This window comes from Ovis aries, chromosome 3 (assembly GCF_016772045.2).
Source record: "Ovis aries strain OAR_USU_Benz2616 breed Rambouillet chromosome 3, ARS-UI_Ramb_v3.0, whole genome shotgun sequence".
Lineage (NCBI taxonomy): Eukaryota > Metazoa > Chordata > Mammalia > Artiodactyla > Bovidae > Ovis > Ovis aries.
In genome coordinates this window covers 1306416-1442864 of record NC_056056.1, presented here as the reverse complement: position 1 = coordinate 1442864, position 136449 = coordinate 1306416, and the positions used below count along the sequence as shown (strand labels likewise).

The window sequence follows — 136449 nt, the reverse complement described above, 5'->3', positions numbered from 1 at the left end:
TCTGGGCTCACGCGTGCTCACCTTGCTCCTGGCAGCCGGCCCGGGGCTGCCCCGCGGGGCTGACCCCCTTCCTTCTCGCCAGTGAGAATGTTCCGAGATCTCACTTGCTGAGATCCACCCTCCACCAGACCACCTGCACTTGACTGTCATAAAAGGTACATAACGAACGTGAGCCCGCCATCGTGACCGCGTTCACGTGCACAGCTTGGGCACCAAGCCCGTTCAGCCACCATCACCGTCATCTCCAGAGCTGTCTCCCGTCCCCGCACTGATACTCTGTCCCCCGAAACACTAACCCCCGTCCCCTCCCCCAGCTCCCTGCCCTCCCACCAACTTCCTGTCTCTATGGATGTGCCTTTTCCAGGTTCTTCATATCCGTGGATCCTACAGTCTTTGCTTTTCTGAGGCTGAATTATTTCACGCAGCACAATGGCCTGGGGGCTCATCCACGCTCCGATCTGGCTCGGGGTTTCCTTTCCTTTCTCGGTTGAATGTATCCCAGCGTACGGACGGACCACATCTCATCCACCCGCTCATTCCTTGACGGACCCTTGGGTTGCTTCTACCTTTTAGCGGTTGTGAATAAGGCCGCTGTAGACACGGGGGCGCAAATATTCACTCGAGACCCTGCTGCGACTCAGAAGTGAGCTTCCAGGATCGCGCAGTGGTTTGACTCCTGGTTTTCTGAGGAAGCCCCGTGCTGTCCCCGCAGCAGCTGCACCATCGCGTCTGCGCGGGGCACCAGCGACCTCGTTTCTCCACGTGCTGCCTGACGCACGTTGTTTGCCGCCTTTTTCGGGTAACAGTTACCCACATGTCTGTGTTAGCATTTTAGGCATTACACCCTGATTCTTTTACTTCTCAAAAATGGGAAAATAATAACTTTCTATTTTGCAATGATTCCCATGTAAGGATGAGGAAATTGGGGGCAGAAGGACCAAGTTCTGTACTCCGTGTCTTGTGGCTGGTGTGCCCAAGCCAGGGCCCACTCTGGTCTGCAGCGGACACCTCATTTCTCACCAAGGATGCCCTCGATCTTGTCAAACACTTCTGTGAGCAAGTGAACAAATGATGGATGGGTGAAGGGGAATGAATGAATGAGAGGCAGCATGTGCGGGGACCAACCAGCTGTCACCACGGGGCATGGCTGGTGACTCCTCCTGGGGGAGGCTCAGTTGTTAAAAGGGGTCCCGGGAGGACCCTCAAGAGCACCGGGAAGGAGGAGTGCAGAGAGTAGACACTCTGCTTTGCAAGAAGGGAGCAAAACCACCTCCGTGGCTTTGGGCAGCCGGAGCCAGACCGTCACAGAGCCAGGCTAGGTCTTCAGGGCCAGAGGCTGGGGGAGGCCCACTGGCAGAGTGGCTCTCACTTTCCTCCGTGGGGCCCTGGGCTGACTTTTTAGGAAAGGTAGGGGAGGCTCTTTGGTGGGAGGAAAAGTAAGAGACAGCTCTTTGATCAATAAATGAATTAGTCGACCCTGATTTGCAAACCTCCCAGCCTCCATTTGCCTGGCGGACATTAATCAGTTCTGCTGGCTGCCTAACCCCACTCAGGCTGGGTAGGCGGAGGGAGACATACCGTCGTGAGGGAAGATGAGACGCTACCTGTCTCCAGAGCGGGTTATGCCCAAAGCCCCGTGCACCCCATCCCCCGGGTGTGGGCACGTTTGCCTTTGGCATGAACTCTAGGGCACCTGCCTCGGGCGGCCTGGCCCTCGGCCTAGGTGCCGTCACAGGCTTCCTCAGCCAGCGGGCTTTCCAGGGGCCCCTCCCTGCCCAAGAGTTTGGTGTGTTCAGCCCGTGCTCCGTGTGCCACCTGGGAGCCTGTCCCACCGAGCACAGGGCAAGGACGGGGTGAAAGGGCCAGGGCAGCTCCAGCTGACCCAGCGTGGGAGCTGGTACTGCGGGGAAGTGAGCAGCTGTGGCTGCACTGCCCTCTGCCCCTGGGAGGTGGGCACACGCGCACGCTCACGCACACACTCAGGCCTGCCACGCTCACACACACGCACGGCTGTGCGATACCCCACAGGCCAGGCATGTGCCCACACGCACGCACACACGTGCACACACGGTATCCTGAGTCATCTGGCTGCACCCCCAGGGCACGCCTGGCCTTCTCACATCCCAGGACTTAGACTCCTGCGCCCTTCAGAGCCGGCCAGTCGCCTGCAGTCCTGACTGTGGGCTTCAGGCTGGGACAAGGACGCCCTCCAACTTCCACGTCGGGTCCCTGTGGGCCCTGGGGCCATGCAATGCTGCGACCCCTCGCCAGGAAGGCCCTCTGGTTTTGGGAAGGACACTGCAGGGGGATGCTAGCCAGGGTGGGTTGGAGGAGGGGTCTGGTGGCCCTGGGAGCCTGGCCGGCTCTCAAGATTCTGAGATTCTAATCTAAACATGGGCCTCAAGCCCATTCACGTAAATCTCGAAGGTTCCATCCCACCCCAGACCACACTGAGCAGATGGCACCAGGCAGCTGGTCTGGGAAGGCAAGGAGTCAGAGGGGGATGGCACCCAGGGCTACACACACCGGAATGTGCACGCATGCATGCGTGTGTACACACACACACGTGTACACACGTGCACGCACACACACATGCGCACACACTCACATGCCCTCTCGTGTGGTCTCTGTGAGGTCTCAGCCGTTCATCTTCCTGAGCACCCACTTTGTGCCAAGCACTGTTCCAGGCACTTCCTAAACCTTAACTCACCAGACAGTTCTGAGCGACCAGGAGGCATCGTGGCTCAAGGTCAAGAGACAGTCCGTGGCCGGGACGTGAACTCAGCCCGCCCACCCAAGTCAGAGCTGCCGGAGAGTGGAGGGCTGGAGTTCTCCGCCGGCCTCGGGGAGGGGCAGGGGCGGGGAGGGTGCTGGCCTCTGGGTTCTCTGCTCAGGTTCGGCGTCAGATCCCGTCTGGGGCACGGGTCACGGTGCGGGGGGCAGCCAGACTCTGACCCGGGGCCAGGCTAAGCAGAGGAAGAAACGTGAGAAGCCGATAAGGTCATTCGTTCAAGACTCATATTTATTCATTCCAAATTTTAATGAAAGAAGACTCTCATTATGAAATTTTTCAAACATGTCAAATAGAAAGAGTCTGATGAACGTCCATGGACCCGTGGCCCGGGCGCAGCAGCTCTCAGCACACGGCCAGCCTCACTTTATGCAAAGCCCTGCTCCTGGGGAGTGGCCAGCCCACCACACTGGAAGGCGGGGGTGCACACACAAGGCCTCAGTGTCCCTTCTCAGGGGGCCTCACCTGCCCTTGCAGATTCTCTCAACGGTCCCGGCCTCACTGACCAGTGGGGCCTCTGTCCCTTTGCCAATTCATGGGGGTTTATACAGGGACTGCTCTCACCCCTGCCCTGAGTTTCTGAGCTGGGGGATTGTCCCCCAAGGAAGAAAGCACTTCCCACCAAGAGGCCTCCATGGGGAAGGGAAGAGGGGCGCTTGACTGTCCCTGGGATTCATCCTGAGTCCTCCCGGCCCCCAGAATGGCTTTTCTCAGCCGAAACTGAGCTCCTGAAGTTTCAGCGCACTTAATGTGTTTCAGTCTGCTGCACTTGTTACTTTTATGCCCAGACTGTCCCATCATGGACTCAGTAGGGGCCTCTACACCCAGTGTCCTTTTAAAAATGCTTTGCTTTCGAAACAACTTCATCATCTCTCAGGAATCAATTTTCAGTTTGCACAAAGCCGAACTCCAATGGGCACCTGTGGGTCCCAATTTCCACACTCCCATCATCTGACCCTACATGGCATCCCTCTGAATGTCTCGGCTCTTGGTCCTCCTCCTCCACGGCCTCTGCCAGTGACACAGCCTTCACCGTGTTCTCAAGGGTGAACCTGAGAAGATCCGGCCCGAGCTGCCCCAGAACCAGCTCTGTGGTCCCTTGGATGTGGCCCCTGGGAAAGGCACAAGGGGCGGACACAACCCCCGTGCGCACTGAGGGCCCTGGCCTGGCCCACCTGCACCCCTGCAGGGCCTGGCGATTAGAAGGAGGTCAGACCTCCCACGAATGACTTCTGTGTGCCGGTAGAAGGATCACCACTTTGGTCCTAGGGTTTTACTCTCAGAACCAGAGCGGCATGGTCTTCTGGGGCTCGCGAGGAGATTCCAGGGTGCCGTCCAGCCGCCTCCGCCCTGCCCTCCTCTCTGTGGACTCCTCCACAGGGGACTGTGGTCAGATGGCAGCATCTGTAGCTTTCTCAGGATAAGTGTCCAGAGGCCGCTCTTCTCACCCTCTCCCAGGGTCGCTGGGGAAAGCAGGGACACACACAGATGGAGTGCCCCCGCCACCAACAGGGCACAGCCCAGGAGCACTCCACCCACGGGCTCGGACCCCAAGAGAACAGAGGCAGCTCCCCCGAGACTCCCAACCCAGAGCTAAGGTCGGAAGTTTCCGGGAAGGTCCTCAAGGGTGTGAGAGCTCCCTGAATACCTCCCCCGACCCCCGAGTCCGTTCCGCTTCTCAGCTTCCCCAGGCGGCAGGCAGAAGAGAAGGGCGGGGGGCCAGGGAGCCCTGCGGGGTGTGAGTCTCAGGTCCCGGGGGGGGGGCCCGGATGCACTCGCCCCCGACGTGCCTGGGTCAACGTGCGGGAGCCTCTGGCCACATCAGAGCCAGACTGCAGCGCCCAGATGCACAGGCTCAGTCGAGTCAGAGTCACGCTGACCACGAGCTCCAGGCCCCCGGTCACAGGGCTTCCACATCCCGGTTGGATTCGCACATTCGGGGCTGGCTCCTTGCTGCCAGAGCCCGGTTCTCCAGGTGTGTTTCCTTCAGCAGAACATTCAGCGGGCGGGCAGGTGAAAAGCCTCGGTGAACTCCATCACCTTGGAGGTGACGGGTCCGACACAGAAGCCAAGTGCATGGCTCACGGGACGGTCTGGGAGCCCCCAGGACGGGGGACTGCCATCACATTCAGGGTGAGCCTGCAGGCTTTTGTCTCACGGTCCTACCCTCAGGAGCCAATCCTGAAGGCACCTGGAGCCCAGGCTGACCTTTCATTTAGAAAGATAAGACCGCGTCTTCCGCCTGGCTCAGACACTCTCGCCTTGGGTTGGATTTCCATGAAAGCTCACTCAGAATAAGGCTGACCCTTCCCCCGGGTACGCAAGACTCTGGCCAAGACACCAGCATTTCCAGATGGTATTTTTCTCAGGTTACCCAGCTATTCAGGGGTCACCAGATGTCGCCGGGTGCCTCGTTCTGCGCAGGGAGCACACGGGGCTGTGCATACCTGCAAGTGAGCGGCAGAGGTGCGTGCAGCGCTGGCGAGCATCCTTTATCTAAAGCTGAAAAGCGCTGGAAGCCGCTGCCTTTCGTTTGTGCCACAGCCCCTCCCTTAAGTGTAATGAAAAATGCATCCACCAGGGAGCTATGGATACGCATGCCTTTAAAAGTCTGTAGCCTGCTTCAACAAACAGGATGGGAAAAGAGGACAGACTTAAAAATATTTTCATCGCATAAAACTGGAAAAGTCGGCATTCATTATTCATCAGCAATTCCTTCGAAAAATCTGCCTGCACTGTGCAGCCGCAGAAATGCGTGGGTCCCTTTCTTTCAGCCCGTGCACCACTGAGCTGAGACAGCGTGTTCGCACTGATGCCCGTGGGTCCCACCGTTTTCCTCTGGAAGCTTCTCCCAGCCCCCCAGAATGGGTTCTGCTGGCTGAGATGCTTCTCCCCAGCTCGCAGGAAACCTCCACTGAATGTCTCTCGTCGCTGGGCCAGCATCTCTCTCCCAGGCGCCTTCCCCAAGGGCAGCAGCTTCAATCCCTGCTCAGGGCTGCTCCCAGAGGCAAGGTAGCGCAGCCACGGAGGGTGGGTGGACAAGTGTGCCTCCTGCAGAGGATTTATAAAAAAAGGACAGCTGTAGTTAAAAATGGTCTTTTTCCCAGTGTGACTCAAGGCCCTTTGAGCAGAAGCCCAGTTGTCTTGACGCATCACTCGCTTGTGGCCTCACGAGATGCCCCAGGGTCAGCTCGTACGGTTCTGGCCCCCACACAGGACCAGCCCAAAGAACCCTGAGTCCTTCTGGTGGGAACACGGTCCACAGGGATCCCAAGCTGGGCACAAGATGTAGTCATTGTCTCCAGGCCTTTTCACTCACACGCACGAGAAAATACACCGCGACGTCACCGGTTTTTATGTAATTTACTCCATCGACTGTGGTTTTTTCTCTTGCACTGATTGTCTTCATCTTAATAGCTTGTCCCACTATGAGTGTGTGCTTCTGCGACCCACACTTCTAATATTTTCAGAATAACAACATCAATATTCTCACTGACAGCGGAGAAGCCAGGAGTTTGACCGCTTTGCCTTTTTGTTCATCAGAAGGACACACAAGATACAGCTCGCGAGGTGCACACAGAGTTCCAAAGTTTCCTGAAATAACTTACGGGAGGGCGCACGCAGGGACGACCAGCTCCCCTCCACCAGCCCCTCCTGTTCCAACCCCCCCTCGCAGGAAACAGCCCGTGCACGCTACACCATGTAAGGAACGGCGATGGTAAGTGTGTGTATTTGCAAACATCATCTGCATTCCCAGCCCCTTTGCTTAGGTTAAAGGTGGCCTCCACACACCTTTCTTCCTAAACCTGTCTTCTTTGCTTCCGACATGTCCCAGTGACCCTGCCGGGTCGCAATGAAGGGACACCTTGATTTCTTTTTAACGGCATGTTCTGCGCTTCATTCCCCTTTCCTTAACTGGCAGTTTGGTGCCGACAGCACTTTATATTCCTGCTAGTGGACTTTCATTGCATCTCGCCAGATTTCCCTCCATGGGGATTATACTGTTTTGAGCTCTTTCCTGGGGCGGCTGTAAGAAAGTACCACGAACCGGGCAGCTCAAGACAACAGCGGCATCTTCTCTTGCAATTCTGTAGGATGACACCATCAAGGTGTGGGCAGGGCCCTACACTCTCTGAAATGTGTGGGGGAGAATCTTGCCTTATCTCTTCCAGATTCTGGCATGGCCAGTGGCCCTTGGTGCTCCTTTGCTTGTAGACATGAGACTCTAGTCTCTGCCTCCACCATCGCCTGGCAACTCCTTCCTGGGGTCTCTCTCCTGTTCTTAAAAGGACAACAGTCATGTAGGGCTGTGGCCGCCCTAGGGATCTCATCTTGACCACCTCTGTGAAGGCCCACTGGGGGCACATCCCCAGGGATCAGGACTCAGGACTGCGGTCTCTATTTGGGGGATCCCATTAAAACCCGAACACATTCCTGCCAGCAACCAGTGCAGACACCAGCTCGCCCACGGTCCCACCAGGAGAGCAGGCGGTCACACTTTCAGACCTGTTCAACCCGGTGACTGGGAAAGGGCATCTCCTTACCATCGTCGTTGGCGTCTCTCGCTCGGACGGTAAATGTGGCTGAGCATCTCTTCATGTGTTTCAGGGACATTTGCATTTCTCCTTGGAATGACAGAAAGGTTTTCTTGAGTCCTTACCAAGAGCCAGGCCTTCTAGTCACCAGGCACATAACCAGGAACAAGACAGAGGGGCGCTCCCGTCTTTACTGAGCTTGCTCTGCCGTGGAGAAAAGAGGATAAACAGACAGTAAAACCCGCGGTCTGCCCGCTTCCTGCTGTAACAATCACCACTACGTCGGCGGCTTGTAAGCACACACGTTTGTTATCTTACGGCCCTGGAGGGCAGAAGTCTGGGGTGCGTCTCATCAGGCTAAGGCCCAGGTGTGGGCAGGGCTGGGTCTCTGCAGAGGCTCCAGGGAGAGTCGCTCCCAGCCTTTTCAGGGTCCAGTGCAGCCCTCCAACGTCCGGCACCCTTGGACATCAACCCGACTCCTCTCAGGAGGCCATTGTGCGCACACCGTTTCCCGTCTCAAGATCCTTCCCGCAAAGTCCTTTTTTGCTGTGAGAGGTGGCACTCACTGTTCCAGAGACTCGGACGTGGGCAGCTCGGGGGCCGTTTTCCAGCCCAGCAGGCACGTCAGATTGTCACTGATGCTGTGACTGATGTCAGATGGGAAGTCAGGGACCGCTGGGAGGACAAGCGTAACTCTTCAGTGAGCACCATTGAGGAGGGGACATTCGAAGGGAGCACAGGGGTGGCAGGGGGCTTCCCGGGTGGCTCAGACTTAAAGAACCTGCCTGCAATGCAGGAGACCCAGGTTCCATCCCTGGGTCAGGAAGATTCCCTGGAGAAGGGAATGGCTACCCACTCCAGGACTCTTGCCTGGAGAATCCCATGGACGGAGGAGCCTGGCGGGCTGCAGTCCACGGGGTCATGAGGATCAGACACAACTGAGCGACTAGCGCTTTTACTTTCGGGAGCAAAGCCTGGGGCCGCCCAGCACTTTCCCTCAGCGGCGGGAGAAGCAGGGGACGGGCTGGGCAGACAGGACCACTCTGCCACTGCACGGGGCCTGGATGGGGCAGGGCCAGGCAGCAGGAGGCCCTGAATGAATCAAGAAGGAGGAGGTCACATCTCTGCAGGCACGTGGGTGCACCTACCTTGCTTAGAGGACCCAGGGCCAGTAAAAACGCAGGGAGGGACCCCAAAAAATCATGCAGAACCCCCAAACTTAACAAGCTGAGTGCAAGGCCCTGGAGGCTGCGTGGGCCCCAACACCCACCTCCCTGGACCCCTCGCGGAGCTGTCTGTCCACACAGCCATGCGGGTCGTGGATCTCAATACTCCAGGATGGCAGAGCCACTGGATGTGGTGTCAGGCTGGATGCGGGAAGAGACGCAGCAAGAACAAGGCCCTGGTGTGAGGCTGAACAGCTGGGAGACGGAGCACGGCCCCCTGAGAGGGACCAGGCCAGGAGGTGGAGCTGGACGAGCCGTCCAGGGAAACAAGCCCGGGATGGTGCTGACGACCTCGTGGTGTCGAAGGTCTGGAGATGAGGCAAAGACACAGAGAGATGCTCGGGCAGAGGACAGGACGGCAGAGAGAGAGAAACAGAAAAGGCAGGGGAACCCGTCTGGAGAGCCCGGGAGGTGGAGAAGGCAGGGCATTCAGAGGGGCAGCAGTTCCATTCAGCTCAGTTCAGTCGCTCAGTTGGGTCCGACTCTGTGACCCCATGGACTGCAGCACGCCAGGCTTCTGTCCATCACCAACTCCTGGAGCTTACTCAAACTCATGCCCATTGAGTCGGTGATACCATCCAACCATCTCGTCCTCTGTCGTCCCCTTCTCCTCCAGCCTTCAATCTTTCCCAGCATCAGGGTCTTTTCCAATGAGTCAGCTCTTCCCATCAGGTGGCCGAAGGCAGTGCTAAATGCCACCAGATGGAGTAAGATGCCAGAGGGAACTGACCGTAGGGCGGGGGGGCCTGCTGGTGCAGACGGGGGAGGCAGGGAGGGAGCTGGAGTGGGATGCTCTTTGGAATCGGTTGGGGATAAAAGGGGCAGAGGAACGGAGTGAGGTCAGCAGGGCCCGGGGACTAGACAGTGTCCGCTTCGGCTTCTCACCACTGGGGCGCGTCCGCATGGCAGAGGCACAGTCTTTGCCGTGTGTGGTGGGGAGCAGGTGGCACTGGGGTCAGGCCTGCAGGCACGGAGGCTGCCCAGGCCCCAGGCCCTGAGGAGGGCGGGTGAGAGGGGACGAGGGCCTGGGGCTGTATGCTGATGGCTGCCGCCTGCCTGCTGAGCTGAGAGCCAAGGATACAGGCGCCATTCAGCATCTGCCAGCTGCCATCCAGGGCGGCCACCACGAGCTGAACGCCCTGCGCTGTGTAAACACAGAGCTGCTTTTTGAACTCTGGGTCCCTGGGCTTTCCCAGAGCTTCTGCTGGGCTGGGCTTTCGCCACCAGCATCCTGGGGTCACGGTCGCCTGGACCCTGGGGGAAGGGGTGGCGTGAGGGACCATCCCTATTGCTTCTCAGGTGAGACCCACCCCCCTGTGCACTGGGCTGGCCAAAAGGACAAGCTGGAGTGGGAGACAAGGGTGCGCCCCGCCCAAAGAGCTTCCCCTGCCTCTGGCTTCAGAGGAGGCTTCAGAGGTCAGGGGAGAGGGGGGGACACAGCTTCTCCACCCCGAGGGCTCCCCAGGCTCCCTGGCCAGGCGGGCTCCTGCACGACCCTGGAGGCCAACTCCCCTCGCAGCCTGCCTGCCCCACTCCAGGCCCCCCTGTGACCCAACAGCTCCATGAAAGGCACAGCAGGGTCCTCCTGGGCCAGGAGTGCCTCTGGGCCCGGAGGGAGGTCACTCCGCCCTGCTGTCTGGACTCCCGGTCCCAGACCCAGAGGCAGACCAACCCTGAAGGACACAGAGGCCAATGAGCCAGCCCGAGCCTGCGTCACCGACTTCGTGCTCCTCCCAAGGAACGGCCGTCTCACGTCTCCACAGCCCTGGACCCCGCGCTGGGCCCTGAAAACCAGCTTCAGCGGGAACTGGACTAAGTATGGGATGTTCTTGTTTCACCTCTTGTCACACTCCCCAATTTGCCTGGATGGGTAATTGATGGGCCTGTTTTCTTCTGCTGCTTGGAGGGCTGGAGGCTGCTGGAGGAGAACGGTGCCCCAGGAAAGGACGGGGAGAGGAGCCCACCGACCTCGAGACACAGGACGCCCGTGTCTCCTCCAGCAGCCCCTGGCCGGTGGGGAGGGCCCCGTGCAGAGCGCCGTCTGTTTAAAGAATAAATCCTCCCTGTTCAGCAAATGCGGGCCAATGGCCGAGCCCCCGCTGAGAGAATTGAGCGGTTCAATCGACCCTTTTCCTCTGCAAGAGTACAGTGTGTTACACAAACCCACCGCCCCGCCCTGAGTAAGGCCTTGGCCCCTGCGTGCTGGGGAGGCGTGCTTCCGAACGCCGGTTGGCAGCACTGTCTGCAGACGGGAGAGCTGTGCCTCCCCCAGCGCCATCCCCACCTCTGTCTCCATCTCCATCTTGGCGCAGCTCACCCTCCCCTGTGAGGGGCCACGGGGGGATGTTGTGTTCATTCATTCATTTCCAGGAACGTAAGTTCTGTCCAAAAACGTCCCCTCCGCATGCTGTCCGTGGCAGCCCAGCGGGAAGAAGAGTCCTCCTGGGCCCCCGTGGTCTGTGGCGGGCACTGCCAGCCCTGGAGGCACGCCCCCATGCTGCCCCGCCACCCACGGCCACCTTCACCGCTGGTGTGTGGGCCAGGGTGAGACAGCCAGGTGGAAACCGCCTGTGAGCAGGAAGCCAGAAACCCTCCCCGGGGCGCAGCGGCTGCAGGGCTGGGCAGGACACGGGCAAGATCTGCCAGGCAGGGGGCGCCCAGCCCCCAGAGGCCAATGCTCGTAGAGGACAGGGCCAACCTTCCATTCGTTCCAAGGCAGGAGACTCAGGGGCCGGGGGCTGGACGTGGAGGCTGACCCTTGACTCATAGTGAACATGCAAAGAGCCAGGCTATGTCGTCCTGAACCACAGCAGAGTCCAGAGCTGGAGGGACTCCCTGGATAGTCAGCCAGGTGACCGCCCAGGGCCCTGGCTCTGCTGCCATCTGACCCCTGCTTGCCTGTCCTGTGCCCCTCACCTCTGGGGCGGTCCTGGCCCCCTGCCACAGCTTCCCCAGCACCAGCTCCCGCTGTAACGTGGGACCCCATCATGCCCAGGGTCCGCAGATCACCCAGGGGCGCAGCCATCAGGCGGTGAGGAGGGAGCAGCTGGAGGGCCAGACTGCGACGGGAGAAACAGCATCCCGGCTCACGTGGTTCCCTCTCATCTGGGCACGATCTTCAGACCTTATCCTGGGATGCGTGCTTGTCTTTGTCTGATGGGAGACTAGATGGATTAATACCCACAGAGCCCTTGAGAGGGCCTGGCACGTGATCATTACTACGTAAACCCTGTTTTATATCATAACAACGGCTATTATTGTTACTTACCGACCGGGAACCTTAAACGGTTCCCAACGCAACGCAGCCAACGGAATAGGTGCTTAGAAAATGAACGGTTTCATCCATTCAGAGCCCTTAAGAGCAGAAGACAGGGTCGCCTCTTCTTCACTGGTAAGTGTTTACCTTCACCCATTCACCAGACGCTCCCCACAGCAGGCTGCATTTTTCTGAACGCAGCTGGTCCTCGGCATCCGTCTCCCACACTCTTTCCACACCGTGATGGTGGCCCTCCTCTCATCTCGGGGCCAAGCTTGTGTCCCCTCTCCTTGAACCTGGGCCCACTTCGTGGCGCCTCCAGCAACAGAGGAAGTGACGCCCGGCCACAGAGAGGCCGCACACTTCCTTCCACACTGTCCTCACGCACGGCCTCCTTCGGCCCAACCGCCGTATTGGGAGGAGGCCAGACAGCCCCTGGACTGGCCACGTACAGACTCTCCGGCCAGCAGCCCCAGCTGTGGCCCCAACTGACAGCCAGTGACAAGGCTGCAGGTGAGTCCAGCCCCCAGCACTCAAGTCATCTCCAGCCTTCAAGCCACCGAAGCTGAGGCTGTCCAGAGCAGAAGAGAGCTGTTCCTTCTGAGCCCTGTGGAAAGGGCAGACTTGTGAGCAAAGCAAATAACTGTCATTGCTTATGCACTGGGTTTGGAGAGAGTTATGAAGCATGACAGGCAGTGGGGTGGTGGAGTAGAGGAGGGGGGCTTCCACCACCATAACCTACAGCTATGACCAAAACCCATAACATACGCCGCTGGCTTAGACTCCAGGTGGCAAGAAGCTAGAAAAGCTCGGAGGAGACTTTTGGTCAAGACAGAAGGCGCATGGTAGCATTAGTGGGCATCTGAAGGGCCAGGAGGAGGCTGACAGCGAGAGTTTCGGGAAAGTCAGTGACTGCCCTCGGGGGCTTGGAGCCTTGTTATGCTGGACAGAAAGCTTGGCACCTCTGTTGCCCAGAAAATCAGAATTAAGCTTGCTGATCTCAGTGAGTTACCTGAGGCATCTCCAGACAGAATATTCAAAGCACCACCTGGCTTCTTCTGGAGGCCCGCAATAAAATGCCAGAGGTGAAAGGGAAGATAAAGTTTGGCCTGGTAGCTGTAAAGGGATCGGCTGCATTTGAAAATAAAACAGGCTCTCTTTCTTTGGTTCTCTGGTTGGTAAATGATTCTAAAAGTAAGAAATGACTTCCAGGGTTTCATTCCCGGGAGAGAGACGCTCCTGATAAACCAGCCCTCTAGCAAAACGCAACTGTAAATGGTGGACAAAATAGAAAACAATTCTCTGAAAGCGCTGAGGAACGGACATAAGCAGGCAAACATAGGATGGGGCTAGAAATAAGAGCGGGAGGCAGCGAGCGCGGCGGGCGAGTCCTGGGTCTCTGCAGCTGTGACCACAGGGCAGGGCTCTGATGGGAAGATCTGCTGTCCTCCTGGGAGGAACCTTGGGAAGGAGCCCAGGCAACGGAGAGTAACCCAGAAACGAACATCCAGGAAGGGGAGCCCATATCCTCGACAAAGGCTCCACCTGGGACCCTGGCTGGACCCTGAAACCCACACCAACAGAGCAGAAAACAGCAGGTGACCTGGAACTTAGGCCTAGTCGTCCGCAGGCGTGGCAGAGTTCATAGTTTGGGTCTAACCAAGTAAATTGCCTTAAAAATATCACCCCTTCAGAGCCGCACAACAGAATCCAAAGTCTCAGAACAAAGCAATAGTAGTTTCCAAAGGCATTCAGCGATGAAAAATCAGGAAAATTTGATATATTTACAAGGAAAAGATCCAGAGACGGACCAAACATGGCACCAGTGGGCAAGGGCAATCTTTGTTAACTATGTCCATGGGGGAAGGGAAATCCCATCACAAGAAACTGAGAGAGGACCCCGGACAGAGAAACAGAAAATGCAAACACATCCAAGTGGAAAGTTTAGGGCTGAAAAATAAAGCATCAGACTTTAAAATTTTTCCAGATGGGCTTAATTAACAGCTTGGAGGTAACAGAGGAAAGAATCAGCAAATTTGAATATGGAATGATAGAAATCCTCCAACACCAAGGAGAGAGAGAAAAACCACTAGGAAAATAGATGGCATCTTAGAAGGCATCCTTAAAGAAAACCCTCTCAGCCAAGATGTTTACATCCGACCAGAGAGGCTGCAACAGTGAAGAATATAGACATGGTTTGTTACAAGACAAGGAAGAACACCCTTCTCCAGATGCTAAACCACAAGGAACGCTGAGGGAGTTCCTCAGGTAAATTGTAACGATACCCGGGGGGAATGTGAACCTTTGGGAATGGATGACGCCCATCAGAAATGGCAAGTATCAGGCCAGTCAGTGGAAAGTGACTGCGGCTGTTCAGCTGCCAGGTCGTGTCCGACTCTCTCGACCCCATGGACTGCAGCACGCCAGGCCTCCCTGGCCCTCTCCATCTCCCGGAGTTGGCCCACGTTCACGTCCATCGCGTTCGTGATGCCGTCGAGCCATCTCGTCCTCCGATGCCCTCATCCACTTCTGCCCTCCATCTTTCCCAGCATCAGAGACTTTTCCAACGAGTTGGGTGTTCACATCAGATGACCAAAATACTGGAGCTTCAGCATCAGTCCTTCCAATGAGTACTAAGGGCTGATTTCCTTTAAGACTGACTGGTTCGATCTCCTTACTGTCTAAGGGACTCTCAAGGGTCTCCTCCAGCTCCACAATTCGAAGGCATCAACTCTTTAGTGCCCTGCCTTCGTTATGGTCCAACTCTCACAAGTGACCACTTTCCCCTTAATTTCTTTAAAATACATGTGACTGGTTAAAGGGAAAACACACTGTCTTTGGGGTTTATAGAACATGGGAAGCAATGCTCTTGACAGCAGTGCCACAGAGGGTGAGAGTGTGGACGGATCTATAGTGTCGTAAAGTGGCACGATATTAACCCACATAGACAGTGAGACATTAGGGCGTTCATGTCATAATCCCCAAACCATCACTAAAATAACAATGCAAAGATGTGCAAATCAAAGGCCCAAAGGTTACTTGCAATGGAATTATTTTTTAAATGCTCAAATAATCCAAAAGAAAGGAACAATAATAAGAAACAAGAGGAAAAACAGGAAAATATAGAACAATACATATGAATATTAATAGAGTAAGTGCTCTAATTAGAAGTATCAGAATGGGTTTTTTTGAAAAACAAGACCCACCCAACTCTATACTGTTGACAAGAGAAGTGCTCCAAAAAAGACAAAAACGGGCTGAAAGTAAGTGGATGAAACATATATCCCACACAGGATACAAGTAAGAAGCCTCAGCAGCTTCGTTAACATCAGGTAAAACAGGCACCAAGACAAAGACTGCTGGCACAAGGGAGGGACAGATATCTTTGTCATAAAGATGAAAGGGCCAGTTCATCAGGAAGACAGAACAATCGCGAATGCGTGTCCCCCTAATAGCAGCCTCGAGATGCAGGAAACCAACACCTATAGAACTGAAGGACAGTGCAATTCCACGACTGTAGTCGAATGTTTTAATGCTCCTCTGCCAACAACGGAGAGAAGAGCTGGAGGGAAAAAAATCAATAAAAACTTGGACGACCTGAACAACGCTATCTATCTCCGCGGCACAGTTGATGCGTATCAAACACTTTGCCCAACAAAGAGAAATACACGTTTCTTTCCTAAGGGCACACGGTCTGCGTACCAAGACAGACAATATTCTGAGCCACACAGCGAGTCGGAGAATCTATGTCAGTCGGAGAACCGATGCCAGTCGGAGAATCTATGTCAGTCGGAGCATTGATGTCAGTCAGAGTACTGGTGTCAGTCAGCGAACCAATGCCAGTCAGAGAACCTATGTCAGTGGGAGCCCCGATGTCAGTCAGAGAACCGATGTTAGTCAGAGAACGGATGCTAGTCGGAGAATCTATGTCAGTCGGAGCCCCAATGCCAGTCTTTCCAAAGTACTGGAGTTTTAGCTTTAGCATCAGTCCTTCCAGTGAACACCCAGGACTGATCTCCTTTAGAATGGACTGGTTGGATCTCCTTGCAGTCCAAGGGACTCTCAAGAGTCTTCTCCAGCACCACAGTTCAAATGCATCAATTCTTCGGTGCTCAGCCTTCTTCACAGTCCAACTCTCACCTCCATACATGACCACTGGAGAAACCATAGCCTTGACTAGATGGACCTTTGTTGGCCGAGTAATGTCTCTGCTTTTGAATATGCTATCTAGGTTGGCCATAACTTTCCTTCCAAGGAGTAAGCGTCTTTTAATTTCATGGCTGCAGTCACCATCTGCAGTGATTTTGGAGCCCCCCAAAATAAAGTCTGACACTGTTTCCACTGTCTCCCCATCAGCATCAGTCCTTCCAATGAATATTCAGTACTGATACAGATACAGTGAAAACGCACTTCACTGCACGTGGCCCCAGGATGGTGAAGCACAGCAGCTTTAACACCTGCACCGTCCCTTGCTCTTCTCTGACCAGGAGGAAAGCTGGGAGCTGGGTGGGCTACCAGGGTGCGAACCCCTCATGGGAGCCAGCCAGGCCCAGGCTGGGGGCCTGGGCAGGACGGTCAGGTGAGAAGCAGGGGCGCTGGGCTGGACCCAACCCCACAGCGGCAGCGCGGCGCGTCCTGGCCTCGGGGAGGACACCGCCCATCTGGCTTCACCCCGGTTCCCTCTGCCTGTCCTGGCAACCCTGTCTCCTCTGCCCATCGGACCCCGAGGCAGCCCACCCCAGCCTCCGACTCAGCGCGCCCCACACCTAGCATCTCCTCCCAGGCCTCTCACCCAGAGCCCCTGACACCGCTACCTGCTCTCTCCACGTCTCCCCTGCAGGGAAAGCCCACTTGCCACCCAGAGCCCCAAGCCAGCTCCTAAACCACTCTTGGCTCCCCAGCCCCACACCCAGCGGTCAGCAGGTCCTGTCCATCCATGCCTCCATCCATGCCTTACACGTCCCCTTCAGCCAAGCCCAGGGAAACAGCCTTGGGGGTCCCACTTCGACCCCCCGCCCACCTCCCTTTTCCACAGGGAGGCAGAGCTCTCCAAATGCACCCAGACCAGGTCACCTCCCATCCCCCAAGCCTGGCCGCCCCGTCACGAGAATAGACTCTAAACGCACCTCCGCAGGGGGCACGGTCTTGCCAGCTCCCACCCCTGTGCTCCATCTCCAGTCCCCGCTCCCTCTGCCCGCGCCCGACGTCTCTACCCCCCCCCCCCCCCCACCCCCCGGCACAAAGTCACCACCGGATGCTGTTTCCCACCCCAAAGGCCCTCAGAGGGCTTTCCTGGCCTTTACCCCCCCAGCACCCACCACAGGCAATATTCACCCAGCTTTTCATTCGCTTTTTTTCTGTCCCTGCTCTCCACTGAACAACAATGGTCCAAAAGACATCCACGCCCTAACCGTCCCTGCCAAAGTTACTTCATACGGAAAAGGTGTCTTTGGAACTGGGATCAAGGTAAGGATCTTGCCGTGGGGAGACCATTCTGGACTATCCAGGTGGCCCCTGATGCAATCTCAAGTGTCCCTGAAGGAGGGACCCAGGGGAGATTCGCAGCCACAGAGGGGAAGGGGAGGTGAAGACGGAGCAGAGAGCGTGAGGATGTGGGCCTCGGAGATGATGCGGCTACAAGCCGAGGAGCTCAGGCAGTCGACCGGCAGCAACTGAAAGCCAGGAAGGACCCTGGAGCCCCCGGGGGCAGGCCGGCGTCACTCCTGGCAAGTTAGTCTGAGCGGTGGGAACAGGGCACGGTTGCTGCTCCCGGGAACAGGGAGACTGTGGGCTGGGATGCTCAGGGCCCCGGGAGCTGTGTCACGGCCCCTCTCACTAAGCAGCCAGGGAGCTGTCAGGCTGGGAGCCGGCTCCCAGTCCGGGGTTCAGGGAAGAGTCTGAGGGCATCACAGACGTGTGGTTGCTGCTGTGGCCTGGAGCAAGCACCCGGCGGAGACCTTCAGGAGGCAGGAAGACGGGGAGGACCACAGGGCCCGGTGACGGCCATGGGGAGTGGGCGGCAGGTCCGGAGGGAGGGCGGGCTCCAGGGGAGGTGGGGGCACCAACCACAGCGGGGCGCCGCTGAAGTCTCCACGTGAGATGAAGGCCCTCGTTCAGCAGCTGGGTTTGGTGGCCTGAGCTGGGAGCCAGGAGAGATCAGGAGAGCCGTGGACACGGGGAGTGAAGAGCCTGCTTCTCTGAAGGGGACCGAGAGAGGGCCCGACGCGGGAGGGAAGAAAGAGAAAGGGCGCCCTCAGTAAGCGGGGTCACACGGCTGCCCTTCGGTGCCCGTGGGAATGGCGGGGGAAGGGCGGGGCTGGAGGCAGACCATCCCAGGACAGAGCAGGCCTCAGCCCGGACGTGGACCTCCAGGTGGGAGCCCCATGCACAGTGCAGGCCGTGTGAGGAGGGGACCACGCCGGTGAGAGCAGCTGAGAGAGTCTGAGCTGCAGAGGGGCTGAGGCAGGACCCCTGGGAGCGCCGGGCACCCTTGCAGGCAGGTCACAGGTTCACAAGAACTGTCCGAACGGTCCCAGGAGCTGTCCCGGAGCAGGCAGGATGGGGACCGCCAGGGGGCTAGAGGCCGAGAGTGCCTCCAAGGATGGTTCCGGAAGCCCAGCTGGGCAGAGGGGAGGGGAGGGAGGGGAGGCAGGGGTGGGGGGCGTAGCTGGGGCTGCAGCCTGGGGAGTGGGGGTCTTAGTGCCACCGGCTCCTGGATGGTCAGCGGCAGAGTGACCGTCACCTCCCACAAGGCCTGGGGCTCCCGGAGAAGCGGTATAAGCCCCGGGACAGCTGGGCACACCGCAGGGATGAGAAAGGGGTCATCTGCGTGCTCCTCACTTCCGCCCTGACACTGCCCCGCATCCAGGACTGGCCGCAGCTTCTGCCCAGACAACTTCCCAAGATTAGAAGCCGGCCACCTGGTCCAAGGGCTGACCAGTGAGTGCCCGCTGGTGCCTGCAGCCGGAGACCAACCCTGTCTGTCCAGGCCTGTCACACAGTAGGTCTCGGTCAACAGCTGCCATTCGTGAGGGTCAGTCCAACAAGGAGAGTGGGCACCAGGGAGGCTGAGAAGGGAGGGTGGAGGTCTGGTGAGGGGGACGAACGGGCAGTGGGCAGCCCACAGCTCTGAGCACCGAGGCCAGGCCGCTCGCGTGGGCTGGGCCCCACTTGCTGGGAAATTTGCAGGGAGGAGGAGGGAGAGGCAGTGCCGTTGCCTAGGCAACCGCTCTGTCACCTTCTAAGAAGCTTGGCAGAGGGGGGAGGAGGCCTGTCTTAAAGGAGCAGGAGCCCCATTGACTTGGCGGCGTCCTGAGGAGTCTCGGCAGGAAGTCGGTTCCTTCCGAGCTCAGGCCCGAGCTCCAGACGGACGGATGGCAGGAGAGGGGGTGCCCAGGACCTGCAGCACCCGCTGAAGGGGCTCAGGGCTGGCACAAGGGGGCAAGAGGCCGCTCCGGCTGCCGGACACACAGACACAGCCCCCAGCCTGATTCTACCTGCAGCCACTGCTCTGGGGGCTTCACGGTCTGCCAGGCGGGAAAGTCGCTGGGCGAGGAGACTGGAATCTAAGCTGGTCAGCAGAGTGTGTGGCCACCTCGCACCCCAGCTTTGGCCAGCCCCAAAGCAGTGGTCGGGAGCAGAGAGCTGAGGAGGGGCTGCTGGGGGCGCCGGGGTGGGCACTCCAGCAGAACAAGGCCCAACTATAAGAGGACTCGGTTTGCAGGAGGGAATAGGGATATACACCCTGACGATGCGAACCAAGCCCTGAAACGCAGAGACGCTTCCTTTCTCCATATCACGGGGCTCTTTCGGGAGAGCCTAGCTCGTGCCACGAAGACAAACGAGCTTTCAGTCAGCAACATCTCAGTTTGACTTCGTCTTCCCAGCCTCTGTCAGGTTCAAGGACAAGCTAGGATTTCCAAGTTGCAAAGCGTGCGGGAGTGACATCAGCTCTGCTCACCTGTCCCCTGCCTTTGGTCTGTGGGCCTGGCACGTCCTGGGCGCTTCCTGAGGCCGCGGCTCCCTCCCTGTTCACAGCTGGCAGGTAGGGGCCGCCTCACTGACGCCCCCGCAGAACGCGTGGGCACGGAAGGGTGACCCTCATGGCCAGAAGTCAGATTTGGTTTTAGGGGACAAGACCCAGTACTTCTTCCCAGTACTTCGTCTGCACGCAGAGGAAACGTCTGCGTCACCCGAGCTGGCCCCAGCACCCCCCGTCCCGGGCAGCGGCTTCTGTCTCTCCTGCTACATTCTTCTTTGTACGTTAACTCTTCAAGCAATAAAAATAATGAGTCTGTGTAACTCTTTAAAACAACTTTCTTACACATGTACACCCGTGGTGGATTCATGTCAATGTATGGCAAAACCCACACAGTATTGTAAAGTAAAATAAAGTAAAAAAAAAAACAAAAAAACAACTTTCTTAAGATATAATTCACAAACCATACAATTCACCCACTTAGAGTATACAATCCGATGGTTTTGGTATATCACATTATCATTTTCCCTGTAAAAATTGAATATAGTAAAATATATATTTCCACTCCAGTATTCCTGCTTAGAGAATCCCACGCACAGAGGAGCCTGGCGGGCTACAGTCCGTGGAGTCACAAAGAGTCAGACTTAAGTGAAACGACTTAGCATGCACGGATGCCTTGATTTGCAACATCACCTTGCCGACAGAGGTCTGTGTAGTCAAAGCTGTGGTTTTTCCAGGAGTCGGGTACAGATGTGAGAGTTGGACCATAAAGAGGGCTGAGCACCAAAGAATGGATACTTCCAAACTGTGGTGCTGGAGAAGACTCTTAAAGAGTCCCGTGGACTGCAAGATCAAACCAGTCAATCCTAAAGGAAATCAATGCTGAATACTCATTGGAAGGACTGATGCTGAAGCTCAAGCTCCAATACTTTGGCCACCTGACGTGAAGAGCCAACTCATTGGAGAAGACCCTGATGCTGGCAAAGACTGAAGGCAAAAGGAGGAGGGGGCGACAGAGGACGAGCTGTTAGACAGCATCACTGACTCAGTGGACATGAGTCTGAGCCAACTTGAGAGACAGTGAAGGTCAGGGAAGCCTGTTGTTGCAGCGCACGGGGTTGCAAAGAGAAGGACGCGACTGAGCGGCTGAAACAGCGGCAGCCTCGCTCTGGGACTTCCCGCTGTGGCGACCCGTGTGAGTTACACCTCAGGCTCCAGCTTCCCCACCTGTGGTGTAAGAGGCCTGGGCCACTCCACCCCTCGACTCTGTTCTGCAACTGTCAGCTGTTAGACATTTCCTCCATGGAGTTTACTTTCCGAAGACTGAACACTGAGGAAGAGGTGCGAGGGAGGTTTCCTAACACCTAGTACCAGGGTAGCTTCTCAGAGAACAGCGGTGCTTCGGGATTTCTCCCCTCGAATGGCCATATGATGGAGACTATGGGCTCTAAGACTCGGATCTGGCTGGGAGTGCATGGGAAAGGAGAGCATGGGGCCCACATAGAGAGGGGCCAGGAAGAAAGCGCGTCTCCTCACAGCTGGAGGGTGGAGTCCACGCCTCTGGGTAAGACAGCAGCCGGGGCTCAGGGGTCTGGAGCCCACCGAACTCTCCTAGGCTCCCAGTTCAGCAAAGGCATCCTGGGTGGGCAGAGTTGGGTCTGTTTCCATCTGAACACACGTGCACACACCCAGAGCAGACGCACACGCCCGTGCACACCTGCCCCCATGTGTGCAAATGAACCACGAACACAAGGACAGACCCCCAGCCAAGAGGCCCACCTGGACAGAAGTGCCTGCAGGCAACATCTGTTCCCTCTTTGCTCTCTTGCTAGGCACCCCGGAGGACAGGAAGGAGACCCGTGAGGGCCCGCTCTTGAGCTCTGAGTCCATCCCCCTTCAACTCTCCCCCATCCCCCCTCCCGGCTCCTCAGCTTATCTCACTGAGGCGTGGCCTCCAAGGACACCTCCGGGAGATGGCCAGCCTTTCCATCCTCGGCTTGCGCCCCTCCCTGCTCTGCGTCCACTCTTTGAGTCCAGGGGGGCCCGGATCCCAGAGGCCAGGGGCCTGGAGCCACGCCGCCCAGCCAGCCAGGGTGGAGTTTTCCCTCCCAGTTAAATTTCCCCCGCCTGCTTGATGTCACATCCTGTCCCGGCTTCCCCGCCGCCGCCCTCCCCACCCCCGCGCGTGAGCGTGGCGCGCGGGCCCCCCTGCGCCTCCCCGCCCCCGCCCCTTCCCCGCAAACTTTTGGCACCCGGGCCGCCCAGCCGCGCGCCCGAGCTCTGCGGGCGCGGGGCCGTCAGGAGGAGGGGCCGAGGAGGGGCGGAGGGGCGGCCCGCCCCGCCCGGCGACCGCGGAGCCGCTCGACTCGCGGGAGATGCAGAGCGGAGGCTCCGCGAAGCAGACCCCGCGCGCCGCCTGCTCCGGGTGCTGAAGGCGCGGGGACACGGCCGGGCGCCGCCGCGGAGCCCGCAGACCGGGAGCGCGTCCGCGTCCACGCAGCCGCCGGCCGCCGAGCACCCAGGGCTCCCCGCACGCCAGGACGTCGGAGGCGGCCGCGAGACATGCAACCGGCCCGGAAGCTCCTCAGCCTCCTGTTCCTCATCCTGATGGGCACCGAACTCACCCAAGTACGTGCATCCAACGCCATTTTCCTCCCTGCGTGCGAGGCGCCCGCCCGGCCCGGAGCCGGCAAAGTCGGGGAGCCGCTCCGCACAGCTCGGCGCCCCCCACCCCCGCCCCGGCCCGGGCGCGGCCGCGGGATTGGGGAGGGGACCAGCTGCACCTGGGATGCAGGAGAGGTGCAGGCTGATCCCAGACTGCTGCTGTGTCCCCCAGGACCCTTAGCCCTGACCCCTTCCTCCTGGACGCCCTGGCTGCCCACTCCCTGCTGAGAAGTTCAAGGGGCAGTGGAGGGGGCCTTTGGGCAGCTATTGTCATCGGGGAGGAAGAGGGAGGAAGACCGAGCGGGCGTTCGGAGCCGTGGCGCGCTCGGAGGCGGATGTGACCCAACTCCCGCCCCTGCATCCCTGTCCCTGGCTACAGTTGCTGCCCTTGGGGCTCCTGAGCTGGCGGTGGGCATGGTGCCGGGAGACGGGACCGGGGAGGGCAAGCCGCCGTGTCTGAGGCTTGGGTGCATTGTGGGCTCCATGTGGAGGTTTGGGGGGGAGGTTGTGGCCACATGCGTGGCATGAAGTGAGTGGCGAGCGTGTGTGGGCACCGCTGGGCATTTTAAGTGGACCAGCCATCCCTGAACAATGTATCAATAGAGAGCCTGTCTCGGGCTGGCATTCTCCATTTTCAAATGCATCTGAGAGCTGGCGGGTCTGGGGCGCCGGGCGGGGTGTCACTTTGGCAGCTGGCAGGTCTGGGGCGGCGGGCTGGGTGTTGCTTTGGCACTGGGGTGTTGGCAAGAGGCTGCCAGCTTCGGGAGCCAGGCCGCTCAGAGTGACATTAAAATGCCCTTTCCACGGTGCCACTGTGCCACGATCTGAGCCGGGAGATGCCCTTTGCAGCTGCGAGTCCGGGAGGTGCTGAGGGTGCTGTCAGGAGCTTGGCCCCAGGCACCAGCTGCCCCCAACCCTCCTCTCTTCCCTCTTGCCTCTGCACCTCCCTCCCTCCCAGAATAAAAGAGGAAACAAAAGAGAGAAGAGAGGGTGAGAGGTGGATCGCAGGAGAGAAGGCTCTGGAATAAGCAGCCCTTGTTTTCGCCGGGAAGTGCTTGCCGGTTCCCTGGCTCTTCGGGAAGTGCGTGCGGCCCCAGCCCCAGCCGCGGGAGGGTCTGTCTTCGCTCGGAGACCCTGCTGGTGCCACAGAGGAAATCAGCCAGGCCCCCTGGAGAGGGTCCACCCAGTCTCCGGGAGAGTTTTCCTGGCTGTGGGGAAGGCCTGGCCGAGGGGCAGACTCGGGCTCTGTGAGTGGACACTGCAGGAATGCACGTGCCCACTCACACACGCTCCCACGCCACGCACACGAGCACACACAGCAGAAGGGAGCCAGGAGGCATGTGCCTACTTCAGACATCGCGGGGAGGAGACGGCTGGTCTGGGTGCCCTGGAAGTGACCACCCTCGGGCCCTCCAAGCCCTACTGGCCTCCTCACCTCCAGGCTCCCTGAGTCTCCATTTCCAGCCCTCCTCCAGGGCTTCACTCCTCAGTCTTTTTAAAGATCCCCTGTCCTTGGAAGAAACTTCTGGTCTAGCTTGGGTTGGAAGCTTTGTCTGGTTGGCGAGAGCTCTTGCCCGTCCACGCTGTCGGCGCTGGACGTCCGAGTGTGGCCAGCCCCAGCACACACCCCTGCAGCCACACCACCCCTTCAGGACCCTGGTCAGCTCCCAGAGGCCGCTGGGCCAGGAAGGGAAATGATGTTGTTGTCTTTGGAAGCTTCCTGTTTGTGAAGCGGAGCTGTAGGATCCCTCAAGGGAATGCCTCCCTCAACACAGCTGAGGGGCAGGGCCCTACCCTCCCGGCCTGCCTCTGAGTCTGTGCTGTGAGAATCTTCCGTCAGAAGCCTAGTATTCCTAATGGGAATGGGATTTTAGAACCGAGGCCCAACTGGCAGAGATTGCTTTAACCGGTCCACATCTGTGAAGCGGTCAGAGGGTGGCTGGCTTGGCCCCCGTCTCCAGAGACCCTGGCTTCCCTGGCCCCACCCAGGTGGGCTTCTTTGGGGTCAGGCCAGGCGCCTCTCTCCTTTGTCAGACCTCTAAGGCGGGGACTGGGTTTGGAGGTGGGTGTAGGTACAGGGCTGCTGTGAATCTGAGAGCTCCCCTGGGACACCCCTACCCAAGACCCTTGCTTTCTTGATCCCAAAGGGATCTGACTCTGGGAAGCCACACTGCCTGGTGTCAGGAGCGTTGGTCCCTGCACGTGTGATGGGTGAATCCCCTCTGGGCTTCAGGACAAGGAGGGCAGGGCAGTGTTGACCAGCCTGGGTGGGCTCTGTCGGCCCCCACCCTCTTCCTCTCCCGCTTCAAGTAAGCTGCCCCCACGCCCGCACCCTCCGTCTCAGGGCCCTTCCGGAGAACGTGGACACAAGGTTCCAGGGCCGCTGTGTTTGTGGATTAGGGCCCGTCCGAATGCGAACAAGTCGGAACCGTGTGGGTGTCACCTGCGCTGCTTGAAGGATTCAGGCAGACGGGCGGGGGGCGGGAGGAGCGCACATGGCCGGGCCATCTGTTCTCCCAACAGCGCGCTTACGATGAGCCACTCAGTCAAACGCCAGCTAGTGATCGATGGCCTACTACGTGCCAGGCTCGTGGGCCCAGATGAACTCTGTCCCCAGAAGGAAAGACGCTTGACTGGGCCTTGTGCTGTAGTTTTTAGGAAGAGGCTGGCATTTCCAGCTCCTTGAGAAGCACCAGCAAAGCTTCCCGGCAGAATGCAGAGCCCGACCTGCGTCTTGGTGGAGGTGCCCTGCCCACCCCAGCCCAGCTCACCTTCCCTTGCAAGAAGCACATGGCCCGCCATGAGAGATGGCCCGGAAGGGGAGGGCAGCTCTTGACAGTGACCCTGGGCCCAGCTGCCCCTCCCCTCCCGGCCCCACCAGCCACTCTCTGGTGATCTTGAGAAGGGCTCTGAGCTTCAGCCTGGACGTCTACCCTTTTAAAAGAAGAGCATGAAGGTGAGGCTCGAGGACGCCCCCGCTGCCACCCCGCTCCGGCCTGTCCTCCTTTCTTGCCAGTGCCCCTCTCTGATACCAGCTGCTCAGGCTTGACTCCGGCACGCCTGGGCTGGTGATGCTGAGTCCAGGCCTGGCCGTCTGGCACACGGGCCACGGTGCTTAGTGGGGGGACTGAGACGCTGCCAAGCCGGCTTGTTCGAGAGGCCCAAGGACTCTGGGATCGGAGTGGAGGGAGCTGAGAGTGCTTTGGAGAAGGGTGCCGTTTGCACCTGCCGAGCCCAGGCAGGAAGATGGGGAGGGACAGGTGGGCAGGGCTGCTGCACGCAGAGGCCACATCACGCAGACGGGCCCAGAACCTCGGCGCACAGCAAAGGAGCGCTGAGGGGTTAGCTTTATCTCGGGTGAAGTGGAGCCTTTTTCATTAGTCCCCAGGCCGGGCGTGGCCTTTTGGACCCCTCGCGGTGGGGGTTCCATCTGTGAAAGGAGCACAGGGCGCCTCGGAGCGTCAGCTGTCCCTGGGCCCTCGGGGGCCCCCAGGCTTTATGGGGTGACTGGTGACGCTTGCCCGGAGCTTGGGGAGCTCCCTGCAGGTCTCAGCGTCCGAGAAGAGGTCTGAGTGGCCCCCGGCAGTGGGGTGGGGGTGGGTTTTGTGAGCCGACAGGCAGGTGTCGCAGCGGGGCTGGCATGGAGCTGACTATCAGGACCCTCTCTCTTCAAACCTGTTCTCACCTCCTCACATCCAGCCAGAGTGAAGACCCCAACCCAGCGCCCCGAACAAAGCAAACAAGAGTAAAGCTGTCCGTTCAGACAGAAGCATGGATTCTGCCACCTGCTTGGATGCGAGCTGGGGCTCGGCAACCCCACTGGCATCCTGTCCATCTGCCCCAGGCCCTCACTTCCCCCAGCTCTTTGGTGCACCTGTGCTGGGGTGTTAGTGGTCCAGGGAGTGGGGGCTTCAGGACGGCTGGGCTCGTTCCCTCTACCAGGCAGTTCAGAATGCATGGAGTTGACTCTGTCTCTGCAGTGAGCTTGGCCACTGCCTCGGGGGCTGGCCAGAGGCTGCCCAGGAGGTGCCCCTGTTTCTGGGCGGGAAGGCCCCGGGACACCCTCTGTGACACCCAGGGGCAGGGCTGTAAATCCCCGTTGTGAGGCAGCTGCTTCCTCTCTGAAAGCAGTGTGTCCCTCATCCCACCGACTCCAGCCTTCCCCAGTGGAAAGAAAGGTGATGTTCTGCCTTGGGTTGTATTTATTACACGAGTTACCGGGCCCCGTAATCAGTATTAACACCCAGTGTAAAGCCGTGCAAAACTAGTACCTGGCTGAACTGAATTAGGTGCACACCACTGCGGGCGGGGCAGTGGGGACAGGAGCTGGTCTCGGCTTTGGGGGGTGCCCCACGGACACTCTTCACCCCCGGGCAGGAGCCTGAGGTCCCTCCCACGGCGGCTCAGACAAGGGGGGAGAAACCGCAGAGAGAAATGCACCGTCTCCACGTTTTCAGACTGTTACACGTCAGAAACTTGGCCAGGAGCTGAAGGCACTAGGGGGGAAACCAGTCGTGAGGGTTAACATCCCTGCGTGGCGCTGAGCGCCGGCCCCTCCCCACCGCGGGAGCCTACGCCTCAGCACCCTGAGCCACTGTCCCGTCTCCAGACGAGGAGGCCGAGGCGCGGGCGGCGGGTGCTGAGTCACCTGCCCAGCGGCCCAGCGAGTAGGTAGCAGACCCCGGATGCAGCCCCGGTCTGCCGGACACCCGAGTTTGTGTTCTCGTTACGAAAGAGAGAGAAACACAAAGCGCAGAGAATGGCATCGCTGAGGACCAGTAAGGAAGGGGCCGGCTCGTGTGGCCTTTGGAAGAGGGTTTGAAAGCCGGGTCTCTAACTGTGTGGCCCCGCGCTCAGCCCGCTCTGGACCTGGAGCTTTGTGAAGGGGGGCCCTCGGGGGTCAGCTGCTTCCCGCCCCTGAGCTGGAGAGAGCCGGCAAGCCCTTCATCCTGGGAGGGGGAGGGCGCCTTCGAGGGAGCACTGGGCTTCACCTCAGCTCTCTCCCGCCTAAAGGGAGGCTTCACTCAGGGAGCTGTGCACTGCCGGACTCTGCAAGCATCTGCTCAGGGACTGAGCTCTGGGGAGTGAGAAACAGGACCCGGCCCTTCTTGGTCCATGTCCCCTCTGAATCTCCGAACCACCCCCGACACCCGGTTACACTGTTTGTTGCGTTTGGTGGGATCTGTAATTTGGGGGGAAGACAGCACTTCTCAGGTGGCTCAGCTGGTAAAGAATCCGCCTGCGGTGCGGGAGACCTGGGTTCGATCCCTCGGTTGGGAAGATCCCCTGGAGAAGGGAAAGGCTACCCACTCCAGCATCCTGGCCTGGAGAATCCCATGGACTGTGTGGTCCATGGAGTTGCAAAGAGTCAGACATGGCTGAGCGACCTTCACTCTTCACTTTCACAGTACAGCTGCAGGAAGGGGGTTCCTCCTTACTAACAGGGCCCCCCCTCTCCTGCACCCAGTTAAACCCTAGGACAAACGCCAGCTGACAGTGGGCCATGGCGACGTTTAGAAGACGTGGGCTTCCACATCTCCTTGCCCAGGTCTCAGCAGAGGGCGCTTGGCCTGCGTGTTCCTGACGTTCAGGTCACGGCATCTAAAAGCAGACCCTCAGTAAGAGGGGGTGAGTAAGAAGCGTCTCAACCGAGGAGTCCAGGGCAGAGGAGGGAAGGTGCCAAGGCCCCAGGCTCTGTCTCGGGGGAGCTTTCACCCTGGCGATGCTCGTCTAGGGCATTCAGTGCACGCAGCATGGTGAGCACGCCCTCCGGGAGCTTAACCCTCCCAGCCCAGGCGTCCCCAGGCGCACCCGGCCCTCACAGGGGGCCCCGGCTTCACAGGATGCTTTGAGGGACTGAAGGTCAAAGAAAGAACAGAGGTGTGTCTGTAACTATTATCGATGACTTGGCTCTTCACTCCGTGCGCTGGCAGCACGGCAGGACCCCGAGAAAGGGTTGAGAACGCTTCTGCTCTGCTCTGTGACGGGTGGGCGTGCGCCCCGCCCTGCCCTGGGCAGCCCCTGAATCTCCCCGGGTGACTCTGCACGGCTGGAGTCAGTGGCGCGTGGCCCCTGGGGAGAGGGCACTGGCTGAGTGCCCCTGTAAATAGCTCGAGGGATTTCTCAGGCCAGCTCCACTCGTCAGCAGCGGGGCTGCAGTTTCTGAGGCCAAGTCCAGGCTCCACAGGCAGGGGCTGTGGTCAGCCTGAGATGCTGGTGAGGAGTGTAGAGCAGAGCATGTGCTCCCCGGAGTGGCTGCGTGCGGAAGCCTCTAGAATCCACCTGCGGGGAGGCCTCTGCTCTGAGCGAGTGTTACATCCTGGGGTGTTTCCTGCGTTCCCAGGCAGACCCTAGAGTTGCCTCTTAGATGTCCTCACAACGACATCACCCTCTAATTCAGGCCAGGGCCAGTCCTCCACTCGGTGTGACGGGGCCCTGCCCAGGAACGGGGACCTGCAGGCGTCCGCAGCCCCGGAGCCCAGCCCCGGAGCCCAGCCCCGACCCCGGTGCCCTCTGAACCCCCCCGCCCCTCACAGGCCTCTCCCACGACTGGGCCCCACTTCTACTGGGGGGCCTCAGACAAGGTGGGGCCGTGGCTTCCGTCCCCGTCTGGGCCAACGGTCTGAGGCGACGGGTCTGTAAGGAGCGTGGGACTTTCTCGAGCGGGAGCAGAGAAAGTGTGGGCCGCCCAGGGTGGGCCTGGGGCGGCCGGCTCTGCCGGCAGCGACAGCCCCGCTCGCCCTCCCCGGCTTGGGGTCTGAAGGCTGTGTGTCCTGACGGTAGAGCGGGAACGCGGGCTTGAGCAGGCGGTAGAGGAAGGACAGTCCGTGGTGGGCCCCTGCAGTGGTCCCCCGCGGCCACTGGGAGGGCGGCCTCCTCCAGCAGCGGGAGGCCAGGTCCTGCTGCCCCCAGAGCTCCCAGGAGAGCAGGAGGAAGGCAGGGGGGATGGAGCAGAGAGGCTCCGCGCCCCCGCTATCCCCGGCCTCCCCTCGCCTTCTCCCTCTCTCTCCCCTTCCTTCTTCTCCGCGCCCCCACCGCCAGCCACACGCATATACCTGAGGGAAGTAGGGATGTTCTTAAACAGCAGAAAGGCCTCCACACTTTCCTCTGGGGCCTGCCTTGGAGCAGGCTGGCCCCTGGCCCTGTAAGTCCCCGCGAGCCCCATGGGCCTGTTTCCCGTCCGTGGAAGGGAGGTGATCAGAGGCGCCTGCCCGACACGCTCCCTCGCCCCGCAGCCGGCCGTGGGGGGACTCTGTCTGCAACCCGGACCGCCTGCGAACACCACTCCTAAGGAGGACAGGCTTAGAGGCGGGAGGGCGCGTCCAGGGTTATGTAACGCCGGTCCCCGCCTGCAAAGCCGGGAGGCCCAGGGATCCTTGCTTCCCATCTGCCGGTGCCTTTGCAAGGAGCCCACCAAGGTCAAGGCTGGGACGGTCTGGCGTGAGGACAGATGACCCCGCCTGCAGGCCCCGCAGGGATCGGGGAGCAGGCAGAGCTCCCCGCCCTCCCCTGGGCTTAGCTGACCGGAGCCCAGCCGTGCTCTGGCAGGAGCGGCGGAGCGTTGTACCCACGGAACGGTGCACTGGGCAGGTGTCTGTGGCCACGAAGACACGGTGCTCCTGCGCCTCGAGAGCTCTCACCTGGCTCAGGCTGCGATCTGAATGCTTGCATCCCCCGCCCCCCACTGCCCACCAAATTGCATATGTTGAGATCCTCACCCCCAGAAGTGAGGGCACAAGGAGATGGGGGCTTCAGGAGTTGCTCTGCCCTCCTGAATGGGATCGGCCCCTCCTGACAAAGCTCGAGAGCCCCGCACCCCTCCCACCACGTGAGGACGCAGGGAGGCCGGCCCGCACTGGGCCGTGACCACAAGGCGCTTTGATTTCGGACACCCGGCTCCAGGACTGTAAGCAGGAAACATCCGCTGTTCATCAGCCACCCCGCTGCTGGTCTCAGATGGCCCCAAACACCGTGACATCCGAGGGGTGGAGGTGGACCGTGTCTTTGAGCCTGACCCTGGGAGAGGGGCTCCTCATGTGACCTTGGGCAGGTCTTGTCATCTTTCTAAGCCCCAAACGCCTTCTCTGTAAAGCCAAGCCACCCTGGCACCATCCCGAGGGCATCCGTGAGGATTCTGTGAGCCGCTTGCTTCGTGTAAGGGTGTCTGGGGCTCAGTACCTGCTCCATTAGTCCAAAGACGGCTATTCAGGGCTGCGAGTGTGAGTGAGCCCTGGCTCAAGGAGGGCTGTGTAGGAGCTGGGGTTCCGGTCCCTTGTAAGGAACACTTGGTGTTGGCCAGCGCCACGGAGCCTTTAATCCATAGGCCTCCACCCTTCAACAAGCCACAGTGTGCCTTTGGAAATGCTGTGTAGCTTCTAAATCAAATTACACTTGCTGAGGCTTCTCACGTGACCCTTTCCAAATGCATTAAAAGCAGTTGTCTCTCCTACTGAATCACAGATCCTGGACACTGGAGAGGACCCGGGCAGGGAATTAGATGGAAGTGACCTGCCTTGACCCTCCCAGTGGTGAGAGCCGCACGTTGTCGGCTACAGAAGGTGTGGCTCAGAGCAGCAGGGGTCCAGGGTCCCCGCGGGGGAGCCGGCTGCGTCCACCGCACAGCCCAGTGCCATCCACACACTCTGGGAGGGGAGGCGGGAGCAGTGCGTCTATCCGAGTCTAGGTAGCGAGCTGACCGGTGATGAGACGATGGCTAGGATTTAAGGGCGTCCGGTGGGTGTGAGTCAGCTTTCCTCCCATCCCTCTCCGTGCTCTGAGCTCCGGGGGATCAGCTTAGTTCCCAGGGAGCTGTAGGAATTCCAAGGTGCAGCCCGCATTTGACAAGCAGGTGTGAGTAACCCAAAGCTTTTTAAAGGACTCTTGTCAGCCATGTCTTATGGGGATGCCATGGACGCCTTCAGGCTCCCCTTCAGGACTGCAGGCTCAGGAGAAATATGATAAGGGGGTTTCAAGTCTCCAGGCTGGCCCTAACTGACTGCCCTCTGGTGCATCTGGGAGGGCCCAGGGCCAGGAGAGCAGGGGTGGGCTGGCCCCTCAACCTTGTTGAGGGGAGGGGGGGTCTAGTCCCAGCAGGTCTTGGGAGCAGGACTTGGCTCCATTGGTGCAAATGACCTGGATTTCATTTCCTCCGCTGAACAGCCCAGCCAGGCTGGCTCTCTTCTAATTTAGAGTACCCATTGTAAATCCCCTGGGACACTACTGTCATGAAATCAGATCAGAAGTTCTTCAAGATCAGAAGAGGTATTTTTCTTTCCACTCTCTGCGTCTGCACGTTTGGCGCTCACCTTCCCAGAACAGCTCTGGGTGTTGCGAGTTGTTTCGCTTCCAGCAGCGCTTCCTCCGTGTTCGTATGTCTGTACCAACGGCGTCTCTTGTGGGTGGCCTTTAGCAAAAAGCAGCTCTAAGGAGAGGCGGCGGGGGTGTCTGGGGGCGTCAAATCCCAGCTCGGTCCCATGCCCACGTGTCAGTTGCCCCACTGAGGGTCCCCTCCGAGCCCTGGGTCTTCTGTAAAGCGGGCGTGACGAGGGTGGGCACCCCTCCTGGCCGCCATGTCTGCTCTTGCGCTGACTCACTGAAGCCTTGCACGCCCTGCTGTTACGCCCTTTACAGATGGGGAAACTGAGGCACGGGAGGGCTAATTACCTTGGCTGAGGTCTCACAACCAGTCAGAGGCAGAGAACCCAGGCTGCCCACACCCAGGCTGTCTGGCCGCAGAATCTGAACACAGAGAGACCCCTCTGAGCCACCTGTCTCGGTCAGTTGGCTGGTTGTTGGGAGGTTTTTGCTCCTGCACGGTGCTGGGAGTCTGCTCCGCCGCGCTGGTGTTGTTTCTGAGCTGGGGGTTACAGCGGCTGCACCGCGCGTCGCGGCCGTGATCGTGGGCTGCACCGCCGTGCACACAGGAGGTGATAAGAGCCTGCTGCCTCCCGACTGTCAGGGTTTTGCAGACACCAGCCTCAGGTGGGATCTGCAGGGTCCCAACAAAGCAGGGGTGCGTGTCCTGCAGCGGGAAGAGGGGTGTGAATGATTTGGGTCGGCACAGCTCGAGGCCCTAAATCGGTGTTGAACGTTCACTGAAGGAGAAAGGAGGCAGGCGAGGAGGACGGCCGCCCCCTCACCTGGCGGGCCGCACTGGCGGCCTGGATGCCCGCAGAGCCTGCAGTACCCGCCGGCACTGGGAGATGGCGCCCTTCCCCAACTCTTGAAATTCTCTGCCTGCCGCCCGAAGGCTGCCTCAGATCCCTGCTTTAAGCAGAAAAACAAGCCCAAGGCGTCCCTCCGGCTCGAGCACCGCGCTCAGGCCAAGGCCGCCCTGGCTTATAGTCCTCTGTCCCTGGGAGCAGAGAGTGGAGCCCGGGAAGGCAGCGTCCCTCCTCGGCGGCCCGGGAAGCCAGCCCCTTCCCGCCTCTGTCCGCCCGTCTGGCCCGCCCGGAAGGGAGATCGATTTCCACGCAGACAGTGGCGGGTGCTGTCCTCCCCACACGGCAGGGAGGCTTAGCTGGGTGGCCTGGAGGAGCGCCTTTCTTCTCCGTCGGAAGCCACCTGCAAACTCTGAAGCCCTGTTAAGGTGTGCGAGCCACTCACGCTTGTGCTGCGGAGGGGCCTTCACATGTCCCGGCACGGATGCTGCCAAGGGCTGGGGAGTTGTGCCAGCCTGCCCTGCCCCCCTGCCCCTCTGCCTGGGCACCAGCTCCCCCCACCCCACAACCCCGAGGAGGAACCAGTGAGAAAAGGCGCCCCTGGCCCCCAGGCCTTTGACCACCAGGTCCCCACCACCTGGACCACACTCACCCCGGGTGGGGCCGCGTTAGCGACCCCGCTCGGAGGCCTGAGCCCCTAACCCACGCCCAGCTCCTGCCCCGCCACCGCATGCCCACACCCTTCACAACCTGACCCGGGAGCCGGCACCGGGCAGAGCCGGGGCTGCCAGCAAAGGCCTGCGGGGTCCCAGCTGCCCAGGACTCCCAGAGGGGCCTCTCTGTTTCCCTCGGCCCCTCTGCCAGCACGGAGCTGGACACCCCCGCCCCGAGCTGCGTTTGGAGCCGAGTGTCTGGCTGTCTGGGTTTCTGCTGGGCTTCGGGGGGCTGCGGGGCTGGAGGGGGCCTGGAGCCACCACCTAGCAGGCCTCCAGCAGCCGGGCTAAGAGCGACCTGGCTGGGTGGGTGGGCGGGTGGGGTCTCAGAACGGTGCCCAGGCCTAGCTGGCCGGCGGCCTTGAGGGCGGAAGAGTGGAGGCCCGCCCAGCCCGTGCGCCAAGGCCGCCGTGTTTGAGGGCGGATTTTGATGACTTGCGGGGCGGTGGTCTGTCTTTCCTCGCGGTCGACGGGGCTCTGCAGACCTCGCTGCCAGCAGCCAGGGGGCGGCGGGGAGCCTGAGTGGAGAGGAAAAATCCACCCATTTCCTGGGCAGATTGCGTCGGCCGCCGCCCGGCCGTGTCCCCGCCTCCTGGCCGCGGCCCCCGCGCGCAGCCCGCGCGGCACTCAGAGCCGGAGCCGGAGCCCGAGCCGGCGGCCCTTCCCGGCGGCGGGCGGGCGGCAGCGGACGGCGGGCAGCGGCGAGGCGGCCACTCTCCCGGGCGCCCGGGGCGGCGCGGCCATGGCCGGGGCGCGCGTGGCGGCGGCGGCGGCGGCGGCGGGCGGGCGGCGGCGGGCGGAGGGGGCGCGGGGACACGGCCGGGCGCCCCTGCCCGCCGCGGTGCCCGCCGCCTGAAGGCTGCCCGGGGCGCGGAGCCGGCGCCGGCGCGGCGCGGGCGCAGGAGGCGTTCCCGGCGCGATGTCGGTGCCGCTGCTCAAGATCGGGGTTGTGCTCAGCACCATGGCTATGATCACCAACTGGATGTCCCAGACGCTGCCCTCGCTGGTGGGCCTCAACACCACCAAGCTCTCGGCGGCCAGCGGCGGGACGCTCGATCGCAGCACCGGCGTAAGTGCGCCCGCCGCCCGCCCTGCCGGGCCTCCTCCCCGCTCCCCCCGCTCCCCAGCCCCGGGCGAGCGGGCGCCGCGCGGGGAGCAGGGCGCAGGGGCAAGGGCACGCGCGGGGCCCGCGCGGCTCCCGCGCGCCGCGGTGGCGACCCTGCTCCCCGCACCCGCAGCCTCGGCCACTCTGCCGGTCGCGGGCCCCTCTGTGCGGCGCTTCCCGCCTCGGTCCGATCCCCTCGCGGGGGCCTCCCGAAAGCCTGCCAGGGACTCAAGAGGCTGGGAGTCCGCATTCAACTAATACGTCCCTTGTTGACAAGGTTTGGAAACTGAGGCAGGGGTCTTGAGGACTTGTCCAAGGTCACTCCGCAAGTCAGGGGGAGACGCGGTGGCCCCCGTCCTGCCGGGTCCAGTCTAGGCTCGGAGCTGAGCCCGCCCCACTTGGCAAAAGCCGGACTGGACCGGCGGAGTGGGGCCCGGGCGGGCGGGCGGGCGGGCGGGCAAGAGCTCCAGCCCTCGGAGTCCCGAGGCGCCTTTCTCCCCAGCCAGGCGGAGGTCCCCGGGTCCCCGCAGCGGAGGGTGCAACGGGGCCGGTCGGGGCCGGGGCGTGGGGGTGCACGGCCGCGGGAGTCGCACCGCGCCCTCCGCGTCCCCTCCCGCCCTGCCTCCCCAGGCGCTTCTCGTCCCTTCTCGGTGCCCTGGGGGAGGGGGCGAGCGGCGGGCCGCCCCTGGGCTCGGCCGGCTCAGGTGGTGGCCGGAGCGGGGCGGGCGGAGGAGAGGGCGCGCCCCAGGCCGGCTCTCTCGGCGGAAAGGAGAGGTGAAGGACACGCGCTCCTCTCCCGCTCCGTTCCTTCGGCAGTGAAGGGCGCCGTGCTCTGAGGGGGTCTCCCGGTGACCCCTTCGGACGCCGGCACCCGTTCACCTCATCTGCCCTTCTGAGGCCTGCTTGCCGCCGTCTCCTTCCCGGTGACTGTGTTCCTGCCCCGAGGTCCTGTGCCCCTGGGGCTGGAAATGAATGAAATGGCAATGTTTGTACCCTGGACTCCGTCCACCCAACTTCTCCCCATCCCCACGCTAAAAATAGCAGGGAGGTGACCTGCGGCCACCCGGCAGGCCGCAGGATCTGTGCTCAGGGGTGAGTTTTCAGACGGTACTGTCCGCCCCGGGTACTTGGCAGTTGGGACCCCCTGAGCCAGGCTGCGAGGTGACACCAGCTGTGTCCGCGTGTCAGCGGCCGCGTGCAGCCCAGGGGTTGGGAGGGTGCTGGGGCGCACCTCGGGGCTGAGGCTGGGTGTGAGCCCTGCACAGCGTGTCACCAGCAACTTGGCGACATCTGCCAAATGGCTCGCGGGCGGCAGCCTGCGTGGGGTGGAAGCCCAGCATCCCCTCGGGGGCCTCTGCCAGCTGGGCGGCGGACGCGGCCGGGGCCTGGGGTCATCCCAGCTCGCAGCTAACAGGCAGCTGGATCCTGGCTGTTCCTCTCCAGCTTTGGGGAGCAGCGGAGCGCGACTGCGCCAGCCACCCCTGCTGGCCATACGGGAGGAGATCTTATTTCTGAATTACGTGCGGCTGTGACTCAACCAGCCGCTTGCTTCCCTTGCTTCCCTGCTTTGCTCCTCACCCAGCTCGCGGCCTCTGCTCTCCCCTCCCTTCCACCGAACCTGTCAGCTGGGTCAGACGCCAGAACTCTAAACATCCCCTAAGTTTAAAAATCCCTTGAATTAAAAAATATGTTTGAAAGAGCCGTGCCTGTTAGACTCCCTTCCGGCCCTGGGGATCCTGATGGAAGACCGGCTGGGTTGCTCCCCCCCCACGGCCAGCAGCTGTCTTTGGACCGATTTGTTTCTGCCCTTTCCCGGGGGGCTGGGCGTGGACGGCATGCCCGGCGGGATGTTCTCTGGTCTCACTTTCTCTCCCTCCCTCTCCCTTGCCCCCTGCCCCCCAGGTGCTGCCCACCAACCCTGAGGAGAGCTGGCAGGTGTACAGCTCTGCCCAGGACAGTGAGGGCAGGTGCATTTGTACAGTAGTCGCCCCCCAGCAGACCATGTGCTCACGGGATGCCCGCACGAAACAGCTGAGACAGCTGCTGGAGAAGGTGAGTCTGTGGGGCGCGTGGCTCTGTGTGTGTCTGTGTCTGCGTGTGCCCCCGCGCTGGCAGCAAGGCGTGGCAAGCCTGCAGAGTGCCTCCCAGCTCCCAAGCCTGGCTCTCCCCCCGCACGGCCCGCTGGGAATATTGGTGAATGGATGAAGTGGAGGGAGGGAGGCATGGAGGAGACTCCACCGGGCTGCCCCGAGTCGGGGGAGTATCTCCGCCCAGAGCCACACGGGCGGAGCGAGGGGGTGTGCGGGCCTCTCTCCCACACCACCATCTGGGGCTCACGCCCACAGCCTGGGGTCCAGAGGGCCAGAGCTGTCCCCGAGCCACACCTGGAGCACTCCCGTGCTCCCGGGAGCAGGGCCGCGGTGGGGGGCTTTTCCCTGCTTCTGGGTGGTTGGACTGAGAGATGGCCAGGAGGTGATCACTCCTGTGGACGCCCTCCTGCTGCAAAAGCGGGTTAAGTCACCACCTTTGTGACCCGCCTGGGAACAGCACGTGCAGGTCTGATCTGCTCTTTCGGCTGCTCCTCACAAGAGCTGGGTGAAGCTGGTGAGATCTTCACCATTTCCCCATTTCAAGACGTGGAATCTGGCTGCAGGGTGGTGGGCTGACTACCCCAAGGTAGATAGCCGGTGAGCAGGGGTGCCAGCTCTGAGCCTGCCCCAGCGCCCCCTGCCCCCCACGGAGGCCAGTGCCCTGGATCACAGCCATCCTGCCTCCCAGGACAGTCCCCACGGGAGCCCTGGGGTCTCAGAACCTGAGTGCCACGTTTCCTGGGAGTTCCTGGGGGCGGGGGCAGAGGACAGCCCTTCCGCTCCATCACCACCCTCCCCAGAGAGACGGCGTGTGGCGCCTCAGGATCCCTCGCTCACCAAACGCATACAGCACACATATACATACGTGTACAACTGCACACAGGCGCACACGGACACCGCATGAGGCTGCACAAACACACGGATACCACACGCAGCTGTACACACAGATACACATGGACACTACAGGCAGCTGTACACACAGATACACACAGACATCACACGCAGCTGTACACACAGATACACATGGACACTACAGGCAGCTGTACACACAGATACACATGGACACTACAGGCAGCTGTACACACAGATACACACGGACACTACAGGCAGCTGTACACACAGATACACATGGACACTACACGCAGCTGTACACACAGATACACACAGACATCACACGCAGCTGTACACACAGATACACATGGACACTACAGGCAGCTGTACACACAGATACACACGGACACTACAGGCAGCTGTACACACAGATACACATGGACACTACAGGCAGCTGTACACACAGATACACACAGACATCACACGCAGCTGTACACACAGATACACACGGACACCACACGCAGCTGTACACACAGATACACATGGACACTACAGGCAGCTGTACACACAGATACACACGGACACTACAGGCAGCTGTACACACAGATACACATGGACACTACACGCAGCTGTACACACAGATACACACAGACATCACACGCAGCTGTACACACAGATACACATGGACACTACAGGCAGCTGTACACACAGATACACACGGACACTACAGGCAGCTGTACACACAGATACACATGGACACCACACGCAGCTGTACACACAGATACACACAGACATCACACGCAGCTGTACACACAGATACACATGGACACTACAGGCAGCTGTACACACAGATACACACGGACACTACAGGCAGCTGTACACACAGATACACATGGACACTACAGGCAGCTGTACACACAGATACACATGGACACTACAGGCAGCTGTACACACAGATACACACAGACATCACACGCAGCTGTACACACAGATACACACGGACACCACACGCAGCTGTACACACAGATACACACGGACACCACACGCAGCTGTACACACAGATACACATGGACACTACAGGCAGCTGTACACACAGATACACACAGACATCACACGCAGCTGTACACACAGATACACATGGACACTACAGGCAGCTGTACACACAGATACACACGGATACCACACGCAGCTGTACACACAGATACACACGGACACCACACGCAGCTGTACACACAGATACACATGGACACTACAGGCAGCTGTACACACAGATACACACAGACATCACACGCAGCTGTACACACAGATACACACGGACACCACACGCAGCTGTACACACAGATACACACAGACATCACACGCAGCTGTACACACAGATACACATGGACACTACAGGCAGCTGTACACACAGATACACACGGACACTACAGGCAGCTGTACACACAGATACACATGGACACTACAGGCAGCTGTACACACAGATACACACAGACATCACACGCAGCTGTACACACAGATACACACGGACACCACACGCAGCTGTACACACAGATACACACGGATACCACACGCGGCTGTACACACACACACACACGGACACTCATATACACATACCCCACACACATACACACATACATATACACACGGTCACATGCACACCTCACAAGGACACACACACACCACACACATCACACGTAAACACACGCACGTGCACCACAGAGACACCCATGTATACACACATCATACACACATCACATACGAGTGCTCACTTATACACACACTTACACCACACACCCCAGGAAAGCCGTGACTCCCCCATCAGCTGAGTAGCACAAGCTGTGGAGGAGGGGCGCGGGGGCCTGCCCTGGGGGGTGTGGGGGCCTGCCCTGAGGGGTGTGGGGGCCTGCCCTGAGGGGTGTGGGGGCCTGCCCTGGGGGCGGGCCTTCCTTGAGGGGCGGGCCTTCCTTGGGGGGTGAGCCTTCCTTGAGGGCACTGGAGGCCCGGCAGCCTGCCCAATCTGTCCAGTTCAGTGCAGGCTCAGCGCATCTACAGCCCTTCACACAGGTTCTGGCAAAGCAGGCCCTCTCTGGAAATCAGGAGGGCAGGGTGGGGGCTTCCTGGAGCTCTGCCCTCTGGAAGGGGCTGGGGAGGGGCCTCGGTGCCCCGCCCCGGGGCAGGAGGCTGGCTGCCCTCGAAGACCCCGTGCGCTTTGCTCCACCATCTTCAGCCACCCCAGTAAGTCACGGTAAAAGAATTAAACAAAAATGCATGTAACAGGTTTCACACACATTTATTACCAGCAAACCAGACCAGAGCCTAATTGGGCCTTTAATTATTCACGACTGTGGAAGAGGGAGTGGAGCTCTGAGGGGCCGTGGGGGCTGGCGGGCGGCCGCTCGAGCCCTGCTGAGAACCCTGGCCTCAGAGACGCCTCCTGCCCGTGTCTGCCCAGCACAGCTGCTGAAAAATTTAGAGCCCGATTGTACAGTGTCCTGGCAGGCACTGCGCTCTGAAGCAGAAGCCGTCCTCAGTGTATGGGGGGCCTCCCACCCCTCCTCCTCTTTCCTTCTGAGCGTCTGTTCTCTCCCTGGGACTGGGGTCCTGTTAAAATCCACCCCAGGATCTTCCGAAAGGGGAGCCTTGCTGCTGCTTTGCTGAGGCCTGCAGTCTCGGAGGAGCCTGACCCCAGTGTCCCCTGATCGCAGCCCCCTGCCCACCCCCCTGCATTAGAGCCTCAGGCTCTGTTGTCTGTGAAGAAGCTCAAGGCCCAGAATTTGAGAGAGTGGGCTCTGGAGCCAGTCCAGGCCCTGCCTGGTGGCTGTCTGCTGTGCGGCAGTTGCCAAGTCACTTAACTTCTCTGAGCCTTGTTCTCCTCTGTGATGAGACTTGAAATAGCGCCTGCCTCCCAGGGTTTTGTAAAGATCAGATGAGATCCATAGCCCAGTGCCTGAAACCAAGAATGTCCCATAAACACTAGTGGGCGGGGTCCCCCCCAGGCCAGGGGTGTCTGCCCCCCGGGTTGCTGCCGCCCTGCCCGTCTCAGCCCCTGTGGCCACCTTAGGCGGGGTGGGGAAGGGGTGCCCTGTGCCGTTGGCAGCTGTGTGACCCTGAGCTCCTCAGTTGGCCTCTGGGGACACGTCCTACGAGGGGCGGATGGGCGCGCTCAGTGGAGGGCCTCCAGACTGCGGGTCTGAGCCCCAGGGGCCTGACTGCCACCTGGGGCTGGATTATCTGCTCTGCTTGGAGGGAAAGGGAGGCGCTCGCCCAGCCTGGGAAGGACTGGCAGCGGGCAGGAGGGCTCTATCGGGCAGGTGAGTAGCTTGGCATCTTTAAAATGTGTTTCCCAAATTTAAAATTTGATTTAAAACCATTTAAATTCATTAAGACAGGACTTCCCCGTAGCTCAGACAGTAAAGAACCTGCCTGTGATGTAGGAGACCCAGGTTCGATCCCTGGGTCGGGAAGTTCCTCTGGAGAAGGGAATGGCAATCCACTCCAGTGTTCTTGCCTGGGGAATTCCATGGACAGAGGAGCCTGGCAGGCTACAGTCCGTGGGGTCGCAAAGAGTCAGACTTGACTGACCGACTAACACACACCCAGATACGTTAACAGCATCCTTCTCTGGCATTTGAACAGCCGGGAGGGCTATGTGTGGCCTGAGAAGGCCAGGCTGAAGCCAGCGAGGGCCCAGCCATTTCTGCGCAGCAGAGTCTTGTCAGCAGCCTTGTAGGTTCTGCTGTGGCTTCAAGAGTCCACCCAGGAGAGGGAGGGGGAGCAGCGGTCTTGACTGCAGCTGCCGTTTCTGTTCCTTCCTCCCGCTGTGGCTGCGCCTTAGGGGCTGGACCCTGTGTGCTGGTAACAGGTGTGAACAAGGCCCTTACACCTCCCTCCTGGTGGCTGAGACAGGGATGTGAGTGGCTGCCGTGCAGGCCTGGTGCCAACAAGGTGACGGTGTTTCCAAGTGGTGTGTGGCCACTTCTGGCTTGGCACATCAAGGAAGCCTCCCTGGAGGAGGTGGCAGTTGGGCTGGGCCTGGAAGGATAAAGGAAATACAAATTTCCTCAGAAGTCCACAGTTACTCAAAGAGACAGAACAAACCACTGGGGTCGGGGGAGATGGGGGACAGGAAGACCTGAGGCAGTAGAGCAAATATATTTCAGTTTCCCCTGAAGCATCTAAAGAGAAAGGGTCAGAGGGCGTCATAGTCATCTACGTGCGGTTATGTTATAAACCTGAAATTTTAAACCGAATTCTTGTGTGCCACGCTCAAGCGACAAGCCGGAGCGCCCCAGGCATTCTTCAGCGCCAAGTTGAGCGGCATCAGTTCTTCCCACTGAGAAGCCGCTTGGTCTTTTATTTGGTGGGGGGACTTCTTTTACTGACCAGGCAAAGCTGAGCCTCACACCCCAAACGATTTTGTTCCGAAAAGGGAGGGTATCTGCAAATTCAGGAAAAAACATAAAATCAGAAATGAAGATTTGTGATTATCTTCCCGCTAGTGATTGGATTCAATTCTGAGAAAGTGACCCAGACAGCAACTGTGCACCGCTTTCCTCCTCCCCGCCACCCTGAATGCATGGGCGCAGAAGGGCAAGCCAGTTTCCTGAAAATAGAATGCTCTGGCAGTAGCTTTTCTTTTAAGCTCTCTGGAACCCTGTTGAATATTAAAGTTTCATCTTGAGGCTAGGCTCAATTCAGATCTGCCCGTAAAGATGTGGAACGGCGATTCTTCCTTTGCTGAGTGATTGATTCCTGACTCTATGTTCTGAATGTGCATGTTTGTGGAGCAGTCAGCCTGTGATACCGTGGGGTGTGATGGATGGTTTGTGAGATGCAGGAGCAGGGAGCCCGTCCCCTGCTCCCGAGCACCGCGCCGTGCCCTCAGCCCTCTCAGCGGGACACCCAGTGGGATTCAGGGGGAGAGAGCTGTGCCTGGAGGCAGAGGAGCCCCGCCTGCTGTTCACGTTTGTTGGCGATTGTGCCTGATGGATTTCATCCCCCGCAGAATAGACGCGATCGCCGGTCCCCCTGAAGGAAAAAGCCACCCAAAGCCGTAAGCCTGGAGCTTTGACCAACAGGGAGCCAGAGGTCCCTGCACCCTGGTTGTAAGAACACATCCTGGAAAATGGCAGAGGAAATGTTGACCAGACTGTTTGCTCTGTTCCGGGGTTCTTGCTCATAACAGCCCGATACTGCTGATAGACGAGTTAAGTCAGGCCCAGGCCGCCTCTGGCTCCAGGCACTGGCAAGTGCCATCTCGGGCACCTGCCGCGCGCACCTTCCTGGAACCTCTTTGTTGCCTTTTGGCAGGTGCAGAACATGTCACAGTCCATAGAGGTCCTGGACCGGCGGACCCAGAGGGACTTGCAGTACGTGGAGAAGATGGAGAGCCAGATGAAGGGGCTGGAGTCCAAGTTCAGACAGGTGGAGGAGAGCCACAGGCAGCACCTGGCCAGGCAGTTCAAGGTACCGTGCGGCTCCCGCGGCTCCCCCCCGCTCCCTCCCCTCCCCCTCCCCCTCCCCCCTCCCCTCCCCTCCCCCTCCTCCCTCCCCTCCCCCTCTTCCCTCCCGTCCCCTCCCTCCTTCCTTCCCTCTCCCCCTGCCTCTTCCACCTCTCCTCCTCCCCTATTCTTCCCCTCCCCCTCCCCTCCCCCATCTCTCCCTCCCCCATCTCTCCCCTCCCCCTTTTCTCCCCTCCCCCTTTCTCCCCTCCCCCATCTCTCCCCTCCCCCATCTCTCCCTCCCCCATCTCTCCCCTCCCCCTTTCTCCCCTCCCCCATCTCTCCCCTCCCCCTTTTCTCCCCTCCCTATCTCCCCTCCCCTCCTCCTTGCCCCCTCCCCTCCTCTGAGACTGTGATTCCCGCAGTTTGAACCCAGGGAGGACCCCAGCAAGGATTGCTCTTTTTCTTGCCAATGGCAGCCTTCCTTGGAAGTAGAGAGGCCACCTACCCTTGCCCTGGTTTGGAGGAAATTCACCTTGAAAGGGACAGAGTTGAGATGCGGTTTTCACACCTATTAGCTTCCCAGGCCAGGACCCCAGGCCCCAGCTTCTCCAGCCAAGTCACAGATTAGCTGGGAAGGGACATGATTGGTCCTTCCCGACCCACAGCTGCTGCAGGTGAATCACATTAGCCAAGGATTAGCTTAATTGATTAGAGCCATTTCTGAGCAGGAGTCGCTCAGGGCAGTTCTTCACATCTGACCTAATTTAGCGGCAACAAGGCTCGCTGTAGATTTGCAGGGAAGGCAGAGAGACACCAGCATCTTTCTCACCTCCCAGTTACTCTTGTTTCCTCCACATAACTCCACTGTTAGAGCCAGAGTTGGTTTGACCTAAAATTATAAATACATATGTACAAATATGTATATATACACCTAGAGTTTACTCAGCTTCAAAATCATTAAATTGACAAACGATATGCACCTTAATTAAGGCATACATGCATGTTAATTAGAAACCAAGCCCAGATGTAAATGAACGGGTCAAATTACACAGCCCCGCTGGACTGCAAACTGCTGATGCTCTGGGTCTTCCGGCCTTTTTATGCTAATGTTTTCCTTTGATGCTCTCCCTGTGTGCTGCAAGAACTAATTCGCTTGTAAAAGCCATACATTATATAGACGAAATGGCAAGCTAATGAAGCTATAAATCTGTACGGTAAATGAAATAATAGCAGCTTGACCCTGTTGAGGAGTCCCTCTTGCTGGGCTCAGGTGGGCCAGTCCTTGCTTCTGGCATGTCACCATGAACTATCTCAGAAAGAGGTTTCGACCTGCCTGACCCAGAAGAGCCTCTGTCTCTCCTCATCAGGCGAGCACTCTCTTCCGGGGGTGGACTCAGATTGCTCTAGGGATGTCCCAGCATCCGTGGGCTAGCTCCTCCTTGCAAGCATGCTCTCCTAGTCCTCAGATCTTGAATGCTATGGCTCTGAGGGGCGGTGGGGGGGGGGGAGACAGGCTACCCTTGCTTCTGACCGCACTTTAATTGCCTTGAACACTTGCAGCAGCAGTTCCTGTGAGGGCACCTAAATGACTGTGAAAGCAGTTTGTCTGGACTGACTCTAGCCTTGAAGAGTGATTTTTTTTTAAGTGGACGGTGAAAATATTTGTCTGTTAATGGCTGTCTGTTTCAGGCAGGCTAGTAAGCTAGCTCTTCAACAGTTTTCATTTTCTTGCTTGCAGGGCTAACTTAAAAGAGTTTTTTCAATGCTGCAGACTGAAGAAGCAGTCCACTCCCATGTAACCATGACAGAGACCCAGAGAGCTTTTTTGCAGCCTGCATTTTTACTGTTATTTCCCGTTACTTAGCACCTGCCCCTAAGGAACCTTGAACACAACCAGGATCTCTTTTGCATGTGGCTGTAGATGCATTTCATGAATAGTTTGAACCCTTGTCAATGCATTTTTTGAAAAAACAAAAACAAACAAAAAAAGAGATACTTTGTGTATGTGACTTAAAGCATGTAACCATAAGATGTTGCATTCTAAACTGACAATAAAGACCTTTCCCAAATATGTTGGTGTTCTGAAGACTGTTTAATATACTCTTCTAACTCCTGTGGACCAGAATAAATCAATCTATAAAGAAAGCGGGAGTGTGGACATTTTCCCTTACCTAGGGAGAAGCCAGGCCAAGGCAGGGTGTTAGAAGTTTTTGCACGCATCGCACTGAACCCAGCTTATTTTAACCTTGCAGGCAATAAAAGCGAAAATGGATGAACTTAGGCCTTTGATACCTGTGTTGGAGGAGTACAAGGCCGATGCCAAATTGGTATTGCAGTTTAAGGAGGAGGTCCAGAATCTGACGGCAGTGCTTAACGAGCTGCAAGAGGAAATTGGCGCCTATGACTACGATGAACTGCAGAGCAGAGTGTCCAATCTTGAAGAGAGGCTCCGTGCATGCATGCAAAAACTAGGTAGGCCCAGAACCCTGCGGGCGGGGCACTGCACCGCCCACCTGCCGCTGGCTCACTCAGGCTCAGGGAGTGGTGCTGAACTGGACAGCGCCCGCCTGGCTTCCCCAGCGGTGGCTGGGTTAGGGCCCCTGGGTAGGGTTGCCTGGACAGGTAGCTGAGGAGTGTAGGCCGCGCCTGTCCTAGGGCCTTGTCCAATCCCGTGCAGAGGCCAGCTCACAGACCCCACTGAGCTGCACATCTGGAAAACTGATGTTAGATGTTACATGGCATCTGAAGAGAGTGTGTGTGCACGGGTGTGTGTGCGCTTGTGTCCCTGTGTGTTGGGTGGCTTTTTAGGACACGAGTTTCATAGAGCTGGAAGCACATCTCATCCCCTCCAGCTTTCAGGAAAGGGCTGACACAGCTCCCTGAGAAACCGAACCATGCAGAAAATTCCATCGCATCGAGGCGGAAGGCTCGCCATTCCTAACAAGCGAGGGGATCCCTCTGGCACCTGGAGGGTGCGGGGCTGGGAGCCGGTGGCCCCAAGGCTCCTTCCGAGTCTTGTCTGTGGTGGATACCCATCACCTTATCAACTTTCTGGTTAATTTAGCAAATCTTAACGTGTCCACGTCAGAGTCCATTTTGAAATAGCACATGTTAAATCCCAATTCCATTTTTAGGTTTTCTTAGGAAAGATTGGCTGGCCCTTCTCACTCACTGTTTTCTAACGCAAAGGTGGTTCATTTTCTTATTGTTTACTTTTTGGAGTAACAGCATGATTCTGCTTTATGCACGAGTTTCCTTTAGGTTTTATCTGGCGCTTTCACTTGGTCCTCTTTTCATCCCCTACCCCCCGCCCCCTGCACACTACAAATGCCGTATTTTAAACTTAAAACATCCCAAAAGAACAAGTACTTTAAAAAAAGAACAAACAAACAAACCCAGTGCTATTAGGTGGGAGACAGAAAACGTTCAAAGGGCAAGGAGACAGAGTCAGCCAACCTTTTGTGTGAATAGGTTCCCATGTCTGGGTTATTTTTAATGCTGTTCTAGGTGCCCTAGGAAAGTCCCCCAGGCCCAGCGAGGGCAGTGAGCGATGCTGGAGGCTTGGAAGGAGTCCGCTGTGGTGTGTGCGCTCGTCCGCGCCTTGTGAGGGATTCTGTGCTACTGTTTTTTCACATGTGGTGCCTGGTGCCCAAGTCCTGGTGTGTCCGGGGCTGGGTGACCTGGGACAGTTTCAGGACGGGTCTGGGCTGGACGGTCTCCACCCGCCCTTCCCATATCAGCGTCCAGGAGGCAGCAGGAATGCTTGGCGTATTGCTGGGTGTCGGGCTTCTCAGTGGTTACGGGCTGTGTGGTAACCTCTGGTGGGCACTGTCTTTGGCTCCTGCCTGTGAAGGCGCTACACTCCCATCCCACTCTCCAGACCCTCCGGACACTTCCCCGACACTTCTCTCTTGTTACTCATTTCCGCACAGCACTGTTTTTATTCCCTGGTAGACAGACCACGTAGACCAGTGAGAAACCAAGATTAAACCTCCACATTTTCTGATTAACAGACCAAGCAGTAAGGTGGAAATTCAGAGAGAGAAGTTAGCTCTGATGAGACGCTAGGCGCCTTTCCAGGAGAAGGCTGCCTGTCCCAGGCGGGTGGCCTTCCCCTCCAAACTCGGCCTATTTTTAGAAGCCGGCTGAATTCATTTTTCAGGCTAGCGATCTTGGGGCTTTCACGTGGCTGCCCTCGGGCCGCTGAAATGGCCCTCTCGGGAGCGAGGAGAGAGGACGAAGAGGCCCCCGGAGCCCTGCCCTCCACCGTGGAGTGCAGCCGCTTCTGTGCTTAATTCCTTCTTCAGAAAGACCTTGGCACAGAGATGGATGTGCTGAGCCAGTGGCAGCGGGGTCGGGGGTGGGGATCTGCCTCTAACCAGCGCTTGGCAGGCAATTCAGGAGGGCAGCAGCCGAGGGCCCCGCCTGTTGGTGTCCTGAGGCAGGAAGTGCCACTCGGTGGCCGTGTGGCTCAACCAGGGCACTGACCACTTCCGGTTCCGACCTCCCCTCCATCTATACAACGAAGGCAGAGGAGTCCCTGTGCCCTGGGGTCGCTGTGTGTGAGTTCACGTCGCGGATTGTGCAGCGAGCCCGGCACAGAGGAGATGGTGGAAGCACACGAGGGCAGGTGAGGAGGTCGTAAGGGATAGTGTGGTCGGCAGGTAGAGAGAGTATGAGACAGATGGCCGGCAGGGAGGCAGGCGGAGGGCAGACCACAGGCTGTAGGTTCAGCTGCAGCCTCGCCCTCACCCTAGCCTTCACTCAAGCTCGGCGGCTTAAACCCCAGCTACTATCCTGTGGCCACTTCATTTAGTCTTTATTTTAGGTACAAGTAGGTGCCCTCTTAGCAGGCTGTTTGCCTTGCTGGGAGGCAGCTATGAGCATAGCACAAGTAAGCCAGCTGCCCACACAGTGCCATCTTGGGTGGGCAGGACTCCTGGAGACACAGAGTCTCAGGCAGGGGCCAGCAGTTCTCCCCCGGCCCCCTGCCCACCCCACACCCTGCCCCCCTCCACCTCGCCCTTTGGCCCCGGATCTCATTCTGCCTGCAAGCCTCTTGCTCTAGTGAAGAGCATCTCGGTGACCCTCGTGCTGTGAGGCTGGGGATGAGGGTCTCCCTGCAGTTTCCCAAAGTCCTCTTAATTAGGTCTCTCCTTTCCACATCAGTGTTGCTGACAATTCCTGAGCCCAGAACATGCACAGGGGAGGAAAAAAAAAAAAAAAAAAAGAACAAGGGCTGCTGGTCCCATTGGTTTTCTGTTTCCATTTTTAAATCCTTCTCTCAATGGGATTGTGTGTTTTTCCTAATGGCCCAGCCAGAACTTGAATCTGAAACTCTGACTTCGGGAACTGGACCCTGGGCTCAGCGTCTCTCAGGAGTCATTTGGTTCCCAGGCAGGGCTGCCTGGCAGCCCTGCCCCCAAGCTTTCACTGCATACCCACCCCCCCACCGCCGCCCCAGCCCCAGACGGCCTGCAGTCAGACACCACAGCGGCTAAACCAGCTGCAGCCAGGGACTCGAGACCCAGCGCAGAGCGCCACTGCCCCGTGTCCCGTCAGCGCCAGGATTTTCCCGTCTGTAAGATGAGAGGTACGCGTGGGCGCTCTGTCGCGTCCAACCGTCTGTGACCCCTTGGGCTGTGGCCCGCCAGGCTCCTCTGCCCATGGGGACTCTCCAGGCAAGAATACTGGAGTGGGCTGCCATGCCCTTCTCCAGGGGATCTTCCCGACCCAGGGATCGAACCTGAGTTTCTTACATCTCCTGAATCAGCAGGCGGGCTCTTTACCACTAGCACCACCTGGGAAGCCCAAAATAAGAGGAGCTAGCTAATTTCAGGGCTGCCCCCAGTCAGACCATCCGTCCTGAGTCAAAGGTCAAGGAGATGGAGAGAGGGGCCCTTACCTCCTCCCCAGGGGCCTGGACAGAGCCAGGGACAGTGGGTAAATGAGCACATGAGGATTTACATGCAGCTCTGAGAGGGGAGTTCAGGGTGTCTCACTGTGCAGGGGACTGACTAGAATGGCGAGGACGAGGGAACCCAAGTTCAAGTGCTGCTCAGGGCAGTGACCTCAGTGGGGTCCATGCAGGCCGGTGTCCCCCCCCACCCGACTGGGTTCCTTCCGGGGGAGCTCCGGATTCCCTTGGTGAGAGGTCTCCCGGCACTCCAGCCCTGCTGGGTGCGGAGGAGAGACAGGCGGCCCCTCGGGGCTCATGTGCAGGGAGGCAGCCCCGCCCAGGTGGTCTGTCCGCAGGGACCTGTCTGTCTGAGGGCTCAGCGTGGCCAGCTCTGCCAGCCCCACTCTTCCCAGTCTGCACGGGATAAAAGCTGGGGCTGGGGGAGACGGACCCGATGGGCCGTCTGGGGACCTGTCCGCCTGCCGCTCGGCCATCAGCCCCTCAGTCTGGCCTCTGGCCCGATTCCTGGGTGGGCACGGCACCTTGGGCCTGCTCAGGCGCCCCTCGGAGACCACGTGCATGTTCAGAAGTGACGTCCTTCTAGGACGAGCAGGCGCCCGAGGGTTTCAGCAGAGGGGCTGCTGGGGTCAGGCACCCCCCCCCCCCGAGACCGTCCTGGCTCTCAGGGGCCCCAGCTGTGGGTGCTGTGCCCCTGCACCAGCCTCCTCTGAGATGCAGCTGCTGACCCTGCCTGGCTTTCCAAGCCTGCCCCCTTCCCAACCCCCCACCCCCTGCCCGAAGCCCGAACGCTCCTGACAGGTGAGGGACACTTCCGTGAACTGAATGTGCCAAGACTCGGCCTCACGGCTCTGCCGTGGGGCTTTTTTAGATCCTGTCAGTTCCCCAGGTCTTGGCAGAACCAGTCTGGATGGAGAACCAAAAATAACTCCGTGACTCAAGCAGGGCAGGCGGCCTGCAGCCCCGGAGGAGAGCAGAGCCAGCCTGTAATCAGGAGCTGGGCAAGCGGGCCCCCTGGCCGGCGGGGCCCTGCTCCGCCCATCCTTCCCTGTGACTGTAAGGCTCCCTCCGAGGGGCCAGAGGAGACCTCGCCCAGGGTGGGGCAGGGCTTGCGCTGCCGCGGACGCCCCCACCGCTAGCTCCCCCTCTCTGCAGCCACGGGGGGCCAGACCAGCGGGACCGCCCAGGGCAGCCCCACCTGGACTGGGCCGCCATCTCAGTGTGAGCCTGTGCCCACGGCCTTCCCTGGCACATGACTCATGACGGCTGGTTCCTGGGCTCATCCCACGCCCGCCTCTGAGGAGGGTGTCCTCCTGACAGATAAGAAGGGCGCACTCAGAAGTGGCCCACCTTTATGGTCCCTCTGCCGGGGGAGGAGGGGGGCTCTGGCAGGCGCGCAGTTATCCCTCTCAGCTCCCAAGAGGCGGCTCAGTCATTCATCCACTCAGTTCGGACAGCTCCAGGCTGAGCCTTGTGGGGGACGGGCATCCCGGGGTGTCCTCTCAGGCCGGTGAGACCCAGATGCCCAGGTCTACGTCCAGGGGTGTGCGGGCCCCACCTGGGTTGGGAGGAAGGGTGGGTACGGTCCAGAAGGAGGCGGGCCCTGCAGCGGCATCAGTGTAGGTGGCCAGGGAAGAAGGGGGTGGTCTGGCTGTCCCGCTGGGGGCTCGGCCCAGGCACAGCCGCAGGGGAGCCAAGAACGGGGCCAGCAACGGGCTGTGCTGGGGGTCCACCCGCCGTGCTCACCCTCTGTGCTGTAGAGGATGGCTGTTCGTCCCCTTCGGGGGAGTCTGTCCCCTTCCGGGGAGTGCGCCCCTTTGGGGGAGCGCGTCCCAGGCCAGGTGTGGCCAACGAAGGTGGGGCAGAGCACTGCTGAGAGGGACATCTCGCTGGGAGGCGTGCTGTGATGAGTGCCAGCGGGCGTCCCCCGGGGCAGAACCGTGGTGCCCTGGGGTTGGTCATGGTGCCTTGAGACTTCTCCTTCCAGGGGCCGATGGGACCACTGTCCCGGCTCAGCAGTGGGGAGGACTCCAGACCTTTGCGGCTCTCAGGGAAGAGCACACTCTCTCTCGAGACTTCCAAGGACCCACTTACTTTCTCCTCACTTCTGGGCGCTGTAGACGCAGGCTAAACTGGATGTAACGTCCGTCTGTCCTCCGCAGATGGGGGTGTGGATAGGGCTGGGCCGACTTGCTCTCTGCAGTGACCTCGGCCTGTCTGCAGACTCACCTCCCTGTGAGGCCAGCGAGGGCCAGGGCCCCGAGGGGACAGTATTTAAAAAGGCAAATTCAGAATTACTCCTGAAAGGGGAACAGGCAAAATAGATCCTGGGAAGAGATGGACAAGTAAAAATAGTTGAGTTTCTTTCTCAAATCTGGGCCAGAGGCAGCAGCCTGGGGAACGGGGCCGCGTGACTTGACGGAATTTGGGGGTAAAGCTGCGTTTCTTCTGCTTGCAGTCGGCCCCTGATCCCTGCCCAGAGCCTCTGCAGTGCCCGGATGCAAGCTGTCAGGACACCGAGACGGGATGTTGGCGGTGGGGGGGCCCATCTCTCCAGTCTGGTTCAGTGATGTTTATGGATGTACTCACCCCACTTTATTTTAAGGAGAAAGTGGGAGGCCCCCCAGACACTGCAGCGGTGGGTGTGGGCCTCCCCCTGGGACCAGCTCCCGAGGCTGCGCCCACCTCGCCTGGTGGGACGACCCCCGGCTACACCACAGTCCCCCGGGTTAAGTCACAGGCGATCTTCTGAAAACACGCGAGCTTGGCAGACTGACCTGTGCGTCTGCTAATGCAGCGGCAGTGTAGCAGAGTGGGCCTCATGCAGGCCAGGCCTGGAGGAAAAGGAGGTCATTGCAGATGGCAAGGACCCCGCGTGCCTGCGCCCAGGGGCCCCTGGGCTTCGGTGGCTCAGGAACCTTCTGTCCTTGTGAGGCCAGCTGAGTTCACTTTTTCCTGAAGACTTCAGGGCCATGTGCGCAGGTTGGCGTCCAGGTGGCAGGAGGGGGATTTCTGCTGGATGCCTAGGAGTGCGGGCTTTCAGCTCAGCCCTGCCCGAGCGGCAGGGTGACCCCAAGGACATCCCAGCCGGGTGGTCAGCCTCCAGCCTCCATCTGTGTGACAGGAGGGCGCTGAGGGCATGCCCAGGGCGCAGTCACCCCCGTGTGCCATGTCTTCACACTCCAGCCCCCTGACGCCGGGCGCCTCCTCCAGGCAGTAAGGAGCCGTCGCCCTGTGGGGAAGCTCTCAGGCCCTCCAGCGGGAAGGAGCAGCCAGCCTTCTCCCGGTCTGGTTCTGACCGTCCGGCACCTTCCTTTTGGCACCCGGGCTCGGGTAGACTTTCTCCAACAGCCTTGGGAGGTGCAGCTGCTGCTGCCCCCACCTCCCAGAGGAGAAGACGGCGCCTGAGCAAGGCCAGCCCCCACCCCCACCCCAGAGGTGTAGTTCTGGCATCCCACCCCTGCCCAAGACCTGGAGGGCTGCGCCCCCCTCTCCCCACCCGCCCTGGCCTCAGTTGCTCTCTGCCGTTTGGGGCTGGGGTTGTCCCAGGAAGAGCAGGGCCAGCGCGCCTGGTCACAGCCGAGGGCAGGGCGGCGTGGTGGTCGGGCGAGGCACTCACCCTGCTGCACCGGGCCCTCTCTTCCAGCGTGTGGCAAGCTGACCGGCATAAGTGACCCTGTGACCGTCAAGACCTCCGGCTCCAGGTTTGGCTCCTGGATGACCGACCCCCTGGCCCCAGAAGGTGATAACAGGGTAAGTGACTCCTCGGCCTGGCCTGGGTCTGTGGAGTCTGTGGATGAACGAAGTTTGGTGCTCCTTAGTAAGGGGGTGGGGGTTCCGGGGGCTTGGGGGAGCGGCCTGGGTCCCTTGCTGAGGGCCCTGTGCTAACCCCAAGTCAAAGACTGCAGGGCGGGTCTTATGTGAGGATGACCGTGGCAGGGATGGTGTGGGGTGGGGAGGCCTGCGACCCCCTCCCCAGGCGCGGCTGTGCCCCTGGGAGCCGAGGGAGCCCTCTGGGCTGAAACCTCCCAGTCTCAGCCCTGCCCCCGCTCCCCTCAAGAAGAGCGTGGCTGGGCCTTCTTGTTCTAATGACTCCTCATTTGTGTTTCATTTGCCATTCCTTTCATGGCTGATAGAAACTCATGTCCTCTTTTGATTTAGGAAAAAAGCCTGCTCTTTCTTTTCTAGACTGTTCCCCCTGGGTAAAAACCTCATAAAAGGAGAGAGTCGAGCAAGCGCCACATTTGTCTTGATGGGGATGCAGGGGTGCGGGGAGGGGGCAGCCAAGTTCTGTGTTTGGAGTCCCTTCGGGGTGTGGGGAGCAGAGGGCTGGCTCAGCCCAGACGGCGACCCTAACCGCAGCGTGGGGGAGCCTTCCACCGCGGGGAGTTCCCGCACGTCCCAGGCTCTGGTTCTCCGGGCAGGGGAGGCGCTGTGGCTTCCCTGTCCTTTGGTGGCCCACCAGCCTAACCGCTGGCACCCAGAGTGAACCACCCAGCAGCCCGGGGCCTTTCTTATCTAGCCCCTTGCCTACAAGACGTTTAGAAAAGAAGCACTTAAAAAAAACTCAAGTCTTCACAGGCAGACTGAGAAAGGAGGTTAGAAATGTGAGCTCCTCTAAGCCTGGTCTGGAGGATTTTTAAAGGGAAGAAATCTTGAGACTTGATCTTTGTACCTCCCCGGCCCCGCCCCCTTAGACGCTCCACCTCCCCGGCCCCGCCCCCTTTAGATGCTGCTCCTCCCCGGCCCTGCCCCTTTAGACGCAGTACCTCCCTGGCCCCGCCCCTTTAGACGCTACACCTCCCCGGCCCCGCCCCTTTAGATGCTGCACCTCCCCGGCCCCGCCCCTTTAGACGCTGCACCTCCCCGGCCCCGCCCCTTTAGACGCTACACCTCCCCGGCCCCGCCCCTTCAGCTGCTCTTCCTCCCAGGCCCCGCCCCCTTTAGACCCTGCACCTCCCAGGTCCCGCCCCCTTTAGATGCTGTACCTCCCAGGCCCCGCCCCTTTGGATGCTCTCCCTCCCCGGCCCCGCCCCTTTGGATTCTGTACGGCCCCTCCCCCTTTAGAGGGCACGACGGCTTCTGTTTCAGTCCGGAATCTGCACGGTGCCTCTGGCACAGTCCTCCTGGGGGAGACGCCTGAGGGACCATTTCCCACTTCCTAGCGGCCTGTGCATTTTCTTTATGCAACAACCTCCACCTTCCCCACCACCTCCTCAGCAGCCCCTTCCCACACCTCATCCCTGGGGGCAAAGGCGCGGGGCTCTGGGGAGCGGGGCCGGCTACAGCCTGCAAACCTGGGAAGCCACCGAGTCGGGATTCTGGGGGCGATGCTGGTTTTCATTTTATTTTCTGAGTCGTGACAGGGAGCTGGTGCTTGGACGTTTTCTAACAGCTTAATTGGCCAATGAATTACCAGTCAATCACCAGTGAACGATTTAATTGGCCGAATGTTACCCTATCCTTCAATTTCATCCTCTGCCCCTCCCCCGCCTCCCCGAAAATGCCGCCGTGGTTCTGAATTCGGTTAGGAGTGTGCCCTTATCACAGACGTGGGTGGAAATATCAGCAATGCCGACGTGAAAACAAGGTGATGGCGGCGGACCCCGAGGGCGGGCCCTGAGTGCCAGGGGCCGGCAGAGCGCGTCGCGAGCACATGTTGGAATACGAGAGGAGGCAGTGGTTTCCGGACGCGGCGACGGCTGTGCCCAGCCTTCAGCTGCGGTCCCGTGCCTGGCCTCGCTGAGTCCTGCAGCTGCCCTCCAGCCAGAGATCGTCTGTCTCCCCTAGGCTGATGGGAAAACCAGGGCCAGAAGCCTCACGTGAGCTGCCCAAGGTCTCAGGAATGGCTGGTTAATGATTTTATTAACCGTTTATTGACCTCTGAGGTTCAGGCTGTCTCCCAACTCACCCTCCCCTCCAATGCCCTCTCCCCACCTCCTGCTGGGTCACACACACCCTGTGACCCAGCAGACCTGTTGGGGTCCGTGAGCCAGAACCAGTGACTTTGGTGCTGCAGAGGACGAACCCCAGTCTGGAGGATTCTACCCCAACTGACACCACAGGTGTTGTTCCTCTTGGTCCCCAGGTCAATGTCAGTTTTATTTTGTGTGGTGGTGTTCAGTTGCTCAGTTGTGTCCAACTCTTTCGACCCCATGGACTGCAGCATGCCAGGCTTCTCTGTCCTCCACTGTCTCCCGGAGTTTGTTCAAATTCAATTCCATTGAGTCAGTGATGCCATCCAACTGTCTCATCCTCTGTCGTCCCCTTCTCCTCCTGCCTTCAATCTTTCCCAGCAATCAAGATCTTTTCCCATAAGTTGGCTTTTTTTTTTGTAGTGAGCGCTTGTCAAATTATCTTGTCTCAGGTACCAAGTATCCGGGCTCCTAGAAGCCTCCTTATCATGAAGACAGCGGTTCACAAAGCCATCAATGTGGTGAGGGAGGCTTTTAGAAATTAGATATCTCTTTTCTGCTTGATGAGTTTGATTACCCTCCAGGAAGGGGGCCCTGGTGATGGACGGAGGGCAGGCGGGAAGGTGGGAAGAGGCCTTGGTGGGAGCCGGCTCCTTGGGGAGGGCACCGGCTCCTGGCAGGGCGCGCTGGGGCCCCTCCGTGGCGCTGGGGCCCCTCCGTGACCCTGGGCAGTTGGCAGCCCTGCCTCAAGCCGTAAGCTCAGCACAGCCGACAGCTCACAGCGATGCGTCCCCAGGTCTGGCCAGTGGTGTTTTGATCTTTCCCTTCTCTGTCTGATTTTGATCACACACATACACACACACAAACACACACACAGGAGACCAGTAACTCGCTCCAAAAAATAAATCAATGTCAGCTTCAGTGCAGGCCACAGGGGTGAGATAAGAGGGACTGCGGCTAACAGTGGGGGTGGGGAATTGCCTTGGGACCCCTGTCCAGGAGCCCTCAGGGGGCTTTCCTGTCCCCCTGCCTTTGTGCTGAGCTGTTAGAAGCAGGTTAGCACGTGTGCTAAGCGCCAGTCGGATGCCGGGCTCCCGCGGTCCTCCACCCAGCCCAGAAGCAGCCATTTTCTCAGCAGTGACCGGCCCGTATACTTTTTATTTTTTCAGCTATGGTCACAGGCAGTACGTTTCATGACCTTTTATTTTCTGTGGTTCTAAATGTAAAGAAAAATGCAAACAGGTTAGAGTCATCCTATAAACTTTTCATGGGATCTCTTGCCTTCCATCTGAATACTACCTTTATACATTTATTTTAGGAATATATTTAAGTTGTCAATTTGTTAATCACAATCAGTGAAACTGAAAGAAAATAGACATCATTCTTGATCTCAAAATATTTAAAATTAAGATCCAGAAACAAAACAATTACTCGAAAAGTTAATGTTGTAGAAATAATTCAAAACAGTTTAACATGTCAAAAGATATTCTGCTTATCATTAATTACCGAAACAATTATACACCAACTGGTCTGATGGGAATTAAGTACCAAAACTAAAAGAGTTGTTGTTCGGTCACTCAGTCGTGTCCGACTCTTTGTGACCCCATGGACTGCAGCACGCCAGGCTTCCCTGTCCTTCACCAGCTCCTGGAGCTTGCTCAAATTCATGTCCATTGAGCTGGTGATGCCATCCAACCATCGCGTCCTCTGTCAACCCCTTCTCCTCCCGCCTTCAATCTTTCCCAGCATCAGAGTCTTTTCCAGTGAGTCAGCTCTTCACATCAGGTGGCCAAAGTATTTGGAGCTTCTCTTTCAGCATCAGTCCTTCCAATGAATACTCAAATGTTGATTTCCTTTAGGATGGATTGGTTTGATCTCCTTGCAGAACCAAGGCACTCTCCAGAGTCTTCTCTAGAACTACAGTTCAAAAGCATCAATTATTCAGCGTTCAGCTTTCTTTATGGCCCGACTCTCACATCCATACATGACTACTGGAAAAGCCATAGCTTTGATTAGACGGACCTTCCCAGGCAAAGTGACGACTCTGGTTTTTACTGTGCTGTCTAGGTTGGTCATAGCTTTCCTTCCGAGGAGTAAGCGTCTTTTAAGTGGGCTGGTCGCCACCTCCACTCTAGGTGTAGCATCTCTGCTCTAGGCGTGGTCTTTAGCAGGGAATAACCCGCAGGTTGCTTTGTTTTTTCTGATGAGAAGGCCTTCGTGGGTGGGGGTGCTTCTGGGCGGGGGCACGCGGGCCTCAGACCTGCAGGGGCTCCCCCCGCCACTCGCCCAGGACCTCTCTTCTGCTGGCAGTCCCGCCGTGGGTGCCCCCTGCCTGGGGTTGCCCTGGCTGCTCACCCCCGTGTGCCCTCAGCTCTCGCCTCCTCAGCCCCGGGCGCCGCTGTCCTTCACGCAGAACAGCGCACACAGGGAGCTTCCGCCTGTGTGGAGGGTGGCCCTGAGGTCGCCAGTGCCCGGAGAACTGGAGGCTCTCAGCCCCTAGGCCAGCCTGAGCCGTCCTACCGGGCAGTGATGGTTCACCCTGCGGGTGCTGTGGTCATACCCGGGAGCAAGCTGGTGGAAGGTCGCTGTCTACCCCCATCGGAGCCTGCAAATGGGACCCGATTTGTGGGGTCGCATGGGCACGTCAGAGGGTGGCCTCCGGGGTCTGGGAGGAAGTGGCCCAGCGAAGGCGGGCAGCGGGTGTGGTGGACTCACCGCTGACCCTGGGTGAGACCCTCCCCTCTGGGCCTCTCCATACTGGGCGTTTGGGAGGGGTGGTCTCGGGGACCCTGCCAAATGTTAGAATCACCTGGAGGCTGTAACCAGCCCGTGCCCGGCTCCACCCCCAAGGTCTGTGTGGTTGTTCCGGGTGTGAAAGCTCCCAGGGGCCACAGCCAGGTGGAGGATGCTGGTTCCAGGCCTCAGCAGTTCTGGGCAGCATCCCAGAGGGGGCGGGACGGGCGGGGACGCAGGACGGGTGGAGAAGGACAAGGCGTCTGAGGTGAGACCGCAGTGAACGCAGAGGACTGGAGGGGGGCGCCAGCTGCCGTCAGGGCCTTTGGGGGCTGTGATGAGCTTCTCTTTCTGCACAGAGGGGCTCACAGTGGCTTCGGCCTCCAGGCTGAGAGCTGGCTGGCAAACGTCTGGCGCCTGTGCTCACTTTCCCTCCCGCCCTCCACTGCCTCCGCCCAGTGCTGGGCCAGCTGATCGGAGGAAAGGGCCGTTCAGTCAGTTCAGTCCTCAGTCATGTCCGACTCTTTGTGACCCCATGGACTGCAGCACACCAGGCCTCCCTGTCCATCACCAACTGCCGGAGTTCACTCAGACTCATGTCCATTGAGTCGGTGATGCCATCCAACCATCTCATCCTCTGTCGTCCCCTTCTTCCACTCTCAATCTTTCCCAGCATCAGGGTCTTTTCAAACAAGTCAGTTCTTCCCATCAGGTGGCCAAAGTATTGGAGTTTCACCTTCAGCACCAGTCCTTCCATTGAACACCCAGGACTGATCTCCTTTAGGATTGACTGGTTTGATATCCTGACTGTCCAAGGGACTCTCAAGAGTCTTCTCCAGCACCACAGCTCAAAAGCATCAATTCTTTGGCACTCAGCTTTCTTTATAGTTTAAAAGTCCTTAAAACTTGGATGCTGACTTCACCCAGCTCTGCCCACAGGATGGAGGTCCAGGGACGCATGAACCCAACCAAGTACTGCACCACTCATGGGGGCAGCGGAGAAGGGAGCATATTCAAAGAGCTGTGATGGGGGCTCAGGAGAGGGTGCAGAGGGGCTGTCACTTGAGCTCAGTCTTGAGAGAAGCAGTGAGCTCCCCGTCCGGGAGGCAACCAAGAGGAGGCACGGTGTGAGAGGAGTGCCCGCCCATCACCTGTGCACTTCTGGCCCCCTCCCTGACCCCCACCCAGCCCCTTGTGCCCCTCTAACCCACAGCCCACAGCACTGACCCCCCACCCAGCCCCGCGCCCCCTCTAACCCACAGCACGGACCCCACCCAGCCCTGTGCCCCCTCTAACCCACAGCACAGACCCCACCCAGCCCCACGCCCCCTCTAACCCACAGCACAGACCCCACCCAGCCCTGCGCCCCTCTAACCCGCAGCCCACAGCACTGACCCCCACCCAGCCCCGCGCCCCCTCTAACCCGCAGCCCACAGCACTGACCCGCATCCAGCCCTGCACCCCCTCTAACCCGCAGCCCACAGCACTGACCCCCACCCAGCCCCACGCCCCCTCTAACCCGCAGCCCACAGCACTGACCCCCACCCAGCCCCGCGCCCCCTCTAACCCACAGCACGGACCCCACCCAGCCCTGCGCCCCTCTAACCCAGAGCACTGAGGGCTGCTCCTACAGACCAAAGGCAATGAACAGCCTCAGATGAGACCCAGCTCTTGGTTTATTTGAATCTTGTTAAAAACAGAAAGCACATCTGTCTCTAAGCATTGAATGGGTGTCTCAGGAGCAAGGGTGCATTTTTTGGTTGTTTTTTTAAATTTTTAACGCATGTGTAAAACCACGTCTGAAAGCTCCCACATCCTTAATCTCTCCTGCAGCCAGCAGAGCCCTTGACGGATAAAGCAGCTGTCTTATTGCCAGACAGATGCACCGGGAATGGCATTAGCCTGGCAGATTTTCCTCTGACTAACTGCATCGCTTTCTAATTTGCTCCCAGATTGGTTGAAAATGACTAAAGCGTTTTGTACAAAGTCTAGACAGTTTTCGAGTCAACCGGCGTTTAAGCGATCATGGGAGGCTCTTCCTCCGTACCCCTGACTCGGGCCTCGCTGGGCTTGCTGCCGTGGTTGGACTGCGCTCAGAGCCCGGGGAGCCGGGTTCCTCAGGGAGAGGCGCTTGCCCGGGACTGGGAGTGACTGTACACACAGCGTCCCTTCTGCCAGACTAATGACGTCCCCCCACCGGCCGGTGAGTCAGTCCGGCCCGCTGTGAGGCTGGCACGGAAGGAGAGGCCTGACGCACGTGCCCCCAGGGCGCCCGGTGTCCCCTTCCTGGTGATCTCGAGAGTGGTCAGCCTCACCCACTGGCTGGCGCTGTGGGCATGCGTCCTCACGTGGGCCAGGCGGCCGTGCCCTCCACCCAGTGTCCTGTGGAGGGCGATGTCCCCTGCTGATGGGGGCCAGCCTTCCCAGATGAGATGGACCACCTGCTGTGCACCCTCGCCCGGGAGAGCAGGGAGCAGTCAGATGGCTCACAGCCCAGGGGTACCCAGACAGACGCTCTCGGGGACCTCTAGTGGGTTCTGCCACCACCCGCCTGGCGGGAACAGCAGAGGGCGCCTGCCGGCCACGCCCGCAGCCAGGCTGTGGGTCCCACGTCCATGCACATGGTGTCCTTCCCCAGACTGGACGCTCCCTTCCCGATGGGGAGGTGGCCCCTGCAGAAGCACCCCGTGGGTGTGGAGGAGGGGCGTGACCTCATTTCCTCTGCTCTCTCCCTGGGCACCGCGTCTCCAGATCCCCAGTCCGGGAGGTGGTGCCTTCCCGGGGTGGGGGGTCCCCCTCCTTCAGCACCACTGACGGGTCCGCTGTCCCCGCAGGTCTGGTACATGGACGGCTACCACAACAACCGCTTCGTCCGCGAGTACAGATCCATGCTGGACTTCATGACCACGGACAACTTCACGTCCCACCGCCTCCCGCACCCCTGGTCCGGCACAGGGCAGGTGGTCTACAACGGCTCCGTCTACTTCAACAAGTTCCAGAGCCACATCATCATCCGCTTCGACCTGAAGACGGAGACCATCCTCAAGACGCGCAGCCTGGACTACGCGGGCTACAACAACATGTACCACTACGCCTGGGGCGGCCACTCGGACATCGACCTCATGGTGGACGAGAACGGGCTGTGGGCCGTCTACGCCACCAACCAGAACGCCGGCAACATCGTCATCAGCAGGCTGGACCCCGTGTCCCTGCAGGCGCTGCAGACCTGGAACACCAGCTACCCGAAGCGCAGCGCCGGCGAGGCCTTCATCATCTGCGGCACGCTCTACGTCACCAACGGCTACTCGGGCGGCACCAAGGTCCACTACGCCTACCAGACCAACGCCTCCGCCTACGAGTACATCGACATCCCCTTCCAGAACAAGTACTCCCACATCTCCATGCTGGACTACAACCCCAAGGACCGCGCCCTGTACGCCTGGAACAACGGCCACCAGGTCCTCTACAACGTCACCCTTTTCCACGTCATCCGCTCCGACGAGCTGTAGTCCCCGCCCCGGCCCCCGGGGGCCGCCGGCCCGCGCCCTCACCCGCCCGGAAGCGCCTGTGGGACAGCTGCGAGGCGACGTGGGGGAGACGAACAAGGCTCGTTCTGAAAACTCATCAGCAACGGGGACTCCGGCGTCTCGGGGGCGGGGAGGGGGCGGGGAGGCACTGCCCCCACGTTTCTGCAGCTCCAGCCGGAGGGCGCCCGCCGTGGACAGAATTGACGTTCCCCTTATTGACGGCTGGAACCACAGCCCCGGGGCTCCCCGGTCCCCCCACCCGGTCCCCCTTTCTGGTCAATATACTCAAGATATAAGGCGATGACTGTTGGCCAGCTCTCACCAAGAACAATTAGGATCGCATGGACTTGGCCGTAGATCGTGGTCAGCTCGATGGACATGAGTGTCGTGTCTCATTGAAGCGCCCCCCCACCCCCGCCCGGGCTGTGCTCGGCGACGGAGGGGCGACGTAGGCTCTGTAGCTGCATCTCATCACCACCGCTGTCCTCAACCGTGTGTTGTGTCTTAGATGAACCGAGCCGAGACTCCGAGAAGCCCGTGGGCCCACGTCTGCCCCAGAGCGGCGGCCGGCGTGCGTGGACAGGCGCAGGGCCCCGCCGTCCGGACCCCGTACCCCGTAGCTCCATTGTGCAGTGTCCGTCTGTTGCTCCCTTGAGGTGGTGACCTATCTCTTTAGTCGATGCCGTGGGTGTTGTAAGTGCAGTGCTGTAGTTTGGATTAATAAGTGGATGGCTTTTGTTTCTCAAGAGAAAAAAAAACACACATCAGTGTTCGCCCTAGTAGACATGATCAAGGTTGATAATCATTAAAGGAAATACCCTCTTCTCGTTAAATTACCTTAGATAGTGTAACCACGGAGAAGGGCTCCTCTCGGGAAACTCTGGTTTCCAAAGGGAAAGAAGTGCTTCTGTGGGCAGCAGTGTGCGGAAAGTGCATTTTTTAAGTAAAAAAGAGGGAAACTTTGTGCTATCCGATTAAGGAACAATAAAAGTATCAGGAGACCTTCTTGCTTCGTTTGTCATCTCGGAAGGTTTTGAAAATGACCAAGGCTTCCGGATCCTTGAGGCCAGGTTCCAGTATGAGCGTCCCCCTTGGGGGAGGAGGTTTGGGCGTGTTTGGGACACAAGGCCCACGGGGTCCCTGGGCATCCGGCGCCCCCCCAAAGTCAGAATTCGAGAATCGCCCTGGAGGTCCCTACCCCTAGGGTGAGTCTCAGTCCAAGGATAGCCCCACTGGGAGTCCCACCCACTCCATCCAGACAGGCTTTTCCAAGTTGCCTTGGGAAGAAACTTGGGACAAGCACCCACTTCCAACGTGGCAGGGGGCGTCTGCAAAGACCCTGCTGAGAAGCGGGCAAAGGTGAAGCCAGGCCCGCTCCAGCCAGTTGGCTCACTAGGAGGACAGGGGGTCCAGGAGACTAGTGACCAGCCCCACCTGGGCTCCCTTGAGACAGAGACCCTCACGCTTCGGGGGAGCCCAGGTCACGTGGCCAGGCCTGCAGCTGCCAAGCCGGGCCCCATTTCTGAGGGGACCTGAGGTCTGCACAGGACAGGGCTGTTCTGCAGGGCCCTGGGGGTTCGCGGGGGCAGAGGAGGCACGTGCTGCATGCATGCCAAGCCGCTTCAGGTGCGTCTGACTCTGCGACCCCACGGACTGTGGCTCCTCCGTCCCTGGGATGCTCCAGGCAAAAACACTGGAGGGGGTTGCCATGCCCTCCTCCAGGAGATCTTCCCGATTCAGGGATCGAACCCAGGTCTCTTACGTCTCCTGCACTGGCAGGCAGGTTCTTGACAACCAACGCCACCTGAAGGGCCCACAGAAGACACGGGTCAGAGTTCAGGGCCGGCCTCAGCACTAGCGGTCAAGGCAGCAGGTGGCCTTCCATCCCGGCCCCCACCCTCTGCTCTGCTCGAGGCCGCTGGCCTCCTTGGCAGGGTGGATGGCAGGCCGGTGGTGTGGGCCTGGGGAAGAGCCGGTGCCCCCCGCGAGCTGGGCCCAGCTGGCACCGCACCCGAGGCAGAGAGCGGAGGAGCTGACTCGCCCTCGGAGTCGGCACAAGGGCGTCCAGGAACATCCAGCTCCGTCCGCGGGCCCCCTCAGAGTCTGGAGCCGCCAAGATGAGACAGGGAGCCGGTTGGGCAAGGAGACCGCGGGGGTGTGGGGCCAGGTCCTGCCGGTCACAGCGATGCCCCTGGGCTCTGGCCCGTGGTCAGGAGAATGTGAGATGAGACAGAGGGCAGAGGCGTGCTGCTCGACCCCTGAGCCCACTGGTGAGGGACACGCTGAGGAGGAAAGGCATGACCCCCGGCCGGGGCTCACCTGCTGTTGGGGTCTCCCGGGCATTTCCCTGGATCGCGGTCAGCGCCCCCATGAGAAATTGGGTGGGCCCTGGACCACGGGGAGGGGAGAGATGGAGTCAGAGGACCCAGGAAAAGTGCAGGGTAGGGGTGCTGGCCAGCAGGGCAGCCTGCGGGAGGGGTGAAGCCTCAAACGGTTGGGGACCACTTCACCCTCCCTGCCCCAGGACCACGTCTCCACGCGCACTGGGCACTCGGCTCACAACCACACACTGCACTGTGGGTGGACAGGCCTCCTCCTCCTGGCTCAGGTCCCCTCTAAGCCCAGCGCCCCGCAGCCTCCCCCTCTGCCCGCCCGTGAGACCCACGAAGCAGGCCACCTCCAGGCTAACCTCAACACCTTTGCCTGCACCCCCAACATCCGTCCTCCCCTCCCCAGCTCAGGGTTCCGCCTTCCAGAAGCTTCTCACTCCCCATCCCCAGACGGGGTATTGCTTCTCTGTGTTCCTTTGCGCCCTTCCTTCGTCCCGGGCTCCGGCTGCCCTTCCTCCCAGTCTGTGAGTCTCTTACACCTAACACATTCTGGGAGGCTTGTTGTTTAGTTATGAAGTTGCATCTGACTCCGCACAACCCCATGGACTGTGGACCCCATGGACCCCACACGCCAGGCCTCCCTGCCTTTCACTATCCCCTGGAGCTCACTCAAACTCATGTCCATTGAGTCGGTGATGCCATCCAACCATCTCATCCTGTGTCATCCCCTTCTCCTCCTGCCTTCAATCTTTCCCAGCATCAGGGTCTTTTCCAGTGAGTCAGCTCTTCGAATCAGGTGGCCAAAGTATTGGAGCTTCAGCCTCAGCATCAGTCCTTCCAGTGAGTATTCAGAACTGATTTCCTTTAGGATGGACTGGTTGGATCTCCTTGCTGTCCAAAGGTCTCTCAAGAGTCTTCTCCAACACCATGGTTGGAAAGCATCAATTCTTAGGCGCTCAGCTCTCTTTATAGCCCAGCTCTCACCTTCATACATAATACTGGGAAAACCACAGCCTTGACTACGTGGACCTTTCCTGGCAAAGTGAAGTCTCTGCTTTTTTAACCTGCTGTCTAGTTTTTTCATATTTTTCCTCCCAAGGAGCAAGCGTCTTTTAATTTTGAGGCTGCAGTCTGTCTGCTTTGATTTTGGAGCCCAAGCAAATGAAATCTGACGTTTGTGAGATTTGGGCATTTTTATTCATCAAGCCCAAGACAAAATAATCCCCCAAATCCTTTCTTGCTCTCTCGTTGATGTGACTGGGTTTCCTTCACCAGATGCCCTGACCCCTGACGAGGTGGGGAGGGTAGGAGATGCCTGAGCTTAATTAGAGTCTCATCGGCTAGAAGTCCTCCACCACCGCAGGATGAGCTGCAATTAAAACGTTTAGAAGTGGGAGGCCCTTCTCCATTCATGCTTGCAAGTTACCTCTGGGGGAGCCACACAGAGTCCTCTGCCAGAGAGCCTGGGGCTGGCTCGTCATAGAAAAGCCCCAGCTTCAGTGAGACAGTCTAAGCGGCCACCGACTGTATTCCTCGGTGGGAGTCTGCGCGGGGACAATCAGGCCAGGATTGTTAGGTGATTACAGCTGCAATTACAGGCCGATCTCATCCTAATTTCTCCTTAATGACGCAGGAGACAGCAAACACTCAAATGCCTGCTCCGAGTCACCAGGAGGCAGAATAACGACCCTGTGGCTTCAGAATGGATCTGCTGTCTCCCTCTGAGCGTTTGCCGGGGAAAATATTCCTCCAGGATATTAAATACGCAAGAAAAATGGTTTCATCCAGAGAGCAAATAAAACAACCGGCTTGCCACTAAATCTCCCAGCTTCCAATAACTGAATATATTGGCTGATGGCAGAACATCTGTAGATGAATTTTCTTTATTAAAAGTTTGGCCCAGAATCAAAACCCAGCAGTTCCTCAGGAGGGACCGGAGGCCAGAGCGTGAGACGCCCAGGCCTGGGTGCAGCTGGAGGGGCCTGGAATATTCCTGGTTTCCGCAGAGTTCTTCCTGCAGGAGGCCTGTGATGGCTGACCCCACACAGCTGCCCATGGAATTCACCTCTGGCTCCCGGAGTTACGATGCCCGTGCAGTTTCCAGGGGGCGAGAGATGAGGGTGGCCAAGCTCTCACAAGAGACCAGGAAGCAGGCATCTCGTGGTTTTTGAGGGGAAGCTCGAGGTCTCCAGACCAAGGCCAAGCTCCACCCGGGAGAAGGGGAAAGAAGGTGAAGCTGCTTCAGGTAGCTGAACATGCCAGGGCTAGCGGGTAGTGACTGTTTTTAATTGGAACATCTAACCTAACCCTGTTTCCAGATTAAGTGGTAAAGATTGGGCCCCGATGCCACTCAGAAGCCGATGTTGACACTGGCTCCCCGCACCTCTTGGCCTCTGTCCGCTAAAGAAGACACGCAGCATGGGAGTGGAAGCTCGGGCTCAATGGGGGCAACATGGGGGCTGCAGCCCAGGGGACCAGAGCTCGGAGAGCGCTGAGAGACTGCTCCGCCGAGGCCGTGGGGGGACCAACAGATAAGGTTTGGGTGACGAAGGGAGTTCCACACAGCCGAGCGCTTAGTTTACAGAACCTTTTCTGTTCGTCACGAGGAGCTGGTGTCACCAGGAAGGGGTTTAGCTCTTCTCCAGATATGAGGAGAAGGCGATGGCACCCCGCTCCAGTGCTCTCGCCTGGAGAATCCCATGGATGGAGGAGCCTGGTGGGCTGCAGTCCGTGGGGTCACTAAGCGTCGGACACGACTGAGCGACTTCCCTTTCACTTTTCACTTTCGTGCAGTGGAGAAGGAAATGGCAGCCCACTCCAGTGTTCTTGCCTGGAGCATGCCAGGGACGGGGGAGCCTGGCGGGCTGCCGTCTACGGGGTCGCACAGAGTCAGACACGACTGAAGCAACCTAGCAGCAGCAGCAGATATGAGGAGATGTCAGGACTGGTGTCATGAAATCAGTTCCTGAAAATATCCAGCCGTCTGCAGACCTGTTCCGCCAGTGTCCCTGGGGCACAGAGCGCCCCCGCCGCCCTGAACCCCCTTCAGGGAGGTGTCAAAGGTCAGCAGCCGCAGCAGCCCAGGCGGACACCAGGTGCCCTGTAGGTCAGTCGCTGACAACGCTCCTGGCAGTGCCAGTTGGCGGCTGACACCTCACGCCAGGTGTAGGAGAGACGCCAGGTTCCCCATCCTCGGATACAAAGTCGCTCAGGACTGAGCTTCCGACCCACAAAGGGCACCGACAGCCGCAGTACAGCCCAGGCCAGCACGGGACACGTCAGAAGACCTGGGGCTCCCTGGAGAAGGTGGGCAGTGGTTGGGTCACCGCTGGGCCCGGCCCGTGGGCAGCGAGCGGTTTCTCCAGGCTCAAGGGAAAGGAACCGCCCCCCGCTACCCCGCAGCAGGCCCGAGAGGCTGGAATGGGAGGGAGGTGGCTGGGGTCCAGTCCTCATCCAAACACCTGTGCGGGTGTGGCCTTTCCCTGAGAGAAGCGTGATCTGGGGGCTGCCGGCCCGGGAGAAGCGAGGCGACGTCCCTGGCTCAGGAGCTCTAATCGGCTTGATCCGTCTGAGGCCCTGTGTCAGCAGGCCCAGGCCGAGCAGCACCTTCCAGGTGTGAAGGAGGCGGTCTGCTCACCGGCAGGTAAGCTGCCCCCTCCTCGGTGGCCCAGGTCTGTGGTACTGAGGAGCGGCTCCCATGGGAACCATCGCCGTTTCATTTCCTGGGGGTGTACTGTCTCTAAAAGGGTCTCCTGTAAGCAGGGTTTGGCGTTAATAAATCTACTGTTAGAGATTATGTTCACAGGCTGTAAGGATGAGGTCGAGTCCTTTGAGCCCAACAACCAGGAGAGGCGAGTGTTGGTGCGCAAGCCCCGCTGGCGAGTGATTGCCTCTCGCCGTCGCCACATGCTTCCCCCGGAGGTGACGCTAGGGGCGTGGACTCTTCGTCTTCACTGACGTGTGTATCCCGTCATGCAGATGCCGCAAGGTGTGTGTCTTGGCACCCCGTGGTGGGTATGTGGGTTGTTTCTTAGAGTCTGTTCTTAAGAACCATTCGTTTCAAATGACCTTGTGTAAAATCACATCGCATATTGTATGTGCTGTGTTTTTGGAATAAAGGATCTGAGGGCAAACGCGTCTGTTATTCTGCCCGATGCTGGTGACTTCCCTTCCCCGGAGGCCGCGCCACTTTGCCTTCCTCCTAGCAAAGCACGAGAGTGCAGGCTTCCTCCTGGGGTGCTTGGGAAACCTTTCGGAGACTTTCAGCCTGGGAGGTAAGACATGGTGTCTCCGAGCTCTTTGAATTTTCGCTTCTCTTATGAAGAATCAGGGTGGCATCTCTCACTTGTCTCAAGGCCACTGGCAACATTTACCTGGGGGTCCAGGGGCTGAGACCCCACGCGCTCAGTGCAGGGGGCCCGGGTTCCGTCCCTGTCGGGGAGCTGGATCCCACGTGCCGCAACTAAGACCCAGCACAGCCGAATAAACAAATATATTTTCTTAATTTGTCTGGGAACTCTCAGTTCATATCTTTTGCCCACTGTTTTTCTACTCAGCTGCTGAGAATTTTCTCCTACACGAATGTTGGGAGCTCCTTATCTGTGCGGGAAGTCGGCCTTTGTGTTTCAGGGGGTTGCAAATATCACGTGGTCTGTCAGCCTTGACTTGGGTTACAGTGGGCTTTTTGTAAATGTAGCTGGAATTGTCACTTTCCCTTCTGAAGCCTTTGTCTCTGAGTCACAGTAAGGCTATTGTAACGAATGGACTCACTTTCCTCTGCTGCGGGTACCTTCGGGGCTTGTGTGAAGGCAGGTCCAGTTTTGAAAAAAATGAAGTCAAAATGTTCAGTCACTCTTGTGTCTGACTCTGCAACCCCACAGACCATAACCCACCGGACTTCTCTGTCCATGGGATTCTCCAGGCAAGAATACTGGAGTGGGCAGCCACTCTCTTCTCCAGGAGTTCCTCCCGACCCAGGGATCTAATCTGGGTCTCTTGCATTGCAGGCGGATTCTTTACCATCTGAGCCTCCAGGGAAGGCCCCCCCCCGGGTCCACCCCATGGACAGCAACATGCCAGGCTCCTCCATCCTCCACCATGTCACTTTGCTCAAATTCATGTCCACTGAATCAGTGATGCCATCCAACCACCTCATCCTTTGCCTCCCCTTCTCCTCCCGCTTTCAATCTTTCCCAGCATCATGGTCTTTTCCGATGAGTGGGCTCTTTGCATCAGGTGGCCCAAGTATTGGAGCTTCAGCATCAGTCCTTCCAATGAATATTCAGCGTTTATTTCCTTTAGAATGGATTGCTTTGATTTCCTTGCAGTCAAAGCAACTCTCAAGAGTCTTCCCCAGCACCACATTCAAAAGCACCAATTCTTCAGCACTCTGCTTTCTTTATGATCCAACTCTCACACCCGTACTTTTACCATTTTCCAAAAGCCTTCCCAGCTGTCCCAACACAAGTTATTAAATAGCCCAACTTCCCCCCCACAACCCCCAGCTGAACCCTAGGCTGAGGGCCCCGTGTACTTAGACCCCATTTCTTGGCTTTTCTCTTTCTGTGTTTGATCTTGTCACTGAAAATTCGACTATTTACATAAATTTCCATACATTTGCCTATAGGTGAATATTCATGGGCTCTATGACGTGGATGCTTATTCCCTTGCCTTTTAGAATGCTTTTCCGAAGGTTTGTGTACAAGGACGTCTAATCTCCATGTTTGCGAAGGCTCGCCCCAGGGACGACTGTCCAATCGGAGCGGGACTTTCTGCCTTTACTGATCTTGTCAGATCAGCAAAGATTAAAGCGGTTCGGGGAGGCTGTGTCTCTGTGAAGCTCTTCTTCTCCATCTGGAGACGCTGCCAGGACGTGGGCACAAGGTGAGGTCCAGCCCTCCGAAGGGTCCCTGGGAAACCCTCATCCCACGTGGTGCCTCCGCTCAGCCATCTGGCTGCCCACCCCAGGGGCTGACCGGAGGTGGAACTGGGGCGCGTCCCGCCCGCTTCTCTCCCTGCCCTCGCTGGCCGTCGGCACACACAGCCTGTCCTCCAGCTGGTGAGTCACTAGACGCTTATTCATCACACAGCAGGCAGCGAAAGGTGCCAGAACGGTGCGCCCGCAAGGATCCAGGCTCGCCCCGCAGCCCAGCCCTCGGGGCTGGTAAGTCAGTGCAACAGGCACCCAGCAAGGCAGCGGAGGGAGGCGGGGCCCTGGCCAAGGAAGGTGGAGGTTGGCATCATCTCTGCTCCTCCTCGCTAGGGGAGGCTGGGGTGGGGTGCCGGGCCTTTCCTCGGTGTGCCCTGCATCCCACTGCCTCCCACCTGCACACACCTACACACGCCTGCACACACTGACTAATTCCAAGCGGTCTCAGAGCAGCTGCAGGTCAGCAGGCCAGCCTGTGAGCCCCCTTGGTGGCTCCTTCAAGGTTCCGTCTCCACTTTGGTGACTCAGATGGTTAAGAATCTGCCTGCGACGCAGGAGACCTGAGTTCGATACCTGGGTTGGGAAAACCCCCTAGAGAAGGGCATGGCAACCCACTCCAGTATTCTTGCCTGGAGAATCCCCTGGACAGAGGAGCCTGGAGCCCACGGGGTCGCGAAGCCTCAGACACGACCGAGTGGCTACCACTTCGACTGCACTTTCACGCTACTGCTTGCACAGGAGACAGCACTCACCTGCCCTGGTCCAGGCCTCCCAGCTTGGAGGGAGGGCACAGCTGGGCAGTGACGTCACAGGACCTGGGCTGCGGTCTGGGGCAGGATGGGGGGTTGTGGAGGAAGCACCTCCCGGCTCCCGAGCCGGCGGCCCTGTGTCTGTGACGCTCCATTGAGGCCGGCGGGAGCACCAGGCTTCACGTGGGAAGACCAGGGGCTCCAGCCTTGAGGCAAAGAGCCTGCAGCCCTCTTAACCCCACCCCCCTCTGCAGGAAACCAATGTCCTCATCAGATGGCCGCTCAGCCCTTTGCTCCTCCTGGAAGGCATCGAGCTCATGCAGACCAGGGACCACCTGGACAGCCGGGCTCAGCTCAGTGGCCAACCTGCGAGGGCAGCGGGACCCGGGTTCCTGCGGAATGGAGAGCCGCATCTGGCGAGGCCAGTGGGATCACACGCATTCTCTGCTAATGGGCCCGAGTCCCCAGGATTGCTGGGGGATGCAAGCTGCCCCTTACCCCGAGCTGGTTCTCATTTCCTCAGTCCGGCCCCGGGGAGAGAGGGCCATGACAGCAGAGACGGCTCCAGCAGCGACTCCGGAAAAAACAGCAATTTCCTTACGTGTCTTTCCCTTCCCGGTATGGGCTGGAAAATAAGGTTGCCGGGATGATGTTGCTGGGCGCGTTTTTCTCTGTTTCATTTTTGCTTACTGAGCCTCAGGCTATTCCTGAAGGACCTCCCTGCCCTCCCCCGAGCCTCCCCCATCCCCAGCACCTTCTCCCATCAGCGGCCCTCGAGGACCTCCTGAACAGCAAGGCCTTTGCCAGCAGCAGCCCCAGCCCGCCACCAGGCTGCCCCAGGACCAGGGACCGGGAAGGTGCCCACCCTCCTGCTGCGTCACCGCGCAGTCCGGCTCCAGGGTCCCACCACTGCCTCCTGCAAACAGCCGGACAGGGTCTCCTCTCCGGGCTCATCTCACCTACATGGGCGCCTGGGTTGCCTCTATGTTGGCAGCGGCAGGTCCTGAGAGAGAAGACGTTGGGACACTCAGAGGAGCTGACGGCCTCAGGAAGAGCCGAGAAAGGAGATGCTCCTTTCAAGCCTTCCTGCAGCTCAGCGGCTCCAGGCCGGGCCTGCGAATCAAGGAGCTTCAGATGTGATGCCCAGCGGAGAAGCTCCTCGGGTGCTAGCTCCCAGGAGGCCGCCGTCCACCGGCACCAGCTAGTCCCGGAAGGCTGGCGTGAGCTCCCTGGGTGATGACCCCTTAATTCAGTTGCCGCTGGAGCTCCATGCAGACACCCAGCCCTCAAGGCATTCTGGGTCCAGCAGAGGGGAGACGGAGACAGCTCCGGAAGGCGTCGGGAGGCTCCGAGTCTCGGACACTGGGCCCACCCGTGGCAGACTCAAGCAGACTCTTCAGGCCTCGGTGGCTCTACAAGTGCACGGCTGGAGTTGCCTGAAGGCGGCTTGCTGGGTGAGAAGCGTCCTGCTCCCAGGCCCCAGCAACCCCCCTCTCCCGCCGGCACAGGCTCTCGCAGGAGCCATCTGCACAAAGGAACCAAACAATCATGGAACCCCCACCAAGGGAGAAGCCGGGGACAGCGAACAGGCGGTAGATGCTGGAGGTCGTGCGGTCCAGTCAAATCTCTGCTCCAGCGCAGGGGCGGCCACACCCCTGGCCCCACAGGACCCACCCTTGGGTCATCCTGAGGGACCTCTGAGCCGCCAGGCCTATGGACGCAGGCAGGGCCCCAAACACGGAGGCTGGGGCCAGGGCTGGGACCATGCAGTGGGGGGACAAGGGGGCAGGGCCCTGGGGCAGCTGGCCCGGCCACCTCTCCTCAGAGCCCAAGGTACAGGGCTCCGGGCCGGCCCTTGAGTTCGTGACCTGAGCTGGGCATCACCGCAGTCCCCATGGCCCAGGCCGGGTGGCTCAGGTGGGAGCAGCCAGGGCAGCTCCCGCAGGCGGCATGAAGTGTAGACCCCCGCTGTGCTCATGGCGCAGCCATCCGGACCGCAGACAATGGACCAAGCATAGGAGCGGACACGGCCCGTGGCGGTCTGCAGGCGGCCGTCTCCCGGGCACTGAAGCCCTGGGCAGTGGAGGCACGGCGGTGCCCGGGACCCAGAGCTGACGGTCGGGTCACCCCAGCCCGGGCAGGGTCACTGGGCCCAGGCCAGGCCGTGGCTCTGTCAGCCTCACTCCCTTTCTGAGCTCCAAGATGGCAGGCCCTTCCGATCTGACGTCCAGGGCTCCATCCGCGGGCACCGGCTCTCCCCAGGGCTGCAGCCGGCCGGCCCTGGTTCAAGCCTTCACTGCAGGATCGTGGAGACCAGGGAGGGTTCCGGTGGGGGAAGGGGTCGCATCGGGTGTGCAGAAGGGGTCCGAGGCCCAGAGCTAGGACAGGGAGAAGAGAGAGAGGCGTGGACCTGAAGGAGGCAGCTGAGAAACACAGCGGACAGGCCCAGGGACTCGGGCAGGGGCCAGGCTGGCCGCCTCCGGCCTCAGGACCCTCCTCCCTTCTGAGTGTGGAAGGCTTCAGCCTTCAGAGGTGGAGCCACCGGGGGCGGCTCAGTGAGGGGTTGGGGGGTGGGTGTCACCTGGCGTCAGAGGAGTTTTCCCAGTGCTGAGCTTCCCGGCGCTGGCAGCATGCAAGCAGAGGCCGGGTGTCAGGGAGACGCGCAAAGGCGATGGCCTCTGCCTCCCTCCCAGCCCCCGAGGGTGTAAATCTGAGTCTCTGGCAGCCTCACCGCTCGGTTTGTTACGGGGGAACCCGCAGGCTGCAGCACCCGTCTGGGTGGTGCTGGTTCCCTGGCACTGGGCCTCCTCCGAGAGGCACGGCCGCACCCTGGGGCCATCCGCTAGAGTACAGGGCCAGACCGTTTTTCCACAACATCAGCATCGCGGCTCCAGGCGGCCCCGCCCGGCTCCCCGCGGCCAGAGCGCACACCCCGAGATGACCTTTCAGCCTGGTCTCAAAGTCAGCGGAGTCGGACGGTATCGACTGAGATGCTGGGCTTGCCGATGTTGCTGTTGCTCCTTCAGTCATCAAATGGATTGCGCGTATAAAAGGGCATAAACACTGGCCGGCGAGCTCCGCGAATCGCTGACTTTATGAATCAGGGGGATGAGCGGCCCTGGAGCCTGGTCTCCTTTCGGGATGCAAATGGTTGAGCTCTAAATGGGGAGGGAAATCAGCCCAGATGTCCCTGAGGCTGCCAGAGGGCAGAGCCTGGGGAGGGGAGGTGGGTTTTCCAAAGGGCACCTGCCTACCTGGCGTCTTTAAAAGGCAGAGGAGACAGCCCCCTGTGGCTGAGCCCCAGGGACCGGGACGCACTGGCATTTCCAAGCTTCAAGGACCCACCACCTGGATGATTATTTCCAGGAAAGGGACCCCTCGTGTGAAGCAGCCGAGCCTCCGACCCGAGGACAGACCGATCTGTCCCCGTGGACTCTGCGCGACCCCGTGGATTGTAGCCCACCCGGCTCCTCAGTCCATGGGACTCCCTTTCCTCCTCCAGAGCATCTTCCCAACCTACGGGCTGTATCGGTCTTTCTGACACTTAACGAGGAAGGGCACTGGCCTATGGGCCCAGGTTCCCCACCTTCTCCCCCTTCCTCGACACAGGGAGCCAGGATCGCTGTCCCTCCCTTCCTGAGCCTCAGGGTCTTCTCAGGAGGGGAAGGCACACCCACGCCCTGTGGCTGACCCTGACCTCGCTCAGCCCGAGGCCCCAGCCCCAGCGCAGGGGATCCTGGGCGATGTAGCTTCCTGGGTTCTGGGGAAGCAGGAAACAGCGGTGATGGGGACCAGCCACGGCTGCCGAAATAAAGTCGGATCTGGGACCACACTTGGGAGACGCTGCTCTGGGTTCAGAAAGTCTCTGAGCCTCTGTCTGCACCGCCACGGTGGAGAGGCCCACCGGGGCTGGCAGGGACGGTCGGACCCCAACTCCGGCCAGAGCCAGGCTCGGCCACCGTCTTCATGCATGTCACAAACCCCCATGGACAGCTTCAGCAGACCACCCACCCCCACCCGCATCCCTAAAGCGGGGCCGGGAGTGACTGACTCCAACGCGGCACTCACACGCTGGGTAAGCGGTCATAGGCAGCCCCTCCAGAGAGGACTCGGGTTTCTTAAGGACACCAGGCAGCTGGCCTGGGGCAGAGCATCGGAGGGAAGAGCGCAGTGTCCTCAGACCCTGGCTGGGGGCTCCCTCGGCCACACTCTCCACCCCGAGCCAGGTGCCTCCGTGCCCCCCTGGGTGCAGGCAAGCGTGCTGGCGTGCTCCAGGTTCCCATCTGAGGGTGTCCCCCGCCAAGGGCTGGACCTCCCGTGGGCAGGGACTGGGCCGCACCCGGTCCTCAAGGAGGCGGCGCCAGGGCCCACGGGGCAAGGCTGTGAAGCGGGCAGCCTGAGACCACCGCCCTGGTTTCCACCACGGAAAACGGAAGGTCAGCGGCTCCTGAAACCCCGACAAAAGGAGGGCCAGCGGGAGCCGGGGCCGGGGGCGCCCCCTGCCCGGCCTGGCAGACAAGCTGGGGAGGGGCTCGCCCCAGGGCCCCCGCAGCAGGAGCACAGGCCAGCAGACTCCCGCTGCTTCTCCAGGAACCCGGACCAGAAAAGGAGGGAGCAGCTGGGGCCGGCCCAGAGCCAGGCCTGGGAGGCGGCAGGAAGCCGGGCCCCGCTGGAGGCTGCAGCCCCCAGGAAGAGCCGGAAAGCCAACTGGACAGGCCTGGTGGGGTGATGGGCCCGGGGCCCGCTCCAGGGGGAGAAGCGCCCCTGCCTTGCTCGCCTCCACCTGGCACTGCTGACGCCACCGTCGCCAGCCTGTCTCCCGTCTCCGAGCATCTGGCCTTATTATCTAGCTGCTTAATGATGGCAGGAGAAGCGGGGACTCATCTCCATGTTAACACGTAATTTATTCCACATCCATAATTAGGTTTTGCAGCCGGTAATGAAGGAGCCCCGTGCCTCCAGCTTATCGGCGCTGGTGGTCGGCCTCATCAGGCCCTAATGAGGATCAGGCCCCACCGAGCCTCTGCCAGGGGGTTGTTCAGGCCCAGGGGCACCTTTTCCAGGCCGAGCCGAGCTGGGGTGATGGGGGTCAGATGGTGACCCTCTGGGGGACAGAGTGACAGCCCTCCCCCCACGGAGACCCACGTCCTAATGCCCAGGGCCTGTGACCAAGGAACCCACATATGGAAGGGGCTCTGCAGACGGGGCCCAGGGCAGGGTTTGGAGCTGGAGGCGATGCTGGAAGATGCCCATGGGCCCAGTGCCATCCCCAGGGTTCCTGCTGGAGGCGGGAGGAGGTCAGGGCGGAGAGCAGGTGTGAGGTCAGAGGCCAAGGTCAAAGAAGGAACATGCTGCCAGCCCAGAGATGGAGAAAGGGCCAGAGCCGAGGACCGCAGGCGCCTCCAGAGCTGGGGGCTCGAGCAGCGGACTGCCCCGAGAACCTCCTGGATTTAAGGCTCACGCGTCCTGTGACTGAAGCACTGCGTTCGCGCGGATTGTTATTGTGGCTCCGGCACGCTCGTGCAGCCCCCTTCGGCCCGTCCCCGCTGCCCACGCAGGTCCGGGGGCTGTTGCAGAGAGAGATGGACCATGAGGGGTGGAGGAGGGAAGGGGGGCTCTGTCCAGAGGCACAGAAACGCCCGGCTCGGACACCGCCTCTGACTGCTCCCCAGGAAGGGACGCCCAGGCTGCGCCTGCCGGAGCCACAGCTGCTCCCGCACCTGGTGGGGAGCAGGCGCTTCCAGGGAGAAGGGGTGAGCCCTGGGGAGGCCGAGAGAGGCAGGCAGGGAGGGGCCCCTGGGGGTCTGGGTGCTGGGGTCCCCTATCCTCCTAGCAGACCCTGTGCTGGGTCGCCCCCGTGCTGCTGGGACACCAACATGAGGACACCACTCGAGGACACCAATTGCAGGGGTCGGGGGTGGGGAGGGCCCTCCCACGGGCCCCAGAGCGCCTCCCCTGCCTCGGGCAGCTGGTTTCCTCCATGCCCCCCTGCTAAGGCCCGCGAGGGCTGGAGCCATGGGCACCCCTCCCCGGCAGTGTCCCCTGAGCCCAGGACAGGCCTGGCACAGACGGAGAAACAGGGGTGTTTGTGGGGGGTGGAGATGGGAGCAGGGTTGAGGGAAGGAGAGACAACGAGGAGGAGAAAGAGCTGGGGGGAAGAACGGTGCCCTGGCCCCCCAGCCAGCGTGGCTGCAGAGAAGGCGGCCCTTGACGCCCCACCGGCCCCCCAGGAGCCCTAGGAAAGCTCCGATGGCCTTTCAGTCCTGAGACCGAAATATCTGCAGAGCTGATGGCCTTGTTCTCGAACTCCAGCAACTGCTGGGGCCTGAGCTCCTGAGGGGGAGAAGCCTCGGGCATCCGCGGGCCCCACCCCAGCTCAGAGCCGGCCAGCAGGCAGGTCGGACCCAACCGTGCAGGACCAGGAAGGCCGAAGCCCTGGAAACCACCCACTAATCCCTGTTCTGACCCCGGCATCTGATTTCCCGCAGGACTGGGCTAAAAGACACCTGGGGGGTTAGCGACAGACCTAGACCCCCCCTCCCCGTGCGAAAGTGCTGAGTCACGCTTGCTGTTTGGAAAACAGAGAGCTAATTAAGTTACTGCCAGGGAGGAAGAGGCCGCCGCAGAGGAGCGGAAAAAACCTGCCGTAACCGGCAGCGAGCGGCTCCCCGAGGACCGTGAATCAGCCCGGGCGGTGTGACCCCCACAGTCGGCACCCACCCCACCCCAGGCCTGGCCAAGCTCTCCGAAGGGGGCTGGGATCACAGGGCGGCCCCTCATGATACAGACTGTGAGACCCCGGGCAGGGAGGAGCCCGGACCCCCTCCCCCAGGGGAAGAGGAAGAAGGAGGAGAAAACTCAGGGGGCCTGGCGAGTCCTGGGGGGCCCGGGGGGCACAGAACTAGGGTTTCCAGCACCGTCCCTCCTTCATCTACAGCCCATGTAGGGAGCATGTCTGAGCCAGGAGTCTGCTCCCTGCCAGGGGCACCCTTGGCCAAGTCTGACCCTCAGAGCTTTCAGTCTGGCCTAGACATGGTCTGGGGGGCAGGGGGCAGCCAGCTGAGCCACGCCGTGGAGGTGCGTTGGCAGACACTGGTGTTCCGTGAAGCAAGTGAATTCACGGGTGAGGCCAGGTTGCAGGAGGCAGGCAGGGATGGTTAGAGCCCAGATCTGAGCAAAGGAGACAGGGGCGACTTTGAGTGGCTCCCTCAGCAAATTCTTGCGGGCACTCATCTGGGACAGACTGCTGGGAGCTGAGCCCAGACGGAACCGAGGCCCTCTACCTGGAGCAGACACGCGGCAGACAGGATGAGACGGTGACGCTGGGTGGGGCCCCTCCTCCCAGAGCCCCGTCCAGTGGGGGACCTGGAGCAGACACGCGGCAGACAGAATGAGACGGTGACGCTGGGTCTCTGCTCCCTTGATCCATCCAGAGCCCCACCTCCGGCCCAGAGCCAACAGGTCCTGTCTACCAAGCCTCCTCAGCATGAGAGGAGATGCGCTCCACTACCTCCCAGGGGGAGGGCCTGGCAAGCCCCAGCATCAGGGGACCTGAGAGCCCCTCTGTGCCTGGAAAGTGGTCCCCACACAGCCCAGCTAGCAGGGACAGATATCAGGAGGGGTGCATTTCATATAATCCCTGAGGGGTACCCCAGAGCCTGGAGCCCAGGATTCTGCCCAGACCTTGCACCTGGGGCTCCCCTAGTCCTGCCAGTGATGGGGCTCAGGAAGAAAGACACTCCACCTCAAAGACTTCACCTTGGTGGTGTCTGGAGCCCTTCCCCAGGGGACAGACCCTCTCCTTCAGCTTGGGGTGATCATCACAGGACTTCTGCTGACTTCACAGACAGGTGCAGAGGACCAGCATGGAATCCCCTCCTGAGGACTGGTGCCTTTGCAGAGAGGAGGCAGGAGGGACCCCCGTCCCTGACCACCTCCCAGCCTCAGCCCCTCACACTCTCCTCCCCACGCCCCAGCCATTCTCCCCCTTGATGTCATGCTCTGACTGGTGGGCTTTTGTTCTGGCAACTACAAGGAGAGTCTCTCCATTAGGACTATGCTTGGGCAACCCAGGGATGGTTTGGCAGCTCTGCCTCAAGGACCCAGACCTTTCTGGCATCCAGTCTGCCTTCCCTAGGGTGTGGCCTTTGTTTTCATGGCCCGAAATAACAGCCTGAGCTCCAGCCATCGCATTTCTGTTCCAGTCAACAGGATGGAGGATGGAGCAAAGGAGTCACAGAGAAAGGGGTCACAGGCTACGTACCAAGCTGCCTCTTAGGGACTGTTTCTGGAGGTGGCATGGGGCACACACGTCTGTCCCAGTGGTGGTTACTCAGCCACCAGACGGTCTGTCATGCGAGGGAGGCCGGGAAACGTTTTCTCCGCTGAAGACTGGGGTGCTTGGTCTTCCAGGCTCTGCCATCAAGGCTCCTGCAGGCAGAGGAGGACGCAGCCTGTAGGGACGTGGCCTGAAGTGGCCAGACGCAGTCCAGCAGCCCTTTGAAGCCTCATTATCTCCAGACGACAGGGTGCTGTAAATTCTGTTCCGTAATAGATTGGTGTCTGTTGTGTTAGTAAAGCAATGTTTCCACCCCCTTCCCTGCAGATCCCTGAGTGAAATGCACTTTGTGGGATGATAAACAACGCTCACGTGCTCACACAGGCCCAGCACCGTGGGATCAGGCCCCAGTCTGGCGAGTGCAGCTTGGGTCACTGGCAAGGGCCCCTCTGGCTCTGAGGCAATGAGGGGACTGAAAGGTGGGGCCGTAAGGACGAGATGCAGTGTGTGCGTGTGTGCATGTATGTGCGTGTATGTGCACATGTGTGTGTGCATGCGTGTGCGCACGTGTGTTCATGTGTGTGCATGTGTGTGTGTGTCTCCCTAGATTCTCTTAACAATGGCCATACCATGTATCTTATATTTAAGTGTAGCGTCTCATTTTGACCTTCCCAGGTGGCACAATTGGTATAGAATCTGCCTTCGAATGCAGGAGACACAGGAGATGTGGGTTTGGTCCCTGGCTGGGAAGATCCCCTGGAGGAGGGTCTGGGCACCCTTTCCATTACTCTTGCTTAGAGAATCCCATGGGCAGAGGAACCTGGCGGGCTACAGTCCATGGGGTGCAAAGAGTTGGACACAATTGAACACATATACATACACACCTCACTTTGTAGCCGAGTTTTCACTCTCATCGTGTGGAGAGTGTGTTAGACTCCATCGTCTCCTGGAGGAAAGGGAGTCTTCTGCGGAAGAGAAAACGGAGGACCAGAGAGCCAGTGTTTTGCTCAGCTGCTCCTTGGCGATGTCGTGTTTAGGTCCCAGGCCTCGTCTGGAGCGCAGCGTCTCATCACCAGGAGCTCTGAGGACTGTGCTGTCCTGCAGACGCCCTCTCCGAGTCTGTGAAGCTGAGCTCCGCTGGGACTGATATCCAGCCTCAGCCAAGGCCCAGCACACTGAGCCCAGAATCTGGAAGGGGACGAAGGGAGATGCCACAGGTGGTCACAGCTGCAAAGACCCTGTTTCCAAATGAGGTCACGTCTGGTCCCGGGGTGAGGACGCCACATAGGGAGTTGGGAGATTTGACCCAACCCCTGCCAAGCTGCCTCCTGTCCTGACTCCCACATCACACTCATGCCTCCTGCTCCGTCCATCCCAAACCACCCTCCAGCTACCCTGTGGACACTCCCTGGCCTCCCACGAAGGTGCTCAGGGTCCATCTCACCCCTCAGCACCCACCCCTGGAATGGCACAGCCTTGGGCGCCCAGAGGGCATCAGATGAAGTTCATGAATGGACTGGCATGTGCAGGGGTGTTTTTCCCTCCACCAGATCCAGCCCAAGCTCCTACAAAAGCCTCTTTAGCCCAGCCAAGGGGGAGATCCTGTCTGGTGATCAAGGAATCCAGGGAGGCCCACAACTCAAGGTGGGGGGTGGTTGCCCGTGTCTCCCACTGCCAGGCAGGCCCAGTGAGCTGGCCTGGAGGCGTTCGCCAGCGGACAGTTCCCCCTGGACTGGGTGTCTCAGGACCCCCCAGCCCTGCCCACAGAGATAGCCCCGAGATGAGGTGTGCTGGGTGTCTCCCTGGAGACAAACTCACTTGTGTTTCCGGAAGGCTCTCCAGCCCACATTGCCACGGCAGCCCCGTGGCTCCCCAAGGTCACTCACGGGGGACCCGACCTTCCTGCTACCGAGCTGGGAGGCAGCCAGCGGCAAACACATGCCGGCAGGAGGCAGCGTGCTGGGGCCTCGGGAGCAAGGGCAAACGTGAGCTGGACCCCAGGCTGATGCAACTTCCTGTCCCGGGGGCGGGCGGTTGCCAGGACCCCGGAGGGCTGACAGTGTGGCTCATCCATGTCAGGTCCCCAGGCTCCAACCGGGGCCCAGAGGGCGGTCCTAGGGACGCCGGATGGGGGCCTCTGCCTCCCGCTGGCCCGCCGTGACCAGCCAGCATGTCCCTGGGCCACAGGCTGGCCCGGAGGCCTCTGTCCTCTCTGGAGCCTCCCCAGTTCCAGGCTGAGCATTGCCCCCTGCCTGCCTCCCCTCCTGCCACACCCCCTCCATCTGGGGGGAGTCAGGTGGCAGGCTGGCTGCGGTCTGCTGGGCGCCCACCATGAGCTGGGGTCTGCTGGGGCCCACTCACCCTGTCCAGCCCAGCTTTCCCCCTCACTGCAGGCCCTCACCTCAGCTGCCCACTGATGTCTGCGCTTCACAGGGTCTCCATCCCCAAAGACCCCCGGCCACCACACTTGCCCCACGGCTCGGGCCACCATCCCGGGAGGTGCTGGGTGGAGACTCCTCTCCCCATCGTTGATTCCAGCCAACATGAAGTGGTGTCCACTCGGCTCTCAAGCAGTCTCCAAATCCATGCGGGTCCCCCCCCCAGTTCCACCTTCACTCCTGGGCCTGAGCCAATGGGGCCGGGATTCCCCACGGCCTCCCTCTGCTCCCTGCCCTCCACCCCGACACCAGGCTGCACACGCCCCCACCTTCCTTAGCACACCGGATGCACCCCGGCGCTGCCCGGCACCCCGATGCCCCTCGGCCCTGCCCGGCGCCCTCCTGCCCGCCTGCTTTGTCCATCTGAGCGCCCCCCTGGGGGCGGTGGGGGGACTCCTCCTCCTGGAATGCCCCTTCTTGGGGGATCTCCGTTCCCAGATTCAGAGGGGCCGGCTCCCGTCATCAGATCCCGGCCTGACGTCCCCTCCTCGGAGGCTGCGTGCCCCCCAGCCCCCGCCCTATACACTCTCACCGCCTGCCTCCCCGCCGGTGGCTCCCAGCGTGGTGTTCCCCGATTCTTCTCCTGTTAATTCACCCCCAACCCCACACACCAGATGGAAAGCTTTGCACAGGAGCAAGGTGGGGGGTCTCGCTCACTGCCTCCCCCAGGCCCGCAGCCACCCCGTGTTGTCACTGAGTGTCGCCGGGACCCCTGGGAGAGGGCCGAGCCTGGGCTTCCCTGGGGCCTCCTGCTGCAGTCTCCGCACGCCCAGGGCCCCTGGAGGGCAGGCCGTGCCATCCCTGCTCCCTGGGTTCACGCCCTGCGTCCGTCTTGTGACTCCCAGGCCGTCACCTTCCTCCTGCAGGGGTCAGAGATGCTAGAAACACAGAAAAAGAGAGAAGTTTAACGGCGTGCATCCCAGACCCTGGCCCCCAGCTCTGGGCAGCCCCTTCCTGACCCACTGAGATGCCCTAGCCATCAGCCCAGCTCTTGGGAGGCACACCCGATGCGTGTCGGGGCGGGTGACTGTCCTGGGCTGCCATGACCCGTCCCCACAGCGGGCGGTTGAAGACCGCAGCGCTGTGTTCTCTCCGGCCCTGGGCCCACTAGTCCAGGACCAAGGCGTGGCAGGGCCGCGCTTCCCTGGGGGCTCCCCAGAAGGATCCTTCCAGCCGCGAGCGCCCTGGGCCCCCTGGCTGGAGGCTCCCTCCTCGCACGGCCTCCTCTTCTAAGGGCGTCTGTCACGGGGTTTGGTCCCAGCTGATGGCCAGCTGCAGGCCCTACGAGTCAGGCCGCAGGCGGGGCCCGGGCAGGGAGGGCAGGGCTTCGGGGCTGCAGCCTCCACCACAGCGCGCTCTTCCTCCCCATTTTAGCGCCTCCGCCAGGCGCCGCTCCCGCCCAGTCGTTTCCCGTCCTCTGGGTCTGGCACAGGCAGGCGTTCTGTGAACAGTGGCGCTGTGCTCCGGGCCACCCCAGGCAGGGTGTGATGACAGACCAGGGGACCCTTCTGGGCCCCCTGCCCCAGGCTGGCGAAAATTCAGCATGGATGTTTACAGGCGGGACGCGCCTCCCCACCGCGGCGCCCGCTCATCGCAAGGCAGCTCCGCAGACCACTCAGGCGGCTGCGCGCTGTCTCCCTTGGCCTCCAGGACAGCCTGCGGCTGCTGCCTAAGCCTCCACTGTGGAGAGGCTCAGGCCTCGGAGCAAAGATGACCCGGCGCCCAGAGGGGACACAGGAGGGCAGGGACGGGGGGGCGGGAGGAAGCAGCCAGGGGGCGAGTTCACAGCCACGAGCAGGGCGCACTCTTGGATCGGATTTATCTTTATTTTACAGAAGTTCACAAATGAGGAGGAGGTGAACGTGACCCACTTCTGCGGCTGACGGGCACAGCGCTGGCAGAAACGCTATGGCAACCAGATGCACGGGCTTAATTACATCAGCCCAGGGCGCTCTCTCACGAAGATTCATGGGGAGCAGACACCTTCACCTCCGCCTCTGTCTGGGAGAAGGAGAAGCTGGCTCTGCAGGTGAGAGGAGCCCGTCCACACCGCCCCCCAGGCCAGCTGCGCCTCCAGGCCTGAGACCTGCCCAGGGCCTGGGACGGGCGGGGCCATGAATCAGAGCTGTGAACTCCCCCCGCCTCCCGGGCCCCACGCCAGCTGGTCCTCTGGCCGAGTGACAGCCACCTGGGCGGCTGGGCCGGCCTCGTGTCTCCCGTGGGTACCGGCCACCTGGCCCCGGACCGGGCGCTGAGCAGCTCTGCCAGCGGCGGGGGGGCACCTGGCGTCCGGGGCAGGCCTGGGAGGGGCACGCGGAAGGGGGACAGGGTCACAGAGAACCCGCATCTCAGGAGTCACCGGCGTCAGCACATGCCCACGGCGGGCAGAGAAGGTGGGGGGCCCTCCCAGAGCCCCGCCTTCAACACCCTCTCCCTCTCCCTCAGGTGGCAGGTTTGGGGTTCCCAAACCCATCCTCCAAGATTTCTGCAACCCACAGCGTCGCGAGGGACCACGGGTCGCGCCTCCGGCACCTGGATTGGCCAGGAGAGCCCGGCAGCCTGTGCTGCTGAATGAAGGGCGGCGTGGGGCCCGTGCGCTTGCACGGCCATGCGGTCAGCCCCAGGCTCTGGCCGCACACGAGGCAGGCTGGCCAAGCAGCCCCCTGGGGACAGGCTGGCCCCAGAGTGTCCTGCTCTGGAAACTGAATGCTCAGCCTGGAAGTGCCACACCCCGTCCCGCTCAGAGCTCGCTGGTCAGAAGCTGTCACGTGGCCCCTCCACGCACAGAGACCCAGGAAGTGCCAACCGTGGGGCCAGGGGAGTGGGGACAGTGCGGGCCCGCGGTGATGACACCATGGGGGCCAGCAGAAAGGTCCCCATGACCACCTGTGCCCCCCCCCCAGGCCTGCAGCCCCGGAGCCGGGACCCGAGGGCAGGGACCCCTCCCCTCCGAGCACCAGGCCGGGGGCTCAGTGTTTGTTCACTGAGCTAATCCCTCCACACGTGGCTTCTGCAAGGCGCAGCCCCAGGGAAGCTCCGCCCGTGGGTTTGGGGGCAGCCCCTGGGGTGTGGTCATGCCCACTCGGACGACAGGACCGTCAGCACCTCCACGCTTGGGCCGAGGTTCCCCTCGGGGCAGGTCCCGCTTCTGGATAATTCCCACCCGTCCCTGGGGGAGCAGGGGCCGGGCCCCCGCCAGCCTCCACGTCTTCCTGGTGTCCCCAGCTGAGGGGCCATGGGGAGGCGTCTCCGGGTGCGGTTGGGGGAGGGGGTTCATACACACCACCTCCCGGGCCCTCAGCTCGCCCCCAGCTGCCAGCCCTGCTGCTCACCCTCTCCTGTCCCCAGTCCCCAGCTCCTCTCGGTGGCCTCAAGAAACGGCCTTGGGGCAGGGTAACAGGGCGGCCCAGGCACAGCCCGAGTGCGAATCCAGGCTCAGGCTGGGGTGCGCCGGATATCAGGCTGGGGTGGGGGCAGCATCTGCGTAAAATGCAGCCCAAGAAACCCAGGCCCCCCCGGGCTCCTCAGTGCCCGGCCGTGAGCCCCGGGCTGCTCAGCTGAGCAAGGGGCCAATGAGAGGGCCCCCGGGGTGTGGGGGAGTTGTCAGGAGACCCCCGGCTCAATCTCAGCCTCTCCCCCACCAGCTGGGAGGAGGCAGGCACCCCCCCAGCCCAAGCCTCTTCTCAGCCTCTGAAGGTGTGACAGCGAGGCCCTGCCTCCCAGCACTGTTGAGCGGCTCCTGAGACACAAGGGATGTGACGTTTCCCGCTCCCGGCTAAACACCTGGAAGAGAAGCAGTGACTGTTCACGGGGTGACTGCTGACCGCCCAGGAATTGTGTCCTGAATCGACTTCACATCTAGCACGCTGCTTAGGTGCGGAGGCGGGGGAAGGCCGGGGTGGGGGGCTCCCACACGTGTGCACGCACACACCCACACACACACATGCACACGCCATGAGGAGGCCCGGGGAGGGGCTGGTGTGCTGGCTCACACAGACACAGACGTGGTCTCACAGGGTGGAGGGCACAGGGTGCAGGGCTCTGTGTGAGGCCCGGGGCCCAGCGGCAGTGGACGGCCGTGTGGACCGGTGGCTGGCCGGGGAGGAAAGATGGACGGCTGCGGGTTGCGGGACTGCAGTGGCCACACTTGAGTGTCATTAACGACAGCTTCTTCCAGGCCGAGCTTGCGCTTTCCTTGATGGTTGGAGAAATCTCGAGATGGGAGGTGCCCTGGGCTAGAAGGGGTCCGGCCCACGGAGGGGAGGCTCAGAGGGAGCCCGGAGCAGTGTTTCCCAGATGAGTGAAGAGGGGGGACCAGCTCAAGGACTCGCCCCTGCAGAGGGGCGAGGACTCAGCTGGGGGGGGGGAGAGCCTTGTTCTAAAAGCAGGTGCCTCCTCCCCCTCCTCCAGGCTCCAGGGGTCCCTACTAGGAAAGTCTAGGGGGCCCAGGACCCCAGCAGCCTCCCCAGGCGATCGTGATGCAGGCAGCTCCCAGCTGAACATACAGAGATTTCTCTTCAATTTCCAGGCCAAACATCGAATCTGCTGTTTCCATGAAGGAGACTGGGTTCCCTTGCAGGCTGCACTGAGCTCCACGGCCCAGAGCTAACCTGGCTGTCTCATCCTTCCATCTACAAGAAGAATCGGGCCAAGAACTGGCAGGGGGAACAGTTCAATCTTAATTCATTTCCCAAGGCTTCATCACACACAGACCAAGAGAGTTTGCTTCAGGAGACTCCTTCATTAAAGCTTTAGTGAGGTGGGGACCAGGCGGAGCTGACACTGAGCTGCGTCGCAGAAGCCTGACTGCGGCGACTTATCCAGATTCAGGCTCTTCGTCCCTGCCACGTGTGTGTGTTCAGCCGCTCAGTCGTGCCTGAGTTTCGCAGCCCCATAGACTGCCACCCGCTAGGTTCTTATGTGCATGGGATTTCCCAGCAAGAATGCTGGAGCGGGGTGCCGTTTCCTCCTTCAGGGAATCTTCCCGACCCAGGGATCGAACCCCATCTCCTGTGTCTCCTACATTGCAGGAAGGTTCTTTCCCACTAGCGCCACCTGAGGTACCCCACAGTGACGTCAGGGACCCGCTCAGCCTCTTGGTCACAAAATGACTGCCGCAGCCCCAGACCTCATTCACATCTTAGGCTGGAGGAAAGGAGACGGGTGAAGGGCAAAAGGGATGTGTCTGAATCAGCCTCCTGCGATCAAGAAAACAGTGAGTTTTCCAGGCGCCCCACCTGCCAGACTTGAGTTTACGTAGGTAGTGGGCCTCAAGGGCCACCCTGGCCTCTGGGGCGTGTGGCTGGGAATATCTACAGCTAAGCATGTGGTTGTGCCGAGCAAACAGTTTCTAAGGAGGGAGGGAAGAGGGTGCTGAGGAGGCAAGCCGCAGGGCTGGCTCCATCCTCACGAGACAGAACTGGACACGGGCCAGGAGGGCTGGCGGGGAGGCGCCTAACCCTGGGGAGGTGGTTCGGGGCACGGAGCACGCACTGTTGAGTTGTTAAGGAACCCCAACTCTGGGCAGCTCCTTCCCTTGTTGACTGTCGTAGGAGGTCCTGGTGGTCTCTGGGCAGGCCCTCGGGGGCGGGGTCCTGCAAGCAGGTCCCCGGGTGCAGAGCCTGCACGCAGCCCTGGAGGGCCGTGGCTGCATCATCCTGCCCACATCACAGCCCGGGCTTCTTTACCTGTTGGCTGAGTCCCCACAAGACCCTATGCGTCTCCCACCCCCTCCCCGGATGGGCCTTTCCCTGCCTCTCTGGGAAAGTACCAGTCTCTTCATCCCTTGAAAATTACCAAGTGCCAGCAGCCGCCTGGGAGGAGGGGGAGCTGGCTTTAAAAGAGTCAGGCAGGAGCCCTGAGAACAGTGGGGCGTGTCCACCTCGGGTCCCGGGGCGCATCGGAGGGTCCAGCACCTTCCCTGCCCCGCCTGCCTCCCCGACTCCCTCTGACAGTCACTGGGGGGGGCTCCCACAGCCCCCAGACCCCGGAAACAGCCCAGGGCAGCAGCGGCGCAAAGAGTCGCCTGAGGCCTCTCAGAGCAAGCGCTAGAAACTCCTGTGGGTCCGATCTCAGCTCCCACATTCAGGGATGCAGCCTTCAAGACATGACTCTTTGAGAGGATTGGAGCTCGAATCCTGCTCAAAGCCCATTCCAGGATTTGAGACAGAGTGGGGGCTTGGCTCTTCCTTGCCTGTGTGTCCAGCCGTGTCTGACTCTTTGAGACCCCTTGGACTGTAGCCCACCAGGCTCCTCTGTCCGTGGGATTCTCCAGGCAAGGATGCTGGAGCGGGTAGCCGTTTCCTCCTGCAGGACACTTCCCCGACCCAGGGATGGAGCCTGAGTTTCCTGCATCTCGGGCATCGGCAGGCGGCTCTCTGCCGCTGCGCCACCAAGTTGGAGATACGGTAGCTCCCTCCCACCACCCCCATCCGCTCCCTTCCCTCTTTCTCTCTTTGTCTAACAAGATGCCTCATGAAAATAACGCAAGTAACAGCTGCTTCAGAAGCACAAACCCAGGCCAGGGCCGTGCCGAACGCGTCCGTGCTTCACCCCATGTAGTTGTCACAACTGCCCTGAAGTCACTGTCACCACACCCCCATTTCACAGATCAGAAGGCTGAGGCTCAGGAAGCACGAGCCCCACTCCAGGCTGCAGAGTCGATGGGCAGCAGAGCCAGGAGGCAAACACAGGGCTCAGCCGCTGCAGTCTGAATCATGCGTGTCTTGCTGTAATAGGCACTCATAGCAGTTTCTGCTTTGTTTTCCAAGGTAGTAATCGGAAAATGCAAGGAAAAAAAAAAAAAACAAAACCAACCAGGCTCTTTCATACACACACACACACACACACACACACACACACACACACACACACCCCTCACAACTCAACTAGAAACGTGATTCTCCCAGCAGTGTGCTGGTGCGTCTGGAGCACAGCTTGACGGGCAGGGCAGGCTGGTAGGGCGGGAGAGGTCGCCTGGGGCCGCAGCACAGGACAGCTTCTTTGCTGGCCACCGAGGCCATCTGAGAGCCGCCTGCCAGGCCTGTAGGGGAGGGGCGTGGCCACCGCTTCTGACTCTGAAACCCAGGCTGACATGTGGAATGGGGAAATGGTCCCCCTCAAGAGGAGGGTGTCCCTGAGCTGGGCAATATGATGGAGGTCTGAGACCTGCTTGTGTGGAAGCGAGGGACGGAAGTGGGGAAACTGGAGGCTAACTGGCCCCTCCAGGACCAGGCCGCGTGTGCACAGAGCCGCGTTTTCCCTCCCCAGGCCACGTGTGCACAGAGCCGTGTCTTCCCTCCCCAGGCCAGGTGTGCACAGAGCCGTGCTCTCCGGCACCAGGCCACGTGTGCACAGAGCCGTGTCTTCCCTCCCCAGGCCACGTGTGCACAGAGCCGTGTCTTCCCTCCCCAGGCCAGGTGTGCACAGAGCCGTGCTCTCCTGCACCAGGCCGCGTGTGCACAGAGCCGCGTCTTCCCTCCCCAGGCCAGGTGTGCACAGAGCCGTGCTCTCTGGCACCAGGCCACATGTGCACAGAGCCGTGTCTTCCCTCCCAGGCCACGTGTGCACAGAGCCGTGTAGGAAGCAGGTATGAGGAGGGGGGGAGCCTCCTGAGCTCTGGGAACACCAGCTCCTGCTGTTCATTCAGCCCAGGAGGCTGGCTGTGTCCTGTCCTCAGACAGGGCTCCACCGAGAGCTCTGGGCCTTGTGCCTGCAAGAGGACTCGGGAGAGACTTCCCTGACGGTCCAGTGGCGAACACTCCGCTCTCCCAATGCAAGGGGCCTGGGTTCGAGCCCTGGTCAGGGAACTAGGTCCCACATGCTGCAACTAAGACCCAGCACAGCCAAACAAATGTTTTTTAACAAGAGGGAGGGGACTGAGGAAGGGGTCCAGGCCCGTGGTAACTTTCTCCAGATGGCCTTTGGGCGTCCAGATGTCTGCCAAGGAGCTCATCCTTACATCCTGGTGATGAAGGCGGTCTGTCTCCAGCCCAGAAGCCCGCTTGCCATCAAGATGGCGCAGAGAGGCCCGCCAGAGGCCGACAGACTCCTCGAGAGCTGCTCCGGGCAGGGACGGGCACCCAGGCAGCCTCTGCTGGAGGCTCCTCAGGAGAGGCTGCGGGGCTCGGCAGTGCCCCTCCCACCAGAGGCGGGTGCCGGCCGTGTGCCGCCTGCCTCACCGGCACCATCCTGGTGAAGGCTTTACTCTGTGGCCTGGAGGCCTGGCGAGAGCCCCTCAGGGTCAGCAGTGCTGCGGCAGCTGGGACGGGAGCCGAGGGTCCGGGGTGGGGGTGGGGAGCGGCAGAGTGGTCCTGCGTCCACACCCTGGCCCTGCCCCCAGCTCACACCTCGGGCAGACCCACCTCTCCTAGTCATGACCGTGCCAGTGAACCAGGTGATGCTAACGTCCCGGTGAGAAAAGGATGGTTCGAAGTGCAAACCCTGGGCTTGGCTGTAGCGGGACAGGCTCAGGAGAGGCGGACAGACCCCGATCTGGGGCTGCTGTGCCTCCTGAATGCCTCTCTGCCGTGGGGGTGCTGGGAGGAGGTGCCTGCCTGTGGGACGCTCAGCGGGCGTGGGGCAGTGAGGCCAGGTCAGGGGGAGCGAGGCCCCTGGGTTGCTGGCCCCCAGCTCAGAGAAGCCAGGGCACAGCTGCTCTCCTCCATCTGGGAGCCTCGCCAAGTGGTCCAGGCTGACGTCCCCCAGGGCGCCACGGAGCCTGAGCCCCTCCAGAGGGTCTGCAAAGCCCAAGCAAGAGGCCAGGGTTCAGGAATTCATGCCTCAGTCCCCAAGGCTCTTGGGGCCCGTGAGCAGCCTGACAAGGCGGGAAGGGGCAAAGGGCATCTCCCAGGCATCACTGGGAGCCCCGTGGGCTGACTTCCCACCTCCTTTGGGCGTGCGAGGCTGTAGCCAGTGCCTTGAGAAGCGCTTCCACCATCCTCCTCCTCAGCCCCAGGCTCCCAGCCAGAAAGTGGGGGATCGGGGGGGCCTGAGGCTCAGGCTACCACCTCCCATGACCACTCCCACCTTCTTCACCTGGCTCGCCCAGGGCCTCTGAGCCTGCGATGGGTGGTCAGGCCAGCACGGTTGCTAAGTAACCACAGATGGGGCTGGGGAAGCTGGGCCAGACCCGGTGGGCTTGGATGTGCTGAGTGCTGCTGTCTTTCCAGGTCTGCCTGTGACTCCACTGCCGTGGCTTTGAATTCCACACCCGGGCATTTGTCTCCAAAGCGGGAGCCCATGTTTATCGCTGCTAACGGATGTTCCCAGGAGGGGGTGTGTCACAGAGGTCTATAAATTTAGGTGTGTGCCCCTAGATGGAGACGGATTCATGTGTCGAGAGCTTGGCGGCCGCCCGGCTGGGAGAGAGACAGATCTCCCTCGGGCCGCCGGGAGGCAGCTCATTTGTTCGGGGGAGAAATGGCGGGGGGTGGGGGGGCCACGCTTCTCATTTGTCTGGCGACGCCTCAGAAGCTTCCCTGCCTGCCTCAGCACCTGGGGCCAGGCTACCCCCTTCTCTGGCTCTGTGGCCTGTGGGAACAGCTGGTGAGGGGCTGGAAGGAACGTGGGTGGGTGGGCGCAGGCTGAGCGGGAAGTCAGGGAGGCAGCCACGGAGAGGCCCGGGGCTGAGGCCCCAGCTCTGAGCTGCAGGCCTGGAATCAGACTCAGAGGTGGTGCGGGGCCCTGTCGGGGATCTGCACACATGCCCCTGGCCCCCCAGCCTCGGCCGGAGGAGCTCTTTCGCTGGGCGCCGTGGTGCACTTGGCCCAAGAGGCCGCCGGCCAGGGCTGGGCACCGGCCCCCAGAGGCCTCAGAGGTGTCCACCCATCTGTCCTCAGGAGCGTGGTCCCTCACACCCTCGCCAGCCCTGCCCACCCTCCCGGCCAGAGCAGCCCCGGCACCAGCCCGCAGGTGGGGGCCAGAGCAGAGGCGCGCATGGGGCCACGGGGGCTGGGAGTGGTGCTGCTGGGCTGCGCGCAGACTCCAGCAGGAGACAAACGGGCCACCCCGGCCGCCCTTCCATAGCACATGAGCTGGCCTGGCTCGCACCGCCCCGGCCCCTGAAGGCCCCTGAGCTTCAGGCTGCTGGGCCGGAACCTGAGACGGTGCCTGCTGCCAGGAGGAGCGTCTGAGAAGCTGCTCCACGTGCCTGGTCAGCGCCGGGCCAGAGGAGCACCCGGACAGGCTGCCTCTCCTCCCACGCGTGCCCATCTGAGCCCCTAGTCCCAGCCCAGCCGGGCACGTCCCCTTAACACAACCGTTGTCGCAGGGGCCCCGGGCCTTGGACGTCCATTCTCGTCGAATCCTCAGACGTGGATGCGATGGGCGTGATGGCTGTTGTTTTGGAGGCGAGTGGACTGAGGCCTGAGAGGCACCCTCGGTCTTTCGAGCCCATGGACAAGCAGAACGGCATTTAACACCTGGGCATCTGCATACACAGTGAAGCTTGCAAGCACCAGCTCAAGGCAGGACTGGGCTTCAGCTGGCACGGTCTCAGGTGGTGACGACCCTGTTCCTGGTGCCCCTGAGCCCAGCACTCTGAGGTCTTGCCAGGTGGCTCTCGAACGCCCACCAAGGGACAGGCAGAACCTGCAGTCTCTCCCCCACTGCTGGTCGGGGAGCCCCTCCATCACGTTCACCCTTCACCCCTCCCCAGCAAGACCAGCCCAGCCCAGCAAGGATGTCCTCAGAAAGGCCCCCCAGGCACTGGCCAGGGGGTGGGCGGGGGCCAGACGCCCCCCGGGGCAGTGCACCGCAGCCCACGTTCCCACAGGGCCACCGTCGCTTGAATCCTGCCCACCGCCTGGGCGGGTGATGGAATTCAAGGATTAATAGTTTTGACAAGCTGAACCCTCTCTGACATGCTAATTATGTTTTCCCGTGACTGCTAGTGGGCCCGTCAGGAATGTCACAACACAGCTTTCCTGGGGGAGGCAGGCGCTCAGCCCTTCCCAGGAACCCGCACAGCTGCAGCGGCCATGCCCGTGGGGCTCTGTGTGGCCCCTGGAGCTGGGTGACTGCCCCCGCTGGCAGCCCCTGGCAGCCCGGGTCGGCTGGGCCCCAGAAACCGCAGTATCGTCACTCAGCGCTTTAGAAACACGCAAGGGGGAAGTCAGACTCCAAGGCCTGAGGGAAGGGGGCTGTTTTTAGCAAAATTCACATCTCTGAAAAATCTCGTGCTTTCCGGGAGGTGTTCCTGGTCTGTGAGTGAGCGAGGCTCTGCATGGAGAGGTAGCTGAGATGTCTGCCCACTCGGCCCCTTGCTGTCTCCATGAGGGACCTGAGCAAAGCAGTGGCCTGCTGGGGGCTCCCCCTTAGAGACAGCCACCCCCATGGGGAGGGCATCCACGTCTAGACTGCCGTCACTGGCCAGGAGCCCACACTGTGTGGTCGGTGGGCCAGGGAAAGGCCCCCACAGGACTGGACGGGGCCCCAGAGGCTGCCCCAGGAGCCACCGCCCATCTCCGAGGCTGAGCCTCTCCACCAGCCAGCCCAGGAGGAGGGGACGTCGGGGTTGGAGTGCAGGGATGTTCCGTGTGAGTCACAGTATCCTGAGTCCTGCCACCTGCCCCAGCCAGGTCGGGGGAGACCTTCGCCCAGCTTGACAGAAGCTTGGGTCCTAAGTCAGCCCAGAACGGCATGCAAGAGAAAGGGGTTCTTGGAAAACAAAGAAACACCCACTGGAGTGCCCCGTGGAGTGCCCATCAGCTTCTCTCCTGCAGAACAGGGCGAGATTTGGGAAGCTTTGCTGAGCAGCCCCGGAGTGTGGAGAGCTCACAAATCCTGCAGCTCCCGGGGCTGACGGACGTGGGGCACAGAACCCTGGGGAGGCAGCAGGAGGCTCAGCCCACCAGGGTCTGGCTCTGAGTACAGTGTCGTGTCTTGACGCCAAGCAGAGCTGGGAGAGACTCGGGTTTCACTCCAACTGCTACCCCCGTAACAGGAAACCCGCGTCCAGAGCGAAGCAAGAGTGAGCCGTGGACACGAGGCTGTCCCCGGGCACTGCGCACACTGGAGAGAGGAACAGGAGCGAGCGCGCAGACTCGCCCTGACGGTGAAGAAGCCGCCTGCGACGCGGGAGGCCCGGGCTCGATCCCTGGGCGGGGACGATCCCCTGGAGGAGGGCATGGCGACCCACTCCAGTATTCTTGTCTGGAGAATCCCATGGACACAGGAGCCCAGTGGGCTACGATCCAGGGGGTCACAAAGGGTCAGACATGACTGAGCGACTAACACGCTTTAATCTGCAAAGGAGGAGAAGAATCGCCCGTAGCCTGTTCATGGGTCTCAGCAGCCAAGAGGCCGAGAAGGCCGGAGCCCTCGGTCACACCTGAGGCTGCCATCTCCCCCTCAAGCCAAGGCCGCACGTCCACCCCCTGGGGTGCAGACCAGCAGAGAAGGGAGCGAGTGTAGCCAGGATCGTGGTGCAGGCATCATCAGCTACGGCGGGAGCGCTCTCGGGAGCCTGCCGACTGGGGGCTAAACGCCGAGGGTCTCAGCACGGCTTCTCCTCCTCCCCCATCAGACAGCAGGCCGGCCACCCGCAAGGACACGAGGGGCCCAGCGCTGTGGGCAGGCACAGCCCTGCCCCCGCGATGCGGGGCTGGCCCATCACGGTGAGCCTCAGAGCTCATGCTCCTCCACCGTAGGAAGCGACATGCTCTCAGCCTTCCTAGGTGAGAAGAGGGGTGTAAGGACAAGGGGCGGCTCCTGGCAGCTACACAGTGACCGTGAGGATAGCCAGCCCAAGGTCAGAGCCAACACGTGGAGAAGGCAGAGGCGAGAGAAACGCAGAGGATCAAGGTGCCCTTTCCCTGTGGCTGGGCCCAGAAGCCCCTGGGAGCCTCAGTCAGAAGATGAAACAGACCCCCGCATCTGCTCAGTGCACTCATGACCTGGGAGCTATCTGCCATTTCACAGGTGAGGGCACTGAGGCTCGGGGATCTTAGCTGTGTGCCAGTGATCACGGAGGGGCCGGGGGACGTGGGTCTGCTTGCACCAGCCTTCCGGCCCCGACACACACACTGCCCTGTCGCGTTTGGGCACCAGAGCCATCCTTGGGGAGGGCAGGCAGACGAGGGGCTGGCAGCGATCGCAGGCCAGGCAGCTCCCCGGCTTCTCAGCAGGGAAATGGGGGAGGAGGTCAGCTGAGAACAAGGCTCCCACCGCTGCCCAGAGATCGTCCGTGCCCGACCAGCAGATCACGCGGCTGAGGGGAGCGTCTGTGTGGCGTGGGCACACTGCGGAACTGGGGCTTGGGCACCTTCCAATGACCAGGCAGGGATGGGACCGTGGGGCGTGGCTGAGAAACGTGCCCGTCCCCATCCTCCCCACAGGAACGCCCAGACCAGCGCCTCTGGGGGAGTGGAGCCAGCTGCCGGCTCGGCGAGGAGGGGGAGGCGAGCGAAGAAGGCGCAGGTGCAGCCGCCCGCTCCTCCGTGCTGCCTCGTGGAAGGATCCGTGGAAGAAACAGGCGGTGCTTAGAAAGAATCCGGGGAGGGCAAGAAGTACCCTGCTCCCTGTTCCGCTCCCAGAACCTCCTCTGGAGTCTCGGATGCTGGGAGGCTGCTGGGTGGCCGTGACCCCGGAAGCCCCACTTCTGTGGCTGGAAACGCTGCTCCGACGCCTGGGGGGATCCGAGAGCAGCCTCCTAGTCCTTGACCTCAGAGGGGCCCCCGCTGCTCCGGGAAGGCCCCTCCTCATGCACGCGGACCCCTCGGGACTCGTGGCCTCCCCGCCCCACCCCACAGCAGGTGTGCGACAGAACCGGGGTTCCCTGCCAACGCCAGCGAGGCCAAGGGGAGCCCAGCGGGCAGGCAGCAGCGTGGACGTCGGCCCCTCTCTGGGGCAGAGGGCGTGAGAGGCCAGGGGCCTGGAAGGGGGCCTGGGGGCTTCGCCTCCTGTCAAAGGCAGAGGAAGAGAGCTGCAGCTTCTCACAGCAGTCGGCTGGGACTCCAGTGCTGGGGAAATTGTACCTTGTGTCACCTCGAATTTCCCCACGCCGTGTGTGACCGTGGACCAGGGTTTATCGGGCTGGAAGCAGCCCCTGCAGAGGTGGGGGGTGGCGGGGGTCTCTTGGCCCCGTTTTAAAGATGACTTAGCTCCGGTCCCAAGTGGGAGGCAGCAGGAAGTCACAACCCCCTGGGTGAGCAGATGCGATGAACAGAAGTCAGTGCATCCTCAGAGAGGAAGCGGGGCGCACTCTCTTCTCACGGATTTTAAACTGAGCCCCCGACAACGCGAGTGGGGGTCGGGGCTGGCCAGCCACACCTCAAGGCACACCCTGACTCTTCCAGGAACCCAGCACTCCTGAGCTCACTCAAGGGCGACTGGGCTGTGGGTCTGCAGCTATACGACCTGCCTCAGTCCAGGTCGCCGTGGTCCCTGAAAAACCCAGAGGGAAGGGTTTCATGGGGCGGGTTACCACGCAGCAGGTGGCTTAGCGAGACGGTGGGAGCGGACGCAGGAGAGTGGATAGTGGCGTCAGGGAGCCCTCTGCGGCTCACGGCAGGGTGCTGGGAAGGAGGCCTATGGGGGGGGGGGGCAGTGGCCCCCGGCGGGAAGAGGCCCTGGCCTGTGAGGCTCAGCCCTGGGCAGGGGAGATGTCTGGGTCTAGGGTCCCAGAAACACAGGCTCGGGTGTGTCCCTCCCAGGCTGTGGGCTGGGGACCCCTGAGCCCTTGAGCCCTGACTCACAAGGGGGATGCCTGTGGGTCCCTGGGGAGCACGCCCTGCGTCTGGGGCCAGACACACAGTGTGGCTGCAGAGAAGTGACGCCCTCTCCTCGCCTCCAGACAGGCGGGCGCGCGTGACACCGTGCCTGGGGGCCCTGGGTCACCCCTCACCGACCCGGCATTTCATCTGCACAGTCGGGAACACACCGGCTCTTCTGGATGGATGGGGGAGGCAGGACCTCAGCCGCAGCCCTAGCCCCTGGGTTTGGCCCAAAGAGCCAAGCTGAAAATGTTAGTTGCTCAGGCGTGTCTGACTCTTTGCGGCCCCAAGGACTGCAGCCCTCCAGGCTCCTCTGTCCATGGAATTCTCCAGGCAAGAATACTGGAGTGGGTTGCCATGCCCTCCTCCAGGGGATCTTCCCCACCCAGGGATCGAACCAGGGTCTCCTGCACTGTCAGGCAGATTCTTTACCGGCTGAGCCTCTAGGGAAGCCGAAAGAGCCGAGCAGGGGATGGATCCGCATTTTCATTTTACAGCAGAAACTCAGTTTCCACTTCTTGTCAAACAGGACTGCCTCTGTGGACGGAAATTCACCAGATTCCTGAAGCCACGGATGACTTTTAATATTATGGGAGTTCTCCATTTTCCACTAATTTAATTTCTGGGGCTATTAGAGGTGGCCGGAAGAAACACCATCTGTTGAGCCGATGATAGACTGGAGAAGGGATTTCAGCAGCAAGATTGTAAATTTCCACTTTATCGGGGATCTTGGCATCTAAAATCAATTTGGGAAGGCACTGAAACGCTTATCAGGAGACTTTCTCGAGCGGGGGCCTCTTCCTGCGCCATCTTTCATGTTGATCAATCAGCTCCTGACATTCTCCATCTCGAGAAGGGCCTTGACGCTCATGTCCAGGTGCCGCCACCGGAAGGTTAAACACGTAAGGAATTTTACTGTTTGTATCAAAATCCCAGCAGTCCTGAATCTGCTTCGTTTCGATAACAATCGGGAGTGTTTCCATCAGAAGACCCTCTTTTCCACGGAGTGGGAGAAGACCCAGGCCGCAGCAGCTGGTCCCGTCACACGGCGGGGCTGCCCTGACAGACACGTCCTCTCTCGTGGAGGTGGGCTGGGAGACCCTACGTCAGGAAGCCGCTCCCCCGGGGCCTCTGGCTGCCCAGCTTCACTTTCACTCTGTCAGTGACTTGCAGGCGCCAACTGCGCCAACTGCCAGGCACTGAGCAACGGGGCCACACGCAGCCCCGTCATCCTGGAATTAGCAGCGTGGGGGGAAGTGGACGAGAAATGGCCACTGGAGACCTCCAGGGCCGGCTGGACTGCAGATGCTGAGAAGGGCGATGGAGAAAGCAGGCCAGGGCTCGCGGGCAGACAGGCCGTGCCTCCCGAGAGGGGCGGCGGAGCTGAAATCCACGGGGGCTGGGCTCGGGGAAGGGTGCACCCTTGGGGCAGCAGCGAGCGTGTGAGGGACAGTAGACAGTGTCCCTGGGGGGTGTGAAGCGTGTCTGTCACCGCCGACCCGCCTGTGAAGACCCCGTCCACAGCAGCGTCTGGGGAGCAAGGGCAGGCGGGGCTTTTGTTGGAAGTGCTGTCTTCATCCAGATCTGAGGTCCTGGCAGTTGCTCAGGTCCACCCCCAACACCCCTCATCAGGGGCCACCACACCTCCTCCTGATGGCCCCGCGGCCAGGCAACAGACCACCAGGGACCGCCCCGGTGCCCCAGAGCCTGGCGACCACTCTAAGCAGCTGGCCCACAGAGCCTCGAGGCCCACAGAGCCAGCCCACAGAGCCGCGAGGCCCACCGGCCCCACGCTGCTTACCACACAAGGGCATGCATGTAGCGGTCACACGGGACGCCAGGACGCCCGGCCTCTGGTGGCGGATGAGCACCCGGTCAGCAGGGCCGCCCCCAGGACTGCAGGCCTGGCTGGCTCTAAAGTAGATGCTTGTTTTCCAGGCGTCCCTGCAGGAGAGGGAGGCGCCTGGGAAGGCCACGAAGACTCACCTTCACTAACAGCGGACACCTCTGCCGGGGGGCATGTCCGCCGAGGGGACGGCAAGGCCCCGGGGAAGGGGCAGGAGGGGCACTGATAGAGAAAGCGGTGGACGGGCCCTGACGGCCGTGGAAACCCCCACGTGAGCCCAGGGAGGCCCTCAGAAGTGGGAAACCCGGCGCCTGTGCGCGGCGGGCAAGCAAACCACTCCCACCTGCAGGACGCAGCCCGTGGAGACCCCTCACGGGGCTATGACCTGAGTGCAGCGGGGGGACCCTGGGCCCTGCCACCGTAGCAGAAAGCCGCGCCAGGGGAACAAAAGGGCAGGGCCAATTTCCACAAACAGGCCAGCTCTGGTCTTGGGTTTGCTGGCCCCGGACTGTGCTGTTTCTTCCTCAGACCATCCCTGGAGGTGTCTGTGCCGCCCATCTTGTTGCTAGGCAACCAGAGACAGGAAGGACCCGCTGGAGTCAGGGCAGCGGCCGCCCCTGCTGCAGGCTGGCTCACTGCCCCTCCCTCTGCCCAAGGGCCCCCCGACCCCACCGTCTCCTTTCAGTGAGTCACAGAAAAGCCTGACTACAGATGAATACACACAGAGAGCTGTCGTAAGGAAGTGGCTCACAGAGCTACAGAGGCTGAGGAGTCCCGACACCTGTGGTCAGACCAGGGGCGCCGACGGCGTCAGTTCAGAGCCAGTTCAAAGGCAGGTGAGGGGGGCACCCCAGCGCAGGGGTCGGGCAGGACACCCTTGGCCCTCCCTCCATCTGTGATCAGCAGTGGGGGGTCTTCAGCAGGTGGATGAGGCCACCCACGTTGGGGAGGGCCCCCACTTCACTCAGTCTATCAGCTCAAATGCTCGTCCAGAGACACCCTCACGGGCCGCCCAGGACGGTGCTGAAGCAGACCCCGGGGCCCCGCAGCCCCGTCTCGAGGACACGGCAGCCTGGCCGGCACGCTCCTGCGGGGACGCCGCCGTCAGTCAGATCAGCGTGGTGACTGCTGCCCATTACTCCACCTGCGGGTGCTGAACGGCTCTCAGGGGTCAGGCAGCTGGCCCGAGGCCCTGGGAATCACAGACACACCGCCCGAGTCTCTGCAGCCCTGGGACGGCGGCGCTCCTGGGGGCGGTGCACATGCAGCAGCCCCCCACACCAGGCCCCCGGGACTGTGCTCTGAGCCCCATGCAGCCCCTCTCCAGCAGGCACAGAGACTCCGGCGGGGCTGATTCACCAGCCCTGGGCCTCGTTTTCTCGCTCACGTCTCCATTCCCAGCCCAGACCAGGCACCCAGCAGCCTTCCCCGTCCCTGGCTCACACAAGCTGGTCCCCTAAAGCCCCGTGGTGTCTCCCCACCCTGCCCGGAGCCCAGCTCCATGGCTGCCCCTGAGGAGGGCAGGAGCTGGGAGGGGGTAAGGGTAGGGGACAGGCTTGGCACTGATCATCCAAGGCGGAGGTAGTAACGCACGTCTGTGGAACCCTGGCCGTTTTCCAGCAGGCTGTCTTCAAGGCTGACGGGGCAGCCGGGTCTCCGGATACACATGTAACGATGTCCCAGGTCCCCGAGGATGAAGGCCCACAACCAGGAGGCTTAAACAGCAAAGGTGCCCTCTCTCCCAGGGCTGGAGGCTGGCAGTCTGGACTCTCCATCGGCAGCCAGCTTCCCTCCGGGCCCCCCCACCCTGCCTGTCATCGGCAGGCCTTGGGCCTCCTGGCTGGCAGCCCTGCCCTCCCCTTCTCTGTGTCAGGCCTTCATGCGGTGTTCTCTGCTCCGTGTGTCTGTCTGTGGGCAACAGGTACATCAGGTGAACACATGAGTGAAAGCCGCTCAGTCGTGTCCGGCTTTGTGACCCCATGAACTATACAGTCCATGGGATTCTCCAGGCCAGAACACTGGAGTGGGTAGCCTTCCCCTTCTCCAGGGATCTTCCCAACCCAGGGATCGAACCCAGGTCTCCTGCTTTGTGGGCGAATTCTTCACCAGCTGAGCCAGCAGGGAGGCCCAGGTGAAGGGCCTGCCCTAATCCAGCCTCATGGCCCCTTAACTTATGTCTTAATTATTTCCACAAAGAGCATGTCCCAAGTTCACGGGCACAGGGCTCAGGGCTTGAACGCCCCTTTGGGGGACACACGTGCCCACTGCAGGCGGACACGTGGATTTCCTGAGCCCCGGGAACACCAGCTTTCAGGAAGCCCGGCAGGTGAGGAGTGACCCTGTGACCCAGGCAGGGTGGCCCCGGCCGCGGCCCGAGGCCCCGAGGGGGCAGGGCCACGTGCAGGTGGGCCCGGGGGAGCCCATCCTGACCAGAGAGGCGCCCCCTTCAGTCCAGTCCTCGGCTGGCTGCCCCTCACGGAGCTCCTGACCCTAGGGAGGCACCCCCGGCGCCTGGCGCCCACACGTCTTGGGTCCACGTGCAGCACAGTGGCGGGCCTGCAGGGGTGCAGGGTCAAGAGCCGCCTTGTCCCAGGAGGCCCACACCTGGAGGCCCGGGCGGGCACAGCACCTGAGCGGGACCTCAGACCGGAGCCCCGCCCGGGCGGGAAGACACCTGGGCAGAGAGCTGGACGCGTGGGTGTACCCACCTCGCCCTGGGAAGACACCCCAGTCCCGCCCAGCGAGCAGGGGTGCGGGCACTGGAGGTCAGGGAGCTCCCACCTGCCGGCTCCCGAGAGCCTTGCGCAGGTGAGAGAGGAGGGGTAACAAGATGCTCCCCACCTCCCGTTAAACGCTACTGTCCTGCGTGCCCATCAGGGCCCCCGCCCCGCCCCCCGCCCCGCCTCCCGCCCCGCCTACAGCCCCGCCTACAGCCCCGCCTACAGCCCCGCCTACAGCCCCGCCTGTCAAGGAGCCCCCGACCCCGCCCTGGCTTCCAGGACCCAAGGGCAGGGCAGGCCGCTGTCCACACAGGCCTGCCGCCAATAAGGAGGCGGCTTGTCACCAGGGCTTGGGGCACCGTGAGCTTAGCGGAGACGGTGCTCCCACGCGCGGCGGGCACAGCCCGAGTCTGGGCTCACCTGGGACCGGTCCCCGCGGGGTGCGGAGCGCAGCTGCTTTCTCACGCTCTTTTCATGGTTTGCGGTCACTCAGGCCCCGGCCAGCACTCAAGTTTTCCCAGCAGGCACAGGCTCTCCACTGGACTTCACTGGCTGAGAGCAGCTGCAGGCTTCCCTGTGCCCCTGGCTCGGTGCCCACCTGAGTCTGGAATGGGCACTCCTCCCCTGACTCCCGAGGCAGGGACTTTCAGTCTGAGGGCGTTGAGACTCTGCTCACAGCAGCTTCCAGTTCGGCAGAAACCACCAAAACTGCCTCAAGCGTGGGGGTCATCTAACCCTGGTCTTCCCTGGCCTCAGAGGATGAAGGCTCAGAAGTGGGCCCAAGGCCCCATTCAAGTCCCAGAAAGATCTGTGAGTTTCCATCGAATGCTTCCAAAGCATGTCCTCCTCTAGCCCTTGACTCCAGGCACACGTGGCCGTGCTCCTTCCGGAGTCCAGCAGAGGTGGGGACCCCTGACGGCCCACAGGAGGGTGTCTCCAGGGCCGGCTAGCTAGGGCAGGCTCCCTCACCTGGAGAGACCGGCAGAGGGCTGCGAGGCCCTGGTTGCCTGTGGCCTGGGCCTCCCTGTCCTGGAGCAGCACCTGGTGCTGGGATGTCCGCACTCCTTGCAAAGCACCAGCGTTTGTAGTAGCGGGGTCCCTCTGGGAGGGGAAGGGCTGCGTGCCCCTGTGGGGTCAGACACCTCGGTCACAGATGGCCAAGGGCTTCTGAGGACTGGAGACAGTCCCCAAGAACCTTCTCACCCAGGGCTTTGGGTTTCTTTGTTGGAAAGACTATTACTCAGGGAACAGCCCACCCTGGGGCCATGAAACCTAGGTGAGTGCCTGGAGGGAGCCACCAGGAGCTCCCTGGGGATGGGCATGACGAAGCTGCCTGGCTTCCTGACCCAAGGCACCTTGTGCGGGGCCCCCAAGGACCCTTCAGCCCGTGGCACCTGGAGCCACACCGCCGCTTGGACCCCGCAGCCTCCTGCGGCGCCCGTGGGCTCTCAGATGCCTCCCATCTTAGCACCCAGGCGCCTTCCCTGCACCTGTGCTCATTCCCAGGGTCCCCAGCCTCCTTCTCCCTGTCACACGCACACAGGAAATGTTCGTAGGTGTGCACACACCAGTACGTGGGTGAGGCTGGGGGCGCGCGGTAGCGGCGGGGGGGGGCTCTGTCCTCTGCCTCCCTCCACAGTGGCTGAGGCACGCGGGGTGCCCTGGAGCCGCCCACACTGGCCTCCTCTCAGCTGCGGGGAGGCACCGAGCCCTTCAGGACGCGGCAGTTTCCGTGGATGTTGTTCCTCTGCCGAGAACGTGGTTCTGCTCACAGCATGTGCATACGTGCACGTGTGTGCAGAGCACGCACACCCTTCAGATTTTAGCCCCGCTTAGGGAGCACCACTTGGCCCTCCAACTCGCCTGCATCTTGTAAGCAGCCTGCTCTCTTTCCTTTCCAGCACACACCACAGCTGTAGCTTACACTCAGTGAGCAGGGCCTCCTTCTCTGGCCGTGATGGCGTCATCCAGCCCTCTCCTGCCAACACCTGCAAGACTGGATGAAGCAGGGCAGTGAAGTGTCCCTGACTGGACACCAGTGGGACCAGAGCCCCGAGAGGAGGCGAGCGCACCAGCCCACAGCCACTGGCTGCCTGTCCGGGGCACGTTCTGGACCCCAAGTGGTTCTGCCTGGGCTCTGTCCACGGAGTCCTCCCTTCTGAGATGCTGTGGGGTGCCTGCTCAGCCAGATAACAACGTTTTGCTGAGCTGGGGATGCAGGGATTGGGATTTGAAGCTGGCAAGGCAGCTAGAGTTAGGGGCAGAGAGGTGGTCCAAGTAGGAGCTTCTGAAGTCCACACAGGGCCCCCTGATACCGTCTGAATGCTGGGCTGCACATTCAGGGAGATGATCCACACAGCCAGCAGGAACGGAGAAAGTCTGCTGAAATTCCCTGGCGTTCAGCGAGACAGCCTGGAAAGGCTATGCCTTAGGAGCAGGACTAACCCAACCCTAGAGGAAGAATCTCTGTTCAGTTCAGTTCAGACTCTCTGCGACCCCATGGACGGCAGCACGCCAGGCCTCCCCGTCCATCATCAACTCCCAGAGCTTGCTCAAACCCATGTCCATTGAGTCAGTGATGCCATCCAGCCATCTCATCCTCTGCCGTCCCCTTCCCGTCCCACCTTCAACCTTTCCCAGCAACAGGGTCTTTTCCAGTGAGTCAGTTCTTCGCATCAGGTAGCCAAAGAGTATTGGAGTTTCAGCTTCAGCATCAGTCCTTCCGACGAATATTCAGGACTGATTTCCCTTAGGATGGACTGGTTGGATCTTCTTGCAGTCCAATGGACTCTGGGTGTGATAAATATGGAGGCAGCCATCAAGGAGGTTTTTTTTTCATTGTTTTGTTTTGTTTTTGGTTAATTTCTTGAAAAGGCGGCATCTGCCTCCTAGGATTTATTGAGAAAGGTGCAACCCCACTTCTGGGTGGGCCTCTGGAGAACACTTGGCCCCAAGTAGCCAGACTTGAATAAGGCCTGTGCCGCATTCAAAAGCATGTCCTGACTGTGATCACTGCACTGTGGCGATGCGAGAGCTGTGCTACTCAGCGCTGATCAGGGCAGGGACTTCCCTGGTGGTCCGGCGGTTAGGACTCTGAGCTCCCAGCGCACCTCCCCTGGTCACGGAGCTAAGGTCCTGACGCTGCGCCGCGCAGACGAAAGACAAACACACAAGAAAGCACCGAGCGCAAAGGGTCAGCACCACGGCTCAAACTCACTATCAAATAGTTCAGGAAAGTATGGTGTAGATGCGCGCGTGTGTGTGCAAGTGTGTGCATGTGTGCATGTGTGTGCGCCTGCGCGTGCACGTGTGTGAGCATGTGTGTATGCATGTGTGCGCGTGTGAGCACATATGTGTACGCACGTGTATGCGTTGTGTGTGCGCGTTTGTGTGCATGTGTGTGTCCGTGTGTGTGCGCGCATGTGTGCATGCCTGTGTGCACCTGCGTGTGTGTGCGTGCGTCGTGTGTCCTGTGTGTGTGCATGTGCGTGTGTGCGGGTGCATGTGTGTGCACGCGTGTGTGTGCGCGCATGTGTGCACATGTGAGTGGGTGCATGCGTGTGAGTGTCTGTGTGTATGTGTGCATGTGTGAGCACGCGTGTGTGTGCCTATGTGTGTGCCTGTGTGTGCCTGTGTGTACTTGCGTGTGTGTCGTGTGTGCGTGTGCGTGTGTGTGTGCGTGCGTGTGTGTGGTGATGGAGGGAGGAAACACACTGTATATGAGTGTACCTTGTACTATTTGTGCAATGTTTCTGTAACTGCTGCTGCTGCTGAGTCACGTCAGTCGTGTCCGACTCTGTGCGACCCCATAGACGGCAGCCCACCAGGCTCCCCCGTCCCTGGGATGCTCCAGGCAAGAACACTGCAGTGGGCTGCCATTTCCTTCTCCAGTGCATCAAAGGGAAAAGTGAAAGAGAAGTCGCTCAGTTGTGCTTGACTCCTAGCGACCCCATGGACTGCAGCCCACCAGGCTCCTCCGTCCATGGGATGCTCCAGGCGAGAGGACTGGAGTGGGGTGCCATCTCCTTCTCCATCTGTAACTATTAAGTGATGTAAGAGAGAAAAGATTTTTCTTTAATGATCATTTCAGTAACAGCTAATTGTACGGTAGGTGTTTGATATGTTTCTCCACTAAAGTGTGAGCTCTGGGAAGCAGGGACCCTTCCCAGCGTGCTTTGGCCTGCTGTGGGGTGTGTCCACGTGGACATGGGAACCTGGAGGCCTGCTCCCAGCTCAACTGCGCAGCGTCCGAGAGACCCTGGCCCCTCACTGCCCTCCAAGGTGAACATACGCCCCACTCTGCGACTCTGCGTCTGCGTCTGTCTCTCTCTGTGTCTCTCTGCGTCTGTCTGTCTGTCTCTCTCTCTCTCTGTCTCTCTCTCTGTGTCTGTCCTTCTATCTCTCTGTGTCTGTCCTATCTCTCTGTGTCTGTCTGTCTGTCTCTCTCTCTGTCTGTCTGTGTCTCTCTGTCTGTTTCTCTCTGTCTCTCTGCGTCTGCGGTCTCTCTCTGTCTCCTCTTTCTAGACGACAAGCTGCCCTCTTCAACCCCAGATGAGTGGACAGCTGTTGTCATGCCCTTTCATGGAGGACTATCAAAGCAAAGCATAAGTGAGCCATCCGCAGACTCCTGGCCCCAAAGCGCTGACCAGGGACGGCTTTTGTCCTCGGGTCGCTGTGTGATCAAGGGGTATCGCTGCACGGGGATTGCACCAGCTGCCCCCGCGTCCCGAGTGCCGGGCGCTGCTTGTACATCACTGTGTGCTGCTGACTCACCTGTGTGCCGGGTGCCTCCAGGTGGGCAGGAAGCCCCCAGGGACAAAGACCCTGTCTCCTGAGTCCCTCTCAGCCTCCTCAATCCTGGGCACAGGGCAGGGCTCGGTGAGTACACAGGGCCGTCAGGGGCTGAACGACCAGACCCGGAGTGGCATCTCCTGACAAAGGGTCTGGGCCTCAGCACACAGCCCCTGCCCCGTGCTTGGCACCACGGGGACGTCTCGGCCTGGGGGAGCCCCGAATCCCCCGTCAGATGCTCTCAGCGGCTCCTGGGCCAGACCCTTCTTCACTCCTGATCCCTCCTCTGCTCACGCCCCGCTGACGGCGGTGGCCCGAACGCTCTGTTTTCTTTATCCCCAACCACACAACCCGCAGAGGTGCCTTGGGCTCCTGTCTGCAAGGCATTGCTGTCCCAGGAGCAGAAGAGGGGTCCCTGTGGCAGGTGAGTGATGACAGGTGCCTGGACCCTGACCCCAGCCCCACCAAGCCCGACCCGGGACCATCTGCCAACCCACATGCCTGGACGAGCACACACCACCCCCCGACCCTCCATTCCCGAAGCCACCAAGCTTCACGTGGCTGTTGGGGCCGCAGGGGAGGAGGCACGTCAGAGCCCACATGGTGGCTGGGGCCCCAGGGCAGCGCTGCCCCGGCACCTGGGAAAGGAGGCTGCTATTTTTTCAGCAAAAGACACAAAAGTCTTGATGCCGTTCTGCACAAGGAGGGCAGGCCAGTGCCCTCAGCAGGGGCTCCTCCGGCTGGGCCCCCCACCTGTCCCCATCACAGCACCTGTCCTGGCCAGCAGGGGACCTCAGGGTCAGCAGAACTCAGGAACACATTCTCACCTGTCTCCCCCCCAACATCCTTATCCCTGGGAGGGGAACATGAGTGTCCTTGGACAGCCCGCCTCCGGGCCATCTGGCCCAGACCAAGGCTGGGGGTGAGAAGCAGCTGGCCCTGGGCTGAGGCACTCCCACCGTCTCCGTTACCGACTTCTAGGCCCAGGCTTCCCGGGACTTCACGATGCTAATGACTCTGGAGCTGTCTGGAGCCCAAGGGACTGCAGACCGTCCAACCCCCAACACAATGAGGGGTTCAACTCAGGAGCAGTGCTCTTAAGATGGGCCGGGAGAGAAGGCTCCGAGAGCAGCTGGAGTGGTGTGTCTGGATCAGGGCCATGAGTCCTGCCAGAAGGAAGGTCTCCCTAAGGACCCAGCCCTCCTGTCTGGGAAGAAGGGTTGGCTAGGGGCCAGCATCACTGTCTGAGTGGACGTGGGCAGAGATGCCCCTCGGTCTCCACCCCCCACGACCTCACACTGACCCCCCACCCCAAGAAGCCCCCAAGCTGTGCACCTCAGCAGGCACCTGGGAAGGTCACAGGCCAGGCTCAAGGTCATCACGCCTGCCCCTCCCTCGGAGGGCAGAGAGAGCCAGGCACAGACTGGGTCCTTCCAGCTGCAGGACTCACAGGGCTGGCGTGTTGGGGGGACAGCCCTCTGGATGTCGACCTTAAGTAGCGCAAATGGTAACCTCCCTGCCGGTTTCCTCTCGGGATTCAAGACTGGGGCTCAGGGCCCATAAAGCACATGTGATAAGTCACAGCTACGACTGTTGCCGAGTTTACGAAAGCGAATACCAGGGAAACAGCACGGCCCCCAGACGCAGCAGGCTGATGCTGGGCCATCCGGGGGCACGACACCCCTGCCAGCGGCCGTCGGACTGAGAGCTCGTCAGGCCAGTGAGCGCAGCCGCAGGCCAGGCAGCGCCTGGCTGGTTGCGGGAGCATGTCAGAGGCTGGCAGCGAGGAGGGCGGGAAGAGGGCGAGGCTCCAGGGGTCTGGCTGTGGGCGGCTGGATGGGCTCGCTCCAGACGCAGGGTTTGTGCGGCAGGGGTGGGCTGACCCCGCCTTCCCTGGGGTCTGTCCAAGGGCTGGGTGGAAGGGCTTGGTGGGCCCGGGGCTGGGGTCACAGGGGCTCTCAACCAGCTGGCCGTGACCGAGCGTGTCATCACTTGACCTGCTGCAGGGAGGGGCTGGGTGGGTCTGGGTGGCTGCGCGGAAGGAACACCATGTCACACATGGAGACGCTGTCTGCACACTGGCCGCTTCACGTGGCTGTGAGGAGCTGCTCCGCGCTGGGCGAAGATGCCAGCCCCGGAAGCACCCTTACCGCTGGGTGCAAGGCTCCTCCCGGAAGCCCAGGGTGGCACAGAGGGGTGATGGGCAGTGAAAGCTTAAGGTCATACCTGGGCTTCCCTTGACTCCACTGAGTCCACGCCAGACCTGAGAGGGACGGGGATGGGCAAGGCCAGGTCCCCACCCCGAGGTGCCACCGTCACGCAGGGCCTGCGGGTGGGGCAGGTACGATCAGGTGGCCTGTGGCCCCAGCACCCGACAGGCTCTGGGCTCTGCTCACGGTGGGCGGTAGGCAGCCCTGCTCAGCATTCCCCTCAACTCAGGGAGGCGCCAGGCCGGAGGCTGACGGGTTAGTAACTCAGGTGGCAGACGACCTGATGGGCTTTCTCCAGGAGGCACCCCAGAGTTCTTTCCTCTTGATTAGCTGGCTGGGACGAAAAGCACAGTGAGCAAACTCCCCAGGGAGCAACGAGACCCCTGTGAGAACTATGCGCTCACAGAGTCTGCCACTCAGCCTGCAGGCTCCACTGGGGTCAGCCTCGCGCTCGCCCGGCGGTCCTCGGCCCTGTGTGGTCCTCCGCCGAGCACTCCTGCCTGAGCCTAGAAAATGGGCCAAGCTGGACTCCAGTCTCCAGGAAACTGGACGCAGCCTGGCCGCTTAGGACGGGCCGCGTGTCCAATAGAGGCTTGGGCCTCCAATTGCCATGCCTTCTCTGATCAGCCCCTTCCACCTTGTGCCTTGTGGCCTGTGTGCAAACGCCGGCCCCAGGTCAGGCTCTCTAAAAGCAACATCAGACGCGCGAAGACCTACCTCCTGAACATACTCCACGTTGAAGGGAGAGGGACCCCAGGACCCAGCAGCTCCTCTATGAGGAGCTAATTGTCTTAGCGCCAAATCAGCCCAGCCAGCAAGGACCCAACCCTGGGGCCAGCTGCTGCTGTGGAGTTCACGGGGGGAGAACTGAAAGGGTCCATCAGCCCTCAGCCCGATCATCCCAGGAACCACAGCAGGGACAGCAGGACGGAGTGCCCAGAGGCGCTGCGAGGTCTGGGCCAGACCCTGTGTGTAACGAGCACCGTCTCCCTGAGGCCAGCCGCGCTCGGAGGTGGGGGCATTATCAGCCCAGGTTCCCTAACGAGGACCAGAGGCTGGGAGGTTTCCCTGCAGCACCCAAGGTCCCGCCAGCCAGACTGGAAACTGGGTTAACAGTGAGTCGCTGTAGGCAGGAAAGTGCCACGTGGCTCGGCACGCATGGACGAGGACCACGTCCCCAGAACCCAGAAGCAGGAGCTGCATGCTCCAACAGTGCGAGCACACCGCCGTGGCGTGCCTACACACGCGTGCTCTTTCTGCCTAGAAACGGGGCGCCCACTAGTCAGCGGGCGATCACCACTCCCTTCTTCAACTTTCTGAATTTTCTGATTTTTTTTTTTTTTTTTTTTGCAATAACGATGGATTCACAGGGTGGTTGCTGGTGGGAAGGGGGTGGTGACAGTCTCCTTCAGCTTTCTAAATTTTCTGAACTACTTTTTGCAATAATGATGGATTCGTTTTATAATAAGAAGACAATAAAGCTATTTTTAAAGGCAGGCAATTGACACCTCCAAGAAGGGGAACTTGGTAGGCTGGGATAAATCATCCAGGCATCAAATTTGCTGGAACCCCTCTGAGGGACCCAGCAGGAAGTTAAAGGCCAAGGACGCCCCTGCCCGGGATGGAGCAAGCCCTCAGAGGAGGGGCCCGAGGCAGAAGGTGACGGGGGGAGGGAGGAGGCACCGGCCCCCAGCAGCGATGAGACGGTTTCATCACTAACATATGGGACTTCCTTCTGCCGCCCCGGCTGCTTCTCAACCAACCCACACTTCAGAACACACACACACACACCAAAACACACACACACACAAACGCAACACCTCCACCAGGGTTCAGAGGCTGGGGAGTCAAACAGCGCCCCTTCTTAGGAACAACAACGTGAGGGAGGTCCCGCCATGGTGCCTCAGCCGGCAGCTCCAGGCAGCCTCCCCGTTGAGCTGTGTGTCCCGCAACAGGGAGGGTCTGCACGCACCATCCACAGCCCTAATTATAAACCAGCACATGCGTTTTAGCTCTTCCTAAAACATCAACCAGCCCAGCCCATCTAACCAGCTCTTCTGGTTTTGCCAGTCTCCCATCCTGCTTCTGAGAAGGGCAGTGCCCCCTCCCCCAGCCCAAGGTCCCCCAGCAACGAAATGAGGAGCGCGTTTGGCCTCACGCGTGCTTGATGGATGGACAGAGCTTGGGAAATGACGCAGGCGCCGGCCGCAGAGTGGCAGGTGATGGTGGGAAATTAAACCAGCCTGCTTGGGTCATCCATCATTAGAGCCTCACTCCTGGCCCCCTGCCCGGGGGTCAGCCGTGCTCTTGCAGAATGATCCATCAGCCGGTGGGCGGCAGCCTCTCTCCCTGAGGCCGGGACCAACCGGACACCCAGCACCCAGTGCTGGCTCGCTCCCTCGGAAATGCCTTTCAAACACTGTCCTCAACGAGGATTTAATTGAGTGTGATAAGGCATCTACCCGTGTTGAAAGGACACCTTCCTGGAACTAAGCATCATTTAAGCATCCACTCTGCCTTCCCGGCTGTGGCCCCATCCCACCAACAGCTGCCCACCCAGCTTCCAGCAAGCTCACATGCATTTGCTCATCTACAAGGAACCTAAGAGGCAGAGACGGACGGCCCTTCTTGCTCACCAGCTCCCATATCACAGTCCTCCTTCTGGGAGGTGGGAAGGGAGATGGGGTCACGTGACTGGTTCCAGCCCGTGAGACGCAAGCAGCCCCTCCAGGTGGAGGTGGTGACCTTCCATCTCTCTCCTCCCCACCGTGGGAGGCACGGAGGCCCCCGGGCTGGGCCAAAAGCTGGAGGACAGCTGCCCTGGAGAGTGGCCAGGCCTGGGGCAGCGTCTGTGGGAAAGGGGCCAGCGTGGGGGCTAGCACCAAGCTTATAGGTCCCCCACGCCCCATGAACACCCGCTTGGGGCCCTACTGCTTGCTGGGCGGGGACTGTGGGCAGAGGCGGGGGTGGGGGGGTGGGGGGGTCTCACCTCTGGGACTCGCGGCCCAGAAACTGCAGAGCCACTCCGACTGTCCCATTTCAGGAACAAGGGACCAGATTCTGAGGAAGGGAGGTCGCCCCCAGCCAGGCTGCAGCGGAGCCCGACGGGCGCCCGCCAGGTCCCACCCAGGCTCTGGCATCGCCCTGGGCTGGCTGTTTGTCCTAGTCGCTCTCGAGTCTCACGATGGGCTATGGGAGCTCCAGGCAGCTTTGGGGACTCAGACAGAGCCACTGGGGTCACCAGAGCAGCTGAGGGCGGAAGCGCCACATCCCCGCCCCCTGCCCGACCAGCTGGTTTTTCTCTGTCACTTCTTTCCCCCAAGGCACCGGCAGTGAGCCGAGCCCCCAGGTCACAAGCTCGGTCTGAGGCCATCATTCTGCAGATGCATCAGCTTGGCGGGGGCGGTGGGGGGGGGTGGGTGTTGGCACACAGATCACGCTTATCTAAACGGAAAGCTCACCAGGCTTTGCCAACAGTGGGGAGTCTCTCAACAAGCATCTGAACAGCCTGCTGTATGCACAGCGCTCAGCACCCTTGAGATGCCCTTGAACCCTGAGGCTGTTCTCTAGACTGGGCTGAAAGGTGTGAGGGCAGGGGAAGCTGAGTTCAGGCATCCATTACCCAGTGCTGCTCATCTTTCGGGGGTTTCCAGGGCTGGCAGGGAGCCTGAGGGCTCTGAGGTCAGACCCCTCCTGCATCGGCCCCGCCAGCCCCTCTGAGGCTCAGATTCCCGGCACTGTTCATCCAGGAGGGCCAGCATCGGCTCTCCAGGCACCTCTGGGGACACCTGCCCACACCACCCATCAGCGGCCTGGGCCACCTTGGGCTCCTGGAGCAGGGGTCGATGTCTGGGAGTCAGGTGGGCCAGGGGTGCCTTGACTGGGGTGTGATCCCCACGAGGGCCAGCAGTGCCTTTGGGGCTGGCCTCAGAACCTTGCTAGGGCTCCACAGGAAGCCAGGGAAGGAATCGGCCTTGAAGATACTCCCGACTGCCTGCTCTCAGGCCAAGGTGACCCCTCACACTTGTTCCTGAAGAAACAGTGTCTCTGAGACTCAGTAGCACCACGCCCCACCATCTCCCCCACCCAGAATCCAGAGCTGGGGCAACCATCAACCCCTCGACTGTCCCAGGACCCTAAACAGCCCCGGAGGGCATCCCCTCCCCAGTGCCCCTCGGACGTCAGAGCCACAGGACCGAGCCCCACACCTGCTCCGAGCCCCTGCCACAGCTCCCAGAGCCCTCCTCTGAGGGTCCTTTCAAAATGCATCTTCCCCTCCCCTCCAATAAGCAGCCCACCCCAACTTCCACGCTGTTAAGGAGGCTTTATGCTTCCTCAGATGTACCACTTTGTCAGTTTTCAATGTGAAAAGTTTTTTAATTACAAGGGTGTTGACAGGCTGGTTAAAAATACTCCCATCTCGTAAAAGGTGAAACCTTGGTGACAAATGCAGGGGGCCCTGGCGTGGCGGGCACTGCAGGGAAGCCTCTGTCCCGCCCACCCACCACCCTGGGAAAGCCAGTCCCGTCCGGACTCAGGGAGTCAGACATCCTGACCCTCCAGCCCACTGGTCTCCAAGCCTGGCGCCAGTCAAACCAGGTGGGAGGCCAAACTTTAATCTTATTATCTGACATATCAGCTATTGATTCAAGGAATGCGACTTCCCAAACAAGTCAGCTTTTATTTGGTTCAGTTCAGTTCAGTCACTCAGTCGTGTCCGACTCTTTGCGACCCCATGAATCGCAGCACACCAGGCCTCCCTGTCCATCACCAACTCCCGGAGTTCACTCAGACTCACGTCCATCGAGTCAGTGATGCCATCCAGCCGTCTCATCCTCTGTCGTCCCCTTCTCCTCCTGCCCCCAATCCCTCCCAGCATCAGAGTCTTTTCAATGAGTCAACTCTTCACATGAGGTGGCCAAAGTACTGGAGTTTCAGCTTTAGCATCATTCCTTCCAAAGAAATCCCAGGGCTGATCTCCTTCAGAATGGACTGGTTGGATCTCCTTGCAGTCCAAGGGACTCTCAAGAGTCTTCTCCAGCACCACAGTTCAAACGCATCAATTCTTCGGTGCTCAGCCTTCTTCACAGTCCAACTCTCATCTCCATACATGACCACTGGAAAAACCATAGCCTTGACTAGATGGACCTTTGTTGGCCGAGTAATGTCTCTGCTTTTGAATATGCTATCTAGGTTGGTCATAACTTTCCTTCCAAGGAGTAAGCGTCTTTTAATCTCATGGCTGCAGTCACCATCTGCAGTGATTTTGGAGCCCAAAAAAATGAAGTCTGACACTGTTTCCACTGTTTCCCCATCTATTTCCCATGATGTGATGGGACCAGATGCCATGATGTTAGTTTTCTGAATGTTGAGCTTTAAGCCAACTTTTTCACTCTCCACTTTCACTTTCATCAAGAGGCTTTTTAGTTCCTCTTCACTTTCTGCCATAAGTGTGGTGTCATCTGCATATCTGAGGTTATTGATATTTCTCCCAGCAATCTTGATTCCAGCTTGTGTTTCTTCCAGCCCAGCATTTCTCATGATGTACTCTGCATAGAAGTTAAATAAGCAGGGTGACAATAGACAGCCTTGACGTACTCCATTTCCTATTTGGAACCAGTCTGTTGTTCCATGTCCCGTTCTAACTGTTGCTTCCTGACCTGCATACAGATTTCTCAAGAAGCAGGTCAGGTGGTCTGGTATTCCCATCTCTCTCAGAATTTTCCACAGTTTATTGTGAGCCACACAGTCAAAGGCTTTGACATAGTCAATAAAGCAGAAACATGTTTTTCTGGAACTCTCCTGCTTTTCGATGATCCAGCAGATGTTGGCAATTTGATCTCTGGTTCCTCTGCCTTTTCTAAAACCAGCTTGAACATCTATTTGGTACTATTTGGTAACATTTATTTGCTACTATCACTTAAAAAAAAAAAGCACGCATTCCAAATCTGTGCCCTGCCCTGAGGCGGACTCTGTGGCCAGTGCCTCACGAGCCCCTTCTTCTTGGAAGAAGCTCTGTGGTCTTTTATGCCCACATCATCACCAGCCAAGTTCTCCTGAAGTGGGTCCCAGGACCACAGTCCTGGTGCAGGAAGGGGCCACCTGACATGGACCTGAACTGCAGAAGCAAGGGTGGCCAACAGTCTGGAGGCCTGGGAGCCTCGAGGAGCCACAGGCAGGGATGGAGGTGGGAGAGGGGACAGCTGGTGAGCGGGCACAGTGAGCTGCAGGCAGTGCCAAGGGCCCGCACTGTCTCCCACGGGTCACGCTTCCCTCCCCTCCTGCTCCACCCACAGCCCACGCCACTGCCAGAGCCCACTCAGGCCCTCAGGCCCTGCCTAGGACCCCCTGCCTCTCCGTATCACCTGTGAGCCCGTGAGGGCCCCCTTCTGCAGCCCCACACCCCCACCCATCTGTGTACTCGTGCCCAAAAGTAGGCATTCATCTCGTGCCTGCCTGCCACCCGCTCCTGGGAAAAGCCCTCCTCCTCCTCAGAGACCCACGCGCGCTTCCCTCCTGGGGAACCTGCCCCGACCCTGGCCTAGCTTCCCCTGGCTGCACGCAGAGCAGGCCCCCTGCAGCACGTGCACCCCGCCCACCCCCCACCCGCTGATACGGGCGGCCACTCGCCGCCTTTCCCATTAGGATGCACCTTCTTGGGGCACAGAAAGGACCGCCTATGCCACTCACAGCCTCTGAGCATTATGCATCAATACTGCCTTGATTCAACCTTTCCTCAGTTCAGTTCAGTCCCTCAGTTGTGTCTGACTCCTTGAGACCCCACGGACTGCCGCACGCCAGGCCTCCCTGTCCATCACCAACTCCCGGAATTTACTCAAACTCATGTCCATCAGGTTAGTGACACCATCCAACCATCTCATCCTGTCGTCCCCTTCTCCTCCTGCCTTCAAACTTCCCAGAATCAGGGTATTTTCAAATGAGTTCTTCACATCAGGTGGCCAAAGTATTGTAGCTTCAGCTTCAACATCAGTCCTTCCAATGAATATTCAGGACTGATCTTTAGAATGGACTGGTTGGATCTCCTTGCAGTCCAAGGGACTCTCAAGAGTCTTCTCCAACACCACAGTTCAAACGCATCAATTCTTCATCACTCAGCCTTCTTCACAGTCCAACTCTCACATCCATACATGACCACTGGAAAAACCATAGCCTTAACTAGATGGACCTTTGTTGGCAAAGTAATGTCTCTGCTTTTGAATATGCTATCTAGCTTGGTCATAACTTTTCTTCCAAGGACTAAGCATCTTTTAACTTCATGGCTGCAATCACCATCTGCAGTGATTTTGGAGCCCCCCCAAAAAATAAAGTTTGCCACTGTTTCCACTGTTTCCCCATCTATTTCCCATGGAGTGATGGGACCGGATGCCATGATCTTCGTTTTCTGAATGTTGAGGTTTAAGCCAACTTTTTCACTCTCTCACTTTCATCAAGAGGCTCTTTAGTTCCTCTTCACTTTCTGCCATAAGGGTGGTGTCATCTGCATATCTGAGGTTATTGATATTTCTCCCGGCAATCTTGATTCCAGCTTGTGTTTCTTCTAGCCCGGCATTTCTCATGATGTACTCTGCATAGAAGTTAAATAAGCAGGGTGACAATATACAGCCTTGATGTACTCCTTTTCCTAATTTGGAACCAGTCTGTTGTTCCTTGTCCCGTTCTAACTGTTGCTTCTTGACCTGCATACAGATTTCTCAGGAGGCAGGGCAGGTGGTCTGGTGTTCCCATCTCTGGAAGAATTTCCCACGGTTTGTTGTGATCCACGGTCAAAGGTTTTGGTGTAGTCAGCAAAGCAGGAGTAGATATTTCTCTGGAACTCTCTTGCTTTTTCTATGATCCAACCAATGTTGGCAGTTTAATCTCTGGTTCCTCTGCCTTTTCTAAATCCAGCTTGTATATCTGGAAGTTCTCAATTCACATACTATTGAAGCCTCGCTTGGAGAATTTTGAGCATTACTTTGCTAGTGTGTGAGATGAGTGCAATCATGCGGTAATTTGAGCATTCTTTGGCATTGCCTTTCTTTGAGATTGGAATGAAAACTGACCTTTTCCAGTCCTGTGGCCACTGCTGAGTTTTCCAAATTTGTTGGCATATTGAGTGCAGCACTTTCACAGCATCATCTTTTAGGATTTGAAATAGTTTAACTGGAATTCCATCACTTCCACTAGCTGTGTTCATAGTGATGTTTCCTGAAGCCCACTTGACTTCTCACTCTAGAATGTCTGTATCTAGATTAGTGATCACATCATCATGACTATCTGGGTCGTGAAGATCTTTTTTGTACAGTTCTTCTGTGTGTTCTTGTCACCTCTTCTTAATATCTTCTGCTTCTGTTAGGTCCATACCATTTCTGTCCTTTATCGAGCCCATCTTTGCAGGAAATGTTCCCTTGGTATCTCTAATTATCTTGAAGAGATCTCTAGTCTTTCCCGTTCTATTGTTTCCCTCTATTTCTTTGCATTGATCGCTGAGGAAGGCTTTCTTATCTCTCTTTACTATTCTTTGGAACTCTCCATTCAGATGCGTATTTCTTTCCTTTTCTCCTTTGCCTTTAGCTTCTCTTCTTTTCTCAGCTATTTGTAAGGCCTCCTCAGACAACTATTTTGCCTTTTTGCATTTCTTTTTCTTGGGGATGGTCTTGATCACTGCCTCCTGTACAGTGTCACAAACCTCCATCCATAGTCCTCAGGCTCTCTGTCTATCAGATCTAGTCCCTTGAACCTATTTGGCACTTCCGCTGTATAATCATAAGGGATTTGATTTAAGTCAAACTTGAGTGGTCTAGTGGTTTTCCCTGCTTTCTTCAATTTTTGTCTGAATTTGGCAATAAGGAGTCCATGATCTGAACCACAGTCAGCTCCCTGTCTTGTTTTTGCTGAGTGTATAGAGATTTTTCCATCTTCAGCTGCAAAGAATATCATCAGTCTGATTTCGGTGTTGACCATCTGGTGATGTCCCTGTGTAGAGTCTTCTCTTGTGTTGTTGGAAGAGGGTGTTTGCTATGACCAGTGCTTTCTCTTGGCAAAACTGTTAGCGTTTGCTCTGCTTCATTCTGTATTCCAAGGCCAAACTTGCCTGTTACTCCAGGTATCTCTTGACTTCCTACTTTTGCATTCCAGTCCCCTATAATGAAAAGGACGTCTTTTATGGGGGTTAGTTCTAGAAGATCTTGTGGGTCTTTTGGAACCATTCAACTTCAGCTTCTTCAGTGTTACTGGTTGGGGCATAGGCTCGGATTACTGTGGTATTTATGGTTTACCTTGGAAATGAACAGAGATCATTCTGTCATTTTTCAGATTGCACCAAGTACTGCATTTTGGACTCTTTTGTTTACTGTGAGGGCTACTCCATTTCTTCTGAGGGATTCTTGCCCCAGTAGTAGATAATGGTCATCTGAGTTAAATTCACCCATTCCAGTCCATTTTAGTTCACTGATTCCTAGAATGTTGATGTTCACTCTTGCCATCTCTTGTTTGACCACTTCCAATTTGCCTTGATTCATGGACCTGACATTCCAGGTTCCTATGCAATATTGCTCTTTGCAGCATCGGATCTTGCTTCTATCACCAGTCACATCCACAGCTGGGTATTGTTTTTGCTTTGGCTCCATCCCTTCATCCTTTCTGGAGTTATTTTTCCACTGATCTCCAGTAGCATACTGGGCACTTACTGAGCTGGGGAGTTCATCTTTTCAGTCCTATCTCTTTGCCTTTTCGTGCTGTTCATGGGGTTCTCAAGGCAAGAATACTGAAGTGGTTTGCCATTCCCTTCGCCAGTGGACCACTTTTTGTCAGACCTCTCCACCACGACCCGCCCGTCCTAGGGGGCCCTGCACTGCATGGCTCATAGTTTCATTGAGTTAGGTTTGTGGTCCAATCTCTCTTCAGACTCTGGCTAAAGAGCTGCAACGGCCACCACGACCGCTGGGGCCACCCTCCTGGTCAAGTGGCCGCAGAGCTCCATCCTCTGCGTGAGTCAAGGGCTCTCCCCGAAGCCCAGCCACCCCCAGACCCGCTCTCCTCTGTCCTCCTGGGCCCCTCCGGCCTCCTCAAGCAGCCTACAGAGGACAGCTGAGATGCTGCCGCCGGGGAAGGAGGGCCCAGCCAGGAAGCCCAGGGGCTCCTCTGCCCTGCCCCGCCCACACCGCGCCCTGCTGAGCCTGGCCTCCCACAAACCCCGCCCGCGCCACGCCCACCACCCCGCCACGCCCACGCCACGCCCACGCCCACACCCTGTGCGTCACGCCCGCCTGTGCGTCACGTCCATACCACACCCACACCCTTGCATCGCGCCCGCACCTTGCCACGCCCACCACCCTGCCACGCCCACCACCCTGCCACGCCCCCACCTCGCTGCGCCCACAGAGCCACGCCCCCACACTCCCGCGGCACAGGGCTCCCCGGCTGAGTGTCCGCCTGCCCCTCCACCCTCCCAGTGGGTCCTGCCTCCATCCAACCTTGGTCCACCCCACTCTCTCCCTGGACAGAGGCAGCAGCCCTTTGCTGGTTGGTGTCCCTCCTTCGGCGGTGGCCCGGCTCTGGGGGGAGGCCGCTGGCCTTTCCTTTATCAGTTGTTATAAATAATCATAGTGAGCGTTTCTTGAGCCCTCACAGGGGCCGGCCCAGGCCCTGGGCTGAGAGCTGCCCTTGCTGTCGCCACAGCTTCAGGAGGCGAGGAAGGAGGCCCGCCCGCAGTTTGCGGAGTGAATCCTGAGCTTTTGAGCAATAGCTCTGACCAGAGTGCTTCAGCTATGGGGGCAGGGGTCCCAGGACCCCCAGAGAATGCAATTAATATCGCCTGCACATGGCCACAGAGATCCGCCCGGTTTAAAATGCACACGTGGGCCCTGCCACCCACTCCGGATCTGCCCTCTGGGCTCTGGTTTCTGCTGCCCGCTCTCCTCAGCCCCCCACAGCCCTGCAGCCCTCCTCCCCCCCCGGCTGGAGGGGACACTCTAGAGAGCGGATCAGGCTGGCAAGGAGCCTGGACATGATCCCAGAATGTGCACTTGAGCTCCACTTAGCTGCCAGCTGTTTAGAAATGGAAGGAAGAGATTAAAAATGAGCAAGCGAAATGGCCCTGAGTAGAACCATCAGCAGCGGAGATGTGCAGACTAATTCAATTTCCGCCTCCTCCTGCTCTGAAGGGAGCGGACTCAAGGGCTGAGCTTCCCCGGAGGCAGAAGGAGAGGAGTGCGTACAGACCCAGAGCGCCCGCCTCCACCAGCCGCCACTTGTAAATCTCCCCAGCTTTCTCCAAACACAAGCATCCCAGTTATGGCTCCTAATAAAACCTCACTGTCTGCGCTGGTAAGCACCCACGTTCCCGAGCTGCACTGGAGGAGAGAGGAAAGGGCTGGCCTTGGTCAAACAGGCGGGAGGCTCCTTGGGTTCCTGGGTGGTAAGGGTTAGCAACCATGATGAGGGCAGGGAGGAAGCGGCAGTGGGCCACGGGGCGCTGGGCCGGCTGGGAGCTAGGCGCCCACGTACCTCCGTGTAATCCCCAGGCCACCCCACCCAGTGGGTGGGCATTCCTCACCCAGAGCTACTGCAAGGGGGAGACAAGTGGCCGCCACTTCTCAGCTGCAGGAGACAAAAAGCACTTGTTATTTCAATCTCTGCCGCCTACAGGGCGGCCTCAGGCAGGCTCAGGACCTCTCAGGAGGGGGCAGTCAGGTTGACAGCTGGCACTGCCTCATCTGAAGGCGTGCATGGGGCTGGAGGAGCCTCTTTCAGGCTCACGCACGAGACTGTTGGCAAGAGGCCCCAGTTCTCCAGCAAGACTGCTGATGGCAGTAGGGCAGCTGGCCTGCCCCGCCTTCTGAGAGGGACAGGAGCACAGCCGTCTGAGCCACAGCCGCGCTGCCTTCATAACCTAATCTCAGGTGATGTAGCGCCCGTTCTGAAGACTGCCGTTGGTCACACAGACCCAGCTTGGTCCAGCAAGGGAAGGGCTGCCGAGGAGGGAAACCAGGAGGTGCGGTCACTGGGGCCATCTGGGAGGCTGGTTTTACATCATCTCCCCATTTTACAGGTGAGCAAACTGAGGCTCAGGCTACGTAGGCAGCTGCCTGATCTCACCCAGCCCGTGGGGCAGAGCTTGGATGGGATGTCAGCCTGTTTGAGTCTGGGGTGCTAGGAATCTCGTGGATCATGGGGGCAACTTGTAGCCCTGGCATGGCTGCTCACGCTGACGTGTGACTTTGACAGGGGCACTTGGGGACCTGGGCCTCGGTTTCTCCATCTCTTCAAAAGAGCCAATGATGCTTATACCAAGATGGCCCTAGTCCAGAGGGTAACCTGTGCAGCAGGCGGGGGAGCTTGGCTCTGTGCCACGTCTGAGTGGGCCGGAGGCCAGCTGGGGTGTGTGGATCCAGCCTGGAGCCAGCGCACATCGCGCACGGCCTGCAGGCAGGCAGGACAATGAGGCTGGAAGGGAGGCCCTGTTGGGGCGGGGCTGGGGGTCAGAGCACAGGCCCTGTGTCGCAGAGCTCTCAACTGCAGGACCTGTCTACCTGGGTGGAGAATGCGAGTTAAGACCAGTGTCAAGGGCACCCGGGGAGGCCCCTCCTGGGCCACCTGGACTTCACCCCTCACCCCTCACGGCCACCACCTGGGGCAGGCGCTCTCCTTACCCCGCAGATGTAAGAGCCCGCTACAGGCACGTGACCTCCCCAGAGTCTGCACCGTCACAGCTTCCGCTCAGAGGCAATCGCTCGGACACCCCAAGAGGCCCTGGCTGCACGTCCTGTAAGGAGTAGGTGTTAGTCAGCAGACAGCTGCTGTAACAAACGTCCCCACGTCGCAGAGGCTTGAAGCAACTTCCACCCCCACTCACACACTGGCCAGCGTGGGAGGCGACAGCCGCAGCCCAGGGGGCCGCTCCGGTCTCCCGGCCGACCTGCCTGACCCCTCAGAATCCCGGGACCCAGCCCTGATGGAGGGACGCTGGTGACGGGCCCCGCGCAGGGCTCTCGCGAGATAAGTCACTTCTGCCCACAGGCCTCCGGTCAGAGGACAAACACGGGGTCCCTCCCGAGCGCAGGGCCGTGTGGTCCAGCTGTGTGTCTGGGAAGGAAAAGAACGTGGTCTGACAGACTCAGCATCCTTGCACCGGGCAATCTCATCTGTGCTGTGTCTCCACCGAGCTGTGGTTCTCTCCAAATCCCCAGTCCTGGAGCAGCAATTCAGGGACCAGACCTGGCCTGCACAGCCCACGAGGACTTCAGGCGGGACGATGCACGGTCTGGGGGTGTTTGTGCATCGAGTTTGGGTTGAGTTTCTCCTAGTGACAGGGTCTGGGCTTCTCCACCAAACTCCTCTCCCTTGTTGGGGACGTCGAGGTCCAAGGTGGCCTGGTTCCCCTGAGCTCTCCACCCAGATGTCCACAAACCCTCCACCTTACAGAACAGGAAACCGAAGCCCTGCGAGGGGACGTTCTCACGCAGGCTGACGGGCTCCCTACGATCTTGGAGCTTGGGTGATCTCTCTTCTGACCTGGCCTTTCTCTCCGTGACTGTGGCTCAGCCTGGTCTCCAGGGAGCCAGGGGGAGCTTCTAAGCCATGAGTCGGGTCACTTCACAACCCGAGACCCCCTTCTCACCCGGAGTCTGGCCAAAGTCCTGGCCCCTGAGGCCCTAAGCCCTGCCCCGCTGGTGCTCCTGGGTCTTCCTGCCACGCTCCCCTCCCCTGACACTGCTGCTGTCTTGGTTGCCCCTGAGCTAGCCCGGCCGTTCTCACCGCAGGCCCTTTGCACGCACTCTCTGCGGATGCCCTTCTGGCAGGCGGCGGCGTGGCCCTCCCCTCCTTCCACAAGTCTCTATTCAAACGCCCCATCTGTGAGACCTGCCCCGAGCCCAGTTTTAAATTAGACTCCCTCCTCACCCTTGGCATTCGCGCCTCCTTTTTCAGCTTACACACCATGCTCTGTATGTTAGCGCGCACTTGTTACTGGTTTTTGTTAGTGCCTCAGCTCTTGAGCGTGTGAATCCCCAGCGGGAGGCCCGTAGCCTGCCCTGGTGACCCCTCTGTCCCAGCACCCAGCACAGAGGGCGAGCCCATCAGCTGTTCGTTTCCGCCTGGACGTGCGTGTACAGAGCTGCCTCCTCCTGTCACCGCCTCTGTGCGGCCCACCTGGACTGACCGCAGCAGCTGGCCGAAGGCTCCCCACACCAAAGGGAAGGAGAGAGTTGTCCTGCCCTGTCCCTCTGCTCTGCCCTTCCCTCCACCGTGCACCCCCAGAGGCTGAGCCGCCGTCTGGCCTCATGCACCCTTGAGGAGAGCCACTGAGACCCACTGCCTGGATCCTCAAGCCCCAGCCAGCGGCCTTGGGAGGCTGCCCAGCTGTCAGCGTCTCCTCCTTAAGGAGCTGGTCTTGACAGTCGTTCCCAGAGCAGCTGGCAGCAGGCTTCACCCGAGCCTCCTCCCATACCAGGCGACTTTGCAGAAGGGCCAGGCTGGGCCATCGCATGACTCTGGCCCCCTGGGCAGCTCAGCATGTCACTGTTCTTGTTCAAGGGACAACGTTTTCAAGTGAGGAGGTGCAGGTGGAGAGCCGGCCCAACTGTGGGCTTTAAGGGAGACCAGGCTCGATGGGGGCTGGACTATCCGAGGTCACTCTGACTCGGGCTGATCAGGACGGCCAGACCCCCGGTTCGAGCAGCCGGAGCCCCAGATGCTGAGCAAGCTTCCGCCTGGCCACCAGCCTCTTCCTGTTGTCACGGGAGGGCATTAGTGATGAGAATTTAGTGCCCAGACCCGGGGTCTGCGCTTGGGCCCCTGCCTCGCCCTGGTTGTGCTGCAGCCCTCCTCGTCCTCCAGGCCCTGAGCGGCCTGACCCGCCCCTCCATTCCCAGAAGCTGCTCTGAGAGAGCCTCCTGGGGCACCGGGGGACTCCCTCTGACCCCGCCCTCGGTGGCCTAGCAGAGGCAGGGGATGGGGGGCGGAGGCTGCTCTCCCCCAGGCCTCTGCAGACACAGGTGGGCACCTTGCCAGCTGCTGGCCGGAGCAGCAGAGGCTCTCAGCGCCTCCAGTCATCACCCAGCTGGTCGTCACGGCTCTCAGTCCTGCTGCATCAGATAAACGGCATCCAGGGCGAACCACACTCAGATACACAGCTCACAGACGGCCCCTCCACTGCCTGGGCCCTGAGATTTTTGCAAACTCGGTCTCCAGGGGGAGGCTGCACCCTCCCAGCACCTCACGACACAGAGACGCCTCAGCCCCCTCTCCCAGTGCCCAGCGGCCGCGCCTGGAGACTGTTAGAGGGCTCTGAGCCCCGTGATGAGGGCCACGCAGCCCCTGGCAGGGGCCGGGCCCAGTAGGAAGGTCACCTCAGGACCAGCGGGCCTGGGGGGCCATCAGGGTCCTATGAGCTCGGGCCCTCACAGAGCGTCCCCCAGACCTGCAGGGGTCCTGTGAGGACAGGCCCCAGGCTGGACACGAGTTAGCCTATTTTCAGCAAACAGCTGACCCCAGAGGGGACAGGGGCACGAGGGGGAGGGGGGCACAAGCAGGGGCCGGGGGAGGTGGCCAGTGCCGTCTGCGGCTCCCCCTCCTCCCATCCCCCTCCCCCGGGCGGTCACTATCTCCTAGTGGCAGCTCACTGCCCACCACCCGGCCAGCCATGTCTGGGGCCCAGGGAGGCCACTTAGTACTGAGTGTTCCCAGAGCCTGTGGCCGGAGTCCATCCTCCCGCCCTTCTGACCCCTGCCTCTTGGCTCAGCCTGGCGAGGGTGACCAGGCATATTAGGACAGCTTTATTTTCCCCTGGATGATGACTCACTGTCATCTTTATCACCCAGACAGCCCTGGGGTGGAATCCGAAGTCAGGCCCCACCCAGTTCCTGACCTGCAGAAAGGGAACGGTCACCGCAAGACAGGAAACAGCCTGGGGGCCTCAGGGGACGGGGTCCTGCTGGGGCCAAGGGAAGGATGCCAGTCGTGGTGTTGCCATGGCGACCCCAGGAAGGCCCCTTCTCCTCTGTGACCCCACCTGCTTGTCTGTAAGGTGGCCGTGGCCACGGGCATCTCCCGGGAGGGGCGGGGGCGTCCAGGGCGATGAGCTGTGGGCAGTGGGTCCAGGGCTTCCCAGAGCACACCCAGCACTCGAGGAACGCGGAAACCCCTCCTCTAGACTCTCGCCCACTCTGCCGAGACCCTAAGAAACCCTCCTCTCCTGCTGGACTTCGTGTAACCCAGTGTTGCCCAGGGCTTGTAACCAGAAGCGTCTGCAGGCCTTACGTTGTTCCAGCCAGGCTAGTGGAGCCTCTGCGGCAGTAACAAAGAGAGCTTTCATCCGTCGGACCTGCTGCGTGCATGTGGCGAATGAGATTTACCCACTCGACCCCAGAAGAGACTAACGGATGTGCGGGCCCGTCAGGGTCTTTCCAGAACTGACAAGCTTTACCCCTGCCGTCTCACTGGCCAGAGTAAGGCACCTAGCCAAGCCCACCCAAGGTGTAGCCTCTTCCCTGAGCCCAGAGACCAGGTTAGGGCAAACAGCTATGGAGCCCCGCAGCCATTATCAAACTCTAATGCTGGTTGGCTCACTCCTGAGCCCTAAGCGGCAGAATTGTCCTCAGCCAGAATTAAAACCCAGCCTTTCAGAGAAACACTCTCACCCTGCTGCTGCTGCTGCTGCTGCTGCTAAGTCGCTTCAGTCGTGTCCGACTCTGTGCAACCCCATGGACTGCAGCCCACCAGGCTCCCCGTCCCTGGGATTCTCCAGGCGAGAGCACTGGAGCAGGCTGCGATCGCCCCCTCCACTCACTCTCACCCACAGGAGAGTAAACAGGGTTGCTTTTCCGCGTCTCCTCGGCACAGATTCCTTTTCGCTCCTCTTGCGGGTGCTGCGGATTCTCATATTTATTCATATGAAACTGTTTCCCAGCCAAGTGTGACATTTGGATACTGAGTCATTGTTTCAGCCCCGCAAGAGATGGAAAACACCCCCAAAATATTGTGGACACAGTCTTGCTTGTTTGTTGCCTGGAAGCAATTCTTTAGCTAATGACTAACATGAGACCAGAAACACATAGAACGCAGGAGTCCCCTCTCTCCCAGCGTGCAGTCTAGGGAGCCGGGACCGGGAGCCGGGCCAGCACAGCCGCTGCCAGGGCCGCCTCCCGCAGGAGGCTGGGGACGGCCTCGCCCTGGCCCTGGTGGCTCAGAGGATCCTCGGGGTTTACTGGGCCGTCCCACCCTGCCTCGGCCCCTGTGTGTGAAGTGGGCCCAGCGGTGCGCGGCCCGGCCTCCCGCCCTCCCTGTGGGTCAGGAGGCATCCTACCCGCCGCCCACCCCGTCCCTGTGAAGATGCCCTCACCACCGGGGGCTTTCTGCTCCTTTCAGACTCAGCTCGATGTCTCGCCACTCGGGAACTAGGGGAGGCGACGGCCAGGGTCCCAGTTAAGGACGTCCCATCCCTGAGAGTTAGGGCCGTCCCCTCCCGGTGTGTGGGCTGCGGCAGCAGCCGTGACCCCAGCAGGAGCCCCCGAGGAGCCGTCCTCCCTAGCGACGAGGAGCCCACCTCGCTTGTGCTCAGCAAAGCCCTGTTGGTCCCTGGGGGCCACTGGCCTCGAGTGGCTGTGCACCCTCCTTCCGGGAAAGTTTCCCTCTTCCTTCCTTCCTTCGACACCTCTTGTTTTTCCAAAGGTCCCCACAGCATCAGGAGGCCTCCTTGGCCCACTCAGCCAACTTACGGACTAAGGAAAGCCAGGAGCCAGCGAGCGGGCACAGAGGTTCAAGGCCCAGCCCCTCCCCTCGTAGTCTCACCCCATGGGCAGGCCGCCTCTCCTCCCTGAGCCCCCGTCTCCTCATGGGTAAATGGGGGAAAGCAGGCACCACCCCTTCCTGGGCCTGGAAGCCCCTGGTCATGTCCTTCAAGATATCGGCCCAGCGCCCCATAACCCACTCCCACCACCTCCCAAGGGAGTCAGAGTCTGGCTCTTCCCCATACCCTGCTAAGCATCACCGCAAGCCTGGCACAAACAGACAGTAACTGCTGAGAGCTGGCTGGGCCACTGGGTGGCCTTGTGCCACAGTCCACTTCGGCTCAGAAACCCCTGGGCCCTTGGTCTGCACCACCGGAGACATCGTCACGATAAAAGGAACTCAGAGGCCTTGCAGCACCAGGAGGGGCGCGAGGCAGGGCTCGGAGGCGCTGCAGTCCATAACTCACGAGCCGCTAAATTAATTACCATGGCAGAAGTATGGAGAGCGAGGCCCGTCTCCTGGAAACCACCTCCAGTCACACGGCACTTGGATTTGCTAAAATATTGAACCTGTTAGGAGAAAAATGGAAAAAGCCAGACGAGACACTCTCCCGTCTGGCTGCGGGGCATGTCGAGGGAGGGCAGACGCAATCTGCCGGCTTGTCCGGCCCGAGATTGATGACACGAGGTCTGGAGAGGCCCAGGCTCCAGTCTCTGGCCTGCTGTAAAACCAGTGAAATACGGTATTCTGTGAGCTGTGTACTTGCCATGGAAATCAGTGCTCTTAAAGGGCCTTACACGTGTCTTGGCTTCCGTGCAGAAAGCCCAGGTGCCCCACCAGAAAGAGACATTCATCATCCCAAGGAATGGGCTCCCGTGCAGCCAGAGTCACCATCGCGGTCTTCAAGGGCAAAGGCGGGCTCTCTTCTGTGCTGGCTGGGTGAGCGGGGGTGCTTAGGAATGAGCAAGGAGAGCTGGCCTTGCAGGGCCCAGCTGCAGCACCAGGAAGGGCAGCTTTCCCCCAAGCCTCACCCCAGAACCATGGGTTCTCCCCCCAGTGCTGGGCGAGCTGAGAGAAAGGAATGACCCAGAGAGCCCTGGCCTGTCTGGGAATTAGTGCGGGAGAATTCATCTTCCCGCCTGTCCTGTTGACAAGGTCCGGAAGGCTGATTGTCGAGCGCTACTTGGATACAGGCATAGATGAGCCGTCAGGAAGGACATTCAGCAGACTAGTCGTGAATTATAAAGACAGGCATTGCAGCTGGCCTCCTTCAAGGGCGCACTTGGCTCCTAGGAAGGCCGCGGGTCTGGAGTAAAGAGGGAGGGTGGCGGTCGGCACGGAGCTTGTGATACTGTGCACTGGGGCCATCTCTCCCCATGCCGGGCGCAGGGCAGACATCGCTAAGTGATCTCTGCTCCCTCCTGCTGAGCCCAGCAAGGACAGCAGAGCCTTTGTCTGAACAGCCCTTTGGATACCAGCAGCAGAAGCTGACATTGACCAGCAGCAGCAGATACCAACGGGGATGCTGGCAGCACTCAGGCAGTTCACAGCTCCCAGGTCAGCACTAGGGAGCTGGGCTCCGGAAGGGTGGGAGCTGGGGCAGCTCCAAGGGTCTCAAGAGCAGGAGCTGCGCTTCAGACTCTCTGGGGAGGGGCCACCACCAGGGACATCCTCTCCAGCCGCTGCTGACCCCCAGCTCCAGAGAGGGGTCTGTGGTCAGCCCAGCTTGGTCAGGCAGGCGTGACTGTCTGTCCGAACAGTGTGGGTTCCAGACTGGATGAGCAGGCAGCCCCTCTGTGTCTGGTCCAGACAGTCCAGTCTGGGGCTCTGACCCTGCCCGTGGGCGCATCTCATCTCTGCACACACAGGAGGGTCACTGAGAGCAAGGACCGCGCCTCCCTCTCCCCCAGTCCTCACAGATCTCAGTCCAGCCCTGCATCATTTCCAGTGATTTACGGGCAGCCACCTCTTCCTGTAATCAGGTGAGATGCTCTGTGGTGAAAACAACAGACCATATCGTGGTTAATGGAAAGATTAAAACCTGAGTTAGAAACTGTGACTTTACCAAAACCGAGACATGAAGCAGCCGGCAGTTGCAAGCTAAGTGTAACCTTGAGCTCCGTGACAGCCAGGGGAAGGAGAGCGAAAGGAAAAAGGATACGTAATCTAGCTTCAAATGTTTGACCAAAGAGAGCAAGACTCTGCAGGGAACAGGATTCTGTCCTGACCCGAGTCTTACCACGCCTGTTACATACAAGAAGGTGTCTGCCTGCTCAGCCCCCAGGCTGCCCCACAGTCTTCCGTGAGATACCTCCAGCCCCAGCCTGCCGTGAGACTGCCATCCTGGGGCTGTGTGGACCCCGCCCCTTGTGCCTGGATCCAGGGACTCGATGGTGGGCGGCACGTGCAGGGGGCTCTTGGGCAGAGCCTGCCCCTTAGGAGGCAGTAGAGCTGGGTGTGCATACGTGCCCAGCCTCAGTCGTGCCCAGCTCTGTGCGACCACATGGACTGTAGCCCGCCAGCCTCCTCTGTCCGTGGGATTCTCCAGGCAAGAACCCTGGAGCGGGTCGCCATGCCCTCCTCCAGGGGTCTTCCTGACCGAGGAATCAAACCTGCATCTTCAGCATTAGCAGGAGAATTCTTTATCACTGAGCCATCTGGGAAGCCCAGTAATGGTGGGTACATGTCATTACATATTTGTCCAAACCCATGGAGTGTCCGACACCAAGAGTGGACCCTAACGTAAGCTGTGGACTCTGGGGGATGATGGTGTGTGTCAGTCATGGGCGGATGGGGACCTCCCTGGTGGTCCAGTGGTTGGTTAACATCTGCTTTGTAATGCAAGGGACACAGGTTCCACCCCTGATCGGGGAACTGAGATCCCACGGGCCATGGAACAACTAAGGCCACACGCGGCAACTTGAGCGTCCGGGTGCCTTAATGAAAGACCCGCATGGTGCAGCGAAGATGCCGGGTGCTGCTGCCAAGCCCGACACAGCCAAACCAGTCAACACTGAAAACAGTAATGGGTGGCTGTTGGTACTGGGGGAAGCTGTGGGCAAGGGGTACCGGAGAGACCTCTCTGCCTCCTGCCCAGTTTTGCTGTGAATCTGAAAGTGCTCTGAAAGCTAAAACTTACTCTTAAAAAAGTTCCAGCAAAGCAGGCGTGTTAGTCGCTCAGGCGTGCCTGACGCTTTGTGACCCCGTGGACTGTAGCCTGCCAGTCTCCTCCATCCATGGGATTTTCCAGCCAAGAACACTGCAGTGGGTACCACTTCCTGCTCCATCCAGCAAAGCAAAAGTAAACCCAATAATAAAATGATGGGAATGTTGTGGGTGCAGGAGGGTGTCTGGGAACTCTGCCCTCTGTACCATCTGCTCAGTCGTTCTGTGAACCTAAACCTGATCTAAAAAAATAAATAAACCTATTAATGAAAAAAAAAAGATTGAAAAAAAGAGTTACAGCCAACATTCCCAGCCCAGGTTACTTTTGTCTCCTGAACAGCTTGGAGGCAGAGGGCCTGACAGGTGCTCTGTGGAAACTGCAGACTCGGTGATTAAACCTTGAACGGCTCCGATACTGGATTTTTGCTTAAATTGGGGAGGGGCCCTCGCCCCACAGATGTAACTGTGACCCAGAATTTGGTGCCAGGCCTGCCAGAGTGTTTCTCCACAATGCTCCCGAAGGTGATTGCCTCTGTCCGCAGGGTAGAGATTTGTGCATTTGAAAACTGTAGAAATCTATGAAACACAGATAGGCTCACAAATGCAGAGGACAGACCTGCGGTTGCCAAGGGGGCGGGGAGGGAGGGGGGAGGGAGGGAGGGGGGGAGGGGGGGGGGGGGGGGAGGGGAGGCGGAGGAGGAGGGGAGGGAGGGGGCGGAGGGAGGGGGGCGGAGGGAGGGGGGCGGAGGGAGGGGGGCGGAGGGAGGGGGGCGGAGGGAGGGGGGCGGAGGGAGGGGGGAGGGAGGGGAGGGGGCGGAGGGATGGGGGAGGGAGGGGAGGGAGGGGGGCGGAGGGAGGGAGGGGGCAGAGGGATGGGGGAGGGAGGGGGAAACTGGGCGTTCGGGACCAAACAGAAAGGGGCTGCGCGGCGCAGCGTAGCGTGTATTCCGCTCTGACTTCGGTTAGTCCCTCAGTAACAGCTTTGCGAATTCTTCCGTGTGCACAAGGACATCTGTAGGTCGGGTTGGAATACTGCTGCGTCGTATTCCAGCGTATAAACATGGTGCCTTGATGTAGCCATCTTCCCGGTGAACGAAGAAACGTGAGGACAGGGGAAACCCAGCCAAGGAGCTGGGACAGGAGGCCCTCAGCTCCCGAGCTCGCGGACGCGCGTGTGCGGGCGTGCGTCCACACACACGTGACGACTGGGAGGAAGCCAGGCCGGCTTTGAGCAGACGAGCGCCTGGCAGCTGGGGTCTGAGCAGAAGGCGCCCTCAGCCGCAGCCCCCACTGCGTCAGATTCTCGAGCCTAACGTCATCAACGTACAAAGTAGGCTGGGAGGTTTCTTTAAATCTGTGACAGGCTTACAAAATGTGCAGCCACAGGGGAGCAGAGTGCTGAACACAGGCACACATTCACACACACACTTGTACACACACACGTACACGCGCGTTCACGCACACAGACGTGCACACGCGTGCATGCACGCACGCACAGAGAGACACACGCGCATATACGTACACACGCACGCACGTACATGCACGCGCACGCACACAAAGACACTTGCGCGGGTGCAGACGCACAGACGCGGTCCCCCAGCAGCATCTGGTCGCTAAGTACTAGTGAGGGCTGCTCAGCTCTGGGCACAGGCACACTGCTCATCCTCCAGGACCCCCCTCCACTGAGCACCCAGCAGCGGGAGCCGAGGGGAGGTGGAGAGTCCGTGCCCTGGGGGAGGGGTGAGTCCTGGGACACTGACCCCGTAACCATAGCAACAGTGGGAATTTTAACCCCAGGAGTGCCCCTACCTTTAGCAAGCCTCGCCAGCAGCCTGTGACCCCCCAGGCAGGCATCCTTGACCCCCTTTACAGGCGGGGGCTCCATCACTGCCCGAGGCCACGCGCGGGGTGAGCTTGGGAGCTGAGCCCACTCTGATCCGGACCGGTGCTCCGGCCTGAGCCCCACTTGGCTGATGAAGGGGATGCATCCTGGGTGCTGGCCGCCCACCCGAGTCAGGGGCACGCTCTGAATGCAGCAGGGTAGCGCCTGCCTGGGGCCTCTGGGGCCTCCTCCACCCTCCGAGCCCGCCCGCCCGCTCTGCACATCTGTCTCCACCTCCCCGCCTGGAGGCACGTCCCATAAGGGGCCCTCCAGGCCCACTCCATTGCCTGTGGGGTCTGCTTGGCACGTAAGCCCAGCTAACCAGAGCCCCCGCCCGGGCCTTCCCTGGGCTCCTGGGCAGATGGCAGGTTTACCCCAGGGACCCTGGCCGCACAGGCTACTCAGGGCTGAGTAGAAAGACTCTGGGATAGCAGACCAGGAGGGCCCCTCTCTGTCCTCCCCAGCCCTAGACCCCGAGAGGGCACAGGTCAGCCCCCGAGCCCCCCACACCTCTGGGAGGGGCCCTCTTCAAGCAGGACCAGGTCACGTGGAGCCGGAGGTCCTAGGTGCTGGGCGTCTGTCAGCCCTGGGCAGGGGCTTTCCTAGCCCTCTGGCTGTCTTTCCATAGGGGAGCTCCTCCAGGCAGCGCCTCGGGGAGCTGGGGTCACACACGTACACCTCCCGGGCCTCACTGGGGGGCAGTCTGGGATGAGCCTGGGCCGCCATCCTGGTGGATGTGCAGGGCGACTGGCCCCAGAGCCACACCTGGAGGAGCGGGGTGCCAGTGGGCCCCCTTCTGAGAGCTGACAGCTAGTGCCCTCTGCCTCAGGGATGCAGGCAGGTGGACAGAGGTGGGGTACAGAGGCCCAGAATCCCAGCAGCCGGTGAGGGTGTGGACAGGAGGGGGACGGGCTGCAACAGAGCCGGGGACTTCGGGCTCAGCAACCCGGCTGAGGGCCAGTTCTGTGCCCTGGGGCAGGCCCCAGGACTTCTCACCCAGTTTGCCCACCCATGACCACCCAACCCTGGCCGGGCAGCCACAGGGGTCAGAGGAGAGAGTCGGGGTGGAAGGGCTCCAGCCCGGAGCCCAGGGGTTGCTCAGAGGCCAGGTCAGAAGAAGGCCAGGCCGGGCCAGAGGGACAACGACCTGATTCTGCGGAGGCGGAGACCCCAGCCCAGCCCCCAGGCCTCCCGAGGGGCCCAGCACACTGCCCCGCGTGACCTGTGCCCTGGCCATCAGCCCAGGGCCTGCTTGGGGGCCGCAGAGTGTCCCCTGTTTCCCTACACTTGGCCTCCTTCCTCCCACCCCGCCGGTCTCCTTAGATGCCCCACAGCCCGTCCCTCCTCCCAAATCTGCGGGTGCTATTGCTCAGTCCCTTGGGATGGGTTTGGGGGCACAGGGCCCCTCCAGTGTCACTGGGGAGACTCTGATGATGAGACGAGAGCGGCCTGTGTGAGCTGAGGAATATTCCACCGCTGTGAGTTTTATGTGAAATTACATATGCACCAGCTTAATGCACTAATGTCAGAGCAAATAAATATACGTGGAAACAACCACCCCGCCTCCCCCGCCGGCTCGGCTCCAGCCCAGAGCTTATACTCCCGGGCTCCCCACATCTTTAATCTTCCTGATTCATTATCCTGCCTCCATGTGGCATATTAATGTTAGGTCAAAAAGTATTTCATCAGTTATTCTGAAGGTCTTATTTCATTTTTATTCAAAAATGTGTAATCCTGAGAAGAAATAATTACATATGAGACCAGCAGTGTAGCTCTGACCTGAATTCACAGAACATGAAATCTCAAAACTAGAAGGGGGATTAGCGCCAACCCTCTCGATTCACAGACAGGGAAACTGAGGCCCCGGAAGGAGGGAGGACCCTGGCCTGCCCGACTCGCCCGGAGCCTGAGCCGAAGCCAGGCCGGCCCCCTGCTCTCCCGACACCCAGCCCAGAACCCTCATAGGCCGTGTGGGAGCAGGAGGCTTTTACTTTGTCCGTCTTGTGGAGATCGAGCTTCCGGAGCGTGGAAGTGCCTGGACCAGACGACCACCGCTCAGAGGCGCCGTGGGAATCACAGCCAGCGCTGCCCACTGAGCTCCCCAGGGCCAGGCCCTGTGCTGAGCGTTCCATGTGCATCGCCATACTGAATCCTCAGCCGCTGTGATTGTCCCCGTTTTACAGATGGGGAAACTGAGGTGCAGAGCCTTTGGGAAGCTCACCAAGGCCACCTAGAGAGCGAGTAAGGGAATCAGGACCTGCACCCAGGTTCATCTTGCTCTATTAGCCAGCTTGCCGCCTTGCCACAGGGGAAGTTACTGCCCTTAGGCAGTCTCAGTATAGCTTATAAGCCCCATTAAGTTCTAAGAATCCATAAAATACCTAAAAATATTGCTAGGTCACAGAGAACGGTGGGCCATGCTATCATCGCTGCCAAAATACAAATCAGCACCTCATAAAACCAGAAATGTGTTATCCACAGTTCCAGAGGTCAGAAATCCAGTGCGCCTGTTTGGTCCCCCTGGCAAGTTCTCCCAAGGCCAGAATCAAGGTGTGGGCAGGTCTTCACAGGCTGCCCAAGGCTCCAGGGAAGAATCCACCTCCATGCCTATTTGGGATCCAAAGGACAGATCCTGCTTCCTTCCTGTTGATGTCAGGAGGGTCATTAAAAGACACTTACCCCTTGGAAGAGAAGCTATTACAAACCTAGACAGCATATTAAAAAGCAGACACGTCACTTTGCCAACAAAGGTCCAGATAGTCCAAGCTCTGGTCTTTCCAGTGCTCATGTAGATGTGAGAGTTGGACCATAAGGACGGCTGAGTGGCGAAGAATTGATGCTTTCAAGTTGTGGTGCTGGAGAAGACTCTTGAGAGTCCCTTGCACAGCAAGGGTATCAAACCAGTCCATCCTAAAGGAAATCAACCCTGAATATTCATTGGAGGACTGATGCTGAAGCTGAATCTCCAATACTTTGGCCACCTGATGTGAAGAACTGACTCATTTGAAAAGACCGTGATGCTGGGAAAGATTGAAGGCAAGAGGAGAAGGGGATGACAGAGGATAAGATGGTTGGATGGCTCACCGGCTGGACCGACATGAGTCTGAGCAGCTCCAGGCGGTGGTGATGGACAGGGAGGCCTGGTGTGCTGCAGTCCGTGGGGTCGCAAAGAGTCAGACACGACTGAGCGACTAAACTGAAGCATTTGCTGGGGGAATGGTGAGTCGATGGGCCTGGGAGGAAGGTAGTGGCTGGACCCACACCCCTCCCACTCTCCCAGGGCTGCACCAGGCCTCACTGGCATCTGCCCCGCGCGCTCCAGCCGGGGGGAAGGTTGCACCCGGGCTGCCCCACGTGCCAGGGGAAGCAGCTGGCCCAGCCCAGCAAAGCCCCCAGGGGCTGCTCAGAAGCCCTGCTCCCGAGGCTGCCAGACCAGGATGCAGTTGCCACAGGAAGTCAGCTGTTCGTCCAGGGGCTGGAGCAGCACATTCGCACCAGGACTCTGTCCCACTAAACTGCCCCCACGGGGCCTCGTCACAGTAGGGGGATGCCTGGCCCACGGCTTGTGGAACAAGGGCTCAGGCCAGCTCCATGTCCCTGAAGGATGAGCAGCCAGTCGGTGCTTTGGAAGGTGGTCAGTGAAGGCACTTGGGTCATTTTGTCCCTGACAAATGGGGTCAGAGGCATGGATTGTGGCATGCTGCCATCCCGGGGTACGTTGGGATCCTGGCAGCATCTGGGGGTAGTGGAGCAAGCAAGGCCAGGGCTGCTGGGCACGTGGCCTCTCTGGAGAGCCAAGTGTCTCCTGTGGGGAAGGAAATGGGATTTGATGGCTGGAGGAGACGCAGCTAGGGGCAGAGGAAATGCGGGTCTTTGGGTGTGGTCCCTCCCCTCCCCTCGCCTGGGGTGGGGTCACAGGCAGGTCTGGGGGCTCCAGGATCTTCAGATTTCTCTGTCCCCACCCGAAAATGGTTCACTTTCCCTCTAACACCCTCCCACGAGCAAGACATAGCTGCATCCCTTCACTCATCCGCTCTGTCCGCTAAGCACCTGATTCCATGTCCTGAACTGTGAGGTCCAGATTCGTGGTCTCTGCCTCGTGACGCTTGCTGTCCTGTGTCCGGAAGTCGGACACTGGCCATAGCCTGGCCAGAGTGCCCTCCTCCCAGCCTGTATAACGTAGCTCGGCCTTCGGGAGCAGTGCTGGGAGAATTACCTGTCGTTTCCACCACGTGCAGAATCCCATCGGGGCTTCTCTTCCCCACCGTATGGAAGTAGAAACTGAGGCTCTGGGAAGTTCCACACTGGCCTGCTGGTGGCAAGGGGAAGGCCGGAAAGGGGCCCTGACCGTGTCCACGCCCCAGTCCCGGAACACACGGCCGACCGCTCTCCTGGGCTGCTAATCGGCGGACCTCAGGGCAGGGCAGCGCTCAAAACTGCCCAGACGGCCCTGGCGTTGCAGTGCAGTCACGCGGGCAGAGGAGGCGAAGGCACCAGAGCACACAGCCTGAGAGGGACTTCTCGGGCCCTGTGGCTTGGAGGGACCCCAGCCCAGGAATTCGGCCACAGGGGACCAGAAGCTCCCCCGGAGCCTCGGGGCAATCCCCGTCCAACCTTGATTTCAGCCCAGCAAGGCCGTTTTGACTTTCTGACCCTCAGAACTGTAACAGCAAACGGGCCTCTGTGAGGACGCTGCATCCGGGATCGCTCGTGACGGCGGCCACCGGGAGCCCGCCCGAATCTCAGGCGCTCTGAGTCTGAAGCTCGGGGCTCCCGGGGAAGCAGGGAAGAGGAGGAGACGCACGGGTGAGCCCCAGGTCAGGCCCACTCCTCTGCGGCAGCTCGCGCTCAGGCAGGCGCCTTGGGCCGCTGCCCCCAGGCCTGCGGTCCACTCACCCCTCCCCCTGGTCTCTCTGGCCTCCTTCCCCACCCACAGTGGCAGTGTTGGGCCTGCCTGTCTCCGTGGGCACCAGCCTCAGGTGGGGGATAGGCCCACCAGGACGACCTCCCCAGGAACGTTGGGCTTCGGGGGGTCGGTGGCCAGGGGCAGCCCGGAAGCAGGGCAGCGGCTCAGGGAGCTCGGGCCACGGGCGCCTTTCTGCACGCTGCCCCGCGCCCCCACCCTGCTCCCTCTCGAAACTTCCGGGGTGGTCGAGGCTGGTCCTTGGGCCCCCGGAGCGCGACCTGCACCCAGGCTCTTCCCCGATTCCGGGGTGCCTATCATGGAGGCCCGTTTCCAGGCTTGGGCCGGGGGCGTGGCTGCCCGGCTGGCGGGCCCAGAAGGAGGCAGTTGGTGTGATCAGCCCCAGTGTGTGTGTGGGTGGGTGTAGGCTGAGAGTAAGGCTGCCAGCACCCTGTAAAACCCGAGTCTCAGACAGACAGCCAGCAGCTCTGTGAGCGCAAGTGTGTCCCGGACGCCGCCTGGGTGCACGTGGGCCACAAAGCCCCTTGCTGTTGCTTCTCTGAGAATTCAGGTTTTTCTGGGCAGCCTACTTGGTCTGCTCAGGAGCTGAGCCTGGCACTCCTAGCCGGCAGGAGTTGATGTCTAAACCCTGGGCCTGCTGACGGAGCTCAACCAAGAAGCAAGACAGAAAACGCTGGATCGCCTTTCCAGTAACCGGAGAAAGCTCCCCCAGTGTACCGATTCTGAAGGGCGGAGCGTGCGCCCCAGGGCTGCCTGCTCTTGGCTGAACCTCAGGTTTCTGTAAAAACACTTGACTCTGCTACTGTCTGTTCTCCGCAGACATAGTCCTGAATCCCCAGCTTGTAAAGCATCATTCACGGGTGTTGTCAGCTACCAACAGAAATTACTCCCTTCCTGATACAGCCGGGCGAAGCCGACGCGTGCATTGCTGTGAACCCTTGTAAACCTGCCATCGCCTCAAAAACAAATTCAGAAACACTGCAGTCAAACCTGAGAAGTTTACAGTGAAATCCTGTCTGCAGCCCTCAGCCATCCAACCCCACGCCAGACGTGAATTACCCCGCAGCAGTGTGAAAAGCTGGGATGCCTGGCTGAGGTCTGAAAAAGACCTTCTCCTTGGCAGAAAAAGGCTCTGCCGGGGAGGTTTTCATGTTTTGACACTTTTCTGACTGTGCTTTAGATTAAAGCTTTGAAAACTCAAGCACAGATCCAGTTTTCTGGCACGTCCCCACGCACGTCCTGCATTTCAGCTTCTGTCTTCATCTCTGCCGTCACAATCCTAGCTTCTGGGACCAGAGCTATCGCCTGGGTGTGGGGGATGGCCCTGTATCAAATCTAGTTGTTCGGCGAGGCTGTGAGTTTTGACTGGTCTGGAGGAAGACTGACGCAGCTGCCGGTGGATCCACCTTAAGGATTAGAATTGGCATCACTGACTGTGGGCGGGTAACCCAGGGGGCTGCCCTGCTGAAGGGGTTGAAGGGCAGCTCAGCGCCAGCCACCCCCACCCCACCCCGAATGTCTCCTGGCCCTCAGCTTGCATGTCCAGCCCTTCCTCTAAGATCCAGGGCAGCTCAGATCCAGGTGGGAAACCTGAGCCTCCCAGGGATCCAGAGCAGCCATGCTTTCAAGCTGCGGAGCTCTGGTCCTTGTCCCCCGTGCCCGAGGGGAAACCCAGGGTCAGGGGGTCAGTCCAGCCTCCATCCCTGGCTGAGAAGACAGTGCCGGAGTGGAGATTAACCTGCTTCGAAAAGGCAAAGGCGCACCACGCCCCGCCCCTCCTGGGGAGGGCCCGCTTATACTAACAGGCGCAACACGGCGCTGTCTGAAGGGAGAAGCACGTTCGACTTGCCCTTGGTGC

The 136449-nt window shown here is 60.1% G+C and overlaps 1 protein-coding gene and 2 long non-coding RNA genes across 4 annotated transcripts; 2 read left to right on the top strand and 1 right to left on the bottom strand.

The window, feature by feature from the left end:
* Positions 1-22156: 22156 nt before the first annotated feature.
* Positions 22157-61887, top strand: OLFM1 (olfactomedin 1). Of its 2 annotated transcripts, none has more exons than XM_027966138.2 (6): positions 22157-22414; positions 36331-36480; positions 42660-42815; positions 45046-45265; positions 52357-52463; positions 60193-61887. In XM_027966138.2, exons 1-6 carry the CDS (start codon positions 22349-22351, stop codon positions 60865-60867), a joined length of 1374 nt encoding a protein of 457 aa, XP_027821939.1. In that variant the 5' UTR covers positions 22157-22348; the 3' UTR covers positions 60868-61887. The 2 variants fall into 2 exon arrangements, with proteins under 2 accessions (XP_027821939.1, XP_027821938.1); XM_027966137.3 differs by lacking the exon at positions 22157-22414 and adding an exon at positions 34222-34392.
* A 12789-nt stretch (positions 61888-74676) lies between these two features.
* On the bottom strand, positions 74677-81484 carry LOC121818980 (uncharacterized). Its single transcript, XR_006059043.2, has 4 exons — positions 79990-81484; positions 79056-79359; positions 78157-78323; positions 74677-75460 (listed from the first exon to the last, which is right to left on the bottom strand). It is a non-coding gene; the product is annotated as an uncharacterized LOC121818980 (long non-coding RNA).
* A 1085-nt stretch (positions 81485-82569) lies between these two features.
* Positions 82570-85375, top strand: LOC121818979 (uncharacterized). The gene is made up of 3 exons (XR_006059041.2): positions 82570-82638; positions 83055-84483; positions 85138-85375. It is a non-coding gene; the product is annotated as an uncharacterized LOC121818979 (long non-coding RNA).
* The last annotated feature ends 51074 nt before the right edge of the window (positions 85376-136449 follow it).

Coding starts and splice junctions, on each gene's coding strand:
- OLFM1 (XM_027966137.3), top strand. CDS start 34,243: ATGTCGGTGCCGCTGCTCAAGATCGGGGTTGTGCTCAGCACCATGGCT. Junction 45,266..52,356: donor TGCATGCATGCAAAAACTAG/GTAGGCCCAGAA, acceptor CCTCTCTTCCAG/CGTGTGGCAAGCTGACCGGC. Junction 52,464..60,192: donor CCCCAGAAGGTGATAACAGG/GTAAGTGACTCC, acceptor CTGTCCCCGCAG/GTCTGGTACATGGACGGCTA.